Genomic DNA, 124,714 nt, shown 5'->3' on the forward strand with positions numbered 1-124,714 from the left:
CTTTTGATCAGAACGAGGATACGAGTAGATTGATGTAAAACTTACCTCAAAATACTGCCCCCAACCCACGAAAACGGTGATTCAATTCGGGTGTTTAACTTCCAAATAACAAAATTCAAGCCATTTCGAACACAATTTCGAGGTAAGTTTTACATCAACTTACTCGTATTCTCGTTCCGATCAAAAGCCCTAAAACATCGGTTTGTAATTCGGAAAAACACTTAACTCCGTTAAGCTTATTTTAACGGCAGACTATTTTATAAAAAAATTGGACGAAGTCGAATTATTATTGGCTAATAACTGACTTGGGATTATTATCGGCCAATTTCAGAAAGATAAGATTATTATTTTCCAATTTGCCTTGTTTTAATAAGGAGATTAGGAGAGGATCATTCTTTAATTATTTGTGATCGTTTACGTGAGTCTTCTATATATATATATAACGACTCAATCAACAACCTACGCCCCATTCATTCTTCTTTCGCTTGATCGTTTAATATCGTCTAGTTTGTGAATTAGTGCCAGCACATATATAATGTCTCGCATTAACGTTTTGAAAGACTACCACCCAAATCCATCATCCGTTTCAGATCACTCTCCAAATACTGGCATTCTCGCCTTGCTACCCCAGAATTCATCCGCAATCACCGCCTTCGATGCTCTAAAAACCCTCCAAAACTCCTCATCAGACGTGGTTTTTTGCGGAGAACGAGAGTTCAAAGACATCTATGCATTACACCCTGGAGACCAGTTGCCGTTGCATATTCCAGGATACAGGTACCTCAGCATACCGAAGGTTGAGTTCCCTTGTTCACTTATGCCTATGATGTCACCGAATCAATTTTCGGTTGTTGGTTCTTGTAATGGAATTCTGTGTCTGCGTGATAATGAAAATATTAGTCTATGGAACTTGTCGATCAGGCGCAGGGTAAGGGTGCCAAGTCCTCCTTTCATATTTATCGAAGCAGCAGGCTTTGGTTTCGATCACAAAAGTATTCTGCTTTCAGATATAGCTTTTAAACTATATTAATTACCTGTCTGACCCAATGGGCGTGTTATGATTACCAAGTGAAAACGCTGAAATAAACAAGAATTATACTATTGCTACAAAGACAGATTTAGGGCATCAGAACTATACATGACTTTGAAAATCTGTTAAAATTTTGAGGAATAAATAAGATTAAAGGTAGCTCATACGCTTGCGGATACTTGGGTCTCTGTTCCTGTTGTCTTTTCTTTCTTCTTTGGTGCATCCTTTTGTATAACAGCTTTGTTTGGAACCAATACCAATGTCATGTTCCTGTCCCTGAAGTTTTTGCTCTCCTCAACGGCTAACTGCAAAAAACAAAAACAATGTTGACCTGGTCAAACACATGAAAACTTAAAAGAAAGTGTTTCTTTAGTACAAATCATATTGCATACCTCCCCTACGTCATCTCGGAAACGTCGAATAAGCTCAATGGCATTATTTTTGAACTCGTTTTCACGTCCCTTTAAGCTTACTATTAGTTTAACCTGAAGGGTGACCAAAAAGTTCATATAGAAAACATGATTATATACAATGTTGTAGAAATTTGTAAGTACCTTGTCACCGTCTTTTAGAAACTTCTGAGCAGCTTTCAAACGGACGGTATAATCATGCACATCGATGTTGTAACTGCCGTTAAATATGTGTTGTTGTAAATAATAAATGAGAAAAAAAAAATCCCAGTTGCACTAGCAAGATGAGGGGCAAAGTAATGGGTAAATTTTTAGTATAAGCCGTAACAATTTGCGGAAGCCTGTCTCGCCAACACCATTTTCTGTCGATTTTCACATTTTTATTATATAAAATGATTGAATTGAACGAAGAACAAATTGTTACAGTGCTAATCTAAATCTTTGAATAAAACAATTTAGGAGGTTGTATGCATCAATATTTTTTGTTAACTTTTGAAGCATTTGACCAATCTCCTTTTAGCTAAAAAAAATCTTGGTTGACCCATTTGAGGAAAAAAAAAAACACAACCCACATTTATAATTAAATGGTCGAAATTGCCATATCCATTGATGACATACTGTTTTTCCTAAAACTATATCCAGTTTATAGATAATCAAAAATCAGGTGTCCAAATGCCCCACTTTAATATGGCCCGTTTCAATTACCAGTTAAAATGTTACAAAGCTAGTAGTTCATAATCTTAAACAAGACTGAAGATTTGAGAATTTCTGCTTTGCAATTTTAAGAATTTCAACAGCGCAAAGCAGATAATAGGTCAGCGCGTTTTTATATCTTTTTTAATTGCACACCTGAACAAAAAGATTTATCAATTACAGACGATAGAGCCAGTTAGAGTGGTTGAAATTCTCGAGGTGGAGGGGAGGAGGAGTAGAGGAAGACCCAAAATTACTTGGGATGAGCGGATTAGGCAGGATTTGCAAAGATTGCACCTCTCTGAGAACATGGTCTATGATAGGAGCTCGTGGAGACGTAGGATTAAGGTTAAGGATTCCTAGGAGAGGGTACAATTGTGTTTTTAGGTGTAGTGTATGGTCGTAGATATGTATCTATGTGTATAGGCTGTTTGTGTTGTTATATTTGTCTGTTTACCATGCACTCTTTCACCACTCATGTTATATTGGTAGCTTCATACACACACACACACCCCTCGTGTTCTATTTATTTCTTTCCTGGGTGTTTTGGAGCCGAGGGTCTCACTGGAAGCAGCCTCTCTATCCTTAGGGGTAGAGGTAAGGTGTGCCTACATCCCACCCTCCCCAGACCCTACCAATAGCTTTGCTAGTTGTGGGATTTTACTGGGTATGATTGATTGATTGATACATATGCTCAACGTCTCTTCCAGAAAAATTAGTTAGGTCACTTTTGTCCAGTTGTAGCCAAATTTCTTAACATATTAATTTCATATTGAGAAAAAAGAACGAGCGATATAAAAGTTCAACCAAGAGCATGTTGATCACCTTAACCATAATATACGGCTTATAATCTTACATTAGTTGATTCAACGATAATAGAGAAAAGGAATTTAATTGAAATGTTGAGAAAGTATAATTACGTGATTAATATATCTTTTTTATAGAAAATGTGACTGAAAAGGAAAATTGGTTTTTAATAAACCAACCTTTGTCCCGTTGGTAAATAATAATCTTACCTACGTAATTGGTATACAATAATCCTACCTATCAACATGTTGGTACTCAATGAACTTCCGTTAATTTTTTTTAACTGAAGTTAATTTTTAAGTTTTATTTATTACACTAAAAGTCCTTGTAGTTGTAATTTACTAGTTTTAACTATTTTATAAAACAAAAAAAACCTCAAGGGACTGTTAAACTAGTAAATTACAACTACAGGGACTGTTTGTGTAATAAATAAAACTTAAAAACTAACTTCAGTTAAAAAAAATTAACGGAAGTTCATTGAGTACCAGCATGTTGATAGGTAGGATTATTGTATACCAATTACGTAGGTAAGATTATTATTTACCAACGGGACAAAGGTTGGTTTATTAAAAACCAATTTTCCGACTGAAAATAGTGTGGAAGTACGATGATCCATTATGAATATAAAGTCATTTTAATACATAAAATAGGGCAACAATATAGTGCCATATTTTGTCACAGATTGTGAGATCAAAATGTCAGGAATAATATATTAGATCTAAGGTAGTTAAATTAGTTGCTCTGTTCGTCGCCTTATTTTACCAGGGTGAGGGTACGATATCTAAATTAGCTAAACCACTCATATTCAATTGCATTAGCAAAATAATACAAAATATACAAAATTTCTTACCCCATTTTAAGCTCCTTTAGATCCACACGAGAAGCTGGCATCAAATTTCAAAACTTAGTCAATATACTTCTTCTTCTTATGACAAAGGTTAAGCAATAAATTTTTTATTTTTTTTTTAAAAGAGGCATTTACCAGAACTTTTCTTCTGCTGATCTCTTTTCTTCTTTTGTTGCTCATATTTATATTTGCTGTGAAATTTGAGAAACTTATGGTCAATACCAATAAAAGATTTAAATTTATAAAAAAATGGCATCATTTCTTTTAAAATGATAAACTTAACAACGCATATATACGGGCCTCAATTTTACGAGCTAATGAGCTATTATTACATGATTTGGTGGTAGGAATAGATAAAAAAAAAAAAAAAAAAAAAAAAACAATACCTGTCTATTTTCTCACTTAAGTTGATTAAATGAAATAATTATAAAGGAGATGTAACTTACTTGTAGTCCATCAACTTGACAACAGGAGGATCTGCCTCTGGAGACAATATAACCTACAAAATAAACAGTTATATTGAGGAAAAGAGAATGGTTAACTTATAATTATGAAAAAAAAAAATTCAGAGTACACGAATAAATATGAAAGCTTGCAGCAGGTTATAAATTCCATTCCGGATAGAAGACTAATTCAAAGGTAATACAAGTCTATATATTTACATAATACATGTTAAAGCAACAGCGCTAATAATGATTTCATACGCAACCGCATTAACAGTTAACAAACTGACTATCGACATACCAGGTCAAGCTCAGCATCTTCAGCCATCTGAATAGCAGCACTTTTTGACACTACACCAACCTAAAAAAACGATTCCATCGGACTCAACATAGAAACAAAGAACACAGCTGCAAGAATTAGATGATGCGGAAACACTCACCATGTTTTGTTCCTCATCAATAAGCCTCACAGTACTTGACCTATTTTTAGCCATCAAAATTTACAAAAGAAAGAACATTCATACTTGTATCGAAAGTGTGCAAACGAAACAAGTAAATAAGAGTTGCGAAGATACATGCTAAACTATAGGGGTGGCAATTCCTGACACAACCGAACTCGACACGAAAAATACAGGTTTTGGGTTGGATAAAAGGACTCGTTTATTAAACAGGGCAATCCAAACATGACCCGTTCAATAAATGGGTTAGCCTGAACACGACCTGTTTATTATCTTGGTTGACGTGTTACCCGTCTATTGATTAGTTGTAGCTACTATTCTCCGATCGTTTCATTCGCTTGTTCAAATATCGAGATAAAAAAATATAAACCCACATTTGTTAATTGAGATCGAGAGATAAAGAAACAAAAACAATTTAAAGTGCACAAGTTACAAAAATGTTTCGTTGAGTTTTTTTTTTTTTTTTTTGAACGGCCAACAGAATCAATCCAGCGCACTCTCGGGGCACCCACTGGACCAAACGGAGTACTCCGAGAGTAACCCGAGTCCACCACCAATTCCGGGGAAAACCCGGTAACCCACCCGCCCGTAGGCACGCCGGTGAAATTACCAGTAAAACCCGTTTGGCTCAAGGATAGTTTAAGTTAGAGTAAGTGATTGTTTAAACTGTTAGTAACCCATTAGCTATTACTCAAATTTACAAATAAACAAATATAAGTCGACCCGAAAACGACCCAATTTTAATTTTTAAGTACCCAATTTTAAAGAATTCAACCCACCAGCCCCCGAAGGCCGAAACCCATTAACCCGCCAACCTAACACGATTGACACCCCCGGTGCTAAATTAGATAATCGTGTTTATAAAGTTATAATCCACAGTTTCTAAGAAAACAGCATCTAATCCCTCAATTAAAATTAGGGCTTTTCTTATTTATTTTTGCAATTAACTAATAATCACTAAACTAGTAAACTCATCTATAAAATGTTATAATTTTGTACCAAGTTAAATAAATAAATAAATAAATAAATAAAGTAAAAAAACACTGTTGGGATACCTGATACTGGAAATATCTAGGGCTGGATCGTCATCGGAGCTTTGCTTAGGGCGCCTAGTGTCTCCCTGCCGTGAATAATTACCACCGCCGCCGCCGCCGTAGCGGCAGGTGATGTGGCAGCCGCGGGTGGTGGCGGAAGTGGGGAAGTGGAGGCGGGGGTGGGGGTGGGGTTTAGAGAGGGAGTGAGAGAGAGGGAGTGGTTGTTTGAAAGGGGGAATGGTGCAGCTGGTGGTAGTAACTCCAGCCATTGAAGAAGTTCTGCAACACCACCACTATTATTTCAGAGCTTTGGATGACAATGGCAATGGCAATTGATTCGTCATCTTATCCCAGTTTGAGACAAAGTTTTAGTTACAATAATGGTCCTGGTTTTTATGAAAGTTACACTTAAAGACCTTTGTGTTTTTTTTTTTCACTTTTCTTTTCTATGACCATTACCTCCTAGGCTCCTATGCAAACTTTCGAATTTTTGGATGTGTATTCCTATATCTTTGTGACTATGCAAAACACAAACTTGCTCTAAGGTTAAACGTAGTGGGGCGCGACCATGGGCCATAGCGCCACTATGGCGCCGCCCACACCGCCCCCCCCCCCGGCGCCATGACCAAAAAAAAAGAACGGCGTGAAATTTATCGCGGCGCGAGAAGGGGAATATTTTTGATTTTTGACCGTTTGATAACGGTCATATATATAAAAAAAAAAATTCAATTTTTTATACTTTTCACACTATAAATACCCTCATATTCTTCTATTTTTTTTACAACTCAATACATTCTCATTCTCATTCTCTATATATTTTTAAAAAACCTAGTGTCACCTTATAAAAAAAATGGGTTCCCCGTCGGAAGACTCTTTCACCGAAATTTACCGAAGATATTTTTCGCCCGACGAAGACGCGGCCGAGGAAGAAGCGGTTACGAGTGCATGTACTTTTGTGGTACAAGCATTTGAGCACATTCGGCCTACTCCCCCTCCAGGACCCATCTTGCGACGCACCTATATCTTGCGAGATCGTGAAGCCGCGAACGAGCGTTTGATGAAAGACTATTTTGATGCGGCACCGGTCCACGGACCGAATGTTTTTAGACGACGTTTTCGGATGAGCCAAAGGTTATTTTTGCGCATTAATAATGACTTGGAAAATAGGTATGATTTCTTTAAGCAAAGAATGGACGCACGAGGATATCTAGGCTTCACCTCAATTCAAAAGGTCACATCCGCCTTACGCGTATTATCATACGGAAACACGTACGACATCAACGACGAGTATTTGAAGATGGCGGAGAAAACAACCCGAGATACCTTGGAACATTTTTGCTATGGTAATTTTTATTGTCTTTTATATATTTATTTTTTGGTAACTTATTAGTAAAACTTTTGTATATTAAATTATATTTTAGGAATATGTCAGTTATATGGAAAACGTTATTTGAGAAACCCCACTTGGAACGACCTTCAAAAAATATATGAGGTGCATCTAGAAAAGCATGGAATACCCGGCATGATTGGTAGCTTGGATTGTCGTCAATGGCGTTGGTATAATTGTCCAACCGCATGGCGAGGTCAACATACACGGGGTGATCAAAAAGGGCCAACTTTGGTATTACAAGGTGTTGCGTCATACGACCTTTGGGTTTGGTCGGCCTTCTTTGGTGTAGCCGGGTGTTTTAACGATATTAATACGTTAGAGGCTTCACCATTAATAGAGGGCTACATTTCTGGAACTATACCAAAGGCCGGTTTCCATGCAAACGGGAACGATTACGAGCATGGCTACTACTTGGCCGATGGTATCTACCCTGAGTATTCGATTATTGTTAAAACATTTTCTGAAACTTTCGATGAAAAAAGAAAGTATTTTAAAAAATTACAAGAGTCTTCGAGAAAGGACATCGAGAGGTGTTTTGGGGTTCTACAGCAACGATGGCATTTTATCAGAAATCCTTGTCGCATGTGGCATAAGGATAAAATACGAATGGCCATGTATGCTTGCATCATTTTGCATAATATGATCATTGAGGATGATGGAAAAGCGATATGCCAAAACTATATTTCCGAAGATTTGGTCGAAGTAGCCCAAGCGACAACGGAAGAGAGACTCGCAAATGCTCAACTACTGCGATCTAGAGAAATACATAACACGTTGAAGGCGGATTTGGTTGAGCATGCTTGGGCGATTCGCCCAATTCGATTAAACAATGATCACGACGAAGATTCCGAGGAAGAAGTGGTTGAGGAATTCGAAGACGGGAACTTTGAAGACGTAGGTTTAGATGCTGGAGAAAACGAAGAGGAAGAAGGAGAGAACGAAGATGACACCGAAGAATAAATTTATTTTTTAGGTGTAATTTTTTTTTTAGTGTAACTTTTTTTTTTAATTTTAATGTAGTGTTTTTTATTTAATGAAATGTTTTTTTATTTTATAAAACTTATAAATTATTTAAAAATTGAAAATTAAATTAATTGAGTAATGATTACACAGGGGCTTTATGACTACGGCCTCAAATTGCATAATGCCCCATAAAGCCCCTTGCTGACGTGGCATGCCACATGTCGCATAACGCCCCTTTGAGGGCTTTATGACTACACATGCCCTAAGAAACACCCTTTGAATTTTCATTGGGTATAGCCATTAAGACAAAGGCTATCGTTAGACCATGTGTAGTGGTAGCAATTTATAATGCCCCCACCATGGGGCATTAGAGCATTCACATCCAATCCATCAAATTATACATACATTCCACTAAAAAACAACTCCTATATCAATATATTTCCACTAAAAACAAATACTTTTTCTCTCTCCTTTCAATTAAATAATATTATCATTACCTTTTTCTCTCATTTCCACTCACAACCACTTTCAAAATATATTAAAAAATTATAACGGGTGAACAGTGTCCCCCCAAATATACAGATGAACAGTAACATTTTCTCTCTCCTCTACTCACAACCACTTTTTATACCCTTTATAATATAAAAACCCCTCCTCACATAATTTGATGGTTAGGATGTGAATGCTCTTATATGACATGTGGCATCCTAGTCACACTTGGGCATTATAACAAAAGTGGTGTAGTGGGCATAATGCCCTATAATGCCCTACCAATCATTAAACCAAAAAAAAAAAAAAAACTATTTTCTCATTGGCTAGTCAAACCCATTCAAACCTTCCACAATTCATTTAGGCGTTTTCATTAAAACGCCAAACCCATTTTTCTTTGCCCTATAATGCCCTATGTAATGGAGAAGGGGGCGTTTTTTTTGCCCTATAATGCCCCATAATGCCCCACTACACATGGTCTTAGTTAAAAGTTAAAACCCCACCATTACTCGTATTTACATTAGATGTCAATTTAGGGGTGCAAACGAGCCGAGCGGCTCGCGAGCTACTCGAGATCGGCTCGAGAGAAAGCTCGAAACGAGCCGAGCCTTATCGAGCCCGAGCCGAGCTTGAGCCTCAAAACAAAGCTCGTTTGTTTATCGAGCCCGAGCTTGAGCCTCACATGTGAAGCTCGTTAGGCTCGTCGAGCCTTATCGAGCCTTAGTGTAAACGAGCCGAGTCAAGCCGAGCTTATTTAAACTTGTTTACAAGCCGACCTCGAACCTAAAAATAAGCTTATTTAGTAAACGAGCCCGAGCCCGAGCTTTACTTATCGAGCTCGCAAGCCTAAAAAGTCTATTATTTATATTATTTTTATTTAATATACTAATTAATAGATAATAAACGAGCCGAGCCCGAGCCGAGCTCGAGCTTGATAAAACACAAACGAGCCGAGCTCGAGCTTTGAAAACAAAGCTCGAATCGAGCCGAGCTTGAGCCCGAGCTCTCATAAGTTAATCGAGCTCGAGCCTGGCCGAGCTCAGGCTCGGCTCAGCTCGTTTGCACCCCTAGATGTCATGTACAATTTGATGAATCTACCTCTCATATTTGTGATATTATCCCAATTATCAATGAAGTCACTCACTTTCTTCAATTTTGATGACTTTGTTCTTCAACCCCCACCACCCTCAAACTCATTGTCATGTCCCACAAATCACCAGTCCCATGCACCTACCCCATACATTATTTTTTGCATGCATTTTTCAACTTCCTCACCTCCTATACCAACCTCATTGACTCGCTTTATTGTCCAACCTACTACTTGGCCATTTCCTCAATCATTCATCCTAAGTTCTCTCATACAACCTGCTAGCATGTTGCAAACATCCTCCACTATTCTTGCTAACTCTACATCCATTGTAGCTCCTTTACACCCTGTGACTACCCGCTTAAAAGCCGGCATTTTCCAATCGGAACACTTTGCTGTGACAACCACGGCAAAACCAGGTAAACCTTGATTGAGCGTAAAATCCTAATTGTACGTTCAACTTACACGATTCACAAAACCATAACAAACATGACTCGGATGAATCTGAGTGTACATTATGAGTAGTACATGATCAATAATGACAACCAGTGCGAGCAGAATGCCTTAGTGTGTTAAAAACAAGTTAAACGGAGGATTTTCATTTAATAGTGCGTAAACCGTACAATCACAATTCAAACACAAACGATAGTGTCGTAGATGATTCTAAGGGCACGGAAATACTTGGATAAGATATTTAAACCATAACGTAAGATTTGAGGCCTTATCAGGTAGTTGGCACGTTAAACGAAGCAGCTTCCAGTTAGCATAACGTCTTTGATTTTAACGCAACCGGAAACGACCAAACATGCAACGAACAGTTAATCAAGCCTAAAAACACTTATTTAGCATAAATATAAGTTGTTCTAAGTCAAAATATCAAAGTGTATGGGTTTCGTTGTCGGTGGGTTCGGTTTTCAAAAACGTGAAAAACCGCACGAAAAAGAGCCAGTTTAGCAGACCAGGACGCGTTTAAGACCCGATAACGAACCTGAATGTTAAAATACATCTAATACTCATCCCTTTATGGTCAAAACCGCCTTTAACTTGGTCAAAGGTTTTAGAAGCCCCTCCCCATGTGTCGATTGCAAATAAGGCCATTCTTTGACTTTTTGTTGCATTTTATCAAACCTAAACCTTTCCACAAACTTCTATAACCTCCCTAATTACTAAATCCACGAAAATACAGTAAAATCTATCAACAACAATTTTTATGTGTTTCATATCCTTTTATGCTTAAAACATGATTTTGAAAAAAAAAAGAAATCATTTAATCCAAAACCCTTGATGTTGTTGATGATTCAAGGGTTCTTCAAACTAAATATAGGTGGGATAAGATTACACATGATGTTTGGTGATGCCAAACATCGGATTATGATACCAAAACACAAAGTATTCGACAAGAAATGAACATAACAAACACTAATCGAAAAAGAACAGATCTGAGGCTTGATTTGTAACACCCTGCTTTTTCATACTTTCCATAATTAGAAAGCGATGCTTGTATTTCTATTTTTGGAAGTCTTGTATTCTTGTAATCGTCGTTTCGTTGTAATCATTGTAAAATCCGAGACTTGGATCATAATGAAATTGGTATTTTCCTTTACATTCATGTTATACACGCTTTATACATGTTCATACGTTCAAATCAATTAATCATGTGACACTTTATTAACAATTTGTGCAAAATACGTCAAACTTGCAAATTCGTGATTGATATGCTCAATTTATACAAATTCGATACTTATTCTCGACATACATGATTAATTATACTTGCTTTATGTTTGTTTAATGATATAATTACATTACATGCCTTCATATGTGGTTCTTATACTTAAAACATATTGAAAATACCTTAAATCATCAAGACACATAAGTACAAGGGTTAAATATGTAAAAATAACAACAAAAATCCGTCTGATCAAGGCTCGCGGCCCGCGACCCCATGACTCGACCGAGTCGCGCCCCGCGACGGAGGTCGATCCGCAGAAACATTTGAACAGCTCGTGTAATTGGCGGGTTTAGGTGTTTTTGTTGAGTTTAAACTTGTGTTTCTTGCATTTAATGTCACCTAATCAACCCTAATTCTTTTCCCTATAAAACCCAAGCCTCCTCCACACTTTTTCCACTTTACAACTCACTCAAACACTCTCAAATCTCTCCTTAATCAGCTGATAAACAGTAGCAAGATCAGAATCGTTTCAAGTCACTAAAGTGAGCATAAGTTCACTTCTACACGTTCTTTTTTCATTGATTCTTCTTCCTAATCACTCTGAAAAACCTTAGGTATGTTTCCACAGGTTTTCCATGGAAAACCAAGGCTGGAACATCACCATATAAGGCTCCAAAGTGCAATAAACTTTCTGTTTTGATTAAACTTTTGTTAAACTTGCTTGAACTTGAGTTATCTCATCACATTCCTATGTCCTTATGCTCATAATCAAGTCTATGATTAGGTGGGCTTAAAAACAAGGTTGTGACATGTAAATCCAAAGGTTTAATCCTCATAAACATTCTGTTTTGATAGGGTTTTAACCCACAAGTGATGAACAAGCGTAAAGCTTGAAGAATGTGTGATTATAAGGTTAGCTTGGGCTATCCTACTTGAAAATCCACACATCACTTGATATTTTCTTAGATTAGTTGTATCTATTTCATTCCTTATTGTATGTTCATGACCCTCCTTGTTGTCTATGACAACATGTGTAGTGGTGGACACCAAAGAGGTTCCTAAATGGAAGACTTGTCATTCCTACCTCATGCATGACTTATGTGAAATACAAAAGAGGTTCTTAAATGGAGGATTCATCCTCCTACCTCATGCTTGACTTGTATGACATTATGATATCTATATAACCTATATATTATCTAAGTAACCAAACCCTTGATGATAACCTAGTGGTTAATTGTCAAAGTATTAGGTTACGTCATCTAAAGATCATAGTACTTGTTACGATTCTAATGGGCATTTTGACCCATTAAAACATTTAAACTCTTTTGAGTTTCTTAGTGCCAATACAAGTATTATGTGATGGATGATTATTTTCCCATATGTATACTTTCATGTAATTTAAACTCTGAATCTTTACTCCTCCGTTAACTTCCAATACTCACACACCTATGTTTCTTCGTGTAGAAGGACTTGGTGCTCCAATCTAATCAACAAACACTCGCGGGATTATCAAGTGGAAAGCTTGCAAAACCGTGAGTATACTCGATCCCATTTTCCTTTTCACGCTTTGGGTGCAACTTGTATATTATACAAATCACGAAACACTTAAACTATTTCAATCTCTATCCATGCTTAACATGAAACTATATGATGCTTGTTAGACTTGTATGTTATGTAAACTATTTGTGTCGATATATGTTCATTAACTTTGCTAGCCTACCTTAACAATTATAGCGCTATAGGATTAATGCACCACCTATTAGTCTTGGGGTATTGTTAAGTTAAACATGTTAACCTCCCGTTATTCTTTGGGATAGGCAAAATTAACGTGTTGTATACTTGGGTTTGAACATATAGTACACTGTTTCAGCATATTAGTAACTTGCATATTGTTATCATGTTGGATATGAGTTCGTTAAACTTTTTAATCTATATTATGCTATGTATGAAAAACTTGTATACTTGCCAACTTTTTGTTGATATATTTTAATACATATTGCAAGGTGACAGACGAGATGATGTTATGAGAAGAAACAAGATTTATGTGGACTTAGAAACACACCTAGATAATTTGTCATTTTGATGTTATGTGGAAACAATGTTGTTTTTATTTGAATTCTTGTATGACATTTTTAGCGATTTTATGAAATTTGAATTTAATTATATTGTCACATAGTGTTATGATGTTTTGAGCAATTTGTTCGTCTCATCCCGATGTTTCCGCTATCGATTGGGGTGTGACATGATTGACATGGGTTTTTACATATTTCTGTTGTTTGTGGTGTATAGGTACTGAACATAAGCTTAGCTCACTTCTGGACACACAAGTAAAATCACAAGTTTCGATAGGTATGATTTCCGAAAATCGAAATTAGAGCATAGAGATTTACATATAGCATAACTTTGTCTGTGAGTGTTCATTGAACTTGAAATTTGGCAGGCTGATCATACATGGTGAAAATAAGACTCTTTTAAAACTTTAGATTTTTTTTGAATTTTTGGTGACTTTTTAACTTTTTTAATATAATAAATTCGGGAAACAAAAATACTAAACGAGCTCAATAAATCACCAAAAATTACAGGGATGTTGAGTTTAATATGGAAAACATTCTGGAAAAGTTTGGGGACCATTGATTGAGTATGAGTTTGGTTTATAAAAAGCAAATAGAAATAATTGGGCCCCACCCCATCCCACCCTTCTTCTTCCCTACTCCACCCTTTAAAGCCACCCACTACCACCATATCTCCACTAACTCATAAACCACCGCTACTCACAACAATATTGGTTCACCATATGTGGTTTGATGATAATAAAATTCCTAAATTCGTTACTTTCAAAAATAATTTCCTCAACAATTCGCTTAATTTCACATGTTTTCTCATTCTCTAGTACCAATTACATCCAGTCAAACTACCAAACCCATCAAAACCCACTCAATTCCTCAGAACACGAAGCCAAAATCCAATCTTAAAATTTAAGCTTCACTCAAAAATCCTAATAAACATCCTATATTCAACAAACGACTTAGTTCGAATGGATATAAGCCATCAGTTTCGTTAGTTAATTGCGTGTTAGGTGTGGTTGTGGTGGAGAAAGGGGGATTAAAGATGTTTTGTTTGTGTATAAGAAGATGGTGAAAGCGGGTACTTGTCCGAATACGAAGATCTTGAATTAGGATTTTTTTCGTGATTAGTGTGAGATTACTTCAAGACAGGAGAGATTAGAGATGGATAAACAAAACTTCTTTGTATTAATCGGTAGTAAAACATTACAAATAGGCCCGATTACAAGATAACCGAACTAATACCAAAAGAGTATACATCCGGGGAGAGACCAAGTGGTGATCTCTCCCCCAAACACTAAAGCTCACAGTGAACTCTCTCAATGAGCTCACATTTTCTCACATTCTCTAGTTTGCAAATGACAAAAGGGTTGTTATTTATAGCAACACCCCCTTTGTCTAGCAAACACACATGGTCAAACAGATAACCCTCTCGTTTGACCACTTCAAACGAGCGGGTCAATACACGTTCGTTTGACCATTTCACTAACTATTACATATTCAGCATAAAATAAATCTAATCTATTCGACAAGCATCGGACACAAAATCTGCATCAACAAATTCCCCCTTGTCCGTTGCTGTGGAATGCTGAAAATGCAACTGCAATCGATCTTCAGTCAAGTATTTATCTTCTCCGTGTTAACAAATTCCCCCTTGACTGATGATCCAGGTAGGTAGTATCTTGACGCTCCTTGTATAATATTTCCCCCTTAAAGTACGCGTACCCGTGTTGGGTGTTGTGCAATGTCCTCACAAGGCTCAATTGACCAATCTTCCGCTGATCTTCCAATACTCCAACCAGCATTTGATAAGGGTTCCGTTCTTTAAGAACTGCATCAAGTCTTGATCTGTCATATGAAATCTATTTCATTCAAGCATACTACATTGGTAGAGATTTCTGGTGAACTGTCTTCTGTAAATCGTCTTTGTGGAATCGACCAAGTAATGCACTTTAATCTTCAGCATCAACACTGAGGAAAGTCAGCTAGACCAAGTGTATCCCTTGCAAGCTCAACCAAATAGCACGCTTAGTTGAACTACATCCAGATCTCATTGTCTTGCCTTTGTGAAGTTGACCATGTAATGCACTACGGATCTTCAGCATCAGTACTCAGGAAGTCAGCTTGACCAAGTACATCGTTTGCAAACTCAACGAATTGAGTTACCCCTAGATCCCTGTAAAATCCCAATGTAACACCTCTAAAAATTTTGTCCAATAATGTATCGACACGTGTCACGAGCTTTGAACGTGTAAAAGATTGCGTATGAAGGACTAAAGTTGACAAAACAGAGAAAGTATGTGAATATAAGGGTTCAAAGTGTCAACAATGAATAAATATACTTTAAAATAACCCTACACGATGTTTATACCCTTAAACGAATAAATCATGGATCATACGAAGCTAATTGTGGAAGAAAGTGAGAGATTACAAACTACAGGGGTTAAATGTGTCAACATATTTAAAGTATACCTCTGAGTGACCTTTTACCAAACCCGAAGCTTTGTAACGATAAATTATACTCACTAGAATGTGTGATAAAAATTTCACAAAGTTTCGTTATCCTATGAGAAAGTTATGATAAAATTCGTAAACGAGGGGTTAAAAGCATCAACGTTGAAATCTAAGGCCTTACGGGTGATCACAAAGTTAAACAAGGGCTTAACTGTGTTTGATAATCCCTTGGAACCCTTAAAAGTAAGGTTAGAGGGCCAAAAATGCAAGAACAAGACTTAAAACCACGTTAGAAAGGACCAGGGGCTGAAATGTAATTAAGTGAAACTTGTTTGGCTGGTTCTGGAAGGCCAGGCGGCCCGCGTAAGAGTAACCTGTGGGGTTACGCGGCCCGTGTGAGTAGTACAGCGACATAAAACACCTGCAGATGCCAGTTTCAGGTCTGTAACCGACTTTGGAGCCTGTAAGATGATACCAGGGGCTGTGCAAATGGATTTTCATGCACTAGGGACAGTTGTGATGATCTGAATCCATGCATAGAGTTATTTGGCATCATCTTGTTGCATCAATTTTGCTATATAAGCAACCCCCTTGTTGCAACACTTTGTTCATTCATTTGCAAAACTTCACAAACTCACTTCTGGAGTATATTAGAGCTCGAGCACTCTTCCCACAAGTCACTAGTCATACTTAGGACTATTGTAAGTGTCCTTAACCTTCTTTAATTCAGTTTAGCTTAGATAATTAGCTTAAAGTCAAACCGTCGTAATTAAGGTTTGACTTCATCATTAATCTTAAATTGTCCAGTCAAATTTCAAATTGAAAGTACCTATGAGTTGGTAATTATATGGGCAATAAACCCTCAAAAGGGCACCCTCTGATTCCCACTCTAATTAGGTCAAGTCGGGTCAAAGTTAATCCTAAAAAGTCAACAGAAAGCTTATTTTCAAATTAAGGAATAATTAGCAATGTAGAAGCCATGCAACCTATTTTATCATTCATATAACTTGGTAATTAATGAAAGAACATGTCTAAACATGTTCACCCTGACAATTTTCAGTTTAGGCTCGATTCGGAACCGAAAGTCGCATAGTTTGACTTCTGCTTTGACTTTCAGTTCTGACCCGTTTAAGCATAGTTTAGAAATGCCTTAGAGCCTTTTTAGGACCAGGTTACATGTTAGTATAACCCTCTGTGATTATACAACTTGGTTCATTAGTTATCCGATTCATATGCATGTTTCCGTTAATTACTTAAATGTTGACTATTATGCCCTTTTCACCTTAAAATGTGATTTTTGAAAAAGTAAAAGAGTAGAAACCTTCATTACTAATTTATAGACTTGTCCCTAAAATTTGACATCAGTTTGAGGTTTAGATTAGGAGTTATTCTCATTAGCGTAAATAAGAAGCTTTCTAGTAATTAAATGGCATAATTAACATATAACCTACCTAAACCCAATTTTTAATACCAAAATTTTTACCTACTGATATAAAATAATATTTTGGGATTTTTTGAGATTTTTTATTTATTTTTAGGCTGAGCATAACTTAGAGTTCTAAGCTTGAATCGGTAATTGTCGGTTTTGCCCTTTTGGGCTATAAAATGAGTTTTACAAATCCTTTTGATACCAAACCTTTTTCTACTGATCTAATATGATAAATAAAATGTTTTGAGCCTTTTGGAATAATAAAAATATCAGCTTTCCTTTGAAAACCCGGAAATGGCTCCAAATCGCCTTTTTAAGCGTTTTTAACGCATAATATGTATTAAAACTATTTTAAACATATAAGGTTTGATGCCTACTGATATTTTCAGTAAATTTTTATATCTTAACAGTAAGCAAAAGTTTTAAACTCAGATTTCCAGTTTTGACCTTTTAGGCTTATGTGAAATTACCAAAATGCCCATACGATGCATAGTATGGTTATAATTAATAAATTTCACATATGTATGATACCCTACTGTTATAACTTATTAAACTAAGTATTTTTACTGATTATATCAGACCTGTAACTCATATTAATATTCAAACTCTTTTATAACCTTTAAAATGACCAAAATGCCCCTACGGGGCATAGTTTGAGTTTAAAATCATTTTTGGGCATGATAGAAGATATCTTACTGATGTCACAACATATTTAAGACATATTAACTTAGGAAACCTGTATATGACTCTTATGGTTACCTGTTACGCATTATTTCGCGTTCGGTTCGGTTTATGTAACTAGTTTGCATAAATTGACCAAAACGGGTCAAACCTTATCATTTTTGTCTCAAATCCAGAATGTGTTTAGTTTACCCATATTATACAAGTCTTCAAACTTGTTGGGTCTGAAACACATTCTTTTCCGGTCTTCGCTTATTCATGCGTTGAACCGTATCTTCCTTTAAAACTAACCGGTCTAAGTTTAAGCTTAATTAAAGACCCGTTAGAAATCTAATAGGTTTATTATAAACCTTCGTTCCAGAATAGGAGACCCGGTAAAAGCTGCGTGCACTTGCTTATTGTGATTATTACTTGCAAAGGTAAATACTTTTAACTTATTTTCCCTATACAGGCTTGGGGTACGGTATATAAAATACTGCTTGGTCGGGCATTGAATCTTTAATTGTATGATGGTTAATTCATTGAAATGACTCGTTTAAATTGTTTTGTTTGCTTAAAGCCTTTGGGGGGTTAATGACCATGTCCCGGATATCCTTGGCATCATTCATAGAATGGCCACGACCTTAGCACATGGGTGTAGGCATACACCCGTCTGTGCATTTATAATTAATAAGGTATAACCGCCGGTTACGAGAATAACTCGCCGCCGGACTATACCATGTGGTGTGTCTATTGATCTTTAACCCGGTATTCAACCCGGGCTACTGAACGTATAAGAAACATGTAATTCTTTTACAAGTTTATATATAAATAATTATCCCAATTTATAAAATCTTTTGTGCCATGTGCATTCAAATCAATTTTTAAACATTTTCAAAATGAGTCAGTTAAATTGTATTTACCAGTGTAAATTGACGTATTTTCCAAAAAGGCTAAGTGCAGGTACTAATCGGAATAGGCTCGTCTCTCATAGCATCAAATAGAAGTCTCGCAAGCTTAGATGCATAAAATCTATTGAACAAAGTTTCCTTTTTATTCGATCCGCCTGTGGATCTGTTTCAACTATCTTGTGATACTTAATATTACAATTTATTCAGTTGAAATAAATCTATCTTTTGCTTCCGATGTGCATTTAAATTTGTGTTGTTTGACTATGATGATATCAACTACGTCACGATACTCCCCACCGGGCCCACCGGTAATACGTGGAAATATCGGGGTGTGACAGGTTGGTATCAGATCCAACACTGAGTGAATTAAACACTGAAGGAACTGTCGTCAATCTTCAATGAATGTTCTCGGTTGTTCGAAAAATCACGAAAACGACTTTCTTCTTTGCATATTCTAGTTGAATAAGAACGTCCCCTAGTACCCCGTAGGATCCGACTTGTATCCCTCCAAAGACTTTGTGAACTCGTTAGGACCGGTATTGACTTTCCAGGTTCATTTAAATGCGAGAATATGACAATAAACAAAATGCTTTCTTCTTTGCATATTATAGTTGATAAAGAAAATCGCCTAGCACCCCGTAGGATCCGACTTGTATCCCTCCAAAGACTTTGTGAACTCGTTAGGACCGGTATTGAGATTCCAGGTTCATACGTTCGTTTCCAAATGCGAGAATATGATAATAAACAAAATGCTTTCAAACATTTACAATAACCGATAACAATCATAAACATTGACGTGCGGAAGTGAACATACCGTTTTTGGTTTTTGGCCCATAGTAGTCAAGTCACCAAATTTTGACTTTGCATCGGTAACCGTGACTACCCCACATTTTTCAAAATATCATCATCTGTTTTCATCATCCTAAAGTGATCCCGCGCGCTCCCGAACCCGTACGAATTTGACGTTAAAGCTTGATTCAAATAAACTTGACTAACACCCGATCCCACTTTGTTCGTGACCCATTAGAATGATCTTGTCCTTTTGGCCCAAATAAATGTTCTTTTAATACTTGGCCCAAATAAAATTTATCCATTGCCAAAACAGATATTGGCAACAAAAAAAAAAAGAAAAAATTAATGGGGCCCAATTATCACTCATGCTCATCTTTATATGAATAAATTGCTGACATGATATTCGCGGCCCACCATATTTAGAACCCATCTAATAAAGCCCAATAGTCAACAACTCTATTTTTTTTTCTTAATCCAAAAAGAGAAACTGATATCCTCTTCTTTCTCTTTCTCTTTCTCCTTTTGTGCGATACCACATCCAAACCAGACAAACTCCTATCTTCTACTATACCAGACATCCACTGCCCCATCTTCTTCATCTCTGCGATGAACTTCATCCAAACCCTAAAAGACTTTGTGCAGTTGCCACTCATAATTTTGCCGGTCAACACCTCTTTCGCCGGTGACAATTTCGATCAACTGCAATCCACTTCTTCATCTCTCTGCAATACCCACCTCCAAAACCCTGTTCAATATTTCACCATGGAAGCTACTTCAAAGAAAAAGGAATTATCTGTGCAGCCTCCACCTTCAATCATGTCTCTCTCTACAAAGAACATTGCGGCTAGGGTTTCAACTTTCAAGATTCTTCAACCTTTCAGTTGGGTAATCAGTCTTAATTAAACATTGGACCGTTAACCGATCTCTGAACCAAGAACAAGCTTCTGGAACATGAAGATTGGCAGAAAATGTTGGAAACTTGAAGCAGAGACATCAGAGATCGATCGTAAGTGACGGAGACGGTGTGCGGTGGTTCTTCGTCGAGGGTTGTTCGTCGGACATAAACAACAGGTTGTTCTTGATTTGAGTTTTTCGTGGGGGGGGGGGGTTCGTCGATTGTGTATCCAGTAGTTTTTCGTCGGACACATTATGACGAAAAAGGTTCTTCGTCAGGAGGGGGTTTTTCGTGGGAGCAGATATGAAGAAACCCTAGCTTTCTTTCTACAGCCGCCACACACCTTCAAGAACATAGCCACTGTTTCTTTTGCAGATTTGACGAAAATCACTTCAAAAGTGATATTTGATGATGAAAACTTGATTATTTAGGTGTAAAACATAAAACCCAACACTCTGTTGTGATCCGTTTCAGCACAGATCTGAATATTTGGGTCCAGATCTGGGTTTCTTCATATTTTCACCATTTTTACATCTTGAACAACAATCACTAAAATCACAGATCTAGAGCACATGTGATTTAGCAAACGGTTAGATTTACTAAATCGGGTACCATGGCTCTGATACCAATTGTAGGTCCGTTTTTCGGGACCGAAACCGTGATTAGTGTGAGATTAGTTCAAGACGGGAGAGATTAGAGATGGATAAACAAAACTTCTTTGTATTAATCGGTAGTAAAACATCACAAATCGGCCCGATTACAAGATAACCGAACTAGTACCAAAGGAGTATACATCCGGGGAGAAACCAAGTGGTGATCTCTCCCCCAAACACTAAAGCTCACAGTGAACTCTCTCAATAAGCTCACCTTTTCTCACACTCTCTAGTTTGCAAATGACAAAAAGGTTGCTATTTATAGCCACACCCCCTTTGTCTAGCAAACACACATGGTCAAACAGATAACCCTCTCATTTGACCACTTCACTAACTATTACATATTCAGCATACGTTCGTTTGACCATTTCACTAACTATTACATATTCAGCATAAAATAAATCTAATCTATTCGACAAGCATCGGACACAAAATCTGCATCAACAAGTTAATCGCGTGTTAGGTGTGGTTGTGGTGGAGAAAGGGGGATTAAAGATGTTTTGTTTGTGTATAAGAAGATGGTGAAAGCGGGTACTTGTCCGAATACGGAGATCTTGAATTAGGATTTTTTTTTCGTGTTTGTTACCGTTGTTGTTTGATATGAATGTGTGATATGGGGTTGAGATTGTTTTAAAAGATGAAAAGTTTGGATATTGTTCCGGATTTGTCGGTGTATAATGTTTTGATACGGTGCATTCAATGTCAGTGTTGGGGAAATCGAAGGTGGCTGTGGTAGGTTGAAGGTGACGATAGAAGTGGTGGTGGTGGGTTGATGGTAAATGTGGAGGTGGTGGGTGGTGAAAGCATGAAGAGGGGGTGGGCCCCATTGTTTATCTAATGGACCTTATTGTTTTTTGGGGTATTGGATTTTAATAATCCCAAGTTTCACTAATTGGCTGGTAATAATCTCAACTTCAAAAATTGCCTACAACAGTCCCAACTTGTAAGATTTTGGCCACCAATGATCCTTGTCTAACTGGGTTATAACCTTATTGGGCTGGTGACCTGCAACTTATTCCGGCGACACGTTTTGCCCCTGAAACCACTAAACGAGACCACCACCAATCATCTCTGACCTCCTGTAATCTTCTCCGCTTCTCAAAAGTTTAAAATTTTCACCATCTACGCAACCCCGGTGACCTGCAACTTATTCCGACGACCTTCTTTACCCCTGAAACCACCAAAGGAGACCACCACTTGTCATCTCCAACCTCTAGTGACCTTCTCCGTCGCTCAAAACTTCAAAAAACTAACTAGGTTATAACCCAGTTAGACAAGGATCACTGGTGGCCAAAATCTTACAAGTTGGGACTGTTATAGGCAATTTTTGAAGTTGGGATTATTACCGGCCAATTAGTGAAACTTGGGATTATTAAAATCCAATACCCCTTTGTTTTTTTTATGTATTTTAAGTGTTTTTTGTTTTTTACCTCAAGGCAATCTGGTCATTTCGTATACACTTAACTGAGAAATTTAACATGAGTTAGTGATAAGGATCACCTGACTGTAAAAATTGGAACCACTAGAACAAACTTTGTAATTACTAAAACACTGAGATCAAGTCTGTAATATCTGAAAAACACAGAAATCAACCAGACATTTAACTCGTAAAGTTACAAGTTAAAATGGATAGCACTACCCATTGCACTGTTCGTGCCCCTTTAGCAATTGATGTGGCAACATTAGCGCTCATAACACATAAGTAAGCTACTAGAACAAATTATGAGCAAGATAGTATCATTTTGGGTGAGCAATGAGTTAAGTAAGATCGTAGGGTATGGTGGGGCTTGGGTTGGGGGCATGAGTTGACACGTGGAGTTCGAGCTTCTCCATCGGTGAGTGACGTGTCCGTGGGGTATGGCGGGGCTTGGGTTGGGGCGTGGCTTGGCAGATTATTAAAAAAAAACGAATAGGACATGGCCAACAAAGCGAATAGGAGCCCGCCACATAGGATCGCTAGCCCGCCCACGCCCGGCTTCAAACTCCCGCCCCTTAGGCCACGCCCCAACCCAAGCCCCTGGGGTGATGGCTTAGGCGTTTTCAGCCAACCCAAACCCCATACCCCGTAATCTAAGCTACTATAACAAATTACGAGCAAGATAAAGAAAAATAAAAATATCATTTGTCCCAAATTTTTATTCTTCTAGTTTTTCTTATCTTTGATATTTTTATGAAAGGCCAAAAAAGACGATTATACCCTCGCACATAAATCTTCAAGGGCAACACAAGGTTTTAGGCAGGGTTTTCATCATCGTCTTCTTCAACCTTATTTCCACCCTTATCCACCTCCACCCCTCAAACCATAACCAACCATGGCTTCTTCATCTCTCTTTTCCCCAACCCCTAGAACAACAACAACAGCAGACCTTCAATCTCCATGGTCAACCCAAAAAGTCAAACCAAGAAAACCCCCAAAACCCACCACTCATCTCCCCACTCTTCAGCTCTTCAAAACCCCATCTCTAAACCCCTTAATTTACTCTTCTTCTTTCCCCCACAACCTAAAGTTACCATCTTTAAAACACCCAATTTGTTCCACACATTCCCACCCTTTACCAGACTCCATAGACGAAAATTTCACCAAGAATCTTGAAAAGCTTGCAACTTTACAACAAATCCCAAATGGGTTTGATTCAGTTTCCAATTTGGAGATGAACCCAAAAAGGGTTTACATTCAAGAACCCCCTTGGATTACTTCTCTGCTGATGAAGAATTTTTACAGAAACAATGTTAAGAAAAGGGTAAAAGTGGAAATTGATAAGAGAAATTATTATATTTTGAGGAGGAGACAGATTAAGGCTGAAACTGAGGCTTGGGATAAGATGACTGAAGAGTACAGGGAGTTTCAAAGAGAGATGTGTGAGAAGAAATTGGCACCGAATTTGCCGTATGTGAAGTCATTGTTTGCGGGTTGGTTTGAGCCGTTGAGTATAGCGATCGAGAAGGAGCAGAAGTCGCCGAATACTAAGAAGCATCAGGAGGCTTATGCTCCTTATATTGACTCATTGCCTGCTGATAAAATGGCTATTATTGTTATGCATAAGATGATGGGGTTGTTGATGATGGGGCATGATTATCGGTATGTTCGGGTGGTTCAAGCAGCTATTCAGATTGGAATGGCAGTTGAGCTCGAGGTGAGTTAGTAGCTTCTGATTATAAGCTCATACTTGGTTTTGTTATACATATACATTGATTTGTATGTATAGGTAGTGCATGTTGGTTGTTTTTATGTTGGTTCGACTATACCTGAACAATTGAAACCGATAATCTGAGAATGTAATAAGTTTTATTTTTGTACATGACATATTGGTTGCAATGCACTAAATACTAATGTGGATTATTTTAAATATATTCATTGGCATATTGGAGACATTTTCCTTATTATTTTTTGTAAGAAGGTTGTGTAGATGATATGTACTAACAGGTAATTTGCAGGTTAGAATACAGACTTTCTTGGAGAGAACAAAGAACGGCCCAAAAACGGTCTTAATTCAAGCTCAAGAAGAGGAAGCCAAAGAAAACGAGATGCTTAGAAAACGTGTTAAAACTTTAATCAAACGGAAAAAAATAAGGGAGGTGCAAAAGATTTTGCAAAATGAAGAATATATACCTTGGGGCAGAGACAAGCAAGCAAAGGTTCGTAAATTATCTAAAACTGTAAAAACTGTATTAATATCGAATATGAAAAAATAGACATGTATCATGGGATGCAGGGAGTACGGTAGTAATGTTACAATGTTTAATGGCTACTAATAATAAAATCGTCTATTTTATACAGCTGGGATGCCGTCTTATCGAGTTATTAACGGAAATAGCTTATGTTCAATCTCCGGTTAGCCAGTCAGCTGACGCCCCACCTGATATTCGACCAGCATTTCGGCATATCTTCAAGATTATAGCAATGGAGTCAGGGTAAAGTTGTCATTTCTCATAAAAGCTGACGCCTCACTTTGCAGTGATTTTCATGTGTTAAAAATATTGTTGCTTGTGTTAAATTACGATCTTATTTGTTCATCAAGCTAAACTACACGGATATAGGTCATAAAAGAACCAAAACAACTAACCTTTTTATATATTTTTATAATTTGCAGTCAAATCAGAAAGTGTGGAGTTATTGAATGCGATAAAATGATCCTCACTGGACTTGAAAGAACCGTAAGTCATTCTTTCATATTTAGATTGTTATTTTAGTAGTATATTTTTTTTTGTAATCATATTTAATACATTAATTATCTTTAAATATAAAAAAATGTTAAAGATAAAAAAGTGGTTAATGGATAAACCCAACCTGACCTGTATTGGCCCATTTTGACCCCAAACGGTTTTGACCCGTTATTCAACCCGCCATTTTTCCACTTCTACTATCGAGAATCTATTTGGGTTATGTATTTTCTTATGATTATGTTTAATCCTCGTAATTTGTGCAGGCTCGACACATGATAATTCCTTACGTGCCTATGTTGGTGCCCCCAAGAAAGTGGAAAGGGTATTAATTTTACGAAGTTTTAGTGTTATTATATTTTTTTATATACTTCTAAAAGCCGGAAAATATCACGTTTCAGGTATGACAATGGGGGACACTTCTACTTACCTTCATATCTCATGCGTACTCATGGATCTAAACAACAACAAGAGGCCGTCAAGAACGCTCCATTTTCTCAAATGAAGAAGATATATGAGGTAAAAACTTCATTTACTGTTTATTACTACACTTTTATTTGTAAAGAGATGGTAAACAATTGCGATAGTAAACATTTTTGGTATGAATTGCACGTGAACAGGCATTGGATACACTTGGAAACACCAAATGGAGGATAAATAAAAGATTACTTGATGTTGTTGAGAGCATTTGGGCTTCAGGCGGTGATATTGCGGGACTCGTTAATCGCGAAGACGTTTCCATTCCTGATTTGAACTCTGAGGACTCGAGTGAAATACGGGAATGGAGGTGGAGTGTGAGGAAAGCAAAGAAACTCAACCAAGAACTTCATTCTCAACGATGTGACATAGAACTAAAGCTTTCGGTAATTATCATATCCTCTTATTAAGTTACTATTTTATCATCACGTTTATTATTATTATTAGAGTAAAATGTCGTTTTCGTCCCTGAGGTTTGGCCAGTTATGCGACTTTCGCCCAAAGGTTTGTTTTTCCGCATCAAGAAGGTTTGAAATCTTGCCATTTTCATCCGGCTCATTAACCCCATCCATTTTTCTTCGTTAAGTCAGAGGCATTTTCGTCTTATTTGTTAACTTAAAGGGCAATTCGGTCTTTTTCACATTATGTACAAGCATTTAGCATAATGTACAAGTATTCAAAATACCCTTACTAAATAAAAAACAAAAATAATATAGGTAAAAAGATGAAAGTACCCCTGATTTAACGTAGAAAAATGGTTGGAGTTAACCAGCCGGATGAAAATGGCAAGACTTTAAACCTTTTGGATCCAGATGCGAAACAACAAACCTTTGGGCGAAAGTCGCAAAACTGGCCAAACCTCAAGGGACGAAAATGGCATTTTACTCTTAGTATTATTACTATTATAATCATGGATATTAGTAACAAACTAATCTTAATATTATTTACCTTGCTCTAAGTTACTTTATAAAATTAAATTTGAAATAGGTGGCTCGAAGGATGAAAGACGAAGAAGGCTTTTACTATCCGCACAATCTCGACTTTCGGGGCCGCGCGTATCCAATGCACCCGCATTTAAACCATTTAAGTTCCGATTTATGTAGAGGGATTCTCGAGTTTGCTGAAGGAAGGCCGTTAGGGAAATCGGGTTTACGTTGGTTAAGAATACATTTAGCAAATCTGTACGGTTCTGGAGTTGAGAAACTTTCGTATGACGGTCGATTGCAATTTGTGGAAGATCATATAAATGATATTATCGATTCGGCTGATAATCCACTTGGTGGAAACCGATGGTGGTTAACCGCTGAAGACCCGTTTCAGTGTTTGGCTGCTTGTATTAATTTGTCGGAAACGCTAAAAAGTTCGTCACCTCATACCGTCATTTCTCATCTGCCAGTTCATCAGGTAATACTACAAAGAGTAAAATGCCATTTTCGTTCCTGAGGTTTGGCTACTTTTGCCATTTTCATCCAATTCGTTAACTCCATCCATTTTTAACGTTAAATATGGGGTATTTTCGTTTTTTAGACATTTTTTGTGATGATTAAAGGGTTTGGGTGGGGAGAATGTCAATAGAGTTGGATCTTTATCTCTTATAGTGTTTTTTATTTTAATAAAAAATGTCTAAAAAGACGGAAATTGCCCCTTAATTAACGTAGAAAAATGGATGGAGTTAACGAGTCGGATAAATATGGCAAGATTTTAAACCTTTTGGATCCAGATGCAAAAAAACAAACCTTTGGATGCAAGTCGCAAAAGTGGTCAAACCTCAGGGACGAAAATGGCATTTTACTATTAAGAAAAGGATATAAAAGTTTGTGCGGGCCCACGTAACCCATTGTGACATGTACTCGATTCTGACTATGAGGTTAGGGGTTCAGATCACATGTTCACATAAACTGACAATCTTTTTTTTTTTTTTTTTTTTTTTTTTTTGCTTATAGGATGGTTCTTGCAATGGGCTCCAGCACTATGCTGCATTGGGACGAGACACTGTATGTTCCCATTTTGAATTTACTTTTTCCAATACCTTTTATAAAAATGTTTTAGTTTTTTTTAAAATATTTTGCATGTAAATTTTTGTTTATCAAATGGCATCGTACTTTTGCAGTTAGAAGCTGCTGCAGTGAATCTAGTTGCCGGAGAGAAACCTTCTGATGTTTACTCAGAGATTGCCGCAAGGTTAGCTTGTGAATCTAGCTGATCTCAAAAGTCAACTCTTTTTCTTCAAAAGTCAACACTTTTTTAAACCATTTCCTTGTTTCGGTTCTCCGATTAGGGTTCATGAGATCATGCAACGGGACAGTGAAAAAGATCCAACAAGTTATCCAAACGCTTTACTAGCCAGACTTCTGATCGGACAGGTTTGTAATTAAATTTAAAACAACACATTCAGTAATTAATAATAATATTATTGGAACCACTCAGGTGAACAGAAAACTAGTCAAACAAACAGTAATGACTTCAGTCTACGGCGTTACATTTGTTGGGGCACGTGAACAAATTAAAAGACGGCTACAGGAGAAGGGTCACATTACCGATGACCAACTGCTGTTTAGTGCATCTTGTTATGCTGCTAAAGTGAGTATCCATATCTGCCTTTTGATTTATTTTACGGTTTGGTCATTAATCATTATATTAAACTGCATGCAACTATCATTCCATAGGTCACACTTGAGGCACTTGAAGAGATATTCGAAGCTGCACGCGGTACAATGTGTTGGCTTGGTGATTGTGCAAAGGTATTTGTTCTATATTACCATCCAGTTGGGAAATTTTATTATCTTTTATTATAAACTAGTAGGTTACCACGCGCGCTCCGCAGCGGGTTTGAAACGTAGATAAAAATAAGCAAATCGCGGGAGTTAAAGTTGTTTGATGTTTTAGTTAAGGGGCTAAACATGTCATTATTAAAGTTGAAAGGCTAAATATGTCATTATTTATTATTAAAGGTGAGGGGCTAAAGTTGTTTATTATTATAGTTGAGGGCTAAAGTTGTTTATTATTTTTAAAGTTGAGGTCTAAAGTTGGTTGATGTGGCAAAATAGCATATTTATAGTATATAATTACTAAAAAAAGTTGATTATTGTTATTAAATAAAACTTTTCGCAGGTGATTGCTACTGAAAATCAACCTGTTCGGTGGACAACCCCTCTAGGCCTTCCTGTTGTGCAGCCTTATTTCAAAACTAAACGTCATATTGTAAGTAACTTCGAAGTTCAAAATTAGATTATTGCCATTTTTTAGTTTTCTCCGTCCGAATTTGAAATGTGTTGACCTCACAAGTCAACGGGTACATCTTCGGTTTTCTTGCAACTTTCTTAATGTCTATAAACAATGGGTTGCAGATAAAAACCTCTCTTCAGGTCTTAGCTTTGCAACGAGAGGGTAGCACGGTAATTTTTCATCGCTTATCAAAATGAATTACTTATTGTTCTCTACTCAATCATATCAAGTTTCTAAGATTTCGGTTGTCATCTTTTTAATAACAGGTCGAGGTTAAAAAACAAAGAACCGCATTCCCGCCGAACTTTGTGCATTCGCTTGACGGTACACACATGATGATGACGGCTGTTGCTTGCAGGGATGCTGGATTACGTTTCGCAGGTTTGTCTTGTCCATTTATAAAAAAAATTCATTAAATTATGCAAACATTTCAAACAATCTTAATGACTATCTTATTATTTACGTCTAATAGGCGTTCATGATTCCTTCTGGACACATGCATGTGACGTTGACAAGATGAACGTAATACTTCGAGAAAAATTTGTAGAGCTTTACAGGACGCCAATACTTGAAAACGTAAGTATATATCAAGATATCGATAACTACCTTGTAAATGGCCCTTTTGCCCAAGATTCTCATACTTATTATTATCATCATTGAGGGGTGTTTTAGGTATTTATTAATAATTAATATTAATCATATAACAAAAGAGGGTGTCTCAGAAATAGTACCTAAGACACGACCTCTATTTTTTATTGTTTTTTGCCATATTTACAACAATGCCATCCATGGTCTTTTTTTCCTTCTTTTTGTGTATTCAACCCTTCAACTTTTATTGCCACTTACACCCCCTCAGCTTTCTAAAGACTGTAAAATGTCATTTTGACCTCCTTGAGTTTTACGTGCTTATTTTTATGTACCTGGGTCAAATATAAAGGTTTTCGTGCTTATTTCTATGTACGTTTTTGGTTGGTCTACGTTTTGTTTGGAAATGAGTCGGGTCAAATATAATACGTTTTCACTAGCCGGTATAAATTCGACTTACTTTACGTTTCAACTTTCAACTCCGCCGCAACGCGTGGTACCATTCTTTAGCGTGGAAAAAACCATTTTCTTACGTGCTTATTTTTAAGTACGTTTCGTTATAAATCCAAGTTGGTTTACGTTTCGACTTAAATTTTCTCGGTAATGAATCAGGTCGAATATAATACGTTTTCGTGCTTATTTTCATGTGCGTTTTCAGTTAGTCTACGTATAACCTAAATTTTGTTCGCAAACGAGTCGGGTCAAATATTTGACGGTATAAGTTCGAGTTAAAGTTTCAACGCCGTGCGGTGGGTCAAAATACTAGTTAAAACTATATGCTGGATTTATGCTCTTATACTTTGCTTAAACTTGCTTGAACTTGGCAGCTGCTTGAGAGTTTTCAAACGACATATCCAGGGCTCGAGTTCCCGCCCCTACCCCCGAGAGGAGATTTTGACCTGAACGAAGTTCTGAAATCACCGTACTTTTTCAACTAATCTGCGTTATATAAACATGACCGTATTTTTACAAGCCAGCCAGATGCATCAAGATGTAGATCAATGATTGTAAAGTATCGAGATCCTATAATGTTCTCAACATGTTGATGCTCCAGGATAAAGAGATTTGAAACTGTGTTGACCTCAAAAGTCAAAGGATGCAGAGTCAAAATATGAACTTTTTCTTAGGCGCATTTAGAGTGGTTCCAGAGCGGTTTTCAGGAGCGGAAAATGTACATTTTGTGGAGGTGGTTTCAGGTGCAGCAGTTGACCATCATGGGTTTCGGTAGGTTCACTGTAGATTATGAACCCGAGATGATCATCACGGCTGCTGAGAAGTTGAGCTAATTAGGCGGGTTCTTAAAAGTCGTTTTTGTGTAAATGTTATATTCATATTAATCCTGTACGATTTTGTTTGGAGAAATAAGATGATTAAAATCTATTTGTTTATTGTATATGCTATCAAATAACATTATTAGTGACGGATTCAAGTGCCTTCAAACTATCGAGAATCAAGTTTGATATTAGTTCAAATTGGTCTCAAGCGGTTTACGAATTTGGATGACCCAAATGTAGGGATGGCAAAAAAAACCTAAGCCCGACGGGTATACCCAAAACCTGAAACATATGGGACAGGTATACCCGAAGCCCAACGGGTATGGGATTAGTTTTTTAAAAAATCACGGGTATGGGACGGGTACGGGATTAGGTGATACTTGACCCGAAACCATATACCCGTTTACCCGAACTATATACCCCAATTTTTTTTATTTACTATTTATTTTCCCTTAACCCTTATCTATTCGTGTCTTATTTTAGTAGGTTCTTTTGGAATATGTATTTGATAATATTATTTATATTTTGTGTGTTGTGAGTATATAAATAAAACTATATTATATATTTATGATAAAACTTATAGTGAAGGGTTCAAATGAGAAGAAATTCTTTGTAAGAAGAAAAAAGAAGAAACTTTAACCAATAGAAATGTTTTATTAGTTTTCATTTAATATTTGTACTTAATGTAGCTATAAGGGTATATTAGTAAATTTAAATACATCATTAATTGGTAGTTTCATCTTTAATAACTAACTATATTAAATTTGTAACTTATTTTTAAGATATATATTTTTCACAAAAAATAAAAATAAAAATTCATTTATAGTGTAGGATAAATACGAGGCGTGTAGGATAAATTACGAGTTGTGTAGGATAAATTTCAATATGTCTAGGATAAATTTCGAAATGTGTAGGATAACTTTTGATGTGTGTAGGCAAAAATATTTAGTGTGGAGGATTATAGTCTTAATGACTAATTAATTAGTCAAACATAATAATAAATGAGATGAGAAAAAAACTATTTAATATTTTACAATTGTACCATTTTATTCTTTTTCTTCTCAAAAAAAATTTCTTCTCAAATGAACCATCCCCAAAACTTATATGTTTGCAATGTATATTTTAAGTTGCAATAGTTATAAAATAAAAATTATACAATAATTATAATGTAAAAAAGGCATGTATATGGAAATCTCAGTCAGTATCTTTTAACAAATCAACAAAATAACAGGTATACCCGATAACCACACGTATGTCCGATAACCAAGCAACGGGTGTTTAGCCGGGTATGTTACATGATTTTACAACCAAGTATGGGTATCGGATTATCAATACCCGGCTCAAACCCGGCCCATTGGTTTTTAGGCCCGCTTGACCATTCTTATATCAATCTCAATCTATTTCAATCAACAGATGATTCAGTGAAAAATAATATACAAAGTTTTTTTTTACATGAAACTGGGAGAGTTAATTTATACAACTGAACAAGTTATGATCATCATCAACTGTACATTCAAGTGGGAACAAATTCAATCAATCAATTTTTTCGATTTTTCAATTAAAACGTCAAGTATATGTACACTTTCCTCGGCTTTTTCGTTCTAAATCTTCCATCATATCTTCACCGAGTTTTAACGATCAGGAAGCAGCAGTGGGTGAATGAACGGTAGTATCCGGTAACATTGCAACCGTCACCACAAAATACTCGCAACCAATGGGTAAACCGTATGGGTTCAACTCGCTCGAGCCCATGGAGGAGGACTTCACGGTTTGTTTCTCTATATGCACAATCTGGCCCACGATATGGGCGGGTCGGTGTGGAAGATGATCGGTAAATAAGGCAACCGACTCTGAAGAAAGATAGTAATGCGTGCAGTTTCGGTTTATGGCTTCGTAGTGTCCATCGGCATTAAGTACAAATGCGGCTATCTCGTGTAGCTCCAACCGACCGAATGATATCTTCTCCTTATTAACCTGAAAATTATATTAAAGTAGTATAAGGGTAAAATGGATGGAGTTAATGAGCCGGATGAAAATGGCAAGAGAAAAATGCTTGTACCTATCAATCAACTCGGTACATTATGCTAAATGCTTGTACATAAAGTGAAAAAGACCGAATTGCCCTTTACGTTAACAAAAAAGACGGAAATACCCCTGACTTAACAGAGAAAAATGGATGGAGTTAACGAGCCGCATGAAAATGGCAAAGATTTTAGACCTTTTGGATATGGATGAGAAAAAAAAAAAAACCTTTAGACGAAGGTCGCAAAACTGGCCAAACCTCAGGGACGAAAATGACATTTTACTCTTTAGTATAAATATTACTATTGGTAATATGTTTGTGATTTTGGTAGAAATTAAACCTGTTTTTCGGATTGAAGCTTCATGTACAAATTGTTGACCAACTCTTTCTTTTCTTCCAAATCTTTTGTAAGTTGTTCATGTGATGTCTCCGCCTTTGTGTACCTATCAATCAACTCGGCTCGTTGCCTTGTTAGCATACCGACTTTCTCAGCGAGCATTCGAACACACTCGCGGAACTCGTTTATGCCGTCATCCGCGTTCTCATTTGCAGAACTAAACAAAGAAAACAACACAATTTCCATAAAACTCAAAAATTACAATTGATCCGACTTTTCATACTATTTTTAGCGCCTTATAGACTAGTATGAACTAAGCATGTACGTTTAACTTTAAATAAACGAATGAAAGGCCATGATCACTTAAACACGCAGATTTTCTTATTCGTATACGTTCTTTAAAAAATTGAATGTGTTCGTGACTTCGTGTTCGTTTATAAATAACTTTAAATGAAAATGTAAACGAACATAAACAAACGGACGTAAATGAACAAACAAGACACGCGGCCATGTTCGTTCGGTTAATTAAATGAACAAACTTTTGTTCATGTCCGTTCATTTATTAAAAAACGAACTTCCCGCTAAACAGTTCACTGAACGTTTGGTTCCTATAGAGTATAGACACCTAGTATGAACTACGAACCATAGTGAAAATTGACTGAAAGTACATTCTCTTTACGTGCAATTCGTCATATTCAAAACGTGTAAAATGTCGAGGGCTTACTTGGCGAGAGATTGAGCTAAAGCACGCAGTGACTCAGCGAAACTGGCCACACCACCTGATGAAACACACACTTTTAGCCTTTCAAAAAGGCTTCGGATTTTGACAGCAGACGCACGTAATGAAGTATATTCAGCTGCCCTACGGTCAGCTGTACATAGATGAGTTTGAGCCTCTTCTCTTGCTTCATGTAGACAGTTCTCCAAGTGAGCACAATTCATCTATACCACAAAACAAAATATTAATATATAGTCCTTGAACTTGTAAAAAAAAAAACAAGAGTTAATTGCTTGGATGGTCCCTATGGTTTTACGTTTTTTCACGTTTAGTCCTCACCTTTCGGAAATAGCAGGTATGCTCCCTGTGGTTTGTCATTTTGTTACTCGGATAGTCCCCTGACATTTACTCAGGGGACTATCCGAGTAACAAAATGACAAACCATAGGGAGCATACCTGATATTTCCAAACTAATTGACATCTACTCAGGGGACTATCCGAGTAACAAAATAACAAACCATAGGGAGCATACCTGCTATTTTCAAAAGGTGGGGACTAAACGTGAAAAAACGTGAAATCACAGGGACCATCCGGGCAATTAACTCAAAAAACAATATACTATCTTATTTTTCATAAAAAAAAAGTCCCTCAACCTAATTTTGGTAATATTAAAGTCCATGAACTTGTAAAAAAACAAGAAAAGTCACTAAACTCGTTTTTGTATATTAAAGTCGCAAACTTGTCTAATATTCATATATGATTTATTTATTTATTCTTAAATAATACCTTTTTAACTTTTAAATTGATCAAATTAAGATGGTATAATTTCTTTTTTTTTGTTGAATGTCTGTTTATCAAATTTTGATCAATTTAAGAGTTAATACATTTAACCAAACTTGGGAATTTAATATACAAGAATTAGTTTAGTGACTTTTCATGTATTTTTTACAAGTTGAGGGGCTTTTCGTGGAAAACAAGAAAGTATATTGTTTTTATTAGGGTTGCAAACAAGCCGAGCCCGAGCTCAACCAGGCTCGAGCTCAAGCTCAATTAATTTAGCCAAGCTCGTTTATTATCTATTAATTAATATATTAAATAAAAATAATACATAGGATAGACTCGTTTAGCCCCTTAAATAATGGGTCGGCTCGGCTCATTGACTAGACAACCTTAAATAATGGGTAAATGTTATTAAATATTAATAAAAACTAATATTACACTAAGGCTTGATAAGGCTCGACAAGGCTCGACGAGCCTGACGAGCTTCACACGCCAGGCTCGAGCTCAGGCTCGATAAATAAACGAGCTTTATTCTAGGCTCAAGCTCGGCTCGAGCTGGATAGGGTTTGACTCGTTTCGAGCTTTTTCTCGAGTAGCTCGGCTCGTTTGCATCCCTAGTTTTTATCTGATATTAACCCTTATGATTATTCAATATTATATAACATTACCTGAGATTCATCTAGAAGATTCCGACTAATATCCAACTCGCTAACCAACCTTGTAACCTCCTCCATTGCAGCTTGAAGCTTAGTTTCCGTCTCATTTAACTGGTTCGATTTCTCCGTAAGCAAATTCCGCAACTCCGCAACATCACCACTAGCTTTGACCTGGTCATCATTAGTCAAACTTTTCAACGGTGGTGGCATGTAATCACCGCTTGAACTAGTGGCCAATACCATCCCGACATCCGCCACCATCGTCTCCTTTTCGTCTTTCTCATCACGGGTCGGTTCCACCATTGATGAATCCATATTCGGGTTCATCGTTCCGGATGAATCGTTACCTCCTGATTTCAAAAGTAACGAACTAGACGCATAAGAAGCTTCATCCATAGGCTCAGACGATGCGTCTTTATTAAGTTTGTGTTCTAACGAATACTGATCCGACAACCGATTTTCAAGCTCTTTTATCCGTTTCTCATACGATTCACACTGCATTTGTTTGACTTTCAACATATTGACCAAATGTTTCTCGTGTTCGTCTTTCAACCGCAACGCCTCGGCAGTTTTTTCGGCGGAGTCTTTTAACACGTTCCCGATTTCACTATCTTCGAATTCGGTTTCAGGCGAATAAGAACAAAGAATAGCTATAGTTGAAGCAAGTTCGGCTTTTAGTTTTGCGTTTTCAACTTCTAGTTTACTAGTCCCCGCAATCTCCACCAATTCAGAAGCTTCCACAAAATCGTTATAATTTTCGGTACCGCTTTCGGAACCTTCTTCACCGTCTTGAGACATTGAAGATGGACACTTTTTAAACGAAAGCCCGACTAAATGCTCAGGGGCAAAACGGTCCAAATCTGATATGTCTATATCGAGTAAATTAGTATCAAAAGGAGCTACGTTAACATCACATGTGCTAGGTGTATCGTATAATCCCATCGATGCTAAAATATCTCGAGGTATAAACAGACTGTTGACTTTCAAAAAGTCTTCTCTTCTTCTTATCTCCGATTCCCGTTTGGTTGCAAGTCTTTCGGCTAAGTGGCCCGCCATTCCCATATAAAGTTTCATTGACGCTTTTCTTCTTACTATCTCCGCCAAACACGCTCTGTACGCGGGCCCGATTCCACGAACCACTTTCAAATGCTCGAATTGATCATTTTGGCGTTTTAACGCTTCTGTGAAAACCGAAAACTTGTACCTTACGTCTTTGATTGTGTACTGAATGTACGCGATTTTTTGCATGTATTTGTGAACGAAAGTATTCATTTCAGTTTTCTTGTTTTTGCAGAAGATTAGAAGGTTGGTAATGGCACGCTCGCAATCTTGCATTTTCGGGAGATAACTTTTGGCGTGGCCTTCGTACATCGGGCCTAATGCGGATACGGCATCGTGAGGACGGAGAGAATTGGAGAGTTGACTGGTCAAACAATCGTCCACGAGTTTCTTCACCAAGCCAACATCTTTGCTGCATAAATGCAATTTGAATTTAATGTAAAAAACACATTTATTTGACGCTTATATTAAACTCGTAATTAAGGTGTGAAAGGTTTAAAATACAAAAAGCTCTTAACGTGCAACGGTACGCGAGCCCCAATATATTGTGCATAATTATGCAAATAACATGCGTAATTAGGGTTAACCCAACCCATGCGTAATTATGCAAATAACGTGCGTAATTAGGGTTTAACCCAACCCATGCGTAATTATGCAAATAACGTGCGTATTTATGAAAAGTTAATTACTATTGGGCCACCGCGTTCAATTGAAAGCCTAGATTAGATGAGATGTGCGGTTGAGATGTTAGCGTACACATCACATTATAACGGGGTCTTGTACAAAATACATATTTATTCGACGTTATCCAAAACTCGCAATTTGATAGTTATCTTGAACGAATAAAACAAAAAAAAAAAAAAATTCAAGATTCGAAATATAACGAACGAACCTCAAAGCTTGCATTATACTTTTCTGCTCGTTAATATGATGTTCGTGCTCCTTAACGGTTCTTTCCAAATCTCTACTGAGGATCGAAGCCTTACTAGAGAACAAATGCTCGGTTCGTTGTTTTAACTCTCCGAATTCCTGCTTAAAGTCTCCAACTTTACTTTCAAACTGCCGGTGAGAATTACTACAATCATCCACCATTTTTTGCAAATTATCTTCTTTAACGAAATCCAACAAACACTTGCGATCAGGAGTCTGTAACACGGGTATAAGTTTAATCGACCTAAGTCGTTCTAAATCCCTCCCGAAATTCACTAAAAGATTCGAATGCGTCCGTTGTTGTTGCGAATAACACTTCACAAAATCCGTGTAGTTTTGGAGGATCATTTTATAAAAATGGTCCAAATTACCCCTAGCGATCTCCAACGCCTTCTCTTGCACCCTTTGCTCTCTTGCAAACCGCTCACACATCTCGTATTTTATAACTGTACGGCGGTAAATTACGTCCCCGAACTGGTAATGGTACCGAAACTGTTCTTCGTAGGATGGTAACGCCTTTAACGCAGGGTCTGGGGCGTCATCTAACGGATGCGGATTGTGTGATGACGATGACGGTCTTTGCGGATCAGGGTAATCGTTTTCAAATAGTTCGAGTTCTTCGGGCCCTGGCGGAACCGAATTACTTCGCATTCTTGATTTATTAAATACGAAAATTTCACGATCATCGGATGGGAGTTTGTATGCAGAGAGTGGATTTTGAGGTTCGAGTTTCAAATCCAGATACAAAAGAAGTTGATCGTTTAACCGAATCCTGGATAGTGATTCTAAATACTGTTGGATTGATTCCACAAGGGTATATTCGTCACATTCGAGTTCAAAAGAATGCCCGTTTTCGGCTATATGAACTAAAAGCTTCCCCCTTTGTATCACATTCTCACTTGAACTCATCTTTTAGAACCCTAAAATACCCCAATCAACCCAAGAATCCAAGATAGCTTAAAGATTTTCAGATTCAATGATCTATAATTACAGATATAAAGATGCAAAAAGACCACTTTACCCTTGACCAATCTGATCAAATCCAGCTACCTTTTCACCATCTCCCAAATCTGCAACAAGATTCAGTTCAAACTTCAAACCTCAATAAACCCTAAATTAAATCAATACCCACCACCAAAATCTACAAAAGTCATCTAATTTCATAAACTGATTATAAACACAAACAAAATCTACCATTAACAAAACCCTAATACTGATCAACACCGACCATTGAAATCCAGACAAAATTCAAGAAAACCCACCAAGATTCTGTCGGTAGAACCCCAAGATTATCCAAATCAACACTCAAATCTTGAAAAAGATAAGATTTTTAGCCAAGATAACGAATACCCAGAAAGGAAAACAAAGTAAACTTGTATATACACTAAACTTTAATAATGGGTTTGATGAAAAAAAAAAAATAATATCAAGAAAGAAAAACCCAACAGGGAGATAATTAGATAATCAATGGCGTAAAAGCAAAGACGGAAAGAAGAACGTATGGAATTACTTAAGGATTTGGGTTAGAAAGAACAAGTTCATCACGAAAGAAGAGTCTTCTAATAGAATATTTAAAGATTCAATGAATGTTATAAAAGTGTGATTTTTATGGGTTGATTATTAAAATATAAGTAAGTAGTATGGGTGGCAGATAAACCTTTTGAGATGATGAGTAACGTAAACCACAAGGCAGGGGGATCAGAGAAGATTTGATCTTTCCCTTTTGTACTGGTTCTGTTCTTCCTATACAATTTGTGATTTATGGGTGTTTGATTATGTGTTGATATTCACCGTTTGATATTTATGTTTTCGGGGTGGATTATGATGGAGAGTTGGAGACTATATGGAGTCCGTTCATGATTATGTTTTGGTTGTTACATTTCTTTATAACTATAGTTGGATTATCCGCGCTATGCTGCTGTTGGGTTTCGTTCGATATCTATTCTGGTTTAATATGACAACCAATCAAAAGAAATAAACTCAAAAGAATATTGACATATTTTTTACATCGATTGAAAACAATAAGAATAAATTTAAATTGGACAACGAGCTGGGCTGATTTTAAATTAATTATAAATGAAAACTTAAACGTTATTTTATATATAACGTCTAAAACGTTATTTCAATTAAAAAACATAAAACTAAAACACTAAACATAAAGAAAAGTATAGAAATAGAAATAATAAAGTCTAGAAAAAAATCAAGAAAGAAAAAAAAGTACATAAAAATAAACATAGAAACGTGTTATATTTGACTTGACATATTCTCTGAAAAAAAATACATCGAAAGGTAAACAATTTGAATTTATACCGACACGTGCAATAAAATAAGTACGTAAGAAAATAGTTACGGCGCGTTGCGACGATGTGAAAACGCAAAGTGACTCGAATTTCTACAGTCTAATGAAAACGTATTATATGTTACTCTACTTGTTTCCAAAACAAAAGTTATGTCAAAACGTAGAGAAACTGAAAACGTAAATAAAAATAAGCGTGAAAGTGTATTATATTTGACACGACTCATTTTTCAAAAAATTACGTTAAAATATAGACTAACTAAAAACATACATAATTATACGGATGAGAATATATTATACCTGACCCAACTCATTTCCGCGAAAAATTTACGTGTAAACGCAAAATAATGCAAATCAATTTTAATTTATACCAACACGTAAATAAAAATAAACACGTAAAACTTGATTACAAAGTTTTTATAAAGTTAAAGGGTTGTAAATGTTAACGTTAAAAGTTAAGAGGTAAAAGAATACAAAATTATAAATAAAAAGTAAAAGATAAAAGAAATCATAAAAGTATAAAAGAATACAAAGCTATAAAAAATCTAAAAAAGATAAAAGGAAAGGCAAAGAAAAAAAAGTTGTAGCAAATAAAAAAAACTAAAAGCAACCAATAGACGGCTGCCATGCTGGTGGCAACCACTATTCTACAATAACAATCAACAAGAAAAAGACAAAAGGCCAAAAAAGTTAAAAAAGTTAAAAAAAAAAAAATAAAACTATAAAATAAAAAAAAAGAAAAGACAAAAGAGCAAAAGAGTCAAAAAGCAAAAATAAATAATAATAATAATAATAATAATAATAATAATAATAATAAATGTAGGATCGTTTTCACGACCAAAACGAGTTATTCAGAGGTGTTCTACTCAATACGAGAGGAGGAAACTAACGTATCGAGTTCGAAACAGCTTGCAATTCATTTTAAAATGTCTTTTGATTAATTTGACAAAGTTTTACAGCAAGTAGACACTTCAGCAGCACTTTGGCTCTGGAACCGGACCTTTCGTATGAAATTAGTTGACAAGGCACAACACATATATATAGGTGAGGTAATTTCGCATGAAATAACCCAAGCGAAATCACTTTCAAACGAAAACAATGATTTCGTGCGAAATACCTGTTTAATTTCATACGAAATAGCTGATTGCTATTTCGTGCGAAATACCATCACACCCACATTTCTCGTTTTGCGTGCCCTGATCTATACAATCTAGTACAAGACTCGATACAAGACGAAGTCGACAGACGGATGCACCAACAGACTCCCCCTCGGATGTTGACGAAGTCTTCAGTGTCGAGTCTTCAATCTTCAGTCTTTATCAGTCTTTTCGAACTCTTCTGAAGTATCTGACAATGTAAAGTATCCTCAATTTTTTTTTCTTTATATCAGCACCAACAGCTAACCTCCCCCATGGATGTTGATCTAATCTTTAATCTCTTCTTTCTCTCTTCCAGGATCTCAATCTGACTCTATCTTCTCTTGATCAGATCTCTTGATTCCTTAAGTTCATCATCATCTGCAACTAGCATGAACTTCCGTTCCAGGATCAGAACTTGGCTCTTTCTTCAGGTATCAAAACCTGGCTAACCTGCACCATCTCTACCTCACAATAAATTTCACAAATTTAAAATTTGACAAATTTATATACCACTTGCAGAAATCAAACAACCAAGAAATGATTTTACAATTTTAATCTCTGATGAACCACTTGTAGAAATAGAATGATTTAACATTTAAAAGCTTCTGATGATCACTTGTAGGCAAAACATCCAAAATCTTTTCTTATTATACACAGACTCCCCCTCACGAAATGTTCATCATGTTTAGCACTTGGAATTTTGAAAATCAGCTTTTCAAACATCAGTTGTCGAAAATCTTTTTGCATTTTTCAAAATTTTATGCTAAAACACACTTAAAATCTTTTTGGATTTTTGAATTTAATGAAATGTTGTAAAGAAATATTTACAAACAATCATTTTGTGAGTTTGTGTAAGAGGATCATATCAGTTTAAGAGACAAATCACAAACACCGTTAAGCTTTACACATTTTAAGTTCTAAACAATTCACCTAGATTGTCAGTATACTGATCCACTTAAATTTTCACACAAAGTTCAAATGTTCCGAGATATGAGATTAGTGTTTTAAGCACTTAAACTTCACAAACACCGTTAAGATTTACACATTTTAAGTTCTAAACAATTCACCTAGATTGTCACTATACTGATCCACTTAAATTTTCACACAAAGTTCAAATGTTCCGAGATATGAGATTAGTGTTTTAAGCACTTAAACTTATTTGCGTGTGCCACCTCAGAATATCTTCTCGTATCCAGATTTCTATATTCAGTCTTACAGGTGAATGTACACTAATGATATCTGTAAACGGGTAAATACGAGACCGTGAGAGCTCAGGCTAGAACTTCCGTTGGTACAAAGAGATAACGGCTCGTCTTTTGGTGTGTTCCATTTGGGGATCTTTTCTTCAACAGCACATGATTAGCATTTTTCAATGTTTCATCATTTTTTGTACTGAGGGCTGGCTTTAAAATTAAAGCTTTTGCAAAGTATTATACGAGGACTAGGCTATTGCTCCCGCAAAATCAGAAGTCCTGGTATAATACCCCAGATATCACCACGCACAAAGACCTAGTATGTCAGAAATAGAAAATCTTTCAAACAAGATTTCAGGGGTTACCTATATATCCGAGAAATGTTCCCCACGAGATAAGTAAGTATTTGAATTTAGGTTTATATCTCGAAAACAATCTATTAAATTTGTAAAAACCTACTGACACATCCGCAGTGAGATTTTTTACCACATTTTGACTTTACAATTCTTTAGCGTGCTGTGATAGTCCACTGATGTACTATCATTTCCTCTTTTCGCAACAAAACTCAGTTTTTAATTTTTCAATGTTTTTGGCTTTTTCTGGTTTTATCATGTTTTTGGATTTTTCAAATTTTCGAAATTTCCTAAAATTTTTACTCCCCCTAAAATCAAAATATGTTTCAGTTTTGATTTTCTGAGAAAATTTGAAAACAAACTGTACAATAAAGTGACAACTTGATGTGAAATGCTTCAATACTCCATTCACTTGGCATAAACAATCATAACTTTCCCTTACAACAAACTATTTTCCCATTATGATTTCAAAACACTTAAGTTTGTTTTAATCAAAATGGTTTTTCTGGAAAATAAGTTTCGTTGATTTTACTACTTGTAAAGTTGGGGATTACTCATCATTTTGTTTTATTCAAACACTTGAAAAATTTAACAATTTTAAGATTTTTATCAACAAATATCACTAGTAGGAAAGATGAATCAAGTACAACTTAATGTCCCTGATTAATCCTTTTGAACTTCGAAATATCACCGAAGTGAAATTCTCAAGAAATATGCCGATTCCTGCTCCACGATTACCAACTTGGGAGCTCCGGCAAGTCAGGATTTTAAGTAAAGAACACAGACACCCAAGCCTGACCAGCTTTGGGTGTGACCTTCTCAACTTCACCTGGGGTTCCAACATTTCTTTTCTCTTTATAAAAATCTTTTACCCCTTTTGCCTTTCCCTTTACCATTTTCTCAAAAATATGTTTCACATTCCCATTAAACGCTTTATCAACATCAAATTCTTTCTTCTCAGAACAGAATTGATTCGAGATCTCAACTTTTCCCACCTTTTGTTTAAAATTTTCAGTCCTCAATGGTAGAAAGTTCACATCATCCATTGGAGGAACTGAGTTTTCTTCTTTTGAAACAACTTGTGGCTCCTCTGACTTTGTGGAATCAGATTTATCGCCAGATTTTACATCTGATTTCTTAACAACCCACTTTTGACTGTCAAGATTCACCCTTCTCTTGTAAAACCTGTTTGAACATTCACCAACTTCATATGTTGAGTTTTTGAAAACTTTGAATTTTTTAGTTGATGGTTCAGTTTTATCAACAACTTTTTCTTTCAGTTTAGAAACAACTTCCTGTTTAGTTTTAGTAGCCTTTGGACAATTCCAGGCTATGTGACCAATTTCTTGACATCGATAACAGGTTCTTGTCTCCTTTCTCTGACTGGCTCCATTCTTCATTCTTTCTTGCCTCTTCGCAAGGAAATCTCTGTTTGATTGTTTCCAGAATGAGCTCTTTTCTTCTTCATCAGAACTGGACCCTGAAACAAATACGGTTTTTGGTTTATAAGATTTTTCATTTTTATGATTTTTCGGTGGAACAAAACCTAAGCCCTTCTTTTTGAAATTACCGTTATGGTTTAATTTCTTTTGAAAACCAGAACCAGAACCGTAACTCTTTTTCTTGTTTAAAATTTTGTTTACTTTTTGTTGATCTCTTGAAGTGTATTTTTTAGGTTTTTCATTAAGATTTAAATCTTTTATTTCAGGAATATTAATTTCTGTTAATTTGAAAACCTTTTTGATCTTTTCAGTTTGAACACTTCTTATTGGAAATTCTTCATCAGAATATAAGTTGTCTGAATCATTCAAAGTATATGCCACTTTGATTGGTTCGTCATTCAAATTAGATTTTGATAACAAGAATTCTTTATTGTAAACCCTTTTAACCGATGGTTTTGAACTGTTGACCGACAAACTCAAAGTTTCTGACTCAGACTTTGACTCCGACTCCTCATCTTTATTCAACACCTGATCGACCACCTTTTTTATTAACTCAGACTCATGATCAGTGTCAGACGATGTGAACGTGACGTCAACGTTTTCTGGTAATTCATCAGTTGTTTCAGACTTCAATTTTATATTGACTGCCTTTTTGACCTACTCCTCATTTGGTTTTCTAGGAGAATAACCTTCCCAGATCGGAGGCGGACACTTGTTATAACTGACACTTTGTTTCTTACCAGTATCCTTCTCTTTCGGCTTCTCATCTTGAAAAGCTTCAAGACCTACAACAGTTGGATAAATTCGATCAATCAAATAATCAAAACTAGAATAACTTTGTAACAACCGTCTAATTCTTTCATTCTCAATCTTTTCTGTCTCCAACTCTTGCTTCCACTTTGCACTTTCTTCAATGTAAAAATTTATTGCTTTCTGCTTTGACATCATCACAGCATTCAACATGGTCAAAGCATCTTCTCTTTCGGAATTTGTCTTCTGTAGACCAGTTACTGTTCTATTCAACATATCATATGATTCTTTCACATAATTGAGATCGAACAGTAATTTTTCTTTCATCTTATCTTGCTCACTCAGCTTTTCATCTTTCTCTTCACACTACTTGCAAGATTCCAAGCACTATTGACATGGTTTGGTGATTTCAACAATCTTTTCAACTTCGATTATCTTTTCCACTTCAACCACTTTTTCAACTTTAATCACCTTCTCAGCTTCAACCGTCTTCTCAGCAATTTTAACTTCTTCACTTTGTTCAGACTTCTCTTTTTGAGCAACACTTTCACATTTCATCTGATGTGTGTAAAATGCAACATATAAATTACATCAAATGAGGCATAAAACTAACCCTTTTTAAGTACTAATGTTGGAAAAAGAGTGTTTTTGTCTTCCTTTTGTATTTTCAGAATTAAATGAGCTCAAATTCACAAAAGAAGCAAAAAGACAGCTAAATCTAACATAAATACAAGAAAAGGAACATAAGTGGATTGCCCGACCCCTCAATAGCATCCTCCCAAGCAAAATAGAGAAGGCAGAAGACTGAACACGCCCCGTGCTCAGTCAGCACGGGGCCGTGCCCAAGAAGCAGCAGAAAAGACAAACCTATAGAAGCTTCTATTGCCCATCACGGGGCCGTGCCCAGTGAACACGGGGGCGTGGTGAAAGTACAGCAGGCGCATTAATTGTAATTGCGAATTACAATTAATGAAGAGAGAGAGAGTGTCAGACAGGCAAGGGGCCGTGTCCAGCGGACACGGGGCCGTGCCCAGCCTTCTGTTCAGCCTATAAATAGGAGTGCTTGGTTTCATTGCAACTCATCCCTTGGCACACCACCTCTCTCACACTTCATCCACCACCCACCACCATCACAACACCATCATCCACCACCATCATCCATTGTCCATCATAGAGTGTGTGAGTCGTCTCGGGATCCAAGATTGATCGTAAGAGTTCTTGACAATCAAGGCCATGTTTGCCTAAGTCTCTTACATCACTTGGTGAAGACAAGTGTTTAGTATAATACTTTTTATTTTCAATCTTTTGCACTTTTTATTTGGTTTTGTATTAATGACTTTAATAACTAGTTGCTTATGTTGAAGGTGATCTTTCCTTATCGTTTGTCCGTGGTGTCTTGGCATTATTTTACTGTCTATATAAAATAAAATATTTTCACCATTCATATCTCCACGGTCTATATGGAGGTATGTTGGCTACCTGGTCGGGGGTTAAGGGAACGGTTTGGTAAGGGTCTTGCCCTTGTTCAGCGTTTAGAGGTCCTGCAAGGGACCTGGGTCAAATTTAGTAGGATCTCCTTCAATGCCCATAGGTATTGGATGGCGGGGATCCAAACTCTTTGACCCCCTCATAAGTTAACTACTATTAATACTATAACCCGGCTATTTAGGACTGTATCCCTGCTGACTCAGACTACTTAGTCGAGGGTAACGTCACCTCCAAAAGAGGGGCCTACCATAATTTGCATTAATAACTTAATTCATTATCTTTCAATAATCCGACCCTTTAGGATTGTATCCTTGCTGACTCAAACTACTGGGTTGAGGGTAACGTCGCCTTCAAAAGAGGGGCCTACTACAATAACTAAGATAATCTCTTAAACAAGTGCAAAAGTGCGCAAATAATCAAAGGTTATACTAATACACGAGTCGGATCCAAGTGATTCATCTTGTCTATCTGTTTTTATTTTTATTTTATTTTTCAGCATTTAGTTAGCTTTCATTTTCTTAGTTTAAAAATCTTTTCTAACTTTTTGATTTGATTAGACGTTGAGGATAAACCGGTACTAAAAGCTCTTGTGTCCTTGGACGACCTCGGTATCTTACAAACACTATACTACGTCCACGATGGGTGCACTTGCCCATATGTGTGTTTAATGTTAGTGAATATCGTGTTTTATAAATTTAAAACTTGGCTAAAAGTGTAAAAAGGGCTTAAATATACATCTAAAATAGATTACACTACACACGCATCAAGTTTTTGGCGCCGTTGCCGGGGACACAAGGATTTTAAGAAAGTTAGGAATCAACGGCCTAATCATATTTTTATTTTTATTTTTTTTTATTTTTTAGGATTTTCTTAGTTTTTCAGCTTCTGCAGAGCTCAGCACGGGCCGTGCCCGCTGAATACACCCCCGTGCTCAATAATTGGAACTGGCAATCCTGTTTTAAGTCAGATAGTAAGCTGAACACGGGGCCGTGCTCACTCAACACGCCCCGTGCCCAAGATTCACTTACTGAAAACAGAACCGTTAGATCCCGGCGGTTGGTAATTTCTGACATAAACATGAGTGATAGTAATTCTTTTTATTTTCGGCACTCTTATGGTACGTGGTGTCAAATATGTGGAGGCGAACATAAAGAATTAAAATGCTACTTTCTAAATTATAGGCCCCACTACATAGACCCACCGATTCCTTATAACCTTAAGAGGGGCGAAAGTAAAAATAATCACTACCTCTCCCTCGAATGCGCCCAGCCAGATATTCTAGGAGAAATGCTCATTGACGAGTTATTTCAACTAGAAGAGCTAATTTTAGATTGGTCAAAAGAGCTTAGGAAGGATTTTATTGATCCACCCCAAGACGATGACCATGAAGAAATGTTGGGATCGCATTCCGACAGCCTCGTTGCTCCCAAAAATACCTTCATACCTAGCGAAGACTTGGATGATAGTCGTCCCTGTGCCGATTGTGCCGTGAAGGACTCTCCATCGACTTCGTTCGGTGCATACATAGACCTGAGCGATTCGGCATACACCTTCTTTAACGAGAGCCCGGGAAAGGGTTGGACTTGTCCACCTAGAATGAAAATTGGAATTACCCTCACCGACAACCTCTTGCGTTCTCGCCTTAGTCTAGGACAATTAAGGTATCTTAGGCACTTTGGGGTTGTCCCCACCAGTAAGGAACCACCCGATATCAATAAAATCCTTAGAAGTAAGGAAACTCCATAAGACAGCTTCCAGACACGGGACCGTGTCCAGGTCAACACGCCCCCGTGCTCACCTAAAAGATTCGCTGCTGATTTTATCAGAATACGGACAAAATGTGTTAGGATTTCATCTGCACACGGGGCCGTGGCCAGCCAACACGGGGCCGTGTCCAGTGCACTGTCGTTTTCTTTAAATGCAGCCTGATTCCTGCTCATTTTTGACCACTTCAAAAGACAGAGATTCCTGGGATCTTCACTCATACCATCCTAGGTAAGTTCTAAAAGAAGGTTCCCAAGAACCCTCTTGTCCCTTCCACTTTTATTCATTACCTCTTCTTTCAAAATTTTCAAACATTTCCTCCATGAAAGCTTGGAAGCTCCATGATTCCAACCTTTTATGTGAAGTTTGTAAGGTTATTTGCTAGGGATTCTTGTTTAAAGTTAGTTGTATAACTTTGTTTTAAATTATCTGTGCTTAAAACCTAGCTGAAAATCATAAAAATAATTTAAAACTCCAAGACTCCTTAGCCTAAAATCCTGCAGACAAATGGACACGGGGCCGTGCTCAGCGAGCACGGGGCCGTGTTCGAGGTACTGTTTCGTAAAAATTTATCTTTCTTCGGTTTCTTTCTCAGAAAATGGCAAGCAGAACAAGCGGAACATCTTCAAGAAGTAACCGACAAGGGAGGAGATCATCAACGGCAAAAGACTCTCTTGTAAACTATGTTTACGCCCTAAGGGAGGCTATTGATGAAATGACGGGAGTGGAGGAAGCATTGGTCGACCGTATCAACCATCTAACGGTGGGACTGGAGGGTTGTCTCCGAGAGGTGAACCTCTTGCACCAGAGGTTAAACCTTCTCGCCTCCCCGCCCTTGGTGCCTATAATAACCCAAAGGGCGTGGAACGTGGTGCCCGAAGTCATCATTCCGGCCGAATGGTACGCCATGCACCCTGAGCCTCCGCAAAGAGTGGTGCAAGGAGTCCCGGTGAATGTTCCCCCTCAGCCACAAGTTGCTGAGGAAAATGAAGCTGCCTTCTTCCTTCCAAGAGAAATAGAAGAATGGCTTTAAACAACATCTAGGGAAGAAAACCATCGGCCGAAAGTCCTACTATATCGGGAAGCTATTCTCGAAATTTTCTTAAAAAGTAGAACCCTTTATGATAACCTCGTGTACCTCCTGACCTAGTTAGTTAAGTTTTTATTTTATTTTAGGAATCTTATGTATTTCTCTATGGTTTAATGGAATGATGGTTTTAAGGATTGGATGGTTCATAATAAATAAAACACACTCATGGTGGTAAAGGATGATAAGGGAAATGAGAAACATGGCCCCATGCACAAGAACAAGGCCACACGTCGACAATTTCTCCGTTACAGTAGGTTCAACACGGGCCGTGCCCAGCCAACACGGCCCTGTGCTGAACCCCCTGCAGAAAAATGCCCAGTTCAGGTAACTGGACACGGGCCGTGTTCACCAGACACACCCCCGTGTCCAGGCTTCTGTTTCTTTTTCTTAATTATCGTTACTGGCACCTGAACACGGGGCCGTGTCCGGTCCCCACGGGGCCGTGTCCAGGCTGCTAGTAACATAAATTTTTGCTTTTAAACACCATGTTACACATTCAATCAACCTAAAAATTTATTTTTGGGACACACTGAGGACAATGTGTAATTTAAGTGTGGGGGGGGGGGATGCTAAAACCTTGAAATTTTGCAAGTCCTAATAACAAGCCTTACACAAAACTCTATTGGAACCGCTAATCACCCCAATTTTTTTTTTCAAAATTTTCATTTTTTTACTTGTCTAAAGTTTAAGATGGGAATTCTAAGATTAATAAGGTTATATTTTTGCAAGTTTACAACCGATAGCGTCGTGATAAAAAGAACTAACATAAGAAAATTATGAAACGGCATGACAAACTTAGTTAAAATTCGATTATATATACTTGATCACATAGAAAAACCCATTCCCACAAAAAGTGAGTTTTGAGCCTTTATTGAGCATACAAATACACATCTTTAGACTAAATGCTCATTTTTCGTTTCTTGTGCGAATAGCCGCTTGGTTCTTACGACTCTAGAACTTGCCACGACGATTCATTCCCGGTCCTTACCAACTTAAACCCAAGTAAGTAAATGATGGAGGCATTAGGACTAACCCTTTTTCTTTCAAAACCATTATTTTTATTTTTCTTTTCACCTACCCAAAAACTCCCCCTAGTTAACCCCTTTTGAGCCTAAACCTTTCATTTCTTTACCCTAAAATCCTTTTACCCACCAAAACCCTTTTTATTTCTTACCCTTTATTTTAGTAACAAGCTCGGTTTTCGTGTGACTGAAAAAAAATGATGATGAAGTTAGAAATAAACAAACAAAGCTCTTAAAACAAAAAGCTTGTTTGAAGAAATACTTCATTAAGAATAAAAAGTCACTAAAACAAAATGTTTTACGAAAACCGACGCTTTTTACGCTTTTCGCCCTTTTCTACTAACCACTAACCCAACTACCCACCTTTAGCCCAAGCCTTTACCCAAAAAGTCCTCTTGATATTTACAAAGGTAACAAGTTAAAAAGGAGGAGGATTGATTGCTTGGCAAGCCTATGGTAGGGATAAGTTCCACGCCGCTCTCGAGTGATTCACTAAAAATACACCTTCGGCCGAGTGTGAGTGATTTCTCCCGTGAGGTATGTGAACTTGTATATAAATGGAATTTTAAAAAGGCATGCTATGCCCAAATAAGTAATTTATCCTATGAAACGTTCTAAATAAATCATAACGAATAGGATTGTAAATAAATAAAAATAAAACCAAAAAGATCTTGGATTCCCGACACTCTATGACAAGCTAAAACCTTCTCTTCTACCCATTCCATTTGGAAGTGTAAGCCACGTATTAAAGAGTTTTGCTTGAGGACAAGCAAAAATTCAAGTGTGGGGGTATTTGATGTGTGTAAAATGCAACATATAAATTACATAAAATGAGGCATAAAACTAACCCCTTTTAAGTACTAATGTTGAAAAAAGAGTGTTTTTGTCTTCCTTTTGTATTTTCAGGATTAAATGAGCTCAAATTCACAAAAGAAGCAAAAAGACAGCTAAATCTAACATAAATACAAGAAAAGGAACATAAGTGGATTGCCCGACCCCTCAACAGCATCCTCCCAAGCAAAATAGAGAAGGCAGAAGACTGAACACGCCCCGTGCTCAGCCAGCACGGGGCCGTGCCCAGCCAGCACGGGGCCGTGCCCAAGAAGCAGCATAAAAGACAAACCTATAGAAGCTTCTATTGCCCATCACGGGGCCGTGCCCAGTGAACACGGGGGCGTGGCGAAAGTACAGCAGGCGCATTAGTTGTAATTGCAAATTACAATTAATGAAGAGAGAGAGTGCCAGACAGGCACGGGGCCGTGCCCAGCCTTCTGTTCAGCCTATAAATATGAGTGCTTGGTTTCATTGCAACTCATCCCTTGGCACACCACCTCTCTCACACTTCATCCACCACCCACCACCATCACAACACCATCATCCACCACCATCATCCATTGTCCATCATAGAGTGTGTGAGTCGTCTCGGGATCCAAGATTGATCGTAAGATTTCTTGACAATCAAGGCCATGTTTGCCTAAGTCTCTTACATCACTTGGTGAAGACAAGTGTTTAGTATAATACTTTTTATTTTCAATCTTTTGCACTTTTTATTTGGTTTTGTATTAATGACTTTAATAACTAGTTGCTTATGTTGAAGGTGATCTTTCCTTATCGTTTGTCCGTGGTGTCTTGGCATTATTTTACTGTCTATATAAAATAAAATATTTTCACCATTCATATCTCCACGGTCTATATGGAGGTATGTTGGCTACCTGGTCGGGGGTTAAGGGAACGGTTTGGTAAGGGTCTTGCCCTTGTTCAGCGTTTAGAGGTCCTGCAAGGGACCTGGGTCAAATTTAGTAGGATCTCCTTCAATGCCCATAGGTATTGGATGGCGGGGATCCAAACTCTTTGACCCCCTCATAAGTTAACTACTATTAATACTATAACCCGGCTATTTAGGACTGTATCCCTGCTGACTCAGACTACTTAGTCGAGGGTAACGTCACCTCCAAAAGAGGGGCCTACCATAATTTGCATTAATAACTTAATTCATTATCTTTCAATAATCCGACCCTTTAGGATTGTATCCTTCCTGACTCAAACTACTGGGTTGAGGGTAACGTCGCCTTCAAAAGAGGGGCCTACTACAATAACTAAGATAATCTCTTAAACAAGTGCAAAAGTGCGAAAATAATCAAAGGTTATACTAATACACGAGTCGGATCCAAGTGATTCATCTTGTCTATCTGTTTTTATTTTTATTTTATTTTTCAGCATTTAGTTAGCTTTCATTTTCTTAGTTTAAAATCCTTTTCTAACATTTGATAAGACGTTGAGGATAAACCAGTACTAAAAGCTCTTGTGTCCTTGGATGACCTCGGTATCTTACCAACACTATACTACGTCCACGATGGGTGCACTTGCCCATATGTGTTTTTAGTGTTAGTGAATATCGTGTTTTATAAATTTAAAACTTGGCTAAAAGTGTAAAAAGGGCTTAAATATACATCTAAAATAGATTACACTACACACGCATCATCATCCTTTTCTGTTCTTTTGCTGCACGTCTTTCCTTCAGTTTTTCCAACCTATCTGCAAAATAAAATTGAAAACTTTCAGGAGATAACATAGATTTTCCAATGTTTATTTGTGTCTCTTCTTCATCATCGCTATCATCAGATGATGATTGATCAAAGACTGGCTCTTGAATGATTTGTGCAGTGAGAGCTACCGCTTTGGAATCAGGTGGAATGTATTTGTCCCAACTGAAACCTTCTGCCACCTTTTCATCATCTTGATCAACGATACCAAAACAAGCTTTCTTATTTGCTTCTTCGATCATTTTAGCATGTGCAGTTTATGGTTCTTTTTCTTGATACGGTTGATGAGCAACTTGTTGATAAATGGCTTTTCGATAATAATCATTACCACCAAACGGATTCTTTGCTCCACTTGCTTCTTGATTTTTGCATTCTCTCTTAAAATGTCCTTTCTCCCTGCATCGAAAACACGTAACTTTAGATTTATCGAAACCTAAAGTAGAAACCTTTGCATCCAAGAAATCATCCCTTCCTGTTATCATCTTAAACTTTTCAGCTCTCCTCAAAACACTAGCTAAACACCATTTGATGTCCATAAGTTCCATCTCTTCTGCATCGATCTGATCGTAATCCTCTTTCGTCAGCATAGGATTTCCGATCCTTCCAGCAACCACTCCCTCATAAGATTCTAACACTGTAGCAAGTAATGACATGTGACTTTTGGCGACCTCTTCAGAAAAATTTTGACCATTCTGAAGATGCAACGCGATGTTGCAATGTAAAACTTGACCATTACTGCTATTTGAGCTTTGAAATTGATGACTTGAAGTTAAACTCATTGGATTAACACTTGGATATGAAGAAAATCCACTGCTGCTGTTTGGACTTTGATTGACTGATCCAGATGAATTTTCAGCACTAAAAGCAGTTTGGACTTTCGGACTCATTTCAACATCTTGAACATTTCCTTTGTAATACATTTTGACATCTTGTTGACCACTCAGACTGTTCATTCTTGCAATCTTCTGCTGCTCCAGATCTTGTCCTTCAATCTTTTCAATGAACTGAGAAATCGTCAACCTGTCATATTCTCCCGTGTTTTTCAAGATCATCAAATATGTACCACATTCTTTCTGAGGTAATGCATCAGCTAATTTGTCGACCCATTCTTCTTGTTCTTTGACAATTTCTAACAAAGACATAGATCGTACTAAGTGACAATATCTTTCAATCAGTTTCTTTGACGATTCACCCTGTAAACTTGTAAACAAATCAAATTCTTTCTTTAGCAATGCTTTCTTGCTCCTGATCATCTTTTCACTACCCTCAAACTTAATTTTAAGCGCATCCCAGATCGATCGTGAAGTATTGTCGTGTTGAAGCAAAATGAAGATGTCTTCTTTAATAGCTTGCTGTAGCAGACTGATCATCATCTTTTCTGCTTTGTACATGTCTCGTTCTTTATCATTCAATTCAGATATAGTTTTAATCACTCCCAAATCTGTACGCGGTTTAACATACTTTTTCTCGATACATTCCCAAGATCTCAAATGGTTAGCTTGAACCCAATTCTCAAATCGGTCTTTCCAACCATAATACTCCTCAATTCCCATTAGCTTTGGGGGTTTTTGCAAAGTTCCAGTCTCATTTTCCATGTTCATGCTTTGAGCAATGGTAGCCGGAGTAGTCAGGGCTGTAGCAAACGCGTTATAGAATTCTTCTTCCATGATTCGGTAACAATTTTTACTAAGTCAGCCTTTTCAAACGAAATTAGCACTTCAAACGAAAACCCTCAAACGAAATACCCTGTTGAAGCGAAATAACCTGCAATAGACTTTCAACAATACAAACGAAATCAGAATATTCAAACGAAACTATGATTTCGTATGAACCGACCAAACGAAATATGATTTCGTGCGAAATTAACTTGGTTTCAAATGAAAATAGCCTTTTTGGTACGAAATAGCTAATTTCATATGAAACATCTCAAACGAAATCTGATTTCACGCGAAATTAACACCAATTTCAAACGAAATTAATCACAAGATGTAGTTTCGTGCGAAATTAAGAAGCTATTCCAACGAAATTATGCTGATGTCATCATGTCGGCCAAACTTTTGTCAAATTGATCAGGTTTTAGCTCGATTTTAGGTCCAATTTTCTCAAGGCTTTGTCAAAACACTATTTCGCATGTAATGTGTGAAATTCAAACCATTTTATCCGTTAAAACTTGTTCAATTTAGAAAAGAAGGTGTAGAAGTTAGAAAATCTGATGAAACCATTTTCTCAAGGCTTTGTCAAAACACTTTTCATTCTTTTTCGTAAATGTAATAGTTATAAAGTTATAATGTTGGTGAAGTTAAAATGTTGTATTTAGACTCTTCGTAATGGTTAATGTTTTTTAAGATACATTTTTTTGTCATATCAGCTAGGGTTGTTCACGAGCCGAACCAAACTGATCAAACCTTTGCTCGTGCTCGGTTTGTTTATAAACCGATCCAAACCGAACCGAGCGTTTTTTCAACCGAGCCAAAGTCGAGCGAGCGTATTTCGATCCAGCCTTTTTTGAACGAGCGTCGAGCGAGTATCGAACGTCGCAGAACAAACAAGAAAAGTGACGATGGGAGTGCTAGTTATTAGAATAAAGTGCAGTTTTCGTCCCTTATGTTTCGTCCAATAGAACACAAGTAAAAATTTAACAAATAACAAGGAATACAAAAACACTCAACTAGTTCTATTGAGATTATCTAAGCGGGAAGATAAATTATCGACCGATTGAAACATACCCTTGTTATATCGGAAGTTTGAAATTGAATGAACTGATTGAAGCAAAACCCTGGCGAGCTGGAGTCTTGGCGAGTAGCGATGGAGATTTCGAATAACGATGGTCAATGGGGGGTTTTGATTAGGGTTTTATACTTCTGAATTGAATGGCTGGTTGAGACTTGAGTATTTGAAATTTTGACTAAATTACTCAAATGGACATTTAAGTATTGGACAACTGACTATTGGTATTGGATTTCAATTCTAATTACTTAAATGAGCTCTATTTAGATCTTGGACCAAACATTGTTGATGTTGGTCTCTAGTCATTTCACTAAAAATCACACACACACACACACACATATATATAGGGTTAAGTTCATTTGTGAACAACCATCTTGATAGTGAACTGTGTGAACTAATCCTAGCCCTTGATTATCAATACATAAGTGTAAATCAATGACTAGGATTTGATCAGAATTTTATGATGAAAATACACTAGTGTATATTGCGAATGATGTAAATCAATGGTCCGGATTTGTTCGCCCAGTTCACAAATACACTAATGTTCACTCTAGAACTTCACTATATATATATATATATATATATATATATATATATATATATATACACATATATATTAAAAAATAAATGGAGCCAATCGAGCCGAACCGAACTGAGCGGACCTTTGCTTGTGCTCGGTTCGTTTACAAAGCGAACCGATTCGAACCGACCATTTTTTCAATCGAGCTGAATCGAATGAGCAAATTCCGAGCATCTTTCCATCGATCATCGAACGAGCGTCGAGCGCCGAGCAATTTGAACAGCCCTAATATCAGCATTATAACGTTAATTTTACAACCGTTATGGTTAATGTACTTTCAATCATCATTTTCTATTTTTTTCGTTATTTGACGTTGTATTAGAAACGTCGCTCCCTCTTCATGCCCTATGTCTTGGGAGCGTTATCAAGCCGCTATAATGCCCATTATACATTACTGTTTAACAAATAACAACCTCTCTCTTTTTCTTTCGGGTGTATGGCACAAAATTTCTTAATGTTTGAGTTAGGGAATGAGCATTTGATTAGAAATGAGTAAATGGTACCGGGTACTGACCGAACCGGTGTCAGTACCAAATTTATCGAACCGAAACATTTTTGGTACCGACTTTTGACGTTTTCGGTACCGATCTAGTACCGGTTTTACCCTCAAATACCAGTACCGAGCGTACCATAACTTTCAATCATGTTGACTTACCAAATTGGCCAACTCATGCGTCCTTGGAACAAGGCATCACGGATCCAAATGCACGGGATGCGTCTGAAAACTTGAAGTGTCTGAGATGAAGATGGGATGCGTCTGAAAGATGGGATGCGTCTTGGAGCGGGATGCATCCTTCAAGCACGGGATGCGTCTTTGGAGCAAAACCCAATAAAAAATGGACACGTGGCCACGGGATTCGTCCTTGGAGCGAGGCATCATGCACGGGATGCGTTGGGCAAGTTTTCGGCGAGTTGCAGGTTTCCGCCAAGTTTTTCGGCGAGTTTTCCTGAATATTATTTTTCGGCAAGTTACGCAGGATACAAGATGATAAAATGTTGGTTAAAGAAACTATAACTTGGTTCACTGCAATGCTGAATGCTCCTGAGGCATTTGTTGTGTTTAAGGCTACCACAATTCCACCACATACTAGTTGGACTGTAGCATCTGTGAACAAGGAAACAAGTGGGTGGTGGTGCGGAGGACGGCGATGTGGAGGTAGGAAGTGGTGGGTTTTGAATACTCTAATTCAATTGATTTTTAATGCCTAATACTCTAATTCAAAATATTAAATAATTCAATTGATTTTTAATGCCTAATACTCTAATTCACTCATGGTTTTATTGGGAATGATTGTGGGTATGCATGCCTTTATAAAAAGCTGCAGACAAGAAAAGGCTACAAGCCTCAATTATTGAAATGCCACTTGTCCATTTTCTATTGGGTTTCTGTGACACTCTGCAAAAAGGCGCATCAAATACTTGAGGAGTCTGTATATGAACGCTTCAGGTGGCTATTTTCGTAATTGGTGTAATTGGTGTGAGTCAATGGCTATTTTCGTAAATAGCTCTAAAAATTAACTTGTCAAACAATATTATGAAACAGGATAAGAGAATACGAATTCAGTTTCGGTTTCGGTTTTGGTTTTCTATTTATTAGGTTTCAAACTGAATAACGAACACCCCTACACTCAATGGAACAAAATCATGAATTCCACACAAAAGTCGAACAATAACACTATCATCCATGCAAAAAAAATTATATGTAAACTTGAATTTACAACAAAAGAGATCTTGATTCAAGAATAATAAAAGCATAATCCCCAGTACCACCAACCTCCAGTTTCACTAGCTTAATCAAGGTCCTACGCCACCACCATCGACGAAATTTGTGATGGTTTCTGGTCTAATCTCTTCCAACCGCTGAAGAACCAGCTGAGCATTCGGTTGATCCTGTGGTAATGGATGAACGCATTGCAAAGCCAGTTTCAAAGTATTCAACAATTCATCGTCACCAACTGCAGAAGCATCTTTCATCAATTCAGGATCAAAAACCTTGTATAATACATATAGAATTAAATCAAAAATTTCAGTTACTAGTTTTATGTTGTGCACAGATCTTGTTCAGTTGTTCTTGTATAATACAAGTAAACACATAATCAAGAATGAGAAATTCTAGATTAAAAAAAGGATTGGGCTTTCAATGCATTCAAAACTAGTTTTTTTTGCATTAATTTACCAATCCCATTTTTTAAATAAAAAGAGAACAAAGAAGAAGCAAAGTAGCTAATTACCCTTTTGCCGTTGGAGAGAAGTACTGGTACACCCTTAGAGCGGGCTAAACTCCAGAGAATTTTAGGGAAGGGAAAGAGATAACTCTTGGGGCAATTTTCTGATATTCATTAATCGAAAACAAAAACTATTTAAATGCAACCTATCTCTACATGCACTTTATTCAGTTACAAGAAATAAGGAAACGTGCTTCTACCACTATCCTACCATGATGCATGCATGCAAATAAAAAGAAAAGCCACAACTAACTCCACTAAGCACATTGCTGGAAACTTGGTCTTCACTCCAGATACTTGGCCGGCATTTTAATATCCCTCTTGGGCCTGTTTGTGATTGGGCCGGTATCATCAGGTGGGCCTGTCATGTGGGTCGTATCAACACCCCCTCCCTGAAAATTAACATTGTCCCCAATGTTGGAAAAGTATGGAAAAGTAGTAGCAAAATCTAATTCATCTTCCCATGTTGCCTCTTCTATTGGTTTGCCTTGCCACTTGATCAGTATCTGTTTTCCCAGAGGTGAGTTTCTACTATTAAGGATGGATTTTGGAATATAAGACAATTCAACATCTTGCTGCAAATCTTTAATATCATCGGTAAGCTGCTGGGTATTACCGTAACACGGTTTCAACAAGGAAACGTGGAAAACCGGGTGGACCTTTGAGTGATCTGGAAGTTCCAATTTGTAAGCGACCTTGCCTATACGCGATAGTATCTTGAACGGACCATAGTACTTCTTGGAAAGCTTCCTGTTGGTTCTTTGATCAACCGAATGCTGCCTGTAATTCTGCAAGCGAAGATAAACTAAGTCGTTTACCTCAAATTGTTTTTCCTGACGATGTTTGTTGGCTTGTTTCGTCATCCGATCCTTTGCCTTATCGATTGAAGCCTTCATTGTGGTAATGATCTTTTGATGCTCAATAAGGGAATCGTCAATTGAACCGATCTTTGAATCACCTGGCTTGTAGTCGTGGATAGTGGTAACATCTTGACCGTAAACTGCCTTGAACGGGGTCATATTAATGGACGAATGGAACGAAGTGTTGTAAGAAAATTCCGCTAAATGTAGATAGTGATTCCATTTAGATGGTTCCTGGAAAACGAAGGCACGAAGGTAGGATTCCAAACACCGGTTGAGCACCTCCGTTTGGCCGTCCGTTTGCGGGTGGTATGCACTTGAATGTAGCAGTTTGGTGCCCATTTGTTTGAATAACTCTGACCAAAAGCGACTAACGAATAGAGGGTCCCGATCAGATACAATGGTTTTCGGAAGGCCATGCAACCGATAGATTTCCCGCATGAACAAGGAGGCCAGAAAAACAGCATTGTAATTGGTCGGTAAGGCCAGAAAATGCGCAAACTTTGACAACCTGTCGACAATAACCCAGATAACCGTTTTACCTTTCGACGGTGGCAGATGTGTGATGAAGTCCATAGATATGTCGTGCCATGGCAACGAAGGTGTCGGTAATGGTTGAAGAAGACCATAGGGTTTGTGGTTTTGAGATTTTGTAAGTTGGCAAACTTGGCATGTTTTTATGAAGTGAGCAACATCTTTTTTTAGACCCACCCAAGAAAACGTAGCTGCGATTCTTTTCGTTGTAGCCGTGACACCGGAATGGCCTCCTATAACCGAGGAGTGGTATTCTTCCAATAGTTTATTCTTTAAAGATTGCAAGGGTGGTACCATGATCTTGCCGTTTCGATAAAGTATACCGTCTCTGAACGAGTGGTTTGGAAAAGTGACAGAATCTTGTAAAATCTGGTCGACCAGTTGCTTCCCATTAACGTCATGCTTGAAATAGTGTCTCAGTTCATTCAACCAGAGGGCAGCAGGGTGTGAGATTGCAAAGCAAGTAGAAAGTTCAACTCTACTTAAAGCATCCGCCACGGTGTTCTCCTTTCCTGGCTTGAAGTGTACTTCGTAATCAAAGCCCAACAGTTTTGTCGCCCATTTTTGTTGTTCCGGTGTCTGTATGGTTTGGGTTAAGAGGTGCTTCAAGCTGTGATGGTCGGTATGGATGTGGAACTTGCTACCGAGAAGATATTGACGCCATTTTTTAACTGCTTCCGTAATGGCGTATAACTCTTTTGTGTAGGTGGATTGAGACTGCATGGTAGGACATAATTTCTTACTGAAAAAGGCAATAGGTCTATTTTTTTGTGACAGTACAGCTCCAATAGCGACACCTGAAGCATCAGTTGTGACATCAAAGGGTTGGTTAAAATCGGGTAACGCCAAGGTAAGAAGGTTTTCCATATGGGCTTTCAGTTGGTGAAATGAAACCTCTGCTTGATCATTCCAATGAAAGTCTTTGGATTTGAGGAGGTTTGTAAGTGGTGTAGCTATGGTGGCATAATTTGCTACGAATCGGCGGTAGTAGCTGGTAATTCCAAGGAAGGCTCGAAGGGTTGTAAGAGATGTGGGTTTTGGCCATTGTTGGATTGAGAGAATCTTTTCTGGTTCGGGTTTAACACCGTCTTTGGAGATACGGTGGCCTAAAAACGAGATCTCATCAACTGCGAATACACACTTGGATGGTTTGGCAAAGTACTTGTTGGATGACAAGGTGGTGAAAACGAACCTCAAATGATCATAGTGTTGTTGAATGTCACTGCTGTAAATGAGGATGTCATCGAAAAAGATCAAGACGAACTTGCGTAGGACTGGCCTAAACAAGTCGTTCATTGCAGCTTGAAACGTTGATGGAGCATTTGACAACCCGAAGGGCATTACAACAAACTCGTAGTGACCATCAGTTGTTCGAAAGGCTGTTTTGGGTATGTCTTGTTCGGCTACTCTGATTTGGTAATACCCCGAGCGTAAATCAATTTTTGAGAAGACAGTAGCACCGTGTAATTCGTCAAGGAGTTCATCGATTGTAGGTATGGGAAACCTATCGCGAACAGTGACAGCATTTAAGGCGCGATAGTCGACACAAAAACGCCACGAGCCGTCTTTTTTTTTACTAGCAACACTGGTGAAGAAAAAGGGCTTTGGCTTGGGCGGATGACGCCCGATTGTAGCATTTCGGATATGAGGTTGGTCATGATTCGTTTTTGGAAATGTGGGTATCGGTAGGGACGGACAGTAATGGGTTTTGTTTCATCAGTTAAGGTAATATGGTGATCTTGTGAGCGGTTTGGTGGAAGGGAATTGGGTTCATCAAAGATGGTATGGAATTCGGTGAGTAAGGTGGTAATCTGTGGGTCAACATGGGTAATGGTGGCCGGTGGATAAAGCTGTGGTGATTGATGGTTAATGGTATGAAGGGAGGCCACTGACCCTTTTTTTATAAGTGATTGCAATGAGCTAGAAGATACTTGGTGAGCCAATGGTTCTCCTTTAAGGGTATAGGTGTTACCGTCTTTGACAAACGAGATTTCGGGTATAGAAAAGTCAGCCGATAATCGACCGAGCATGCCTAGCCAACCGATACCCAAAATAACATCGGCTCCCTCCACTGGTAGTATGAAAAAAGGGACGTGAAATGGTGCTTTTTGGACCTGAATGGGAACCTCCGGACAATACCCCTTGCAGGTGATATGCTCACCATTGCCGACCATAACATCGAAGGGTTGGATGGGTAAGGTTTCTAAGCGAAGCATAAGGGCGATACGTGGCTGGATTATATTGTGGGTGCTGCCACAATCAATCAAAATTGTGACTCGTTTACCCATTATATAGCCGGTAACACGTAAGGTTTGGGGAGAGGCTATACCGAAGTAAGCTGCATCGGACAAACAAAGGAGGGAGGGTTTGGGGGAATCGGGTGGTGTGGTTTCGTGTGGTGGCTCGGTGAACTCCGCTTGATCCTCATTATCGACAATCAGAAAGAATTGTGGTGGCGAGCATTTATGACCCGGAAAGTATTTTTCTGGACACTTGAAACACAAGCCGTCTTTACGACGTTGCATGAGGGCCTCCGGGGACAGTTTTGTGAATGGAAGTGCTGGTGGTTTGGAAGGTGTTGGTAGCAGCGGAGGAAGGGGGTTACTGGAAGATGATGCCATCGATGAAGGGTTGGACGAAGATGAAGCAATATTAGTGGCTGGTTTGTTGAAAAAAGTGGATCGGGTTTTGTATGCATGGGCCAGTTTATCTTCAATTAATCGGGCTAGGCCATAAGCATGGTGTAGTGTAGCGGGCTTATAAATGGCTAATTCATGCTGAATATCTAAACGAAGACCGGAAATAAAACAATTTTTAAGGGCCTGTCGGGGAATACCTACCACACGGTTGCTTATTTTCTCAAACTCTGTTTGATACGCCGCCACTGTAGAGGATTGCTTGAGTTTAAAGAGTGTAGCTTCATGATTCTCGTACGATGACGGGCCAAATCGGATTTCCATCTCTCTCTTGAATTCGTTCCAGGTACCCAAAAGTTCATTGTCAGCTTGGTGTTTGTACCATGAGAGAGCGTCTCCCACGAAATGAAAGACGGCGAGTTCGACTCGTTCGTCTTCTGGTGTTTGATAGTAGGAGAAGAAATTCTCCGCTTGAAATATCCATTCGAGCGAATTTGATCCATCGAATAGGGGCAAGGTGATTTTAGGTTGGCGGGGTTGGCGACGATTCTGGTTTTGTGGGCGACGGAGAGGGGAGCGGTGCCGGGGTGGGGAATCATCACCAGCAGTTACGTGGTCCGTGAGTTGATCGATTTTGGTTGTGAGAGTTTGGGTGGCGCGGATGAGATCGGCTAAATTATTAGCTGTTTCAGTGGAATTGGCTGAGGCAGCGGTGGTGGCCTCAATCAAAAGGGATAATTGTTCGGCGATTGGGGGTGAAGTCTCATCGGAAGAAGAGACATCTTTTCGTGGAGGCATGGTGAAGGTTTGAGACGAGAATGAAAGCACCAAATTGGTACACCCTTAGAGCGGGCTAAACTCCAGAGAATTTTAGGGAAGGGAAAGAGATAACTCTTGGGGCAATTTTTTGATATTCATTAATCGAAAACAAAAACTATTTAAATGCAACCTATCTCTACATGCACTTTATTCAGTTACAAGAAATAAGGAAACGTGCTTCTACCACTATCCTACCATGATGCATGCATGCAAATAAAAAGAAAAGCCACAACTAACTCCACTAAGCACATTGCTGGAAACTTGGTCTTCACTCCAGATACTTGGCCGGCATTTTAATATCCCTCTTGGGCCTGTTTGTGATTGGGCCGGTATCATCAGGTGGGCCTGTCATGTGGGTCGTATCAAGTACGCTCGGTTCATCTGCATGTTTGTATCCTTGAGAAGTTCCCACAACATTAGTCAGATACATATCATGATGCTCCTGCAACTCAAGTGCAATCTCAAGCCTTTCCACAAGAATAGACATTTTTGGCCGCTGTTCACGAGAGTAGTGCAAACACCGGAATGCAATTTCTGAAAATGTTTCCAACGAACTTGGGTCCATCGGTGGCTTGAGATCTTTAAAGATAATCTGGTCTAATTTCTTATCTATGTAGCTTTGTTTCCACATGGGCACTAAAATCTCTAACTGGTCGTTGGTATATCTAAAGCACAATTTCCCACAGAGGACTTCAAATAAGACGACCCCAAAAGAGTATATGTCTGATTCTTTGGTTAGGTTGTACGTCTCCATATAGCTTGGATCACAGTAACCAGGGGTACCCACAACATTGGTGACAAGATTCGTGTGACGCTGATTAGCAGGTCCTATTTTTGAAAGTCCCATGTCAGAAACTTTAGCATTCCAGTTGTCATCTAGTAGAATGTTTGCACTTTTTATATCTCTGTGGAGAACTCTTTGTTGGGTTCCCTTGTGATCGTGAAGGTAAGCTAGCCCCCTTACAGCATCAAGGCATATCTTTAACCGTTGCGTCCATGAGAGAGTCGTGGAACTTAAATGATGATCGAGGCTTCCATTAGATGCATGCTCGTATACAAGGAGCCTTTCACCACCCTCGGCACAAAATCCAAGGAGAGAAATGAGATTCTTATGTGTGTAACGAGAAAGCATCATGATTTCTTTCCAAAACTCAGGGTCTCCTTGCCCAAATTTACGATTCAAGCGCTTAATAGCAACCATGCTTTGCCCCTTAGAATGAATGACTTCTCCTTCGTACACCCTCCCAAATCCACCAATTCCTATAACTTTGCTACCAAAATTACCGGTGGCTTTTTTTATTTCTTCCAGATTGATTTTAAGACGCTCAAACTCTTTCATGACAGACATCGGACAAACGCCATTATTTGTGGATCAAATAAAAATGAGAGGGGTTAAATGATGAAGTGTTCTAATAAACTAAAAGGTGATAAACCTATAAATTTTTAATCGCTTTGATACCTGAATCAAAAGAAGACGATTTTGAATCCAGTGCACCATGGATTATGTGAACAATATGTGCAACAAAGGTGGCATCATACCTGTAACAAAAGAGGGAAGATGAGCAGAGGATAACACTAAAACCCCAACACATTCAGATAAAAAAAAAGTTCGCATTAGCTTCTCAACCATTGTTTCACACTCTCACATTAAAATTGAAGCATACCCTGAATAAACAGCCCCTGAATAGACAGCCCCAGCCATATTAGCAACCTCTATAAGGGCTGCCTTCCACCGATTCATATTATCCTCTGCCCATCTTGAACCTTCGGCTCCCTTTATTGCTTTGATCGCAAAACTACCTCGCTGGTTCTTGATATCAGAAGGATCAACACTATAAAACACGGGTAAAACGAAATGACTGTCCTCCCTCCTTAGCTTGAGGATCAAACAAAGCTCATCAAGGAACCAACTTGAATTCGCAAAGTTCTTTGAAAATACAATTATTGAAGCTCTAGATTTTCTTATTGATCTCTCAAATTCTAACTTCAGATCTGGACCATACTGGATTTCAACGTCATCCCTGAAAGTATTAAATCCTGCTTGGTGTAACGCTTCATAAAGATGATTTGTAAAAGAATTACGAGTATCTTCACCTCTGAAACTGAGAAAAACATCATACGTATAATGGATTGGCGAAGATGTAGAGGATGAGATAAACGCCATTAGATTAGAGAAGAGGTTGTGAAATGAAGTGAAGGGATGGAAAAATACTTGGCCATCTAAAAGTCAAAAGACAAGAGAACTTTGATGCAGGCTAAGTCCTATTCTTGTTTTATGTGTTTTGTTGGGAGTGTAAAACAAGGGGTAAACTGTTACTTGTCGTATTCTTTGGTAGAAGCTTGCTTGCTAGCTAGCCCCTCATTAATAAAATTTGATTTTGGCCTCTAAAGAAAAACAAGAGAAATATTATTAGAACAAAAATATAACCCCTAGCAAGGAGCTAAAACAAAGTTACACCAATAAAGTAGATACGTTGGAATTGCTCTAACTATTCCAATCGAGAGTGAATGAAATTGTTGGACCGGGAATTTAATTCCCGACTCAAACGAGTCGGTTTGGGTCAGGTCGGGTAGTGCCGGTTAATTTATTATTTTATGGCTAATCTATTTATTATTGAATTAGGGATAGATAATTGAAATGAGTTGATTTGTAATTTATCTGAATAGAATTAGGTAATAAGAACCCACCAAGCTTATGATGTGGTTTAGTCTATAATGCAAAATTTTGAGTAATCTTTCCTTCAGTAATAAAGTTTTCGAGAGTTATTCCAACATGAGTTTTGTTTGATTATTGATTTGGGACTTGAGTTGGTATTAGAGCTTATGTCGACCAGCGGGACAACGGGCATGAGGATTGGGAACCACGGAACACAACTGATTTGCATGAGCTGCTACAGACGTGTTGCCCAGAACGTGATCTTTGATCTCTATAACTATCGAATAACTGGAATATATAAAACTGAGAATTCGAATACATGTGTTTTTACAATTGAGAATTGAAACCCTATTTATACTAATCTAAAAGGTATGACTGTATAGACGTGTCTCCTCGCGAACGGTTGTGCCCTTTGATCTTGTGGATGAGATTATATTTGAAGAGGTGCGTCTCTTGAATCCTCCCTTGATACCGTCGATCAGAAGTAGCGACCATAGAGCGAATACGGGTGGCGCCGGTTCGACTTGGATGGGAGTCGAGGTTTTACCGATTATTCCACTGTCGTGCCTTCGGGTGGGTGGAGGTCGGGTTTCTGCGCATCTGAGGAGAGCCAAGGGGCTGGCGGCGGTCGAGTAGTCGACCTTGGCCACAGCGCCCGGTGTCACGCTGGTTGACACGCCGTTCCTTGCCGTTCAAAAAAAAAAAATAATCTTCTGATTTGTCATCTTCAGTCCCCGTACTTCATAACTAACTTTAATGTAGACCTAAATGAACTATTGAATAATTACTAATCAACCCTTGTACTCGGGATGAGAGGGATTAGCGATTTCAAGACGGACATCAATAATCAGGAGTTATCAATATATTAGTTAAAATAAGTAAATAAGAAAAAACCTATTTTGATAATTATTTTTCAAATCATCAATTTTGATAAATAATTTTTCCACCTCCACCGATTCGGGAAAAAACTCGTCTTCTCTCGATCTTTTTATTGCAACTTCATCCCCCTTTTCAAATGTTTTTTTTTATAATCACTGGTGCTTTTCCCCGTTAAGTAATTCCAATTACCCAAAATAACTCGATGACACACAAGATCCTTGAGGTACCATACACTCACTTTCATACGGTCGTAAAATCTGCAAAGACATAGGGGTAGCTAGATGTGAAAAATGGGAAACAAAACGGAAATTTCTATATCAAAGACAATTAAACTGTTTAAAACGTCAAATTAAAGTATGTTAGTAGATTTTGCAAAGATACGTATATTGTCGTTGAATCCATCACAAAAAAAGTTAACAACCAATCTATTTGCGATGTACATTTATGTCGCCAAAGGGTAAATTAGTGATGGTTTTGTTTGCCACAATAGTCTTTTGTGTAGCAGATTATTTTGGCGATGTACATTTTATGTCGCCAAATGGTAAATTAGTGATGGTTTTCTTTGCCACATTAGGCTTTTGTGTAGCAGATTATTAAACCTACTTGTTTGTTGGAAGAAAACACCTCTATATTGTGAACACATTAATTATAGCAATAAGTAACTGGGCTTTTCACTAAACTATATTCCTAAAATAAATCAAGAATTGCCCACAAAAATCAAGGCAACAGTATCATCTCTATAAATAAATTAAATGCAAACTTGTATTTACAACAAAACATAGTTTGATTCAAGGATGATAGAATTATAATCTCCACTATCACTAACCTCCAGTTTCACTAGCTTAACGAAGGACTACGCTCATCATCATCGCTAGAACTTGTGGCCATTTCTGAACTAATCTCTTCCAGCTGCTGAAGAACTTGCTGCACATCTGGCCGTCGATGTGGTAATGTGCTAGCACAAACGACAGCCAGTTGCAAAACAATCGCTAGTTCATTAACTGAAGTATGTCTCAGCAATTCATGATCAAAAACCTCATCTGTCCACTCTTCTCGTACAGTCATCTGCACCCATCGTGATAAATCATGATCTCTCACCTCTCCTGGTGATTTCCCGGTCAGGAGTTCTAACATGATCACACCCAAACTGTAGACATCGGTTTTCGTATAACTTTTCTCAAGAATAGAAAGGTTGGGAGCCTCGTAGCCGAGAACCCCAACTGTCGCACTCATATTTGAGTTTGCGGCAACAGTTATGACCTGTGACAAACCGAAAGCAGAAATCTTGGGGTTAATGTTCTCATCAAGGAAAATGTTGCTTGATGTTAGATTTCCATGTGTTATATTGTGATGGATGTGGAGGCTAAGCAAACCTCTAGCCACTCCTTTTGCTATTTGCATTCTTGTTGCCCAATCTACCCGTTGTTTGGGTCCTTGAGCTGCATTCAAGTCGGCAAAAGCAAGTTCTTGAATACGAAATTATATGAATTTTAAAAATGTATCAATCTAATACTAGATAACAAAATTAGTTACGGGCCGGTTTTATGTAATCTTCTTCTTGTAATATACCCAAAAAAAAAAAACACATTAACCCCAAGATCTATTAATGAAGAACAATATTTGGCTACCATGGAGAAAAGCAGCAAGACTTCCTTTAGGCATGTAATCATAGACGAAAAGTGTCTCTCCTTTTGGTTGCAAAAAATAAGCCCTCACTGCCAAAAGATTCGGATGCCTAATTTGCCCAACAAAATTTAATTCAACTTCAGCTTCTCTCTGATTTTTAGCTAACATTGCTCGCGTTCTAATTACTGCAACATGATCACCATTTTTCAATGTTCCTTTATAATAAGTCCCATAAATGCTTTTCCCCATTATCTCAGCTGGTCCATAGAGAAGTTCATCTAATGTGAAACCCATTCTACCATCATGAATGCGTACAAAGTTTCCTTCTGCCTTTCTGGCATCATCGATCTGTGAGGGTGCCGTCCCTTTCTCGACTATGACAAAGTTGCCACCACTATCACTACCACCAACATCTCTACGGTTAGCTACTATGGCAGGGTTGCGACCACTACCACTACCATTGGCATCTTTACCTTTAGCTCCTTCCTTTTCCTAGAACAAGCATAAAAAGAAATATCAAGCAAATCAACAACATACCTCAAAAGCACCTTTATATAAAATTATGGATTATACATATTACTATATATATAATTCTTTTTCTCGCATCTCTTATTTCACCTGTTTATATTTTGTTCTTGATTTAAAAAAAGTTATAAGTATATCTTTTCATTTTCAATATTATTGTTTTATTACTTAAAGTGTTTAGTTATACGTAATTTTAGTCATATCATATCCCAAAATATCATTACTGACCATTTAATATTTCATTTATTCAACATCTTTAATACACGAGTTTCTAACATAGTATGTGTAATATTATTACAACTTTAGATTAAAACTAAAAAAAATTAAATGGTAACTTAATTCTATATGACTTGAAAGTGGTGTATACAAATAACTTGTTTGTATGAATGATTTTGCTAACAAACATTCTATAAATAACAATTTATCATTCCCATTTTTTTCAAAAAAAAAAAAAAAAGAATAAGCAGCAAAGTAGCAAGCTAATTACCTTTTTGCTCGTGTTGCGAAAGAGCCCTTTGCCTTTGGAGAGAAGTAAGCCCATTTCATCAACGTAATTGGATTTCCGAGAAGTTCCGATGTCTTTATTCAGTTTCATATCTTGACGCTCCTGAAACTTAAGTGCAATCTTAAGCTTTTTCAAAAGAAGAGATATTGTTGGTCGTTGTTCACGAGAGTTATGCAAACATTGGAATGCAATGTTTGAAAATGTTTTTAAAGCATTTGGGTCTATTGGTGGCATGAGATCTTTAAAGATAATTTGGTCTAATTTCTTGCGTTTGTAGCTTTGTTTCCACATAGGCACTAAAATCTCTAACATGCGACCCTTCGTATATTTATAGCATAATATCCCACATAGGACTTCAAATAAGACTACTCCAAAAGAGTAAATGTCTGATTCTTTGGTTAGGGAGTACGTCTCCATATATTGGGGATCGCAGTAACCAGGAGTACCTACAACGTTGGTAAAAATAAGTGTGTGCAACTGATTAGCAGGTCCTAATTTTGAAAGTCCCAAGTCAGAAATTTTAGCATTCCAATTGTCATCTAACAGGATGTTGGCACTTTTTATATCTCCGTGAAGAACTCTTTGTTGGGTGTCCCTGTGATCATGAAGGTAGGCTATCCCCTGTAAGTCCCGTTTAACCGGATCTTTCAATGATATCAAACAACACCAAGTTTGTGCGGAATCCAAACTTGATGTGATTCAAGAACAAATCGAAAAATATGAAAAGACGAACCGAAAATATGGAAACGAAGAACAAACCGAATCACTTTCAAACTCTTGCACACGATTCTATTACTATCAAGCAAAACCGTCTGGTACAAGTGTTCTTCACAACCAAATCGCCTCCCACTCTCTGTTTCTCTAGAAATTCTGTAACTATGAATGTCCAACCCTAAAACAAGTAGAAAACTTGTTTATATACCTAGGCAAGCCCACTTCCCACATGGGCTCCCCTTGGGCCTGCTTGGCCCACATGGCCTAAGCTTGGCCCAAGTGACCTGTAAAGGTCCAAAACCTAATATAAACTAACCCGGTAAAGCCCAGTTCGTAACCATAGCCCGTTGGATTAATTTGATGCGTCAGTCTCACACTTTAGGGCCTAACAATCACTTGTAAGTCCCGTTTAACCGGATCTTTCAATGATATCAAACAACACCAAGTTTGTGCGGAATCCAAACTTGATGTGATTCAAGAACAAATCGAAAAATATGAAAAGACGAACCGAAAATATGGAAACGAAGAACAAACCGAATCACTTTCAAACTCTTGCACACGATTCTATTACTATCAAGCAAAACCGTCTGGTACAAGTGTTCTTCACAACCAAATCGCCTCCCACTCTCTGTTTCTCTAGAAATTCTGTAACTATGAATGTCCAACCCTAAAACAAGTAGAAAACTTGTTTATATACCTAGGCAAGCCCACTTCCCACATGGGCTCCCCTTGGGCCTGCTTGGCCCACATGGCCTAAGCTTGGCCCAAGTGACCTGTAAAGGTCCAAAACCTAATATAAACTAACCCGGTAAAGCCCAGTTCGTAACCATAGCCCGTTAGATTAATTTGATGCGTCAGTCTCACACTTTAGGGCCTAACAATCTCCCCCTAGACTGATGCCATCAAATTGTCTTCATAACTTCAATTCAGCAACGTCTTCAACGAAATCTATGATTGTCTCTAAGCTGCAGATGTTGTGGAAGTTCTTGACTTCTGAACTCTCAGCACTGGGTCTCTTTCTTCAGCTCTTGTGGTTAGCTTCATATCAGGATCACGATCAGCTTTGCTTGAAAATCTTGTTAAAAAGAATGTGAGAGGAGGATTCTCAGCAGCTCTTTTCTTCTTCAGCCTTTGTCCTTCAAGCAGGTTCACGGTACTTCTTCAAATGCACTTTCATTGTCAGACGACGTCTTGTATCCGGTTCTTCTGACTCAGGTACATCTTGTTGTTGTGATGCTTTGGGCTTCTTCAGCAACTAACAGCATCTCAGTCTTCATCAACCCCTGTTCTTGATTGAAATCAAGTTCTGCACATGCTCACAAACTCATAAGCAAACATTTCTTATGCAACAGGGTGAGTACCACATGAACACTAGGTACATGAAATTTCACGATTTAAATTCTTTTAACTTTTGATGATCAGTCAAATCTTCAAGAACGGTTACATTTTTTAATTTTTAAGAGAAACAAATAAACACACTATTTTTGGATTTTTGAATTTTTCTATTTTTTTTAATTTTTTTTTTAATTTTCAAAAACTAAAACAAATAAAAAAAACTCAAAATATAAACAACTACCATAATATACAATTACAATTGCAAATGGGATCAAAATTCGTTCTCAGGCAGACTAAAGAACACTTTTCAGTACGAGCCTAATCAAACTGGTCTATGCGATTGCCAATATGTTTGTCCACTTAAACTTTAACGACTCAACTTTCAATTTTCAACTTCGTGATATGATTAAGGTAATATTATACTATTATACCCGTGTGTCCCATTCCAAGGCATACCCTCGCGATCAAGGTAAGCACAACGATTCATCGTAGCAGGTGAGTATACTGATGTCATCCTTTAAGATATCCTGACTGTGTCTAGATCTGCATATGATCTGTTTTATCATGTTTTGATTTCTTAACAATGAACACCCAAATAAATAATAATCAAATCCCGGAAATATAAACAGCACACTCTATCATGCAAGTATCTTCCCTACCACATATTTCACAAGTCCAATCCAGATTTCTGAAATCTTAACTGGGAGTAGGTTGAGAAAAGAACAGAATAGATCTTTTGCAGAGATGGTATAATATACAGATCAAATGAGTTTTTCTCAATTTGATATAGGTTTATTGGGGTTTCTTTTGGGCACTAGAGGGCCTCTTTCGGGTGTATTAGATCTATAGCGCGACAACGTACAGCTAGGTCAGCATGTATCTGGATGCAGCAGAAGCTGACGTTGCCTAGCACCTCCAGGTCAGCATGTATCTGGATGCAGCAGAGGAGGTACACGACTTTTTCAGAAAAGATTTCAGAATCAGACCAAAATTGTGTGTATCGGGAAACATACAGACATTCAAATAGATATGAGCTAATTCCAAGTGACTTTCTTTCCTGGGGTCATGTACACTTTTAGTTCTAAGCAGAAGGACAACCAAGATATCCCGGATGATTCAACAATATAAAGACCCGAAACCTCAGATGTTGGCTATCTATCAACGCAAGATTTAAGACCATAAAATCATACACCGTTGGTATGTTACCCACATGGTACATAGTTCGTTATGTTTATATCACTTAGTATCTTTTATCATATTGAGCGTCAAGCCTATCGACATATCGCAGTAGATCCTAGTCATTTCAGCTATGGCACCTTACATGTGTTAGTCAAACCCTTTAACACGAACATTTATTTCACTTCCCATATCATGCAATTTTTCTTTTTGGCTTTTTGTTTTTCTAATGTTTTTGTGTTTTTCTCATTTTCTCCCCCTAAAGCAACACATATATATACATCAAACTCTTTTTGTATTTTTTTCTTTTCTGAGTTTTCTCCCCCTAAACTCTATATCTATCTATATGTTCCTCTCCCCCCCTAAATTTGTGCATAAATCTTGGATTTTTGCGCAAATTTACCATTTACAAGAGAAAGGACACTTTATATACAAGGTTATAAACTAAGAAAAAGAGAAAATATTTTTGCTTAACCGTTCTGTCATCAGATTGAAGACTAATCAAATTCAAATCAAAGTACTGAATTTAAACGGTACCTTTTGCTGATCATTTCTTACTTCTTTTATCTCCTCCAAAGGAAACATATCATCTGTAAAAAAATTTGAACTTTTTGCAACAGTGAAATGTTACCCGTTTTATTTCTGGAACAACCGCTATCAACATTCCAGAGATTGTCAACAGCTCCTCCTTGGTTGTTCCTGACAAGTAAGGAGATTAGTAAGACATGGGTACCCAGGCCATCGTGGTCCTGGGTTTACCTGAAGCATCAAAATAAGACACTTCTTTTAAACACAAGTCCCCTTTCGTTTCAAGGATTGGAGACGTTGCTGCTTTAGATTTGGGTTTCCAAATTTGTTTCGGTTTAACAAACGTGTTTGTTGCCTTCGGTTGAGCAACTGGTTCAGGTTTGTTAGTTTTGAAAACAGATTTTTGTTCCTGAACAGCTTTGCGTTTATTTTTAGCAGCGTTCCAATCCCCATCAGAAGGTTTAACCTTGGGATTCACATTCTTCATTGCCTTAGGTGAAGATACCTTCATCGGCTTAGAATGGTAGTTATCCTTTGGTGTAACCCTCCGATTTTGCATATAGTAGGCTACGTAGGGACGCCTTGTGCAGTTTCTAGCAATATGACCCGCAATGCCACAGTTGTAGCAAGTTTGTCCTTTCATCAGAAAGACATTTAGAGTAGCTTGATTTACTCTAGCAGGTCCTGAAGTACAAGTCGGTCCTTTTTGCTTTGGATTTGACTGCACATTACTCTTAGACGAAGATGAATTTGGGTGCTTGTATTTGCTGTTTGCAAAAGTCTTGTTGCTCTGAGCACCATTCTTCGTCTTTTCTCCCTGATTGGAGCTTTTCTTCACCTTGTCACGAGCCTTACGAGATTGTGATTGTCCTTGATGAGCAGACTTCTTATATCCCTGATTTTGATCTGCCCGTTTTGGCTCATTCCGCTTGTTGTGAACCGGCTCACAAACACCAGCACACGAGTAAGTGTTGGCATTTCGTTGCACATTTGGACAATGAACACAATTTCTAGCAATGTGTCCAGGAATTCCACAGTTGAAACAAGTCTGTCGCTTCAATGTATGGAGATTCGGAGTGCTAGCAACAGTTGCTGATCTGATAGGTCTAGGTGACTGAGCTTGCTTAGGTTGCTTTGCTTGTGTTCCATATGCCTTTTCTGATTCTTTCTGTACCTGTTGATCAGAACTAGTAGAAGCATGAGATTCAGACATATGATGTTTTTCGTCTTTTATAATTTTCTCAGAATCATTTTGAGAAGACGATTTAGTTTCTGTTTTAATTCTCTTTCCAGAAACATTTTCTTGTGACTTTTCATTTAATGTGACCACTTCTTCCTTTTCAAAATCTGGTTCAGTTTTAATTTCAGAAGATGTAGAAGTTTCATCAACACGTGTTTCATCAACACGTGTTTCATGTGAATCTACTTGTGGTTTACTTTCAGCTACGGTTTCCAATGGGGTCCCACTAGATTCAACATTAGGGATGCCCACTGAGATAGATTCAGAAGAAGAATCACAGAACTCCTGATTTTCTTGTGAAGACTTTTCAGTGGTTTCACTGAATGTGTCCTGAGGGACCTCACCTGTGACACTTTCATCAACCAAAGGGTTAGAAACATCAGATACACAAGATGAAACATAAGCAGAAAATGACGCAAACAGAGAACGAGTAAAAGCAATATCAGACTTAGTTGGTTCAGAATAAGATTCAAAATGTGGTTCGGAAACATTTGAACTGATGACCGGTTCACTCCCATGAACATCACCACTCTTTACTTCAGAGCTATCATCTGCACATGAAGATGAAACATTAGGATCAATTGTGCCTTTGGGAACAAAATTCAATGGAGTAGACTTTTGTTTCTCAACTTGTCTGTCATGAACAGACGATTTGTTGTTTTTCGAACCATAAGTCATTTTACTCTCGTTCATCATCTCCTCCTCAGTCATCGGTAAATAAGTGTAATTATCATTGTACGGAGGAGGAGTCTGATTATAACCCAATCCCGACCCTTTCTTTTTAGAATATGCTAATTGTTGATCACACAGATTTTTGACTAATTTACTGGAGGAATCGAATTTTTTAATGTATAACTGATTAATTTGGTATTTATCCCTAACATTCTCCAGTTCTTTAGTCACCTCACACAGTTTTTCTTTGACTATCATGAGTTGGGCCGTAGCTACACTAACATCGTCCTTGAGTTGAACGATGTCCTTACGCTGAGCTTCGATTTTCTCTTTGAAAAGTTTTTCGTTTTTCGTTAAAGTGAAATTTTTCCGTTTAATTTCATTGTAGTCTTCGATTAGCTCAGCGTTTTGTATCCTATAAGCCTCAACCCTTCCTCGGCACTCAGGAGTGCAAAAGACAGAAAGTATGTCTTCTTTAGTGATGAATGTCATAATTTCAGAGGGTATTTGACACTTTTGATCTTCTCCTCAAAACACAAACCAACGAGAACCCGTGTACTCGCTAAATCAAACACTTTGCACTCAATCGAACCCGCTTTCTGAAACGTGCCTCAAAACCTGTCAAACTGAATTCACCACCAAACAAACAACCAAACCCTTTTTTTTTTTTTTTTTTTTTTTAATTAAAATCTATAATATAAACTATTATTATTATTATTATTATTATTATTATTATTATTATTATTATTAAATCTAATGATTAAGCAATTATGACTTAATGATTATGATTATTTATTATTATAATTAAATAAATAAAAACAGTAAACAACGAATTCAAATGATTGTCGTTTCTGTCTTCTTCTACGTAGAAACAACACCAAACCCTAATTTTAAAAACTGCCGCCACTACCACAAAATGACTAAGTGATGAAGATGATAAGACAATATTGAACGGAGAATAACAGAGGACGGCGGTGGTGTGTGAGTGATGATCGGAGTGGAGAAAGGGTGGTGAACGATGATGTTGATGACAGGAGGTTCGAGAGACGGTGACAGGAGATGAAGACGAGGACAAAGGAGATCGGAGGTGGTGGTTATGGAGGTCCGTACGAAGGTGGTGATCGTCGGTGTGATCGGAGGTTGAATGACGATGATGATGAGATGAAGACGATGACCGGAAAAAGTGGTGGCAGGTTGCGACTAGTTCTGATGTGGTGGATCTGATGTGGTGGTTGACGTAGGGTGAACAGGTGACCGGAGAAAAATTAGCGACAGAGGATGGTGATTAACGGTGGTCGGAGGAAGTTGATGGTGTGTCGGAGATGACGAAGATGAGTGTTACGGTGTCGAAAACCCGAATTTGATGTCGAACTTGAAACGGAGAAGATGATGATGTATAGTTGCAGGCCGGTTGACAGACTCTCCTTATGATGATGATCGATGTTGATGATGACCGGAGGATGATGATGATCGACTGTTGAAGATTTGCTGTGAACTCGAAACCCGGTTGCGACTCGGAACCGTGGTTGCGAGTCGGAGATTACGAGTCGGAACGAAAACGTGAAGAGCCGAAACCGTGTTGCGACTTTGAGAAGACGATCAGCCTTTTGAAGGATGGTTGCGAGTGATAATCACTGAAAGTGTGGCTGCAGAATGACGGTTGCGAGTCAAATGTAGGTTGCGAGTGAAACGTGATGAACCGAAATCTGGTTGCGAGTCGGTGGTTGTGAGTTTTTCCAAAGGAGGAGCTGTTGATGCGACTCGTAACCGTGACCGGATGATCAGATGGTTGCGACTTGGATGTTTTGAAGATGTGAGGATGAAACGTGTTTGAAATTTGAATTCTAAGGAAAACAAATTTTCAAAAGATTTTGTAAAATAAACAAATCACCGAAAATCTGCAAAGATTTTAAAAACAAGATATTTTCAAAATTTTAAAAATTACGTTTAATCCTTTTAACATTCCTTTTCAAAATCAAAACATCCAAAAATAGTGATTTTTATCAAGTTTCGATGAATACTACGAAGAACGCGAAGAACACCGGACCAAAATTAACGAAAATCCTGAATCTTTGATATCACACCGAGCCTAGAACAGGTTCTAAAGGCTCTGATACCACTTGTAAGTCCCGTTTAACCGGATCTTTCAATGATATCAAACAACACCAAGTTTGTGCGGAATCCAAACTTGATGTGATTCAAGAACAAATCGAAAAATATGAAAAGACGAACCGAAAATATGGAAACGAAGAACAAACCGAATCACTTTCAAACTCTTGCACACGATTCTATTACTATCAAGCAAAACCGTCTGGTACAAGTGTTCTTCACAACCAAATCGCCTCCCACTCTCTGTTTCTCTAGAAATTCTGTAACTATGAATGTCCAACCCTAAAACAAGTAGAAAACTTGTTTATATACCTAGGCAAGCCCACTTCCCACATGGGCTCCCCTTGGGCCTGCTTGGCCCACATGGCCTAAGCTTGGCCCAAGTGACCTGTAAAGGTCCAAAACCTAATATAAACTAACCCGGTAAAGCCCAGTTCGTAACCATAGCCCGTTGGATTAATTTGATGCGTCAGTCTCACACTTTAGGGCCTAACATCCCCCTTGCAGCATCGAGGTATATCTTGAGACGTTGTGTCCACGTGAGAGCGGTGGAGCTTAAATGACGATCTAGGCTTCCATTAGATGCATACTCATACACAATGATCTTCTCACCATTTTCGTCACAAAATCCGAGGAGAGAGATGAGATTATTATGTGTGTAACGGGAAAGCATCATAATTTCCTTCCAGAACTCAGGATCTCCTTGCCCATATTCACGATTTAGACGTTTAATAGCAACCATGCTTCTCCCCTTTGAGTGAGAGACTTCTCCTTTGTAAACTTTCCCAAAGCCACCAGCTCCTATAACTTTGCTACCAAAACTATTGGTGGCTTTCTTTAACTCTTCTAGATGGATTTTAAGATGTTCAAACTCTTTCGTGGCAGATGTCATTGTAATTTGTGGATCAAATAAAAATAAGAAGGATCAGATCGAGTAAGTGTTCTACTCAAGTGAAAGTTGAGAACTTAAAGAAGGTGTAATTTAAGAGCCAACACTAAAGAAGGTGTTTTTATTCTCTCTAATTACTTGAAAAATGCTTAGTTCAATGAAGCACAATGTATATACTGGACTGAGTTAAATGGTTTTGGGAGCCTCCGGGTACTAAAAACGGGGTTGGATGGTTTGCGTTGGGAGCGGCAGTTACGAGGGAGCAAGGATGTGCGCAAAAAGACAGCCTCGGCTGCTGGTAGTTTAGTTTGCCGTTCAGAAAAAAAGCTAAAAAAACCTAAAAGAAACAACGGAGCGGAAAAGAAGAAGTGAGAAAGAAAGGGAACAAAAGGGCTGACATATTTCTTGGCTTGGCTGTACAAAAAACGAGGCTTGAGCCGTGGACTATTCATTGATGCTGCCGCAGAGAAAAAAAAAACAGTTTTGGGAATATGAACATGGAGAGACAAAAATGAACCTAGAATTAAACGGTTTTATTTTAAATTATCTATGTTTATTGTAAAATACTCTATAAAATTTCATGTTGTTATTGTTGTACTCTAAAGAATTTCATGGACAAAAATGAGCCTAGAATTAAACGGTTTTATTTTAAATTATCTATGTTTATTATAAAATACTCTATAAAATTTCATGTTGTTGTTGTACTCTAAAGAATTTCATGGTTGACGACTGTTGTTTTTTCTTTCTTATTCAGTAAAGTTATCTCTATATAACTAATCGAAATACCATATAAAACATTGAGTTAACAAATGACATGTCTCTACGTAGCTAATCGAAGACCTATATAAATCATTGAGTTAACAACAAAAGACAATCTAACTTTGTTGATTGGTAATTATGTATAAAGATTTGAAAGATTGTTGTTTTTATTTGTTCTTGTGTTGGCATTAAATGACCGGTTTCCAGAACTATATAATATCACAAAAAAAGTTAGAAAGTAAAGATTGGGGATTGTGTTATAAGGGCGGAGAATGAGAATAAGTGAAACTTGAATTGGGTTCGGCCACCAAACAGTGATATGCGGCCTCACTGCAACCGCTGGGCACCCTGAAGGTGAATTACTTCTGCTGGAGGGAAAATATGGGTAGGATACCGGTCAAATCAGAACCACGGAAGCGCAGATCAAGCTTCAGAATCGGTGAACCACATGCTTATTACGTGCACGATGGCAAGGTCACTTTGGTGGAATGTGTTAGCATGGCTAAAGCTTCCAGTTTCATTGGTATTTCACTCAAGTGAGGAAGCATTGGTAAGTATAGATGGACAAGTAAGCGTCAAAAGAATGGAAAAAAGTAATTAGTGAGATTGATATTTCAAACAATGCGTGGCACATTTGAAAGATGAGGAATGAAAAAGAATTCAATGGTATCCAAAACTCGGAAAGTATTTAACTCAAGTGACGAAGCATTGGTAAGTTTAGATCCCTAAGCTCCACCACCGCACCACTAGGGTTGTTCCAACGTTTTTCGAGACTCTAAGCGAACTATGAAAGGAGGGCAACAAAACCCTCCTCCTTTACTTCGGCTTGAGACTGGCAATTATAAACTAAAAGGTTTATAGTTCCCCCATAAACTCTCATCTAATCTTGATGGATCCGATGCCATGAGCGATTACCGTTACCTTAGCGTAAGGATGAGCACGGTACCCGTTCGGTACCGAAAAACAGGAAAAGTGGATACCGGTACCAGTACCAGTACCGAATACACCGGTGTTTTACCCGTAAATACCGGTACCGAAAAACGTGGAAAGTGGGTACTGGTACCGAAAAACGGGGAAAGTGGGTACCGGTACCGAATATACCCGGTATGGTTTGTTATCGATACGTTACCGGTTCGGTACCGGTACCCGGTACCAAATGATCATCCCTACCTTAGCGTCTAATGATAGCCAATATCCTAGAAATTGACTAGCAGGTTGCGATGGGAAGTGGGAATGATAATTGCGGCTGTATTTTAAGGGTTTAAGGCTGTTGAATGATGATTAGGTCGATAGTTGCAGTTATGTTGTAATAGCTGGAAATTAAATGAGAAATGGACCTTGAAACTAGGCCTCTTTTCTTCGAAACAATATTTATTTTGAGCTCCTTCAAAAAAAAAAAAAAAAAAAAACTTGTTTAGTTTTGCGATTAACTTATTTATTTGCGCCTAATATATATACTATATAGAGTTAAATGCTTGGTTGGTCCCTGTGGTTTTCAAAAATTGCATACTTGGTCCTAGTGGTTTACTAATTACACGCGTGGTCCCAAAACTTGTCAAAAATGAATTCGGTTGGTCCCCAGCCCTAACATCAGTTAAATTTCTCAGTTAACTATGTGTGAAATAACTATATTACCCTTAAACAATTAAAAAAAAATATATAAAGCCTACAACTCATCTTCTTCAACCTCCAATCCCCATTTCCAGATCCTCTAATCCTCACTCGCCCCTCCCTACCTAGGGTTTCAGAAACCTGAAATGGGGAATAACAACCACCATGACCACCACCACCACCTTCTTCCTAACCAAAGGCTCTCACGTTGAAATCAACTCCGACGAAGACTCCATCAACGGCACCTGGTACTCCGCCACCGTCCTCCACCCTCCTCCCACCACTCGCAACCAATTAGTCTACGTCAAATACCACAACCTCACCGAAACCAATTCCACAACTCGCTTGCGAGAATACGCTAACATCTCTCACCTGTTCCGGACACCAACAATCCCCCCAATTTCTAGCTAAACGACGTCGTTGACGCCTTTTACAGAGATGGTTGGTGGACCGGCGTTATTACCACCGTAATTGACGCCGATAATTATAATTTCGTTGTTACATTCCAAAACCCTCCCGATTAGGCTCGCTTGTGTTAGGGATTATTGGCCTGGTAGTTTGTTAGGTATATAAACATGTATGAATTGAATTTGTTGTTGAATTGGTTGTTCATAGTTTGAAATTGGGGAAATTGTTGATGAATTGGTTGTTTATAGTTTGAAATTGGGGAAATTGGTTGTTCATAGTTGGACACATTAAAATCACGTTAAATGGCAACAAATGCTTCAATTCTGTAACTCTTTCATTAACCTCCACCGCCGCCGCCGTGCGCTACCGCCGTTCCACCATCTTCTCCGATCTCTTCTCTCTCTTGTCGTCTCTCTCCTCTCTCTTCGCTTCTGATCTCCGTCGCTGGAAAAGAACGAGAGAAGAGATGGGGTGTGGGTTTATGATGAAGAGGATGATGGTGATGAAATGGGTTTTGTTAATAAGCAAGGGTATTTTGGTCATTTAACATTGACTTAACTGAGAAATTTAACTGATGTTAGGGCTGGGGACCAACCGAGTTCATTTTTGACAAGTTTTGGGACCACGCATGTAATTAGTAAACCACTAGGACCAACTCTGCAATTTTTGAAAACCACAGGGACCAACCAAGCATTTAACTCTACTATATATAAAAACTTTTTAAAAAAATTAGAGACCCTTATTTTTTGGTGGCCCTAGCACCGTGCCTTGGCTGGAAAACCCATTGGGCTGGCCCTGCGTACCACTCCTACGGTACCACCACCATCTTCAACCCCCTGCTGCTACCATCACAACCACCTACCTCCCACCACCGCACTATCCCCACTACACCTCCACCTACACACCCCTACACACACTCTCCTCCCCAAACCCCAACCCCAACCGCAACCGCAACCCCATCCCCACTGCACAACCAGCCCCACTACCGGACAACCGCACCGAAACTGAAAGCCAAGTTACCTGTCAATCCAACTGATGTATCAAATATGTGTGGAAATTGTAGGAAATCAGAGCGAAATTAGGGTTTTTGAGCTAATTGGATTTGTTATGAAATTATGATTTACTAATTAAGACTAGAAACTTTCCTTTGATCTAGCATCATCCAAAACTAGCTTCACATTTTCTTAATTTGGGGTTAGTTGCAAAAATGGGATTTTGACTCTTTTAATTTTTCTTTTGGGTAATATCTAAAGTTTTTATTTTTAGATACTTTTTCAGATATATTATAAATGACAAAAGCACCCTCTTATTAAATAATAATAAAATAAATGCAGAAAATCAGATTACTCTCACTACTCTCTCTCTCTCTCCACCACCACCACCAATGTCAATCCACGACCAAACACCACTGACTTTACACACATACACTGACTTTAGCCATTTGGGACTTTTATGTCTCTCTCCCCGCCGCTTTCGTAGCTTGTCCACTCCCATCACCATTGTTTACCATGGTTCTATCAAACAAGAAGGTAAAGCAAAAGCTAAGATCCGTACTAGCTTAATCTTTAGCCAAATCAGATTCACTAGGAAACCAACCCAATCACAACAACTCATAAACCCACCAGTCATTTAAATCGCTCTTAAAACCTTTATAATATATGAATTATTAGTAATATTTGTGGGCTTAGCGAGTTGTACCATGTGTATTTAGGGTTGTACAAGTTTTGAGGCTTCTGTTGTTTTATTGGCGTACGTGGGCGGTTGGTGCTTCATCACCAATTTCATTAAAAAAATTAACAGAATATTCTAATAATGTTAATGAATTAGACTCAAATGGTTATAAATTGAAAAACAGGGTGCTCCATTTGTTAAAAATTTAGAATAACTGGACTCAAATGGTTAAAATCATCAAAATTCAGGGACTCAAATAGGAATTTTGTTTTAGATTTATAGTTGGTCTCGCAAAATTCACACTTGTAACATCCGTCCAAATGAGCTCCCAAAATCCGACCCGTTTCAAAATCCGGATCCTAACTTTTGAACGTCGTAAATTTTTTTATTTCCGCGAAATAAACAAATTGAAGGATTTATGCTAATCCAATTATCAATTTAGTTATTTTTTTTATTTAAATTGATTAAGTTAATTAATATTTCAATATACAAATTTTAATGTAACCTAGTTAGTTTTACTAGTTTTAGAGGTTAACCTAGTTAATTAAACCTCTAAAGTTTAGGGACCCTTTGTGTAATTTAGGGAAACCTTAAAATGAAAAGAAACAAAAAAAAATGGTAAGACCACATGACATTTTACCACTGCAACACCTCCTTATTTACTGAGTTAATCCCAATTAAATGTCACTTAAACCAGAAAAGAGGGATGTTTCAAAACAGAAGTTTGCCGCTCAAGGCTGCCTTTCCTTCAATAAAGGTTCACGCTGAATTGTCAGGATTCGAGATTTCGTTTCTCCATGCTTTCACGTTTAAGAAACCTTCTATAACTTCCCTCGACGACAACACTTATATAATCAGACTTAATACCCTGAAGATACACATCCGAGTCCGGACATGACCCATAAGGACGAACTGAACCACACCTGGACGGACACTCTAAAGATGTCCGCACCGCATACCTCCAAGGACGAACCTCCATTCAAGTGCGTCTGGACGAATGACGTCATCTCAGTTGACCATTATAAATACCCAGTTCAAGTACAATGCCAAGGACGATTTTCTGAACCTTCGTCCTTACTCTCTCTCTATTTTCTCTCTCCACAAATACTTATCCCCACATCGAAGGGTGGTCGCGTAGGGGCCCTCCCGTCTCTGCGACGAGCCCAATGGTCTACTGTTTTGCAGGTGAAGGTTCCAGCTCTCCTACAAGATCCAAACCCTCCATTTACAGGCTCCGGCCCGTAGATCTGATTTTTGGATCTTCAATTGGCGCCATCCGATTTCACAGCTCATAGTCCTTCACTTTAGTGAATTTCTTGAGCATCGAAGTAACTGATCTATGGCGGCCGCGGGTTCTCTGAATTCGGGATCCATAGCTGTTAGTATGCAAACTACAGCTCTAGCAAGTGTCACATCTACGGTTTCAGCTCCTTTGAGCTCGGGACCAGGCACGACTCTGCCATTCATACTGATGCCAACCTCACAGACATCGGAGTTTGATGCAGAGTTTCTTTTCAAAAATGCAAGTCTATTACGACGATTAAAAGCCCAACAGGCTAGAGATGAAGAGATCCTTGGTTTACGAACCAGGCTTTTTCATGATGAAACGCCGGTAAGGACTATGGGTCCTACAATTTTCACCTCCCCTATTTTCTCCACAGTTGTTACTTCGGAAACTTATAATGGGTATGTGCAGGGTTCTTCCGGACCATCTCCAGCAATGACGGTGCGAAACGAAACACAAACGGAAGCAGTCAATGATCCAGAGCTCACCAAACCTTATCATCCGGATTCTATGACTGCTAAATCCAAATTTAGTGCCCGCATCACACATGCCAAGCTCCCTCCAAAGCTCAAAATGCCAACTACGGTGAAGAAGTATGACGGTACCACTGATCCGGGCGATCACATGTTTGACTTAGATGGGGCCGCACGAGTTGAGCAATGGCCAATGCCAGCATGGTGTTTCATGTTTGCACAAACATTAACCGGAGCCGCACGTGTGTGGTTTGACGTGTTGAATGAAGGGGAAATCAATGATTTCGAAGAGTTCCGAAGGTTATTCCTCCAGAACTTCAGTCAACAAAGGCACTACTCCAAGGAAATAACCGAAGTACACAACATCCAAAGAAAGGATGGCGAGTCATTAGACAGCTTCATCGACCGTTTCAATCGAGAAAGTATGCAGATCAGTGGAGTCGTAGACCAATTAAGGATATCCGGCTTCTGTCATGGTGTCCGGAATAATCAGTTGGTAGAAAAACTGCACGAAAACCTCCCTAAAACAATGGAAGTACTCATGGAGCGAGCCCGAGCCTTTGCTCGAGGAAAAAATGCGTGTAATCCGGCACCCGAAGCAGATCAAAAGATGTCCTCTTGGAAGAAAAATGGTGGCTCTGTATTCGATAAAGCTTCGTCCGGAAATAGGGGGCGATCGCACCCTTACAGCAGAAGTGATCAATCCCAACGCAGAAGAAGTTTCAGATCTCGGTTCTATAATTTATCAGACCTTTCCAAAACTCCTAGTGAGATCCTTAGCGCCAAAGGAGCAAATTTTCCGGCACCGCCAAAGCTCCGGAATCCGGGGGACAAGAACTCTAAAAAGTAATGTGACTACTATCATGCACGGGGCCACAACACGGACGATTGTTGGTCTCTGAAGCAGGAAATTGAAAAAGCAGTCCGGTCCGGCAAGCTGTCGTATTTGGTAAAGGAGGTAAAAGAGGGAAAATCTTCTGGTAAATTGGTGGACAATCCGAACAATCAATCAGCAATCTGCATGATAAGAAAAGTGAACAACCAAGGCATCAAACGGACCAATCATCATATGGCCGCTTGGATACATCAGTCGATCGCTTTCCCTCCAATAACTCCGGATGAAATCAAAGGCGGACCGATCATTGTGACTGCTGTAATTACAGGACACATGGTTCGGAGGATCTATGTTGATAGCGGAAGTGCTTCAGAAATCATTTACCAGCAATGTTTCCAACAACTGGCTCCACAAACCAAGGCGAAGCTGATACAAGTATCCATGCCATTGGTGAGTTTCTCCGGAGAAGTGGTCCAGCCGATCGGGCAAATCACGCTGCCAACTACGTTGGGTACTGGAAATCTGATCAGGACTGTCAATTTGACATACCTGGTGGTTGGAGCTAGGTCCGTCCATAACGTCATATTAGGGAGACCTGGGATGTGCGCTTTCGGCATTATCAGCTCCACCATTCATGGGTCATTGAAGTTTCCCACCGAAGCTGGAGTGGTAACTTTGCACTCTGAGTCCACCATGTGCGTAGCAGAAATACGGCAAAGCGAGGGGAGTAATACGCAGCCTCCGCTCTTCTTACGGAGGAATGGGCTATTCACCCACATTTTCCGGAACAAAAAATTGCTATCGGAGCTCAACTCCTCGAAAGAACCAAGAAGCGGCTATGGAAGTTACTATCCAGTTCCCTCGATGTCTTTGCTTGGCAAACTTCCGACATGGTTGGAGTTCCTCGCTCTTTGGCCGAACACAAATTAAAGGTATCACATTCGGTAAAGCCGATCGCTCAGAGGAAAGAAATATGGCTCCAGCTCGTCACAAAGCCATTGCCGAAGATGTACGTAAATTATTAAATGCCAGAATTATCAGAGAAGTACGATACCAAACCTGGGTTTCCAACCTGGTAATGGTCACCAAAAAAGACGGCACCTGGAGGATGTGTGTTGATTTCTCTGACCTTAATAGTGCGTGTCCGAAGGATTGTTACCCTCTTCCGGAGATTGATCTAAAAATTGATTCCTTAGCAAGCTTTCGCCTTAAATGCTTCTTGGACACATATAAGGGCTACCATCAGATACAAATGGCTCTGGGAGACGAAGACAAAACGACATTTGTGACCAACGAGGGGCTCTTCTGTTACACTAAGATGCCGTTTGGACTTAAGAATGCTGGAGCTACTTACCAGAGGCTATGGATAAAGCGTTCAAGGGTCAAATCGGAAGAAACTTGGAAATTTACGTCGATGATCTGGTTATCAAAAGTGAAGCCGAGGATTACATGATTGACGACATACTCGAAACCTTTACCAGGCTTCAGAGTATCAACCTCAAGCTGAACCCTAAAAAATGTTCTTTCGGCCTAGAGGAAGGCAAATTTCTGGGAGCATGGATAACTCAATCAGGGATCCAAGCACATCCGGATAAAATTCAGGCCATAATCTCCATGCAACCTCCGAAGACGGTGAAAGAAATCCAATCTCTGAATGGTACGCTTGTGGCTCTTCACCGTTTTATTTCCAAAGCAGCCGACGCACCATTCCTTTCATGAACGTGCTAAAAAAGCGGACCGGTAAGGGTCAGATAGAACGGACGGCTGAAGCTGATTTGGCATTCCAGGAGTTAAAAGTTTGTCTTGGGTCCTTACCCACATTAACCGCACCAGTCACAGGAGAAACTGTCACCGTATATCTCTCCGCTTCCCATTTTGCCATCAGCGCACTACTTGTGGTGCACCGAAACCAAGCACAAATACCGGTTTACTATGTGAGCCGCGTCCTGAAAGATTATGAAACTCGATACCTGATGATAGAAAAACTGGCACTCGCCTTGGTACATGCATCCAGACGTCTCCGAAGATATTTTCAGGCTTTTAACATAGAGGTGCAGACTAATCTTCAAATCCAGCAGATTCTGAGAAAGCCGGAGGTTTCTGGTCGGCTCACCAAATGGGCAATTGAGCTTAGTGCTTTTGACATTACCTGTCGGACCCGAGGGCCGGTAAAAGGTCAAGCGGTGGAAGATTTTCTTACGGAAGTCCCTACCGGAGAAAGTACCAAAGAGAAGCCCAATCTTCCAAGAGTTTGGAATCTATACACAGATGGAGCCTCTAGCAAAGAAGGGTCCGGAGCTGGCTTAATCCTAATAGACCTGGAGGGAATAGAATACACCTACGCTCTGCGTTTTGAGTTCAAAACTTCAAACAATGAAGCAGAGTACGAAGCTCTTTTAGCCGGACTCCAAACAGCGGCTAAAGCAGGAGCAAGTTCCGTCTTGGCTCACGTTGATTCATTACTAGTTGCCAATCAAGTCAACGGAGAATACGAGGCACGAGAAGAAAACATGATTCGGTATTTAAACCAAGTCAACAGTTTAAGGTCTACGTTCGATTCATGCAAGATAGTTCATATCCCAAGAAGCAAGAACAAGAAAGCTGATGCTCTAAGTAAACTGGCATCCGTCACATTCTGTCATCTGTCCAAAGAGGTGCTGGTCGAGACTCTACAAACCCCGGCAGTTGACCAAACAGAGGCCGTAATGTCAATCTCCATTCAAGAAAAATCGTGGATGACCCCGATCCTAGACTATTTGAAGGATGGCACACTCCCGGAGGATAAGGCTCAGGCACGAAAGATGAAAGTGAAAGCACTCCAGTATCAAATTCACGATGGAAAACTTTATTGAAAGACATTTTTGGGTCCGCTCCTGAGGTGTCTAACTCCGAAGGAAGCCAACTATGTCATAAGGGAAATCCATTGGGGGATCTGTGGCATTCACTCCGGGCTGAGGATGGTCATAGCTAAAGCAATGAATGCTGGGTATTTTTGGCCAGGCATGCATTAGAGTGCTGTTAATGAATTGCAAGCATGTGAAGATTGCCAGCGACATGCCCCCATCAGCCATCGAGCTAAAAACGACCTCGTCCCTGTAACTTCGGGCTGGCCATTTCAGAAGTGGGGAATTGACATCGTTGGTCCTTTCCCCGTCTCCATGGGAGGAGTGAGGTTCTTGCTGGTAGCGATTGATTACTTTACAAAATGGATTGAAGCAAAACCTCTCCGAACCATCACTGGAGACTAGATACTGAGGTTCGTATGGGAGAATATAGTGTGCAGATACGGAATGCCGTTATGTATCGTAAGTGACAATGGGAAGCAGTTCGCAGAAAAGCCGTTTAAAACATGGTGCGAAAGGATGCACATTGAGCAGAACTTCGCTTCGGTCGCCCATCCCCAGGCTAACGGACAGGTAGAAAGAGCAAACCGCAGCATTGTGGAAGGCATCAAAAAGCGGCTGGGGAAGGAAGGAGTTTCTTGGGCAGACGAACTTCCACGTGTCCTGTGGGCACACAGGACGATGCCAAAATCAAGCACAAAAGAAACCCCCTTCAGTCTCACATACGGTTCGGAGGCGGTCATTCCTGCCGAAGTTGGTGTTCCTACCCCTCGCATGTGCCAAAGCCAAGATGAGAATGAACAACAACTCCGTTTGAACCTCGACCTTGTGACAACCCTCACTAAACCAGGTATCCGTACGACTTAATTAATAATTAATTACTGCTTAATTACTGTGCTTACCTGAAATTGTGGATAAACTGCTACTTGACTTCTGATACGTGTACATATCTGCATCATACTTTAATTACCGTCACTACATTATTTACATGCTGAACCTCAGTGACAAACATGATGCACAAAAGCACAGTAGCACTACAAACGGATAACCTATTGAACATGCTGATAAAGCCAGCATCAGGCAGATATTGCCTCTAAGGCCTGTATGAGCCAGAAATAGTTACTACACTAATAGTGAGTGTGAAGATACAAGGGTTGTAGAACTGCGTCTCTAGGAATAAGTTACAATGACTGGATGTGCCTAAAACGTACACTAAGCACAAAACTCAGCACTTTAATAAACAATTCAGCTTTTAGCTAACTAATAAAGTGCCAAAGCATGAGAAAAATATTACTAGACACTTTCCAAAGTGTCGGGAATAAGTTGTATCACTAAAAATGGTATTAACGACACTTTAAAGCTTTGTTAAGCGCTTTAACGGATTACTATCCAACCGAACAACCGGACTATACCCGGAACATGAAAATATTGCCATTAACACTATTTGTCTTTTTCTGAGCCAGTTAGGGTCCCTGAATACCCTAACACCCGCCATAAAGCACAACACACTACTAACCGGGTTAATCCCTAACTTAACTAGATTAACCTAACTAATAACTAACTAATTAGTTAGATTTGAACCAAGACCCCCCCTCCTAACTAAACCGTCCCCAAGAGGGGGACATACTTTGTCCTCCAAAACATTATTTTAATCCTTTTGTTTGATATCTAGATAGCATATAATCCAAAGGTTAATGAACTTAGTTTTTGTCTATAAGAACAAGGGGTTGCACATTATGATCATTCATCACTTAACATCACAAAACACTCTCCTCTCTCTTTGCTCTCTCTCTCGGCCGAACACCCACACTTACATCCATCCATCTTTCGATTTCCTTCATCACATTTCAAGACCATTCAAGTGTTAAGGATCACAGATAACGAGGCTTGGTGCATTCGGAACTCAAAGGACCTCCTCTCGTTGCTTTTAACCACTCTTTTTGCGTCTAGATTCTTCCATAGCCTCGAGCTAGTGGTAAGTTGCTTAAATCACACTCTTGAACTATTTTGAAGTGGTTAAAACGATATGTAACGGTTAAAACTCGTAATCTTACAAGATGACACACAAAAGTTTACTAAAAATGCTTGTAATGATGGTTAAAAGCTTATATGTTGTGTAAATCTTGTAATATTTGATTTGTGTGGTTATTTGGACCCGATCTATGTTGTGGTAGCTCGGATCATCATTTAACCCGGGATGGTCATGATCATGGATTATGACATAAGGCTTGTCTAAGAGTAACAAAGGTTAAAGGATGAAACTCTACCACACACGAATCATGAACTTGTGTAAAAGTGATTTTACATGGGAAATAGTGTTTAAAACTAGTAGATCTACGGATCTACAAGCGGTGTTTTTAAGGAACCAAGTATCAAAGAAATCATGTTTTCTAAAGACGGATCTTACACTAACAAGAATGATTTTTTTTAGAACACACAAGTGTGTAAACACTTATGTAGCACAAAGTTTCGACAAAGTAACTATTTTTGTAAAAGTTGACGAGAAGTTGTAAAGACGGAATTTTTCTAAAAACGAGGTTTTTACAAAATCAGATTGCTTTATATAAAGATCCACTAAATATAATGGGATTTACTTCATATTTTTGAGTAAATCACAAGTTTATGTAATTTAGGCGACTTACATATTTATATACTAGTTTGTTGCTTTGAGCGTTATTTTGATTGAATAAGAAAATTGTTGGATTGATTTGTAAAAGAAAATGATATGCTTGAAAGCGTGGCCACCTCCAGTTACAGAGGAAACTCTGGCGAAATTTTTCTAAAAACCTAACACTTAGAATTATTTGCATTATAAGTGTCAGAAATACTTTTCGATATGTTTTCAAAATATAGGTTTCGCCACGACTTTATTTACAAAATATCGGAGGTGGGATTTTCACAAAATTAAACGTGATAAATATATATTTAGTAAATATAATTTTCACAACGTCATTTGTCAATTATTTTGTGAAGTGTATAAATATTATTTTTAGGGTGAAATAATATTATCGAATGTTAACGAATCCAAAATAATACGAACACTTTCACGATAAATATATAAGTTACACCGGTAATTACTATTACCACTCGATCGTTAAAACGTAACTTACGCATTTTAAAGAAATATTTATGAATGCGTATTTTTGTCAAGGTATTATTTTGGGAAAATTATGTGAAATAAAAATATAATATTTTCGAGAAAAATATTTATATTTTGAAATTAGAAATAAAATATATATTTTAAGTGGGACTTAAAAATATATTTCGAACACACACGTATTAAATCCCCCATCCTTGGGAAGGAAAATAATTACCAAGTACGCGCAGAATGTAAACACGAAATAGTTGTCTAACTATTTCCCAAAACTTAAACCATAAAGCTAAGGCACAGCCGTCCGTCTAATAGAGTTAGTACATGTAGGTCGTCGCACAGCTGCTTGATTTGGAGGTATACTTGGTAGAGACGCACCACTGTGAGTTCATGTCCCCCTTTTCTCTTAACTGTTTTCAGTTTTATAAACTGCGGGGATGAAATACATGTTACTTTGATTACAAGTACTTTATACATGGTATGGTTAGCGTAAGGAGGTTTACTACTTAGATCATGTGAGTGGGTAGGAGCAACATAAGGTCATTAATCCTCATGGTAGGACCGAGGGACAGGAGCGGTAGATCTATTTGGGTGTAGCGAGCCCAGCCCCAGGCCAAACTAGAAACGGACCTCGGGGTGACTTTGTGCCCGACGCATAAATCTGCTAGGTTTGAGTCTCCCTACTTGCACTTCACACATATCAATGGCCTTGCAAACCATTGGTGATCTCAATTCCCTTATTTGCTACATACCAGGATTTTATACATACAAAGGTTTATTTACTCACTTACACATGAACTCGCTCAACATTATTGTTGATTTTTCAACTTACATGTATTTCAGGGAATTAAAGGATCTGGCGCGGTATGATACGTTTTCCCGCTGCACTAGTTACGAGGTCATCCGGGTTTAAGGGATGTGACTCTTTCCTGGACAAGTCACAGTCCTTAAACTGTGTTTATGTTATGTTGATGTTGTGTTTGTTGAACAATGTTTATGTCGTTAGGATGTGTTTCCGTTGAGACGATGTTGTTGTATTTGTTTTTAAAACTTAATTTAAATGGATGATCTTGCATGGTTTTATTTCATATAGCTTTGTTATGGTTAAGCTATGGTATTAAGAAGTCACACCAAATTAACCACGCTTCCGCAAAGCAAGGGTGTGACAGCTTGGTATCAGAGCTCTGATCATAGCGAACTAGGATTCCTTCTCGAGTCTAGACTATGATCACTAGGGCTCTCACGAAAACATTTTTACTGCATACCACTTAAGTCCAGATCCAAAACGTTTTTTTTACAAACAAATGTTGAGCACATTTTATTTATTATTTTTAGGCTCAGTCTTGGAGGCTGAGGCTCGGTCTTGGAGGCCGAGGCTCGATCTAAGAGATCGAGGTAGATGGCTAGTGAGACTAGGAAGAGCAGGCTCAGTCTTGGAGGCTGAGGCTCGGTCTTGGAGGCCGAGGCTCGATCTAAGAGATCGAGGTAGATGATAGAGCAGTCTTAGAGGCTGGGAGAATTTGGCTAGTGGGACTAGGAGAATTATTTGATTGCTTACTTGGTGACTAATGTGTTTACCTGATTGTATGACTGATTATTTGTGCATATTTGTGTTTATGTTACAGACACATGGACTCGACCGGCACTGGTGACTCAGACACCACAGGCCCTAGACCTATAGTATCAGACGACTTAGAGTCTTCGGAGCACGAGGTCCACACATCCGACGTTACTAGCACTGACGAGGACGACTTTCAGCCCTTTGCTTTACCTGATGGTGCTGATGAGCTCGCTGATGGCCCTTTGGCCGGGGACCTACCGTTAGTGGAGATCCCTGCTCTCATACCCTTAGCTGTTTATCCTGCTTACGATTTGCTTCTCGACGCCGACGATGATGGCGACGTCGATCTGTATGATGATGAGCCCATAGAGGATGAGGCTCAGGGTGAGGCCTTTCTTGCTGCTGGTGATCTCTTGATGATCGCAGATGCTCCCGCTAAGGAGTCACCTGCTCACTCTCCGGTCCCAGACTCTTTCGAGTCTGTGGCCTCCGCACCTTCACACACTCGGAGCGCACAACACTTTTCACATGGTTCAGATCCTGACCAGGCATCCTCTGTTGCCCCTATTCCTAGCTTTGCTTTCGACCACGATGATGTGGAGGATTCCGATCCTATCTTTCCCCCAGGATTCGACCCAGATCAGGATATAGAGTTTATACCTATGGATCAGCCTATGGAGGATCCAGTCGACCCAGTAGACCCAGTTGATCCCATCGACCCTGAGTTTGATTTTGAGATGGCCTTTGATGATCCCGAGCCTGCCATGGCCCCTGAGCAGGTAGCCGCTCTAGACCCTGCGTTTGAGCATGACCCGGTTCATGCTGACGCACCCCTTATTGAGCCTGTCATTGCTGACCCACCTATTGATGATCACCCTGTGGATGCTCCGTTGTTGGAGGGCAATCATGTCATTGCTGTTGATCATGTTGATCCCCCACTTATTGCTGATGCACCTGTTGACCCTCTTGTTGCTCCCCCACCTGATCCCGTTCCACTAGAGCCCGAGCATGCACTATTCGCGACCCACATGGATCCACGAGATGAGCATGCCCAGCACGGGTGGATTCCTGCTGATGACGAGGTCCCACCTATTCCCCCTCAGCTCACTGATACCCGTCACGTCGATACCTCCTTTTCATTTCCTCAGTTTACACCTCCAGCTAGACCTGGAGAGGGTTCTTCGGCTCACCCTTTTGGGCATGTACCGGTATCTATCCCTGCTATACCACCGTCTATTTTACCCCCTGTTTCTCCATTTCATGTAGCACCTTTTGATCCCACCAGTGAGCCATTCCTTTGGTCGTCACCACCTGTCATGCCACCGACCGACCCTTACCATCCTTTCCATATGGGATATTCCATTGAGGATGTTTTGATGTCTTTTGTCGCCCAGCACGAGGCACACACACGGCGCATTCAGGAGCTTGAGAGAGCTCAGCCGCCGCCGTGTCAGTGCCAGGGTCAGACCCACTCTCCTTTGCAGCCCTCTCGACCACTGCCACCAGACTATGTTGCACGCCTCTTTGCATTAGAGCAGCAGGTTGCCTGTTTCTTGCGTACCCAGAGAGCCATGGAGGAGGACTAGCTCCAGTTGCGTCGTTTGTTTTACACTCACTTTCCCCCTCCTCCACCGCCATCCGTGTAGAGCTCTTCAGTACCGTTTGGGTAGACGCTGGTGAGAAGACGGCGATTGCTTTTGACTGCACATCATTTCTGGAGACTACATTTGATTCTGACTTTTGTTGACATATATTTGTTGTATTGGCGCTGATTTGATCTAGTTTTTGGACTGGGGTGATGTAGCCCTTAGTCGATTGATGTTGTATGACACTATGATGTACTTGTACACTTACTATGTGGTCTCGATATATGGCAATCACAGTATTCTCATCATATTTGATGCTTGATTGATTATTTATATTTTTTATGACATGGGATGTTGTGTGAATGATATTTGTGACATGAGATGTTATGTGAATGATATATTGATAACATGAGATGTTATGTACTATTACTATCATTATATACGTACGCTTTACTATGCCCTGACGGACGTAAACCCATCTTTTAGAAGATGCCGCCGAGACGTCAACAACCACAAATGCCTACCAATTAGGCAGAACTCCAGCAAATCATCGCTGCTGCCATCGCACAATACGCCGCCTCTCAAGGAGGGATTAGTGGAAGCAACTCTGGCAATACTGGCAACAACAACAACCCACCTCATGGTAATACTAAGTCATTAAGACATACCATGACCTAATTGGATATCTATAGCAAAGATGCTAATGTCGTTCACATGTTATACTGTACGAGCAGGGTGCACCTACAAGCAGTTTCTAGACTGCAAGCCGGTTAACTTTGATGGCACAGGAGGTGCTGTCGCTTTTGTTCGTTGGGCTGAGAAAACTGAATCTGTTCTTCGCATGAGCAAATGCGCACTAGACCAGCAAGTCACCTATATCTCTGGGCTATTCTTGGATGGAGCCCTATCTTGGTGGAATTTGCAAGTACAGACACTTGGTGAAGCTGCTGCCTACACGCTAACCTGGACCGAACTGAAGGAACTTATGCGCAAAAAGTACTGTTCCCGTGCGGAAATCCAACGATTAGAAACTGAATTCTGGCGTTTAAAGATGGAAGGTCCAAAGATCGCAGAATACGTTCAGAGGTTCCACGACCTGTCACATGTGGTACCCTACATGGTCACTCCAGAGTTCAAAAGGATTGAACGTTTTATTTGGGGATTAGCTCCTCAAATCATAAGCATGGTGACCTCCTCCAAGCCTGCGACTATTACTGAGGCGATTGATTTGAGCGTGGCTCTCACTGAGGAAGCTATTCGCCTGAACAAGTTCGATGATGTTGAGCCTAAGAAGAAAGAGACTCACGTCGAGTCATCAGGAGGTAACAAGCGGAAGTTCTAGAACTTCAAGCAAGGCACCAGCGGGGTGGTTAAGAAAGGAGAGACAAGCATGCCAGCTCAGGTTACAGCGGGTAGTGGAAAGAAGGGAAAGGATACATGGGCACCCAGCCCAAGTGTAATACCTGCCAACGCCACCATTCTGGCCATTGTTCTGTGAAAGTATGCGAAGCTTGTGGAAAACCTGGCCACTTAAAGGATGCTTGTTGGGCCACTGTTGGCCAGGGAGGTCAGAGAGGATTCAGAAACAGAAATAATAACCGGGGTGGGAATGGAAATCGCCCACAAGGAAACAATGGAGGTAATGGGAATAGAGTCAACAATGCTAATCAAGCGGGCGCTGTGAATTGTAATCAAAGGAATAATCAAGCTGGTGGAAACGGGCAGAGATCCGGATGCTTCAACTGTGGTGATCTTGGGCACTACAAGAGGAACTGCCCAGGGTTGAACCAAGCCCGTGGAAGAGTGTTTAATATTGAAGCGAGGGAGGCGCGCCAGGATCCCAATGTCGTTACTGGTACGTTCCCTTTAAACCAACGCTATGCATCCGTTTTGTTTGATACTGGCGCCGATTATAGCTTCGTATCATTAGAGTTTAAGAATATGCTCGGTCTAGCCGCTAGTAAGTTAGATATTCCGTACTCGATCAAATTGGCTAATGGAAAGTTGGTAGAAGCCAACGAAGTTATCAGAGACTGTGTGATCGAATTGGGAGAGCGTGAGTTTGCTCTGGATCTACTACCAGTCTAGTTGGGAAGCTTCGACGTGGTAGTAGGAATGGATTGGTTATCAGGCAACAAGGCTGAGATAGTTTGTCATGAAAAGGTCGTTCGTATCCCAACCGAAGACGGCGAAACAATTGTGGTTCACGGAGAGAAGCGTGATACGCCGTTAAGGATTATCAGCTGCCTCAAAGCGCGAAAGTGTTTACAGAAGGGATGTGCTGCCTTTCTGGCACACATTATAAACAAGAAAGTTGCAGAACCAAGGATCGAAGACATCCCTGTCGTGAGGGAATATCCAGAAGTCTTCCCAGAGGACTTGCCTGGACTGCCGCCTCAGAGGCAAGTAGAGTTTCACATCGATTTAGTTCCAGGCGCCGCGCCTGTGGCTAAGGCACCCTATAGACTTGCTCCGTCTGAGATGCAAGAGCTGTCGACACAACTTCAAGAGTTATTAGACAAGGGATTTATCCGACCAAGCTTCTCGCCTTGGGGAGCTCCAGTTTTGTTTGTCAAGAAGAAGGACGGTAGTTTCCGTATGTGCATTGACTACAGAGAGTTGAACAAGCTGACGATCAAGAATAGATACCCTCTGCCAAGGATTGATGATCTGTTTGACCAACTGCAAGGCTCAAGTATTCAAAGATTGATCTTCGATCTGGATACCATCAGCTAAGGATACACGAGGAGAGTATCCCAAAGACAGCCTTCAGAACTCGTTATGGACACTACGAGTTCCTAGTTATGCCGTTTGGGTTAACAAACGCACCTTCAGTGTTGATGGATTTGATGAATAGGGTTTGCAAGCCCTACTTGGATAAGTTCGTGATTGTGTTTATCGATGACATCTTGATTTATTCAAAGACGAAGGCTGAGCACGAACAACACCTAAGAGCTATTTTGGAGCTACTGAAGAAAGAACAGTTGTACGCCAAGTTCTCTAAGTGCGAGTTTTGGCTACGAGAAGTACAATTCCTTGGGCACGTGGTAAATGGAGATGGAATCCACGTGGATCTCGCCAAGATCGAAGCGATCAAGAATTGGGAAACGCCAAAGACGCCAACCGAGATTCGACAATTCTTAGGTTTGGCTGGTTACTATCGAAGGTTTATTGAGGATTTTTCAAAAATCGCTCAACCATTGACGCTCCTCACTCAGAAGGATAAGAAGTTTGATTGGGGAATCAAACAGGAAGAAGCCTTCCAGATATTGAAAGATAAGCTTTGTAATGCGCCGATCTTATCGCTACCGGAAGGTACAGATGATTTTGTGGTATATTGCGACGCTTCGCGTCAAGGATTGGGTTGTGTGTTGATGCAACGCCAAAAGGTTATAGCTTACGCATCGCGTCAGCTGAAAGTGCATGAAAAGAACTATTCCACTCACGATTTGGAGCTTGGCGCAGTGGTTTTTGCACTAAAGATCTGGAGACACTACCTTTATGGTACAAAGTGTACAATCTTTACAGATCACAAGAGCCTACAACACATATTCAACCAGAAGGAGCTGAATATGAGGCAAAGACGATGGGTTGAGTTGCTGAATGATTACGACTGCGAGATTAAGTATCACCCAGGGAAGGCGAATGTGGTCGCCGACGCCCTAAGTCGAAAAGAAAGGATCAAGCCCATAAGGGTTAGGGCTTTAGAGATGATTATTCAGACCGATCTTTCCTTGCGCGTTCGTGCCACACAAAAAGAAGCTCTCAAGGAAGGAAACCTTGAAGAAGAATATCTCCGTGGGATGGAGAAGTTATTGGTACGAAACGAGGAAGGAACGTTATGTTTTGAGAAAAGGATTTGGGTTCCTTTGTTTGGAGGTTTAAGGAAGGTTATTTTCGACGAAGCTCACAAATCGCGGTACTCTATCCACCCTGGAGCGGATAAGATGTACCAGGACCTAAAGGATTATTATTGGTGGCCTAGGATGAAAGGCGATGTTGCTGTTTATGTGAGCAAATGTTTAACATGCGCTAAGGTTAAAGCGGAATACCAGAAGCCTTCAGGACTTCTGCAACAACCTGAAATTCCCAAGTGGAAGTGGGAACAAATCTCAATGGATTTTGTTACAAAGTTGCCAAGAACGCCAAGAGGCCATGACACTATTTGGGTAATAGTGGATCGATTAACAAAGTCAGCGCACTTCTTACCTATCAGGGAGAAGGATAATACGAGTAAGTTGGCCGAAATTTACATGAGAGAGATTGTTACACGCCATGGAGTACCTCTCTCAATCATTTCTGACAGAGACGGAAGGTTCGTATCAAGGATTTGGCAATCCTTCCAAGAAGCTTTTGGCTCGCAATTGAATATGAGCACCGCATTTCACCCGCAGACCGACGGTCAAAGCGAGCGGACGATACAGACTTTGGAAGACATGCTAAGAGCGTGTGTTATGGATTTGGGCGGTCGCTGGGATAAGCATTTGCCTTTGGTCGAATTTTCATACAACAACAGCTACCACACCAGTATTGGTGCCGCGCCATTCGAAGCTTTATATGGACGCAAGTGCAGATCACCGCTTTGTTGGTCTAACGCAGGTGATAGACAGTTGGTTGGTCCTGATGTGGTCCAGGAAACCACAGATAAGATTGCACAGATCCGAGATCGCATCAGTGCGGCTCGTGACCGGCAGAAAGCCTACGCGGATCGAAAAAGGAAACCTCTAGAGTTTGAGGTAGGTGATATGGTTTTGTTGAAGGTATCACCCTGGAAGGGTGTGGCACGCTTCGGGAAGCGTGGAAAGTTAAACCCGCGGTATATTGGTCCATTCAGAATTTTGGAAAGAATTGGGCTCGTAGCATACAAGCTGGACTTACCTGCTGAACTAAATGGTGTTCACGATACATTTCATGTATCCAATTTGAGGAAGAGTCCGACGCAAGATACCGTTGTCATTCCTACCGACGAAATTCATGTTGACGACACGCTCCACTTCGTTGAGGAACCTGTTGAGGTTACGGATTGGAAAGTGAACAAGACCCGCCGGAGCAGTGTCAAGCTCGTCAAAGTTCGTTAGAATGCCAGACATGGTCCTGAATACACCTGGGAGCGTGAGGACCGGATGAAAGAGAAATACCCCCACTTATTTCCCAAGAACCCTGTCAAGCTCGTCAAAGTTCGTTTGTAGAACTGCGTCTCTAGGAATAAGTTACAATGACTGGATGTGCCTAAAACGTACACTAAGCACAAAACTCAGCACTTTAATAAACAATTCAGCTTTTAGCTAACTAATAAAGTGCCAAAGCATGAGAAAAATATTACTAGACACTTTCCAAAGTGTCGGGTATAAGTTGTGTCACTAAAAATGGTATTAACGACACTTTAAAGCGTTGTTAAGCGCTTTAACGGATTACTATCCAACCGAACAACCGGACTATACCCGGAACATGAAAATATTGCCATTAACACTATTTGTCTTTTTCTGAGCCAGTTAGGGTCCCTGAATACCCTAACACCCGCCATAAAGCACAACACACTACTAACCGGGTTAATCCCTAACTTAACTAGATTAACCTAACTAATAACTAACTAATTAGTTAGATTTGAACCAAGACCCCCCCCCCCCTCCTAACTAAACCGTCCCCAAGAGGGGGATATACTTTGTCCTCCAAAACATTATTTTAATCCTTTTGTTTGATATCTAGATAGCATATAATCCAAAGGTTAATGAACTTAGTTTTTGTCTATAAGAACAAGGGGTTGCACATTATGATCATTCATCACTTAACATCACAAAACACTCTCCTCTCTCTTTGCTCTCTCTCTCGGCCGAACACCCACACTTACATCCATCCATCTTTCGATTTCCTTCATCACATTTCAAGACCATTCAAGTGTTAAGGATCACATATAAGGAGGCTTGGTGCATTCGGAACTCAAAGGACCTCCTCTCGTTGCTTTTAACCACTCTTTTTGCGTCTAGATTCTTCCCTAGCCTCGAGCTAGTGGTAAGTTGCTTAAATCACACTCTTGAACTATTTTGAAGTGGTTAAAACGATATGTAACGGTTAAAACTCGTAATCTTACAAGATGACACACAAAAGTTTACTAAAAATGCTTGTAATGATGGTTAAAAGCTTATATGTTGTGTAAATCTTGTAGTATTTGATTTGTGTGGTTATTTGGACCCGATCTATGTTGTGGTAGCTTGGATCATCATTTAACCCGGGATGGTCATGATCATGGATTATGACATAAGGCTTGTCTAAGAGTAACAAAGGTTAAAGGATGAAACTCTACCACACACGAATCATGAACTTGTGTAAAAGTGATTTTACATGGGAAATAGTGTTTAAAACTAGTAGATCTACGGATCTACAAGCAGTATTTTCAAGGAACCAAGTATCAAAGAAATCATGTTTTCTAAAGACGGATCTTACACTAACAAGAATGATTTTTTTTAGAACACACAAGTGTGTAAACACTTGTGTAGCACAAAGTTTCGACAAAGTAACTATTTTTGTAAAAGTTGACGAGAAGTTGTAAAGATGGAATTTTTCTAAAAACGAGGTTTTTACGAAATCAGATTGCTTTATATAAAGATCCACTAAATATAATGGGATTTACTTCATATTTTTGAGTAAATCACAAGTTCATGTAATTTAGGCGACTTACATATTTATTTACTAGTTTGTTGCTTTGAGCGTTATTTTGATTGAATAAAAAAATTGTTTGATTGATTTGTAAAAGAAAATGATACGCTTGAAAGCGTGGCCACCTCCAGTTACAGAGGAAACTCTGGCGAAATTTTTCTAAAAACCTAACACTTAGAATTATTTTCATTATAAGTGTTAGAAATACTTTTCGATATGTTTTCAAAATATAGGTTTCGCCACGACTTTATTTACAAAATATCGGAGGTGGGATTTTCACAAAATTAAACGTGATAAATATATATTTAGTAAATATAATTTTCACAACGTCATTTGTCAATTATTTTGTGAAGTGTATAAATATTATTTTTAGGGTGAAAATAATATTATCGAATGTTAACGAACCCAAAATAATACGAACGCTTTCACGATAAATATATAAGTTACACCGGTAATTACTATTACCACTCGATCGTTAAAACGTAACTTACGCATTTTAAAGAAATATTTATGAACGCGTATTTTTGTCAAGGTATTATTTTGGGAAAATTATGTGAAATAAAAATATAATATTTTCGAGAAAAATATTTATATTTTGAAATTAGAAATAAAATATATATTTTAAGTGGGACTTAATAATATATTTCGAACACACACGTATTAAATCCCCCATCCTTGGGAAGGAAAATAATTACCAAGTATGCGCAGAATGTAAACACGAAATAGTTGTCTAACTATTTCCCAAAACTTAAACCATAAAGCTAAGGCACGGCCGTCCGTCTAATAGAGTTAGTACATGTAGGTCGTCGCACAGCTGCTTGATTTGGAGGTAGACTTGGTAGAGACGCACCACTGTGAGTTCATGTCCCCCTTTTCTCTTAACTGTTTTCAGTTTTATAAACTGCGGGGGTGAAATACATGTTACTTTGATTACAAGTACTTTATACATGGTATGGTTAGCGTAAGGAGGTTTACTACTTAGATCATGTGAGTGGGTAGGAGCAACATAAGGTCGTTAATCCTCATGGTAGGACCGAGGGACAGGAGCGGTAGATCTATTTGGGTGTAGCGAGCCCAGCCCCAGGCCAAACTAGAAACGGACCTCGGGGTGACTTTGTGCCCGACGCATAAATCTGCTAGGTTTGAGTCTCCCTACTTGCACTTCACACATATCAATGGCCTTGCAAACCATTGGTGATCTCAATTCCCTTATTTGCTACATACCAGGATTTTATACATACAAAGGTTTATTTACTCACTTACACATGAACTCGCTCAACATTATTGTTGATTTTTCAACTTACATGTATTTCAGGGAATTAAAGGATCTGGCGCGGTATGATACGTTTTCCCGCTGCACTAGTTACGAGGTCATCCGGGTTTAAGGGATGTGACTCTTTCCTGGACAAGTCACAGTCCTTAAACTGTGTTTATGTTATGTTGATGTTGTGTTTGTTGAACAATGTTTATGTCGTTAGGATGTGTTTCCGTCGAGACGATGTTGTTGTATTTGTTTTTAAAACTTAATTTAAATGGATGATCTTGCATGGTTTTATTTCATATAGCTTTGTTATGGTTAAGCTATGGTATTAAGAAGTCACACCAAATTAACCACGCTTCCGCAAAGCCAGGGTGTGACAGACCTGGCTGAAGAAAGAAGAGAACTCGCGGCCATCCGAGAAGCAAAATACAAAAAAGAGTTGGAAAAACATTACAACTCAAAAGTCAAAGAAGTCCAGTTCAAAGAAGGAGACTATGTCATGCGGAGAAACGATGCAAGCTTGGCCGAGGGTACCGGAAAGATGGCCCCAAAGTGGGAAGGGCCCTATCAAATCAAAACCGCCGGGAAAAATGGTGCTTACACACTTACCAAGATGGATGGGACTCCCATTCCTCGGACCTGGAACGGGATGCACCTCAAACGATGTTTTCTTTGAAGAACTTTAGAATCTCTTGAAAATAAATTTGTAATATGGAGGCTACGGCCCGCACCATTTCCTACTTTCCTTGTACTGCGGAGGGTTTTTGCCCGCACTCTATTTATTTTTTTCCATGAATTGCGGAGGGTAGTACCCGCATGTAGTAAATGTTCTTGCTGATATATACCATCCGGATAGTATACTCCGGAATAATTAAATAGAAAGCGTAATTTTTCTATCATTAACAAGTTGCAAAAAAATAAATTATCATCGGCGAATTAGGGATGCTAGCCCTAAAAAGTAAGCACGGACTGGAATCGTTCGTATCTCTACTTTCACTTAAAAAATATCCTAAGTCAACAAGACGGATCCGCACACCAAAAAGAACGTTCTAAAGAAAGAAGAAAAATGTAAACATCAAAGGCATGGACGCATGTAAAATAAAGTGATTACATCAAAAGTAGCCGGATTAATATAGCCAGAAGTAATACAAGTCATTCACAAGATATAGGATAATTGTCAGATGTACAAAACGGTAAGAACGATATCATTACAATAATTCCGAACAAAAATAAGGTGCATATCCCAAATGACCGGATATGTCCACCTAAGAGTTTAAACAACCAAAATTCACACAGGTGCATACCCCAATAAACCATGCATGTCCACCTCATTCTTTCAAAGATTCTCCTCCAGCAAAAAAAAAGAGCATCTTTGATTTTAGAAAGTGGCTCGTGAATAAGCTTCGGAAGATCTTCTACCACCGGGAATGTTAAGGATTCATAGCAAGCCACGGCTGTATTCTAATCGGCTTCCGCATTCCGATTCAGCAGAGGGACTTCCGCATAAGGAGTCTTCTTCTTAAGCGCGTGAACGTATCCTTGATGTAGACCAGAGTTAACCCCAATAGAGCTCATGGCGTTATTAACTACTGCCACAGCCGCGGTCATCTCTGTAACACTCATCTAATTACTACTCAATTTAATAATAGTTAAAGGATTTAATATAAAAGTGCTTTCAATAAATATAGGTTAGCAAAAAAAAAAGTTCTAAAGTGGCCATACACTAGTCAAATACTGACTAGTTTAATATTCATAACATGTTTAGCAAAGTGTTTACATCACAACATTGTCTATCAAAGTTAAGTTAATGCGGAAGCTTCAAAAGTGCGTGTTCGGTTCTTCAAAATTTCTTGATCCCCATCCGAAAAGTCCCCAATGTCACCTAATGGTCAAAACCACTTAAAGTATTAGTTTTGACGTTAAAATAGTGCGTATAAACAAGTCCTAGCATTCAAACATGAAAAACAAAACAAAATTTCAAAATTTGTCCTGCCGCGTGTCGCGGCAGGATCTACTTATTCTGTCGCGTACCGCGACAGCTTCCACGTCTCGCGGCGGATGAAAATGATCCTGTCGCGTGGCACGGGGGAAACAAATTTCTAGCAGATGCAGGTTTGTGACCTGCATTTGCTGCCAGCTCCGGAAATTCAGATTTTCAACTTCAATTGACCATAACTTTTGTAACGAGTTGAGTTACATACCTTCAAAGCACACCCTTTAATCGTGCATCAATACCGGCTTGTCTGCTCGAAGCTCCGGCTTCCTTTCCTTATAACCCCCTTGCAATGGGGATCTCTAATCTCAGCTCGGATTTCGTTTTGGATCAGATTTAAACCTTTAATTTAGGAGTTTTGTGGAAATTTGGGTTTTGAAGAGCCTGGTCGCCCCCTCCCTCTTGTCTGGTTCGATCTTAGCACACACAAGTGTGTTTGAGTTTTTATTTTTTTTTGTTTTATTAATATAAGTTTCAATTTAAACACTTTTGGCCCCTCAACTTTCGTTTTTATTTTGTTTTAGCTCCTTAACTACCCATAAGTCATCATCTAACTAGGTTAGTGTCATTCCCAGTTAGTTTGTTTCACTTATTTATTTTCAACATATTTGTAATATAAGAATTTGTATTTTCGTGGTGTTACAAGTCCACCCCCCCTTAAAAGGATTTCGTCCCCGAAACCAGAGTACGTACCAAATAGTGTAGGGTAGAGACGTCGCATCTCCTCTTCGGACTCCCGTGTAGTGTCCGAACCTTTCCTATGCTCCCATTTGATCTTGACTTCATCGATTTGTTTATTTCGCAAGTGCTTAACCTTTCGATCTAAAATCTCTATTGGCCTTACCGCATAATTCAGGCGATCATCCACCTCGATATCGTCGTAATGGATATAAGTTGTTTCCTCCGCTAGACATTTTCGTAGTTGTGATACATGAAACGTGCCATGTATTCCATTCAACTCTTCCGGTAGCTCGAGGCGATAGGCTACCTTACCGACCCGTTCGATGATTTTAAATGGCCCGATAAACCTCGGGTTTAGTTTCCCCCTTTTTCTGAATCTGATGACACCCTTCCATGGGGAAACCTTTAACATAACCATGTCGCCTATCTGAAATTCAATTGGTCTTCGTATTTTATCGGCATAAGACTTTTGCCTATCTTGGGCTGCTTTCAAATGGGCTCGTACCACTTCAATTTTCTCATTAGTGGCCTGAATTATGTCTTTATGTGCCAATTCACGCGGACCCACTTCACCCCAACACACCGGGGTTCTACACTTTCTACCATATAGCATCTCGTAAGGTGCCATGCCGATACTCGAATGGTAACTATTGTTATATGAAAATTCGGCCAATGGTAGATAAACATCCCAACTTCCACCGAAGTCGATGATACATGCCCGTAACATATCCTCTAGCATCTGTATTGTTCTTTCGCTCTGCCCATCCGCCTGAGGATGGTAGGCGGTGCTGATGAAAAGTTTCGTTCCCATTTGTTCTTGAAAATCTCGCCAAAAGTTTGAAGTAAACCGGGTATCTCTATCCAACACAATGGATACCGGTACTTCGTGACGTGCCACTATCTCATTTGTATATACCTCGGACATCTTTTCTGAAGTATATGTCTTGCGTGTAGGAATAAAATGAGCACTCTTTGTCAATCTATCCACAATCACCCATATGGCGTCGAATCCCCGAATCGTTTTAGGTAGTTTGGTCAATAGGTCCATAGTAATATGTTCCCATTTCCAAACCGGGATCTCCAAGGGTTGTAGTTTTCCATATGGTTTCTGGTGTTCCACCTTGACTTGTAAGCAAGTCAAGCACTTCTCCACGTATTTTACCACATCCCTCTTCATTCCGGGCCACCAATAGTTTTGTTTTAGATCGTTATACATCTTGGTCGCACCCGGATGAATAGAGTATCCGGACTTGTGAGCTTCATCGAGTAGAAGCGTCTTAACTCCACAAGAATTCGGAACCCATACTGTCACACTCCAACCGATGGCGGAATCATCGAGGCATGGCATTGAGCGAAACAGATTGTCCAGAAGTTTCCATAACAATTATTATTACTATTCAATTTATATAATACGTCCCATACCGTACCTTAAATAGCAAACAAATTATTACAGATAACATCAAGTCAAATATTCTGTTCCGACAACTCAGATTTTAAATATAAAAATTGTTCAAATGCTTCTAGAGACTCGATCTGCAAGATCTACAGACAACTATGCTCTAGACGCTTATTCTAAGCTCGCCTTCCTAGCAGATAAGCATCTTAATTGCCTGTCACATACGTTAAAATAAAGTCAATACATGAAATGTAAAGGTGAGCATATAAGTTTGTTAATAGCATATAGAGTTCGAAATAGTTTACGCATAACCAGCACGTACATAGAGGAAAACGAAGCATGTTAATTATCGACATGGATCTATCGATACCAATGACTGCGGGTTGACTGCCCGAGGCAGTTCGCAATACATGATTACCACCGTAATCCATGCAAGTAATTGTCCTTAACAACCCTCGTGTGAACGGGTGCTGAGTCCAAACAATAGTACTATCGTCGTTAAGACAGGTAGACAGCATTCCATGTGTAAACATAACAACAAGCATTCATTTAGTCACGCAATACATGCGGTAACGGTTAGCGTTTAAAGTAATTGAGTAGTGTGTTCGATTGTGTTTTAGAATAAGTAACGTATGTAACACCCAAAAGTGCTAAAGCAAAAAGTGTTCGAGTATACTCACAGTGATTGATGGATTGAAGGGAGCACTTGAGAGTAGGGTTAGCCTGAATAGTTCGATAGCATAACGATAAGCAACGCGTAAAACGTAAACAAGTGTTGGATAGTCGGATAGCCTGGTTGTTGGTGCATCCGTCTGTCAACTTCGTCTTGTATCGAGTCTTGTATAGAACTAGTTAGATCAGGGCACGAAAATCAAGAATGTGGTTTTTAGTGGTGATTCCGCTTGAAATGACATCAGGTCATTTCAAGCGAAACCTAATTAATTCTGATTCCGCTCGAGAGGTCTTGTGCTGATTTCGCTTGAACAATCATTGTGATTCCGCTTGAGACATGTTCAAGAGGAATCTCATCAACTATATATAGGTGTCTTCAAGCGAAATCAGGTAACAGTTTTCCGGTTGAGCAACGAAGTGCTGCCGAAGTGTCGTCGTGCTGTAAAACATCTTTATATCAATAAAATCGACAGTTTTAAATTGAACACAGCTGACATAACACTAATACACTTGTTTCCGCCTCTTGTATTAGTGAATTACTCTTCTGATCTACTGGTTCGGGTCCGAAAATGATCCTACAAGTGGAACAGAAAACTGATCTGCAATCAACTGAAAAGGGAGAGTGCTCTAAGCAAAAACCTTTGAAGAAGAAAGGGGAACATAAACAAAAAGTTAAAAATGAGAAAATTGTTCAAAAAGAAAATAAATGCTCATCAGATCAATCATCCAATCGTAATCAAAAATCACAAAAATTGAAAAACAAAACTCAAAAATAGTTGGTAATGAGTGGTGCAGGTTTGACCATAGTGCTTCAAAGCCAAATCCAACTTTTAGGAGGAGTGATGAGTACCACAGAGCTAAACAATGTTATGATCTGAATGTTTGGTGTGAAAGTGGTGAATGGTACAATAACAGAGTGTGTTACACTTGTGGTGTTCAAGGACACATTGCTGTTAACTGCCAAAGTTGGAGTTATGAGACGAGAAGATGCTTTGAATGCCATATCAAAGGTCACATTGCCAAAGATTGCCCAATTAGATCAAAGGGAAGATCGACGGCTGAATCTCAGAAAATGGCAAAGAAACCAGTCAGTGTCAAGCCCAAAGAACAGAAAGTTCAAGAACCAAAAGTTCAAGAACAGAAAGTTCACCAACAGAAAGTGAAACTTTCACAAGGGCAGAAAGATAGACTGAGAAAGAAGGCAAGAGAGTATCTGGAAAGGATTTTGTCCTCGGGTACATCAGGAAAATCAAATAGAAGTTCTGATAAATCGTCTTGCTTTCCAAAGAATGACAAGTCTTGCAAAACGAATTCATCAGATACAAATCCGAGGACAGAAGAGAAAGGGATTTTGAAGAAAGATAAAGTTGTTAATCAAAAGATTAACAAAACAAAGAAAGTGAAGTTTTCACTTCCTGGCGATGAATTTGTTTCCCCAGAAACAAAGGAGCCAGTTGTTGGCAATGATCTTGACTCGTCAAAGTCAAAGGAGCCATGTTCAGGCAATGAATCTGGTTCATCAAAACCAGAAGAGCCATTTGTTGAGGTAAAAGTTGAGAATTCTGGTTTAACAATGGATGATGCAAATTTTCCACCATTTTTGAACAAGAATTCAAAATCACCCAAGGACCATCAGGCTTGGGTGAATCTGTTTAAATGAAAAACCTGACTTGCCGGAGTTCCAAGGTTGGTAAGCGTGGAACATGAATCGGCACATTTCTTGAGAAATTCACTTCGGTGATATTTCGATCGACAAGTGGTTAATCAAGGACATTAAATTGTACTTGATTTTCTACAAATGGTGTTGAGATTTAAAACCGGAAATGATAAATCTATCATTATAAAGAGGAAAGAAACAATGTGATGATCTTACCCCATTTCCTACAAGTGGTAAAATCAACAAAACTAATTTTCCAGAAAAACCATTTTGATTAAAACAAACTTAAGTGTTTTGAAATCATAATGGGAAAATAGTTTGTTGAGAGAGGGAGTTCTGATTGTTTATGCCAAGTGGATGGAGAATTGAGGTGATTTACATCATATTGTCATGTTCTTGTACAGTTGGTTTTCAAATTTCTTTTAAATGTGTTTGAATCTTAGGGGGAGTAAAATTTTAAAAATTTCAGAAAATCCAGAAACATTAGAAAATTTGAAAAAGCCAAAAACATGATAAAATGAAAAATGAGTTTTTGTTGCATAAAAGAGGAAATGATAGTACATCAGTGGGTTATCACAACACACTAAAGAAATGTAAAGTAAAAAATGTGATAAAAAATCTCACTGTGGATGTGCCAGTAGGTTTTTGCACATCTAGTAGATTGTGACGAGATATAAACATAAAATTCAAACTTGCTTATCTCGTGGGGAACATTTCTTGGATATATGGGTAACCCCCGAAATCTTGTTTGAAAGATCCCCCTTTCTGAGATACTAGGTCTTTATACTCAGTGATATCTGGGGTATTATTCCGGGACTTCTGCTGAATGGAAATTCTGACCTAGTTCCCGTATAATACTTTCTGCAAATGCTTGAAATATAGCGTCACCCTCAGCATAAAAATGATGAAACATTGAAAAATGCTAGTCATGTGCTGTTGAAGAAAAGATCCTCTAAAGGGGACACACCAAAAGTCGAACCGTCATCTCTCTGCTGGACGGAAGTTCTGACCTGAGCTCTCACGGTTTCGCATCTAACCCCTTACAGGTATCATCTGTGGTATACTCACATGTAAGACTGAATATTGGGTTCTGGATACGGGAGTATATTCAAGTGGTGGGACACGCGAATAAGTTTAAGTCCTTAAGACATTAATCTCATATCTCGGAACAGTTGAAATTTGTGTGAAAATTTAAGTGGACCATTATACTGACAATCTAGGTGAATTGTTTAGAACTTAAAATGAAATGAAGCTTAACGGTGTTAGTGATTTGTCTCAAAAACTGATATGATCCTCTTACGCAAACTCACAAAAATATTGTCTGTAAATATTTCTTTATTGCATTTTTAAATCCAAAAAAAAAATTTTCAGTGTGTTTTAGCATATATTTTGAACAATTCTAAAAGATTTTTGACAACTGATGTAGAAAAGCTGATTTTCGAAATTCCAAGTGCTAGGCATGATGAACATTTCGTGAGGAGGAGTTTGTGATTAAAATGGATGAAAAATTTATCTTATAAATGGTTTCTAAATTTTAAATCTTTAAACTTTGAGAAACTTATGTGTTTTGTAGAGTTTGTACAGGAAATGATAGGTTCCAATACCTGAAGATGGTGATTTCCAGACAAAGATCCTAGCAAATTGAGAGGGGGAGTCTGAAGACATCGAGAGGGAGTGTAAATGTGGAGAAAGTCAGATCGAGATTCTAAAGATAGAAGAAAGAAGATAGAGATTGACTGAAGATGTTTACAATGAAGAATATTTTGGAGAGAGCGAGCAGACTGATAAAGACTGAAGGTTTGACAACCGAAGACTCGACACTAAAGACTCTGTAAACATCCGAGGGGGAGTTTGTTGGTGCATCAGTCTGTCAACTTCGTCTTGTATTGAGTCTTGTATAGAACTAGTTAGATCAGGGCACAGAAATCAAGAATGTGGTTTTTAGTGGTGATTCCGCTTGAAATGACATCAGGTCATTTCAAGCGAAACCTAATTAATTCTGATTCCGCTCGAGAGGTCTTGTGCTGATTTCGCTTGAACAATCATTGTGATTCCGCATGAGACATGTTCAAGCGGAATCTCATCAACTATATATAGGTGTCTTCAAGCGAAATCAGGTAACAGTTTTCCGGTTGAGCAACGAAGTGCTGCCGAAGTGTCGTCGTGCTGTAAAACATCTTTATATCAATAAAATCGACAGTTTTAAAGTGAATACAGCTGAAATAACACTAATACACTTGTTTCCGCCTCCTGTATTAGTGAATTACTCTTCTGATCGACTCGTTCGGGTCCGAAAACGATCCTACATTGGTCGATCGGACGGTAGGTCCGATAGAACGGCTTGATCGTTCGGTTAACCAGTCCATTCGGACAGTCTGTCCGGTCGCTCAGTTAGGCCGATCGGATGGACTGTTCAAGTGGATTGTTTCTTCCTTTGAGAAGGAAGTGTTTTTGTATGATGGTTTGAACTTTTGAGGTTTTCGTTGTAGTATTTAAAAACATTGAAGTATCCTTACCTTTCAGGTCGATCGGTCGAACGGACCGTTCGATCGGTCGGCTTAACCGATCAGTTAGGTACTTCAACAACACGTTCTTATCAGGGTGTCACCTGGTCGGACGGCTCGACCGATCGGGTGGCACTCCAACGTGTTGAACAAGTTGCAAATTGATTAAGTGTTGAAGCATAGTATCTCATGATCCGAAGAGTAATTCAAATCAGACCGTAGTCCGATCGAACAACATTTCGTTCAATACTAGGCTTCATAAAATTGTTGAAGTGTGGGGCCATGTGCTAGCCGATCGGTTGACCTGGTCGATCGGTTGACCTGGTCGATCGGTTGGCTTGTCCGATCGGCTGGGCTGTCCGTTCGGACAGTCAGCCCGATCAGTCAGCTTCCTGACCGGGTCGGCCTGTTCGTCTAACACTTGGCTGTTTTGATTTGTTTGACGTTATATCGAGGTACTTTGACAACGAGTTGAACCATAGAACCCTCGTTCTTACTTGTTTCTCCTGCTCGGACAGGAATCACCCAAATCTGGCCGGTGAACTATTCGGAACGGAGTTTAACGTTTAACCCAAAGTCAGTGAACCTCGTGGATAGAATCCGGATCTTGAGTCGCGCAACCACCGAAATGATTAGCAAGTCGGCACAAGCTCCGTTCCTATCGGTTTGAAGGCGTTGAGTGTAAAAGAGTTAAAAGAAAGTGGGAAAACACTCTTTCAATTCTTTTCACCGTGTAAATGTTTAGATCTATGGTAGATCTTTGTTTGTTTATGTGGAAATCGGCTAGATCCAAGTGATTCTTGATGGATTGAAGCCAAAACATGAAGTTCTTCAAGAACACCATGATGACATCATCCTTGAACACTTGAATCTTGATGATTTCACGGTTAAAAAGTAAGATTTGAAAGATAGAAAGGTGTAGGAGTGTGTATAGATCAAGAAAGTACAAGATTTAGGATGAAATCTTACCGGAATCGGAAGGAATCTGAGAAAAGAAGGGGAGCACGAGCTGGTCGGTCAGAGCTTTCCAAAAGTGGTAAAGATGACAATGACAGGGGTATTTATAGGCTTCCAAAGGAGGAAAGGGCTGGCCGATCGGCCAGGCATCCCGATCGGACAGCCTGTCTGATCGGACAGCAGTCCGGTCGGCTGGGCTGTTCGATCGGCTGAGAGCCTGATCGTTCAACTGCCTGATTCGAGTGTTCGGTGCGACGATTTTTGAAATTTCGATTTCGATTGCGATTGATGAGAATACGATAGAGTTTCCTATTCAAATTACTTTTAATCCCAACCACTATATCTAACATACAATCACCTATGTCTCGCGCTGTCTTTTCGCCACCAATTATCATAATTCGATTTTGATTGAGTTCGATTGAGTTTTGAGTTTTGATTCGAGTTTCGATTGGTTACCACACACATAACATAAAGTAAACATGCACAAGTAACACATAAGGCACACACACACGTATACTCACACCAGAATTCGCGTAATTCGAGTCTCGAGTTCGATGATGATTAGATTAGCTCGATTATTGATTAATTGACTTTATCGCATTATTACTTCCTATTATTCACAGTCGTAATGCGGTTCGCATCGATAAATAAACTTCGATTAATTCGATTTCAGCATATACTCCACATAATACAACTAACGTAATTGCAACATAAAATAGACTAACTATGGTCAAAGGAGTCAATCTTGACTTTGACTTTGACTTTGACATTCGGTAACACGGGGTGTTACAGCCTCCCCTTGTTTAGGGAATTTCGTCCCGAAATTAGGCTGAAAGCTGTACATCACCGTGAATTACGTTTGAGAATTTTCTCTCTCTAGACTTTCACTTGAACAACTGCGGGTACTTCACCTTCATGTCGCTTTCGAGTTCCCAAGTGAACTCTACGCCTCGTTTGCCTTCCCATCGGACTTTCACAATAGGAATGTGCGAGCGTCTGAGTTGCTTGGTTTGGCAATCCATGATTTCGACAGGCTTCTCCACGAAGTGTAGCGTTTCTTTTATTTGAAGGTCGTCGAGAGGTGCAATCAAATCATGCTCATCCAGGCATTTACGGAGGTTTGACACATGGAAAGTCGGGTGGACGTTACTGAGTTCCTCTGGTAGTTCGAGTCTGTAGGCGACTTTTCCAATCCTTTCCAGAATCTTAAAAGGTCCAACATATCGAGGCGCTAGTTTTCCTTTCTTTCCGAATCTGACCACACCATTCCAAGGTTATACCTTTAGGAGTACGTAGTCGCCAACGTCGAATTCAAGGGGCTTGCGTCTTCTATCGGCGTAACTTTTCTGTCTATCCCGAGCTTTCAACAAGTTGTCTCGGAGTTGGAGGACTTTGTCAGTCGTTTCTTGTAATAGCTCAAGACCGGTTAGTTGCGAGTGACCGATCTCGTGCCATACAATGGGCGATCGACATCTCCTTCCATTTAGGGCCTCGAATGGTGCCATCTGGATGCTGGTAAGATAACTGTTATTGTACGAGAATTCGACTAACGGCAGGTATTTGTTCCAATTACCACCGAAGTCTATGACACACGCACGGAGCATGTCTTCAAGAGTACGGATCGTTCTTTCAGTCTGTCCGTCGGTCTGAGGATGGAATGCGGTACTCAGGTTAAGCGACGTACCGAGAGCTGCTTGAAATGTTTCCCACAATCGCGACGTAAACCGAGCATCACGGTCAGAGATGATGTAACGAGGCATACCATGATTACAAATGATCTCGTCAGTGTAGATTCGGGCTAATCGTTCTACCTTGTAGTCTTCCCGTATTGGCAAAAAGTGGGCTGATTTGGTCAAACGATCAACTATAACTCAAATGCTGTCGTGACCTGATGACGTAGGTGGAAGCTGGGTTATGAAATCCATAGCTATACTCTCCCACTTCCATATAGGGATTGGCGGTTGTTCGAGTAAGTCAGAGGGCCTTTGATGTTCAGCCTTGACCCTTGCACAAGTCAGGCATCTTCCGACATAGAGAGCGATATCCCTTTTCATACCCGACCACCAGTACTTGTAACGAAGATCCTGATACATTTTATCGGCACCGGGATGAATAGAATACTGAGATTTGTGAGCTTCGTCCATTAAAATCTTTCGCAATTCGGTCCGCTTAGGGATCCAAATTCGGTCCAGAAAATAGAAGATCCCATTCGGTTTGCTTACAAGCTGAGCTCCATCGTGATAGATTCTCTCCTTCTTCAAGGTGTGTTCATTAAAGCAAGCATGTTGGGCTTCGCGGATGAGGGTTTCGAGATCGTGTTGGGCTTGGGTATTACGAATACTGAGCAAATAACTCCGTCTGCTAAGCGCGTCGGCAACGACATTTGCCTTGCCTGGGTGATAACGAATCTCGCAGTCGTAATCGTTGAGGAGTTCTACCCATCGGCGTTGACGCATATTGAGTTCTCTCTGATTAAAGATGTGTTGTAAACTCCTGTGATCGGTGAAGATCGTACACTTGGTACCATACAGATAGTGTCGCCATATCTTTAATGCAAAGACAACCGCGCCTAGCTCGAGATCATGGGTTGTGTAGTTCTTCTCGTGGATTTTAAGCTATCGAGAAGCGTAAGCCATAACCTTGTCTCGTTGCATGAGGACACAACCAAGGCCAAGGTTGGAAGCATCACAGTAGACAATGAAATCGTCGTTCCCATCGGGCAATGAGAGAACAGGAGCATTGCAAAGCTTATGCTTGAGGGTTTGGAAAGCAGACTCTTGTTCGGTTCCCCAAACAAAAGACCTGTCTTTATGCGTAAGAGCAGTAAGCGGCACAGCGATCTTAGAGAATCCTTCGATAAATCGTCGATAATAGCCCGCTAATCCGAGAAAAGAACGGACTACAGACGGGTTCTTTGGCGTAATCCAACTCTTAACTGCTTCAATCTTCGCAGGGTCGACATGGATACCTTGACTATTCACGATGTAACCCAGAAACTGAACCTCTTCTAACCAGAATTCACACTTGGAGAACTTCGCATAGAGTTGGTTCCCCTGGAGTAACTCGAGAACCAAACGTAAATGTTGCGCGTGTTCAGTTTTGGATTTGGAATAAATCCAGACGTCGTCGATGAACACGATGACGAAATGGTCAAGATACGGCTTACACACACGATTCATCAGATCCATGAAAACCACGGGTGCTTTGGTTAAACCAAAAGGCATAACAACGAACTCATAGTGGCCGTAGCTAGTGCGAAAAGCGGTTTTGGATATATCTTCTTCCTGAATACGTAACTGATGATAGCCTGAGCGTAGATCGATCTTCGAGAAACACGTAGCACCTTGTAGCTGATCAAACAAATCGTCGATGTGAGGTAAGGGGTAACGGTTCTTGATGGTCAACTTATTCAATTCCCGGTAGTCGATACACATCCTGAACGACCCATCCTTCTTTTTAACGAAAAGGACTGGTGCGCCCCAAGGAGAGGTGCTCGGGCGAATAAGGCCTTTCTCAAGTAACTCCTGGAGTTGGTTCGAGAGTTCCCGCATTTTGGATGGCGCGAGTCGATATGGGGCTTTGGCTACGGGGTAAGCTCCAGGAATGAGGTCGATGCGGAAGTTGATATCACGGTTAGGTGGTAATCCAGGAAGATCATCAGGGAACACCTGAGGAAATTCACGGACCACTGGGACGTCTCTGATTTCTGTCTTCCTTTTCTTTTCCTTCTCCGCTACTACGATGTTGGCCAAGAAAGCTCTGTATTCCTCGCGGAGATACTTTCTAGCTTGGACATATGACATGAGCTTGAGACCTTTCGAAGCAGTTTCACCGTACATACATAATAAATCTCCATTCGCGAGCGAGAATCGAATCATTTTGTCGAAGCACACAACTTCAGCATGGTTTTCGCATAAAAAGTCCATGCCTACTATGATGTCAAAACTTCCGAGCTGCATCGGAATAAGGTCGATTGGAAAGATGTGATTGTTGAGCTCGAGAGTACAATCACGGAGAATAGAGTTAACGGCGACAGTTCTTCCAGTGGCGACTTCAACTTCGAACGACAAGGGGAGATAAGAGCGCTTACGACTAAGGAGCTTCTCGAATTCAAACGACACAAAGCAGTTATCGGCTCCAGTATCAAACAAACACGATGCATAAATACCATTCACAAGGAACGTACCATTAACCACGTTGTTGTCAGCCTGGGCTTGGCGAGCATTAATGTTGAAGGTTCTGGCGCGTGCTGCTTGTTGTTGCTGCTAGGGTTCTTGCTTCACAACCCTGTTCGGGCACATGTTTGCAAAGTGGTTAGGGTCACCACATGCAAAGCAGACTCGAGCATTGATCGCGGGTGCCTGAGCTGCGTGTTGGCCTTGCGGGGCTGGGAGTAGAGCCTGATGAGCAGTGGCTTGAACTGGGGCTTGACGAGGACCATAGCGACAATTGGCAGTAAAATGGCCGTACAAATTGCAATGAGCGCAGAAACGACAGGCAAGACCCACCGGATGATGATATGAGCATTTCGGGCAGAGCAGGTGGGGACCTGTGTAAGCACGCTTTGCTGGCGGCGCTTGAGTAGCTGGTGCTGGTCGATGATGAGACTGCTGCTGAGCTGGTATGGCTTGCAGAGGAGCAACAGTGGTAGTGACAGCACAGTTCTTGTTGCTGGAGCTGTTGTTGTTGTTGTGCTTCTTCTTGCGGCGTGATGACTTGGATGGTTGAGCAGTGGTGGTGTCGGCGGTCGATGCAGTGGTAGCTTGATGCAGAGACTTGGAGGGCTTATCCCAAAAACCAGCTTTTACTCGCTTGTCGTTGATCTCGGCGGCAAGCAAGTAAGTCTCCTTAATTGATGATGTCTTGCCGCATGAACAAAGTCGGCAACACAATCGGGTAGAGCTCGAATGTACTTCTTGATGGCCATGTCTGACATCTTGACTTGATCGGGACAAATGATGCTGAGCTGTTTAAAGTGAGCAGTCAAGGCAGCGTTGTCTCCATCCTTCTGCTTAATGTTCCAAAACTCGTCCTCCAGCTTTTGGCGTTCATGGGGAGGGCAGAATTCGTCCATCATGATGGCTTTCAGCTCCTTCCATGTCAGCTCATAAGCTGCATCATTCCCGCGTTTGTTTCGTTCGGCCGTCCACCAGTCTAGAGCTCGGGACTGGAAGACGCCGGTTGCGTTTAGGGTACGAAGATTTTCTGGACAGCCGCTTTGGCGCAGAGTGACTTCGATGGAATCAAACCATTGAAACATAGTTGTTGGGCCATCTTCTCCAGTGAATTCCTTTGTCCGCATGCCTTGAACTGTTTAAAGCTGAAAAGAGTCTTGGTAGCGTCTTTGGGAGCTTCAGTCCTCGACTCCTCGGAAGATTTGCTGACGTTTTCATAGACATCGCTCACAGCTTTTGCTACTTACTTGGAGATGATAGCAGCAAGACGTCTATCTCTCTTCTCTTGGCGGGTAAGTGGGGTTTGGTGTCCAGATGACGACATGGTCTGCAATAGACATTGTCGTAGGTCTCAGACACATCAAAATCGAATCTCACCTCACACGTCTACTACTTACTAAAGCTCAGGAACACGTCGAAACACGTATCGCAAAAACACATAAGCACATAATCACAAATTCACGTAGTCACAAAAGCACATAAGCACGTAGGGCACGTAGAGCACAGAGACACATAAACACAGAAGCACATTCCTATTTAATCACAGAGGCAGTCAGAAAACAGAAACCTATCCTTCAAGCTCGCGTGTCGTTCGTATATATATCGGTCGTCTATAGCATATCGAGTAGTATAGTATAATCGTATATCATATCATATTGTCATCTAGATTTGCAGCGACTTGTTAGCGTATTGAGATAGAAGAGCAATGCGAGTCGTGTGTGTTGATCGAAGTGATAGAAAAAATCAAATAATCCTCCAAAAATTTAAACACATAAACATGTAATTACACATAAAACACATAAAATCGACGAATCGTCAGAGTCGGCAGTTGCAAGCTCATAATCGAAACACATAAAATCGAGAGATAGATTGTCTGCGGCTATTAGACATCGACTACCCAAAGCGATTCGACTATTCTCAATAGACTTGTCGTCACTTTTCAACTTCCGGGATCGTGTTTCCGCCTCGATTCTTGGGCATTCAGCACGTATTCCCTAGGTCATACTCGTGAGTTCAGGTCGTTGGAGTCCGTCGAGGCTTTGGTGAGATGAGCAAAACTCAACAAAAAGTAGTAGCAAGTTGTCAAGGTTAGGGTTCCACCCCTGGCTTAAACAACTTTGTTCCGACTTTTATTAGAAAGAGCGACGAAAATCCGCGTTAAAGTATGGATTTCACTCCTGGTTCAGCGCGAATTCTTGCGTTTTATAGATAAATATAGATCAAACAAGTAATTTAGTCGAGTGTTTTGCGGTTTTCACACCTAATCCTGACTGAGTTACTTGTCGTTGTCTGAATATTTCGAGTGCGGTGATGATGAGAATTAGTAGGATATATAGCACATAAACTTGGTCTGTTGGTTCCTAACTATAGTCTAGGTCTCTAAGACATCGACCCGGACTAGGTCGAGTCTAGCCTAATTCCCTATAGTTATGGCTCTGATACCAATCTGTCACACCCCAACCGATGGCGGAATCATCGGGGCATGGCACTGAGCGAAACAGATTGTCCAGAAGTTTCCATAACAATTATTATTACTATTCAATTTATATAATACATCCCATACCGTACCTTAAATAGCAAACAAATTATTACAGATAACATCAAGTCAAATATTCTGTTCCGATAACTCAGATTTTAAATATAAAAATTGTTCAAATGCTTGAAGAGACTCGATCTGCAAGATCTATAGACAACTATGCTCTAGACGCTTATTCTAAGCTCGCCTTCCTAGCAGATAAGCATCCTAATTGCCTGTCACATACGTTAAAATAAAGTCAATACATAAAATGTAAAGGTGAGCATACAAGTTTGTTAATAGCATATAGAGTTCGAAATAGTTTACGCATAACCAGAACGTACACAGAGAAAAACGAAACATGTTAATTATCGACATGGATCTATCGATACCAATGACTGCGGGTTGACTGCCCGAGGCAGTTCGCAATACATTATTACCACCGTAATCCATGCAAGTAATTGTCCTTAACAACCCCCGTGTGAACGGGTGCTGAGTCCAAACTATAGTACTACCGTCGTTAAGGCAGGTAGACAGCATTCCACGTGTAAACATAACAACAAGCCTTCATTTAGTCACGTAATACATGCGGTAACGGTTAGCGTTTAAAGTAATTGAGTAGTGTGTTCGATTGTGTTTTAGAATAAGTAACGTATGTAACACCCAAAAGTGCTAAAGCAAAAAAGGTTCGAGTATACTCACAGTGATTGATGGATTGAAGGGAGCACTTGAGAGTAGGGTTAGCCTGAATAGTTCGATAGCATAACGATAAGCAACGCATAAAACGTAAACAAGTGTTGGAGAGTCGGACAGCCTGGTCGATCGGACGGTAGGTCCGATCGGACGGCTTGATCGTTCGGTTAACCAGTCCGTTCTGACAGTCTGTCCGGTCGGTCAGTTAGGCCGATCAGATGGACTTTTCGAGTGGATTGTTTCTTCCTTTGAGAAGGATGTGTTTGTGTATGATGGTTTGACCTTTTGAGGTTTTCGTTGTAGTATTTGAAACATTGAAGTATCCTTACCTTTCAGGTCGATCGATCGAACGGACCGTTCGATCGGTCGGCTTAACCGATCGGTTAGGTACTTCAACAACAAGTTCTTATCAGGGTGTCACCTGGTCGGACGGCTCGACCGATCGGGTGGCACTCCAACGTGTTGAACAAGTTGCAAATCGATTAAGTGTTGAAGCATAGTATCTCATGATCCGAAGAGTAATTTAAATCAGACCGTAGTCCGATCGAACAGCATTTCGTTCAATACTAGGCTTCATGAAATTGTTAAAGTGTGGGGCCATGTGCTAGCCGATCGGTTGACCTGGTCGATCGGCTGGCTTGTCCGATCGGCTGGGCTGTCCGTTCGGACAGTCAGCCCGATCGGTCAGCTTCCTGACCGGGTCGGCCTATTCGTCTAACACTTGGCTGTTTTGATTTGTTTGACATTATATCGAGGTACTTTAACAACGAGTTGAACCATAGAACCCTCGTTCTTACTTGTTTCTCCTGCTCGGACAGGAATCACCCAAATCCGGCCGGTAAACTATTCGGAACGGAGTTTAACGTTTAACCGAAGTCGGTGAACCTCATGGATAGAATCCAGATCTTGAGTCGCGCAACCACCGAAATGATTAGCAAGTCGGCACAAGCTCCGTTCCTATCGGTTTGAAGGCGTTGAGTGTAAAAGAGTTGAAAGAAAGTCGGAAAACATTCTTTCAATTCTTTTCACCGTGTAAATGTTTAGATCTATGGTAGATCTTTGTTTGTTTATGTTGAAATCCGCTAGATCCAAGAGATTCTTGATGGATTGAAGCCAAAACATAAAGTTCTTCAAGAACACCATGATGACATCATCCTTAAACACTTGAATCTTGATGATTTCACGGTTAAAAAGTAAGATTTGAAAGATAGAAAGGTGTAGGAGTGTGTATAGATCAAGAAAGTACAAGATGTAGGATGAAATCTTACCGGAATCGGAAGGAATCTGAGAAAAGAAGGGGAGCACGAGCTGGTCGGTCAGAGCTTTCCAAAAGTGGTAAAGATGACAATGACAGGAGTATTTATAGGCTTCCAAAAGAGGAAAGGGCTGGCCGATCGGCCAGGCATCCTGATCGGACAGCCTGTCCGATCGGACAGCAGTCCGGTCGGCTGGGCTGTTCGATCGGTTGAGAGCCTGATCGTTCAGCTGCCTGATTCGAGTGTTCGGTGCGACGATTTTTGATATTTCGATTTCGATTGCGATTGATGAGAATACGATAGAGTTTCCTATTCAAGTTACTTTTAATCCCAACCACTATATCTAACATACAATCACCTATGTCTCGCGCTGTCTTTTCGCCACCAATTATCATAATTCGATTTTGATTGAGTTCGATTGAGTTTCGAGTTTCGATTGGTTACCACACACATAACATAAAGTAAACATGCACAAGTAACACATAAGGCACACACACACGTATACTAACACCAGAATTTGCGTAATTCGAGTGTCGAGTTCGATGATGATTAGATTAGCTCGATTATTGATTAATTGACTTTATCGCATTGTTACTTCCTATTATTCACAGTCGTAATGCGGTTCGCGTCGATAAATAAACTTCGATTAATTTGATTTCAGCATATACTCCACATAATACAACTAACATAATCGCAACATAAAATAGACTAACTATGGTCAAAGGAGTCAATCTTGACTTTGACTTTGACATTCGGTAACACGGGGTGTTACACATACTCTTCCGGATCGGGTCTTCAACCCGTTCTTTCCATCCGACAAATCTTTCAACTGACCGATTATTCTTTCCTTCTTCCAGTTCTCTTCTTTCACCGCTTCTACTTGCGCTTCTCGAATACGTTCAAGTATACCCGAGGTCACAACAAGCTGCATCGACCTTACTCGTATTGGGACATAGTCCACTTTTCTGCTCAGGGCGTCCGCCACCACATTTGCCTTTCCGGGTTGGTAGTGTATTTCATAGTCAAAATCTTTCACCATTTCTAGCCATCGCCTCTGTCGCATGTTTAACTCCTTCTGATCGAAGAAGTACTTTAAGCTCTTGTGATCGGTAAATATGGTGCACTTTATCTCTGATGTGTGGTAAAATACACATATTTGTCCCGTGTAAAATGTATAATTATTGTATAGTTATTATTTGTTTTATTTAGTTTTTAGTATTATATTATATTATTTTGTGTTTTGGCAGGTACTGGTGCAAATGGAGCAAAAACGAATAATATGGAAATGACCAGCCAGGTGGGCAGAATAGTGTGCCAGAGACCAAAGTAAAATTGCCGCTATTTTTCTCGAGTGGGTCATGCCTACTATCTCTACATTATTAAAGAAAAGTGGCATATCAAATTATGAAAGAAAAAAAATTAGATGCCATATGTATTGAAAAAGGTTGCGCATTATTCTAATCTACATATATACATCTTTTGAGATGAATATTACTTTGATGCAAAAATAGTCAACATCAGTATGTGATCCTTATTCTAGATGGAATTTCATTGGGCCATGAAAGGCCTCTTGTATCGTGAATGTGATGGATGATTGGGCTGCAAAAAAATCAATTGGGGGCTTGCCTTGAGTGGGCTGTCATCGCAAGGAGGGACACAAAAAAAAGGGAGACGGCAGCAAGCATAGCAGATTTGACGGCTGTTGAGGGGAGCCATAGGAGACAAATTTTTTTGGGGCTGCGACTAAGCAAGAAAAGAAAAGAAACAAGGAGGGACGCACGAAGACACAAGAAGGGATCGAGTTCGCTCGCATGTTCGACACCCAGTTTATCAATTTCTTGATATCATTAATTATTATCATATCTTGCGAACTTGTTTTTAGCTTTGTTTCTGTTTCAAATATGAATCTTGGCTAAACTTTTCATGCTACCTAGGCCTAGATGAACTTGATGATTGTAATGCGATTTTGACATGATTATGGTTATTTGGTGTGATTTACATAACTTTTCTTTGATATTGATCTTGATATTGCATGTTGGTATGTTTTGGTTATTTTATTAGTCAATAAATTCAGCGGTTTGGGCACGAAGAAATTCCCCCTAGACTTAGGATTTAATTTAATTCGTTGATCTTAGGATTTTCGGGTTGAATATTGTGTTGAGAAATTGACCAAGTTGACTAATAATTGAAACCACTATATTAAAACTTGCATCCTCATCTTGTGACTCGAAAGACGATTAGGGTGAGCTAGGTTATTAGCTAATTATTGGTGGGTAGATTGGGTGACCGATAGCTCGGGCTCGTTTATTGCATCGTAATTAAGGTTTCCTAGGATTTTAATTATCAAAGTTGGGTTTGCTTTGCGATTTTGGGATCTTCTCTTAACATAACTGTCTCTGAGGTCAAAAGGATTCTATTTTCGTAGGATTTGGTATCGATAAATCGAGTCGGTTCGTTCTAGCAATTCACATTTAGTCTTGCTTCTTCATTTGGGACATCTCTACGGGGGGGTCAATTGAGGGAGTAGGATATTTAACCATTGTCACTGTCAGAGTAGCATTGCATGATTCTAGGGATTCGAAGCCTGGGTAGTTCTTCCTCATCATTGTCTGCTTCCTGTCACTTCACCAATCTTGCTTGCTTGTTTCGTTCTCTTGTTTATTCGTTTTAGTAGAATTAGTTAATTAAAATCCTCAAATCCAAAACAATGAAAACCTATTAAGTATTAGTTGAGTCAGAGTCTAGTTTAGCGTCGCTAGTGTCTCGTGGGTTCGATACTCGGACTTCATTAGGCTTTACTACGTACGATAGGTAAACTTGCCTGTCATTGGTCTAGCATTTAGAGAGTCTTAGTTTATAAATTTAAAACTAGGGTGTCTAGATTAGGTTTAGTTTTTATAGACCGCATTTACCACATCAATCTCATATAAATAGTAACTCCATATTTTTAACGCAAATACCACCGCAACCAATTCGAGATCGTGCGTGGGATATTTCTTCTCGTGTATCTTCAATTTCCTCGAGGCGTAAGCTATAACTTTGCCTCGTTGCATCAAAACACATCCAAGCCCCAAAAGTGAGGCGTCCGAATAAACCACCAAGTCTTCGACTCCGTCCGACAATGTTAATACCGGAGCTTGAGTTAGTTTCTCTTTTAGAGCTTGGAACACTCTTTCTTGTTCAACACCCCAAATTAATTTCTCCTCTTTCCGAGTTAACTTAGTTAACGGCGATGCAATCTTGGAGAAGTCTTGAATGAATCTCCTGTAATATCTCGCAAGCCCTAAGAAGCTTCTGATTTCCGAAGGGTTCTTCGGGGAATTACATTTTGACACGGCCTCGATCTTTGACGGATCTACCAATATTCCATCGGCACATGATGTGGCCGAGGAATTGCACCTCTTGTAACCAAAAGGCGTACTTAGAGAATTTCGCATACAACCTTTCTCGTCTAAGTGTCTCTAACACCTCTTGTAAGTGGTGTGCATGTTCAGCTTCACTTTTCGAATACACCAGAATATCATCGATAAACACGATGACCGATTTATCCAGCATTGGCTTGCAAACCCGGTTCATGAGGTCCATGAAAACCGCGGGTGCATTTATCAGCCCAAATGACATCACAAGGAACTCGTAATGTCCGTATAGCGTGCGGAAAGTCGTCTTCGGCACATCTTCCTCCTTGACCTTTAGTTGGTGGTACCCGGATCTAAGGTCAATTTTTGAAAACCAGTTCGCGCCTTGTAATTGGTCGAATAGATCGTCTATTCTCGGAAGCGGGTATCGATTCTTTACCGTGAGTTTGTTTAACTCCCTGTAATCGATACACATGTGCATGCTTCCGTATTTCTTTTTCACGAATAGCACCGGTGCGCCCTAAGGAGACACACTCGGCCTTATGAATCCTTTGTCGAGCAGGTCTTGAATTTGTGACATCAACTCTTGTAATTCCGACGGCGCGAGTCGGTATGGTGCTTTAGCTACGGGTTTCGCGCCTGGAATCAATTCGATTCCGAACTCTACTTCCTGTTCGGGCGGTATCCCCGGTAAATCTTCCGGAAACACATCTTCGTAGTCCCGTACTACCGGTACATCTCCAATCTTCAGTGATTCTTTTTCGGGCTCATTCGCGTATATCATGAATGCCTTACATCCTTGCTTCATAAGCTTGTGAGCTTTCAACATCGAGCATATTATGGGGTTACCTCCTTTTTCGCCATAGATAGTGACGTGTTTTCCGCTCGGAGATGTTAGCTTTATCTCCTTACGAAAACACACGACCTTTGCGTGGTGCTGGGATAGCCAATCCATCCCAACGACTACTTGAAACTCCCCCATTGATATCGGGATTAGATCTACCAAGTATTCTTCATCATCGATGCTTAATTTGCAGCCTCGACAAATATCAAATACTATAAACTTTTGTTGTCCCCTATTTCAACTTCTAAGGGCACAGATAA

At 39.3% G+C, this 124,714-nt stretch overlaps 8 protein-coding genes across 10 annotated transcripts; 2 read left to right on the forward strand and 6 right to left on the reverse strand.

Moving 5' to 3' along the window:
- Positions 1–1,039: 1,039 nt before the first annotated feature.
- On the reverse strand, positions 1,040–6,064 carry LOC110886094 (translation initiation factor IF3-2, chloroplastic). Its single transcript, XM_022133852.2, has 9 exons — positions 5,744–6,064; positions 4,671–4,710; positions 4,532–4,591; positions 4,234–4,286; positions 3,923–3,978; positions 3,791–3,824; positions 1,585–1,657; positions 1,423–1,515; positions 1,040–1,335 (listed from the first exon to the last, which is right to left on the reverse strand). The coding sequence occupies exons 1-9, from the start codon at positions 5,989–5,991 to the stop codon at positions 1,192–1,194; spliced, it is 801 nt and encodes a 266-aa protein (XP_021989544.1). The 5' UTR covers positions 5,992–6,064; the 3' UTR covers positions 1,040–1,191.
- Positions 6,065–23,420: 17,356 nt separating this feature from the next.
- On the forward strand, positions 23,421–31,065 carry LOC110886095 (DNA-directed RNA polymerase 3B, chloroplastic). The gene is made up of 18 exons (XM_022133853.2): positions 23,421–24,311; positions 24,613–24,813; positions 24,956–25,089; positions 25,269–25,332; positions 25,605–25,663; positions 25,740–25,857; positions 25,959–26,201; positions 26,803–27,219; positions 27,759–27,809; positions 27,926–27,996; positions 28,094–28,178; positions 28,243–28,395; positions 28,482–28,556; positions 28,927–29,016; positions 29,163–29,210; positions 29,307–29,421; positions 29,513–29,616; positions 30,453–31,065. The coding sequence occupies exons 1-18, from the start codon at positions 23,490–23,492 to the stop codon at positions 30,561–30,563; spliced, it is 2,961 nt and encodes a 986-aa protein (XP_021989545.1). The 5' UTR covers positions 23,421–23,489; the 3' UTR covers positions 30,564–31,065.
- Positions 31,066–32,313: 1,248 nt separating this feature from the next.
- LOC110886096 (autophagy-related protein 11) lies at positions 32,314–39,260 on the reverse strand. Of its 3 annotated transcripts, none has more exons than XM_022133854.2 (7): positions 39,060–39,260; positions 38,424–38,472; positions 37,365–38,322; positions 35,426–36,884; positions 33,984–34,201; positions 33,263–33,476; positions 32,314–32,873 (listed from the first exon to the last, which is right to left on the reverse strand). In XM_022133854.2, the coding sequence occupies exons 3-7, from the start codon at positions 38,309–38,311 to the stop codon at positions 32,538–32,540; spliced, it is 3,174 nt and encodes a 1,057-aa protein (XP_021989546.1). In that variant the 5' UTR covers positions 38,312–38,322; positions 38,424–38,472; positions 39,060–39,260; the 3' UTR covers positions 32,314–32,537. The 3 variants fall into 3 exon arrangements, with proteins under 3 accessions (XP_021989546.1, XP_021989548.1, XP_035834603.1); XM_022133856.2 differs by lacking the exon at positions 39,060–39,260 and adding an exon at positions 38,665–38,869; XM_035978710.1 differs by lacking the exon at positions 39,060–39,260 and adding an exon at positions 38,913–39,004 and having other exon boundaries at positions 37,365–38,472.
- A 21,674-nt stretch (positions 39,261–60,934) lies between these two features.
- Positions 60,935–62,842, reverse strand: LOC118482726. Its single transcript, XM_035978362.1, has one exon. The coding sequence runs from the start codon at positions 62,840–62,842 to the stop codon at positions 60,935–60,937; it is 1,908 nt and encodes a 635-aa protein (XP_035834255.1).
- A 127-nt stretch (positions 62,843–62,969) lies between these two features.
- On the reverse strand, positions 62,970–65,077 carry LOC110886097 (receptor-like protein kinase FERONIA). Its single transcript, XM_035978711.1, has 3 exons — positions 64,528–65,077; positions 64,323–64,402; positions 62,970–64,195 (listed from the first exon to the last, which is right to left on the reverse strand). Exons 1-3 carry the CDS (start codon positions 65,025–65,027, stop codon positions 63,132–63,134), a joined length of 1,644 nt encoding a protein of 547 aa, XP_035834604.1. The 5' UTR covers positions 65,028–65,077; the 3' UTR covers positions 62,970–63,131.
- A 2,158-nt stretch (positions 65,078–67,235) lies between these two features.
- LOC118482727 (probable leucine-rich repeat receptor-like protein kinase IMK3) lies at positions 67,236–69,345 on the reverse strand. The gene is made up of 3 exons (XM_035978363.1): positions 69,037–69,345; positions 68,027–68,516; positions 67,236–67,864 (listed from the first exon to the last, which is right to left on the reverse strand). The coding sequence occupies exons 1-3, from the start codon at positions 69,343–69,345 to the stop codon at positions 67,236–67,238; spliced, it is 1,428 nt and encodes a 475-aa protein (XP_035834256.1).
- A 7,958-nt stretch (positions 69,346–77,303) lies between these two features.
- LOC110882946 (probable receptor-like protein kinase At5g59700) lies at positions 77,304–77,720 on the reverse strand. The gene has a single exon (XM_022130829.1). The coding sequence runs from the start codon at positions 77,718–77,720 to the stop codon at positions 77,304–77,306; it is 417 nt and encodes a 138-aa protein (XP_021986521.1).
- An 8,754-nt stretch (positions 77,721–86,474) lies between these two features.
- Positions 86,475–87,611, forward strand: LOC110882947. Its single transcript, XM_022130830.1, has one exon. It carries the CDS (start codon positions 86,475–86,477, stop codon positions 87,609–87,611), a length of 1,137 nt encoding a protein of 378 aa, XP_021986522.1.
- The last annotated feature ends 37,103 nt before the right edge of the window (positions 87,612–124,714 follow it).

The sequence above is a fragment of the Helianthus annuus genome, chromosome 10 (genome assembly GCF_002127325.2).
Source record: "Helianthus annuus cultivar XRQ/B chromosome 10, HanXRQr2.0-SUNRISE, whole genome shotgun sequence".
Taxonomy (NCBI): Eukaryota; Viridiplantae; Streptophyta; class Magnoliopsida; order Asterales; family Asteraceae; genus Helianthus; species Helianthus annuus.

What these genes read in the sequence shown, in the direction of transcription:
- LOC110886094 (XM_022133852.2), bottom strand. Translation starts at nt 5,991, where the DNA reads ATGGCTGGAGTTACTACCACCAGCTGCACCATTCCCCCTTTCAAACAA. An exon ending in GTCAAGTTGATGGACTACAA is followed by an intron (nt 3,979 to 4,233) that starts GTAAGTTACATC and finishes CAAATTTCACAG; the next exon opens with CAAATATAAATATGAGCAAC. An exon ending in TTCTAAAAGACGGTGACAAG is followed by an intron (nt 1,516 to 1,584) that starts GTACTTACAAAT and finishes GTCACCCTTCAG; the next exon opens with GTTAAACTAATAGTAAGCTT.
- LOC110886095 (XM_022133853.2), top strand. Translation starts at nt 23,490, where the DNA reads ATGGCTTCTTCATCTCTCTTTTCCCCAACCCCTAGAACAACAACAACA. An exon ending in AAATGAAGAAGATATATGAG is followed by an intron (nt 25,858 to 25,958) that starts GTAAAAACTTCA and finishes GCACGTGAACAG; the next exon opens with GCATTGGATACACTTGGAAA. An exon ending in TACTCAGAGATTGCCGCAAG is followed by an intron (nt 27,997 to 28,093) that starts GTTAGCTTGTGA and finishes TTCTCCGATTAG; the next exon opens with GGTTCATGAGATCATGCAAC.
- LOC110886096 (XM_022133854.2), bottom strand. Translation starts at nt 38,311, where the DNA reads ATGAGTTCAAGTGAGAATGTGATACAAAGGGGGAAGCTTTTAGTTCAT. An exon ending in ATCTTCTAGATGAATCTCAG is followed by an intron (nt 34,202 to 35,425) that starts GTAATGTTATAT and finishes TTTGTGGTATAG; the next exon opens with ATGAATTGTGCTCACTTGGA. An exon ending in AGCTTCAATCCGAAAAACAG is followed by an intron (nt 32,874 to 33,262) that starts GTTTAATTTCTA and finishes TATAATTTTCAG; the next exon opens with GTTAATAAGGAGAAGATATC.
- LOC118482726 (XM_035978362.1), bottom strand. Translation starts at nt 62,842, where the DNA reads ATGCCTCCACGAAAAGATGTCTCTTCTTCCGATGAGACTTCACCCCCA.
- LOC110886097 (XM_035978711.1), bottom strand. Translation starts at nt 65,027, where the DNA reads ATGGCGTTTATCTCATCCTCTACATCTTCGCCAATCCATTATACGTAT. An exon ending in TCAGGGGCTGTTTATTCAGG is followed by an intron (nt 64,403 to 64,527) that starts GTATGCTTCAAT and finishes CTTTTGTTACAG; the next exon opens with GTATGATGCCACCTTTGTTG. An exon ending in ATCGTCTTCTTTTGATTCAG is followed by an intron (nt 64,196 to 64,322) that starts GTATCAAAGCGA and finishes CTGTCATGAAAG; the next exon opens with AGTTTGAGCGTCTTAAAATC.
- LOC118482727 (XM_035978363.1), bottom strand. Translation starts at nt 69,345, where the DNA reads ATGTGGAAACAAAGCTACAAACGCAAGAAATTAGACCAAATTATCTTT. An exon ending in TTCGCAACACGAGCAAAAAG is followed by an intron (nt 68,517 to 69,036) that starts GTAATTAGCTTG and finishes TGCTTGTTCTAG; the next exon opens with GAAAAGGAAGGAGCTAAAGG. An exon ending in TCTTGCTGCTTTTCTCCATG is followed by an intron (nt 67,865 to 68,026) that starts GTAGCCAAATAT and finishes TTCGTATTCAAG; the next exon opens with AACTTGCTTTTGCCGACTTG.
- LOC110882946 (XM_022130829.1), bottom strand. Translation starts at nt 77,720, where the DNA reads ATGACATCTGCCACGAAAGAGTTTGAACATCTTAAAATCCATCTAGAA.
- LOC110882947 (XM_022130830.1), top strand. Translation starts at nt 86,475, where the DNA reads ATGAACGTGCTAAAAAAGCGGACCGGTAAGGGTCAGATAGAACGGACG.